Source organism: Lissotriton helveticus, chromosome 1_1 (genome assembly GCF_964261635.1).
Source record: "Lissotriton helveticus chromosome 1_1, aLisHel1.1, whole genome shotgun sequence".
Classification (NCBI taxonomy): domain Eukaryota; kingdom Metazoa; phylum Chordata; class Amphibia; order Caudata; family Salamandridae; genus Lissotriton; species Lissotriton helveticus.
The window spans coordinates 15,657,955-15,802,133 of NC_136057.1; the positions used below are offsets into that span (position 1 = coordinate 15,657,955).

The following is a 144,179-nucleotide window of genomic DNA, read 5'->3' on the forward strand; positions in this document are numbered from 1 at the left end:
CAACAGGTCACATCAGATTTAGGGACCAGGGAGATGCTGGTTAGCTGTTACCACCCTAAAGCTACACGTGACTGCTGGTGGATTCGCCCTTTCCGGACTTAGAATGATAGTTTGTAGCTGCACAGTACCTTTGGAGGCACACTGGATGTCTGGCCGCCCCCTGCACACCACAGGGTTGCCCAGTGTAGACTTTAAGGAGGGCTTGCCGCACTACAAATTGTTTCCTACTGACCATTCTACCCAATATCACCAGGGGTTATCCCACACAGCTTACTCTTACTTTAATAGAACCCGTAAAACTCAATAACATGAGGAAACTCTACGCTCCTCTGACACCTTTGCTAGGCCCCCCCACTAGCACAGGATGGCTTCACTCAGGGCAAATTAACGTGCTACTAATGGGTCATTAGTTGCATCCTTGCAGGCACACAATCACCCCTCAATAACCAATGAGGGGTCTGAACACAGTATTCCTTCAATATTTCTTCATGTTTTATTTCACAAAATGTGAATGCTTTTACGTTTTGCTTTCATTTGTTCCATTCATTAGCTGATTTCACTGTTATACATGCGGCATATATTGCGTCAACATCCAATGCATTTCGGGCATATATGACTGCCCTTCATCAGGGTGCAATACTAAAGAAAATTCAAAAAAATGAAAATAATCAACATATAAACTATACATCAGCAAATTATTTGTACATGCGACTTGTGTAACTTTGTGTTCAATGTTAAAGTGTGAAACTAGAGTGTAATATTAAGTAATGTAATGTAAAGTGTAAATATCCTACATGCAACCGCACGACCACTATTAATCCTGTGGAGTCTAAAAAATCCTTCTAAGTATCGAGTTTATAAGGTATGCACACTGTAAAAATTATTAGTGTATTTTACATTCGAACCCTTATAACCTTATAACCTGTGGGAGTAACTTACAAAATTCAAAAAAACTCACATGCCGTTGTCACCGCGTATAGCGAGAACTCTTCTGAGAAAAAACGGGGGAAACCAAATTGTAACATCTGTACTCATGCGGATTATCGCATTCAGATTGTTCAAGAAATCTAATCTCCAACAACAAACAAACTGACCTGTTCTTAACTCACACCAAAGCTTCTTCGAAGTTCACAAAAGTTCCAGCTTGTTTGGACTATCAGTTTGCTTTCAAACATAATCTCATTTGCCTTCTCATTGGCCATGAGACCAATCATGTGACCAAAAAAAGTGAGCTAGACAACATACTTATGCACTACATAGTCACCCTCCGGGAGTCTCTCACTGTCTGTTGCAAAATAAAAATCCATAAAGTATCACCTCCTAATACATGAAATAACGCTAAAAAAATTCTACAAATTCAAAAATTACAACTGCTCCTCCCAATGAAGATAGGGGGCGCGAACCCTCAATAGCAAAAAAAAACTGACTCCAACGTCTGATGTCCTATGTGTAGAGCTATCTAGTGTGTCTGGGTGAATGTGCCTATTAACTAAAGCTATCCACAAGTCTAACCATAACATTCAATATACAAATATATAGTTCATACAAAGTAAAGTTACACAAGAATCATCCATTTGATCAAAGAGCATTAAAGTCTTTACAGGTAACATGATAGTTCTGTGCGATCATTGAGACCATTGGGTTTTTGGGTAGATAATTTCTGAATCCAATGGTTTTCTCGCTGTAACATATGTTTAGTTTTGTCTCTCCCTTCTTTTTTCTCCACAATCTCCAGAATCATGAATTTCAATTGCGATATATTGTGTTTTTCCTCTATGAAATGTGTAGCAACATCTTCCTACACAACCCCCCCCTTCCCTTTCACGGAGCACAGCGCAACAAGGTGGCTCCTCCCAGATTGCGCTTTTCAGTATGCTTCACGTAGAGCGCTGATGCTGTCTGCCCCATGGGCCATATCCCTAATCACCATGGCTCGCTGAAGCGACACTCTGGGTCTGGCAGCTCACGGGTTGAGGCCCAAGGCAGTGAGTTCTGCTCTGACCTCGCGCCGTGAAGCTCTGGGCCACGCCCTGCACGCCACGCCCTTAGGTACAGTGTGGACCCTGCTTTCCCTGAGGTGCAGCGCCAGGACCTTTATCGATAATAATTTCTTATTATTCATCGTGGTGCAATGCTCCGTTCCCTAAATAAATAAAGTTGAGTGAAAGGAATGGGACTGGACAAAGATGGTCAGTTACTTTTCGCAATATAGCATATCGTGGGAAACATCCTTTACGACGCAACTTTTACAACGCAAACCATTACAACGCATAGCGCTGGGGGGCGCTCTAGGATAGGGAATAGGTTTAATGTACTATCCAACACCTTCCCTACTATCCACGGGGACTGGAGTTGGAATAGTAAATTAAACAATTCACTATCCAGCGCCTAAAAGCACTATGCGTTGTAATGGTATGCGTTGTAAAACTTGCGATGTAAAGGTAGGCCTTGTAAAAGTATGCGTTGTAACGTCATACATCCAGCATATCGCACAACAGTAAAAGAAGCCTGTTGTAGAGTTTTGGCCTCTGTGGAATATAAGGTGCAATAAAACGCCTCAAGAACAACTCCGATGGTGAGGGGGCCATTAGTTTATTAGCTTTTGCTTTTTTGAAACAAAATCTGCTTTAAAAAAAAGGAAAAACGTATTTAAAGTTTGAAAAGTGATGGCATTGTCCTTTGTAAACTCTACACTGTATTTGTTAGTTGCCTCCACAGTGCTCTGGACTTGTTCAAATAGTATATCTAATAGTGTAATTAAACCAATAATAAAGACAAGAAGAGTGTGACCGGCAGCTGTATGTTTGACAAAACTGCCAAACCTGTAGCCCATTAGCAGTGACGTAACAAAACTTAAGGGGACCTCCCTGCAAGCTAAGGTGTGGGGGCCCCATTGCCTCTTCACCTACTCGACTAACTTGCTTTCTCTGAGTGTTTAATTTGTTTGCAGCTGGCCAACCCAAGTGGGGCCCCTTTGAGGTGAACCGTGTGGGCCCCCCAACACCGCTGGGGCTATGGGTCCTCCGTTACACCCCTGTCCACTTCGACTTATTTACAGTTTGGCAGATGCAAGAGTCACGTCAAGATGTATCTGTAAAACATGGAGGTTTGTTCACACTACTAAGAGTTTGGTGGTCTGGGGGACATAATTCTGTCAAACCCCTGCCGTTGTATATGTAACACACTACATGTTGGGCTTTGTATATGTAACACACTACATGTTGGGCTTTGTATATGTACCACACTACATGTTGGGCTTTGTATATGTAACACACTACATGTTGTGCGTTGTATAAGTAACACACTACATGTTGGGCTTTGTATATGTAACACACTACATGTTGTGCGTTGTATAAGTAACACACTACATGTTGGGCTTTGTATATGTAACGCACTACATGTTGGATGTTTTATATGTAACACACCACATGTTGGGTGTTGTATATGTAACACACTACATGTTGGATGTTTTATATGTAACACACCACATGTTGGGTGTTGTATATGTAACGCACTACATGTTGGATGTTTTATATGTAACACACCACATGTTGGGTGTTGTATATGTAACACACTACATGTTGGATGTTGTATATGTAACACACTACATGTTGGATGTTGTATATGTAACACACTACATGTTGTGCGTTGTATAAGTAACACACTACATGTTGGATGTTGTATATGTAACGCACTACATGTTGGGTGTTGTATATGTAACACACTACATGTTGGATGTTGTATATGTAACACACTACATGTTGGGCTTTGTATATGTAACACACTACATGTTGGGCTTTGTATATGTAACACACTACATGTTGTGCGTTGTATAAGTAACACACTACATGTTGGGCTTTGTATATGTAACGCACTACATGTTGGATGTTTTATATGTAACACACCACATGTTGGGTGTTGTATATGTAACACACTACATGTTGGATGTTGTATATGTAACACACTACATGTTGGATGTTGTATATGTAACACACTACATGTTGGATGTTGTATATGTAACACACTACATGTTGGATGTTGTATATGTAACACACTACATGCTGTGCGTTGTATATGTAACACACTACATGCTGTGCGTTGTATAAGTAACACACTACATGTTGGATGTTGTATATGTAACACACTACATGTTGGGCTTTGTATATGTAACACACTACATGTTGGATGTTGTATATGTAACACACTACATGTTGTGCGTTGTATAAGTAACACACTACATGTTGGATGTTGTATATGTAATGCACTACATGTTGGGTGTTGTATATGTAACACACTACATGTTGGATGTTGTATATGTAACACACTACATGTTGGGCTTTGTATATGTAACACACTACATGTTGGGCTTTGTATATGTAACACACTACATGTTGTGCGTTGTATAAGTAACACACTACATGTTGGGCTTTGTAGATGTAACACACTACATGTTGGGCTTTGTATATGTAACACACTACATGTTGGGCTTTGTATATGTAACACACTACATGTTGTGCGTTGTATAAGTAACACACTACATGTTGGGCTTTGTATATGTAACACACTACATGTTGGGCTTTGTATATGTAACACACTACATGTTGGATGTTGTATATGTAACACACTACATGTTGTGCGTTGTATAAGTAACACACTACATGTTGGATGTTGTATATGTAACACACTACATGTTGGGCTTTGTATATGTAACACACTACATGTTGGATGTTGTATATGTAACACACTACATGTTGAGTGTTGTATATGTAACACACTACATGTTGGATGTTGTATATGTAACACACTACATGTTGGGCTTTGTATATGTAACACACTACATGTTGTGCGTTGTATATGTACCACACTACATGTTGGATGTTTTATATGTAACACACTACATGTTGGATGTTGTATATGTAACACACTACATGTTGGATGTTGTATATGTAACACACTACATGTTGTGCGTTGTATAAGTAACACACTACATGTTGGATGTTGTATATGTAACACACTACATGTTGTGCGTTGTATAAGTAACACACTACATGTTGGATGTTGTATATGTAACACACTACATGTTGGGCTTTGTATATGTAAGGTACTACATGTTGGGCGTTGTATATGTAACACACTACATGTTGGGCTTTGTATATGTAACACACATATGTAACACACTACATGTTGGGCGTTGTATAAGTAACACACTACATGTTGGGCGTTGTATAAGTAACACACTACATGTTGGGCGTTGTATATGTAAGGTTCTACATGTTGGGCGTTGTATATGTAACACACATATGTAACACACTACATGTTGGGCGTTGTATAAGTAACACACTACATGTTGGGCGTTGCATAAGTAACACACTACATGTTGTGCGTTGTATAAGTAACACACTACATGTTGTGCGTTGTATAAGTAACACACTACATGTTGGGCGTTGTATATGTAACACACTACATGTTGGGCGTTGTATAAGTAACACACTACATGTTGTGCGTTGTATAAGTAACACACTACATGTTGGGCATTGCATAAGTAACACACTACATGTTGTGCGTTGTATAAGTAACACACTACATGTTGTGCGTTGTATAAGTAACACACTACATGTTGTGCGTTGTATAAGTAACACACTACATGTTGGGCGTTGTATATGTAACATACATATGTAACACATTACATGTTGGGCGTTGTATAAGTAACACACTACATGTTGGGCGTTGTATAAGTAACACACTACATGTTGGGCATTGTATATGTAAGGTACTACATGTTGGGCGTTGTATATGTAACACACATATGTAACACACTACATGTTGGGCGTTGTATAAGTAACACACTACATGTTGGGCGTTGCATAAGTAACACACTACATGTTGTGCATTGTATAAGTAACACACTACATGTTGTGCGTTGTATAAGTAACACACTACATGTTGGGCGTTGTATATGTAACACACTACATGTTGGGCGTTGTATAAGTAACACACTACATGTTGTGCGTTGTATAAGTAACACACTACATGTTGGGCGTTGCATAAGTAACACACTACATGTTGTGCATTGTATAAGTAACACACTACATGTTGTGCGTTGTATAAGTAACACACTACATGTTGTGGGTTGTATAAGTAACACACTACATGTTAGGCGTTGTATATGTAACACACTACAGGTTGGGCGTTGTATATGTAACTACATGTTGCTACTTGAATGGCTGGGGGTTGATTATTGTCATATGAATTATGTGCGGGCACAAAAAGAGGAAATAGAACCCTGGCTGCGTAGGCGAAGCCGGACTCGATGGGGGCCTGGGTAAAACGCTGTCCGGAGTACCCCCCGCTTCCCCATTTGCTTGCCGGCTAGGCTGGCGGTGCCAGGATTGGCACCCCTCAAACCAGGCGATCCCCCTCCCCCAATCAGGGGGCGAGCATGGTAGGGCTAGGGGGGATAAAAAGAGGGCCAACGGCCCATGTGAGCACATACAGCCCCCCTCGCAATAAGGAAGAAGAAGAATTCCACCCACACCTAAGATACGGGCATCGCAGCCGCAAGGATCGAGGGATGGCGGAACAAATACAAGAAAGCTAGTAAAAAGAGAAAACTTACTAGAAAGTAGATGGAAGGCTCTCACAGTGTCCTGGGATGCCTCATGGCAGGGGCACTGACGGAGCCAAGGGGCGGCGTGCCGCCACAGAAAGAGTAGATGTGATGCTCCCACAGGACCCTTGGGATGCCTCACGGCAGGGGTACCGAGGGAGAAGATGGCAAGGACTCAGTCTCAATAATGGTAGAGAAGATGCTCGTGCAAGGTCCTGGGGATGCCTCATGGCAGGGACCCCTGGGAGAAGGGAGGGCCCAAGAAAGGGTTACAGGGCGAGCGGGACGGCACTTGCAGCCCGGGCAGGGACAGACAGACACCTTCCAAATCGGTAGCAAGCTGAAGCCTAGACCTGAGCATCAGAAGCCCAGGAAAGGGGACCCCTCCCAGGACATTGAGGAGGATGGATACATAATGTAAGAGAAAAGCTTAAAGAGCAATAGATGGAAATATATAACATGGACATTAAATGTGGATATGACCATGAACAGTTGAAATTTATAAAGTTATGCTGACAAATAAACTGCAACCTTCTCAGGTCCGTTGTTTGGAAAACGGCGACCGGGAAACATAGGAGGAGGGATGCCACAGAGCTGAAAACGCCAAGATTCGAGCCATACACGCAGAATCATAAACGGAATGTGGATCCCCTCCCGGTACATTCTTAATACCTACACGTATTAAGCATGAATCTACACAGCACCCGCTGACCCTGTGTGCTCGTGATTACCTGACAGATATATATACATTTTTTTTCGAAACCTTGACTTAAAAGACGATCAACCGAACCAGTGTCATTAGAATCAATGATTCCGATTTATTGTGAATCTTTTCATCCGGACCTACACGCGTGTAGGTCGTGCCACAAGCCCTGAAGAGTCGTTGTGAATTATCCCACACGACGAAACACGTGTCGGCTGGTTGTGGACTCAGTAAACTACCCACCTTAAGAATATACTCAAGATACTGCATCTGTCAACTTGTTGGCTTCTTGTTTATTACAATTACTGTACATGACTACCAGTGTAATACCTTGTTTATTGTGTGCGAGAGCATCGCTGTTTCTATTTGTTGTGAAGGTCTTTGCAGATTTTCCAGTTGAACGGTTAAGGGGTCTTTTCCGCTCGCTCTTACGCACCATACTTTTACCTAGCCACTAAGACACTCTCAACGTACACACCAGGTAGAGCGCCCTCTCTTTCTGAGCTTTCTTAAAAAAAAACATCAGCTGTATCTCCCCTTCTCAGGCACCAAAGAGCATGTCAGTGGTGATTTAAGGTAAAAGTGCTCAGTTGATGAAAAACAGGCTAGGGGAGCAGGGCAGGACGACTCGCCGCCTGGATGGGGTTTGAACTGAGTAATAGACATTTGGAGTATCTAAGTTGTGGGCACATTCTTGCTGTGAGACCCTCAACCCCCTTAACACTGGAGACGATGATGGGTAATCCTAGCCTTTATCTTGAACCGGAATGGATCATGGAGGAACAATTGTGGAAGATCGTCGTTTTGACCTGTTTTGGAAAAGTATTTGCGAGATGCGCTCCCATCCTGGGTAGCAGCTGCACCTGATTTACTCTGCGGTGTAGCAGGAACGAATTTCTGCATTTTCAAAACGAGGCGTGGTAGCCTGGGGCAAAATTACATTTGCATCAGTCAATCAATCAATCCGACATTTGTAGAGTGCGCTACTCGCCCGTGAGGGTCTCAAGGCGCTAAGGGGGACGGGGGAAGCAGATACTGGTCGAACAGACAGGTTGTGAGAAGTCTCCTGAAGGCCAGCAGGTCCTGGGTCTGACGCAGGTGGGCGGGGAGGGTGCCCCATGTCTTGGCGGTGAGGTGGGAGAATGACCTGCCGCCGGTGGTCGTTCGGTGGATGTGTGGGACGGTGGCGATGGCAAGGTCGGCGGAGCAAAGCTGGCGGTACGGGGGTGTAGAAGGACAGTTGTTCATTGAGGTATGCTGGTACGGCGATGTGGAGTGCTTTGTGAGTGTGGATGAGGAGCTTGAAGGTAATCCTGTTGACCGGGAGCCAATGCAGGTCTCTCAGGTGGGTGGTGATGTGGTTGTGGTGAGGGAGTCCGAGGTGCGGAGGCGTTTTGTATGAGTTGGAGTCTCTTATGGAGTGTGTCCATGGTTCCTGCATAGAGAGCTTTGCCGTAGTCCAGCCTGCTGCTCACGAGTGCTTGGGTGACCGCCCTTCTGGTTTTGGTTGGGATCCATCTGTTGATCTTGCCGAGCATGAGGATGGTGTTGAAGCAGGTGGAGGAAACAGCGTTAACTTGCTGGGTCATAGAGAGCATTGAGTCCAGAATGAACCCCAGGTTGAGAATGAGGACCTCAGTTTTGTCCGAGTTCAGTTTCCGCCAGCTAGTCTTCATCCAGTCTGCAACGGCATTCATTCCCTCATGGAAGTTGGATTTGGTGGTGGCCAGGTCCTTGGTGAGGGAGAGGATCAGCTGGTGTCGTCGGTGTGCGAGATGATGTTGAGGTGGTGTGCTCGGATGATTTGGCGAGCAGTGCCATCTAGATGTTGAAAAGGGTCGGGCTGAGGGATGATTCTTGGGCTACGGCACAGGTGATTGTGGTGGCTTTGGATCGGAAAGGGGTGATCCAGTCCAGGGTTTTGTCACAGATCCCTGTGTCACGGAGGCATGTGGGCAGGGTATGTTGGCAGATGGTGTCGAAGGCAGCTGAGAGGTCCAGGAGGATGAGGGCCACGGTTTCGTCGTTGTCCAGTAGGGCCCTGATGTTGTCAGTTACGGCGATGAGGGCGGTTTCAGTGCTGTGGTTGCTGTGGAAGCCGGATTGGGAGTAGTCCAGGATGTTGTTCTTCTCCAGGAAGTGGGTCAGTAGTCTGTTGGTGGTCTTTTCATTGACTTTCGCCGGGAACGGGAGCAGGGAGATGGGTCAAAAGTGTGTCCGGCAGAGTGGGTGGGTGTAGTGACGAGCTGTTTGAGTCCGAGGTTGGCGAGGTTGTCAATCAGGGTTGTGTAGTTACTGTCGGCGTTCTCGAGGTGGAAGTTCAGGTCTCCGAGGAGGATGCAGTCTGTGGAGGTGAGGGCGTGTGTGCTGATGAGGTCGGCGTTGGATTCGCTAAACTGTAGTCGGGGTACGTGGGGGTCGGTAGACGAGGGTTCCTCTGAGGGTGGTGTTGTGATCAACGTGAATTTGGAAGTGTAGGTGTTTGGCCATGGTGATGGAGTCTTCGGTTTTTATTGAGATTCTGATGGTGTTCCAGTGGACGATGGTGATTCCTTCTTCTGGTTTGTTGTTTCGGTCATTTGGAGGAGTTGCTGGGTGACAGCGGTGTGAGTGCATTTCATCAAAAGCTTCTTGGCACTGGCGTAATGTCATCATGCCAAGCATCAACAACATGGTGGCCATTTTGGATTGCTTCCAGGTGTCCATGGAGAAGGAAGCAAGTGGCACGCTTCCAATTTAACTAGCGCATTGATGGTGATGTGCATACCCAATTGATTACTATTTGCATTTATTTGTGCTTTCACGGTGATGCCCACACCTAAGTAGAAGTAACAGGCGCATTAACGGTGATGTGCACACCCACATAATTATTAATTACTTTTATTAGGTGCGTTCACGGTGATACGCACACCTAAGTAGAAATTAAAGATTGAAAGCATATTTTTATGATGTTATAAATTGTTCTTTTACCTAGTAAATGTACATACTACTATTACAATCCGTGGGAAGTTTTGCTATTATATATGAATTAAGCATTATTATGTTGCGTTTTGTACCACCCCCTGTGTTTCTGCCAGCACCTTGGGGGGACCCCCATGGATTGGGAAGCTTGGGAAGCAGTGTTTCTTGCACATGTAGAAGTTTTGGAAGGTGATGATTGTGGACCTGAAAGAAAGGTCAGTCCTTACACTTTGCAGGTAATTTGTATACTCTACTACTTGTTGTATGTGGTATCCTGTTCCTCCCTTGCTTCTGTCATTGTAAAGAACCCACTGTTTTCCATTTGTTGCATGTGCTGTGGAACCTTTCCTGCCCAAGCTCCAAGAGAATGCATTGCTTTGAAAGAAGAGGGGGTTAGGGAAAAAGCTGCAGCTGGAGGAAGCATGCTGAGGTGAGTGATCCATCTTCAAAGAAAGAAGTTTCCTTTGTATTTCATCGGTGTTTTGTTCATCTGTAAATTCTACATCCCCTATTGACATCAGACCTTCCTGGGGGAAAAGGTTGGTTACACTCGTGGATGGTGTCACTCCCTCATTGTTTCTAAATCTACATGCCAAGTTTCTCAAATCACAAAATATTCATTATCACTTTCTCTACTTCACACTTCATCCTCCCCTTGTCTTACTTTTTCCTCTTTTTCCTGATTAAGGAGCTGATTCACAGAACTAACTTAAGACAAAATCCTAAACTTACTACTTTTGGTATTTACAGAAGTTAGGATTTTGCCTTAAGACAGACTTAAGACAGACTTAAGACAGAATCCTAACTTAGGTCTGTCTTAAGTCTGTCTTAAGTCTGTTTTAAGACAAAATCCTAACTTCTGTGAATACCAAAAGTAGTAAGTTTAGCATTGAGTCTTAAGTTCATTCTGTGAATCGGGCCCTAAGATTCCACACTGTTCCATCACCTACACGCACAGCATTTGTAAACACTCATACAACTTTCACCGCCTGAAACTGCCTCTACGTCATTACTAACCAACGGCGTAAATCCATTCTCCCACTGACCTATTCTAAAATGTTGGCATGTGTGCATTTCCATGAGCATAAGGCAAACTACTGAGCAGTTTGTTAGGGTGGGAACCCATGAAGGGGATACCCTGCAGAAGGCTGGCACCACAGACACTTGACAAGCACCGAAACATTGCCCCATACCTCAGCTTCTTTCCAGGTCATCTTGTCAGTGATATATCGATAACAGTCATCATTACGCGGGAACCAGTCAGTGCCCCTCTTCCAGCGCTCACCTCCATCGGGCTGATTTCTGTTGTTTGTGCTGTTTCTCACGGTCCAGGGGATCACTTCAGAGTCCGCTAGGGAGGCAAGCAACACAAGAAAATGTCAAGCAGATTCTAATTATATGTCCATCTTGTGGTCATAATATATGGCGAAAGTAGAACAATTCAATGGACTTTGACACCTTGATAATATAAACAGCAACAATAAGTATAAATGTTGCTAAGGGAAGCAGTGTTTAATATTTTTATTTGCCGGGGGTGGGGGGGCAGCAGTACAGTTTACAATTCAGTGCTGTACACGTATTAAAACACTCCTCTCCCTATCCTGGGAGGTGAGGGTTTCTTCTCCACCCTGCAGTGCTGAAGGCTCCTGGATACCCTGCAGTGCAGAGGGCTCCTATCTACCCTGTAGTGCTGAAGGCTCCTGGTTACCCTGCAGTGCAGAGGGCTCTTCTCCACCCTGCAGTGCTGAAGGTTCCTGGTTACCCTGCAGTGCTGTGGTCTCTTCTCCACCCTGCAGTGCTGGAGGCTCCTGGTTTCCCAGCAGTGCAGAGGGCTCTTGTCCACCCTGCAGTGCTGAGTGCTCCTGGTTTCCCTGCAGTGCAGTGGTCTGTTCTCCACCCTGCAGTGCTGAGAACGCCTGGTTACCCTGCAGTGCAGAGGGCTCTTGTCCACTGTTAGAATCGGGGATCTCTGGTTGGCACAGGTAGGTACTTGTGACAAGCAGGGACCCTCTCCTCTAGCAGGGCAAGGGAATTACCCTCTCAAAATAACCCCTGCTCACCCTCTAGGTTACGTGGCGTGAGCAGTCACGGCTTATCTCAGAGGCGACGTGAGTTAAGCAGTTGTAATCACACACAGTAATCAAGTGACAACACTAATAATGGACACCACAAAGGTTTTATATCAAAAATAGTTAGCTTTTATATAAGACTTAGCACAAGACCAAATAACGACAAAAATAACCCACAAACTGTTAGCAATAAACAGTAGTTGTAAAAATGCTTGATTTTAGGGTTTTGGACGGTTCACACTCTTTGTCTGGCTCTCACGGCAATGGAAATATCACAAAGAGTCTAACAAGCGCAGCGGACTCTCCAGTCCGATGCGTACGGGATGGTTCAAGCCGTACAGTACCCTTTACTTGGATGTGTCCGGCACGGACAGGCGGTGCAAAAGAAAGCGTTGTACGCAGCGATATCCTCCTGTTGCAGTGCTAGCTCCGGCTTGTTGACAGCGCCTGTACAAGTCATTGAAATCCGAGTCGCGTTGCTTGTGGGGACGGTGCCTTGTGCAGTGCGATCTCTTTATGTTGTAGCGTACGAGCCGTACCTTAGGAGCTGGGGTCGTGCAGTCGTGGAAAGCGGTGCGAGTCGGGCTGTGCGATGCGTACCCAACTCCGTGCGATCCTTGGACTCTACCTCCGCAGTAGTGTGCGCATCGTCCCGACCTGTGTGATTTGATGCGTGATGCGTTGTACGTTGCGTGGCCTCCCAGTTGTGGTACGAGCTACGGCTCATTGACGGCGCTTGTGCGGATCAACGAACTCAGAGTCACGTTGCTTGTGGTTGGCTATGCTTGATACGGTGCGTAAGGCGGTGATTCGATCCTACGATGCTTACACAGCTCCCGGCCTCGGCAGATACTGAAAACAGTGTTTCCAGCAGCGATTTGCGAGGTGAATGAAGTCTACTGGTCCTGGGGCTTCGTTCAGGGGAAAGCTCGCTTCCAAGCCCTTGGAGATCTTTAAGCACACGTTGAAAGTAAAGTCTTTGAAGTCTTTCTCCTCTCCTTTAGCAGTAAGGCAACCACTGCAGGCCAATCCCCCAGGTCAGGGACAGTATTCCTCCTTCAGCTTTCCCAGTTCCTTCTCTTCAGGCAGAGGTTTCTTCTTGTCAATCTGGATCTAATTTCTTGGAAGCAGGGTCCCAATACTAATACCCCTAAATCCTTTGTTCCTCTCTGTAGAGGGGCCTGTGCCCAGCCAAAACCAGTTCTTTAGCACTTTGTTGACATGACTCTGACTTTTCATTCAGGGAGCAGGCTAGAGACATCAGACACTCCACAGGAGGTGGAGACGGCATTGTGGTGGAAAGACACAGTCCTATTCAGAGTCCAGGTGCACTCCTCCCACCCATCAGGATGTCAATCTCTCTATTCACCACCAGGCTACCTAGCCATGCCCTCTGGAATTCCCCAGCCCTGTCACTCACAGAACCCAGACAGCAGATACACATCCTAGCAGAGGCGGGCTGAAATGGTTAGGCAAGCAAATACCTACTTTCTAAAAGGGGTATTTGCAAACACAGAATATTAAAATAAACTTTACTAAAGGATGTATTTTATTATTCTGAGTTCAGGCATACTAAACTTGAATGTCTACCGTGTTCCCTGAGTCTGTTAGGATCAAAGAATTTACCAATTCGAACAGCCCATTCTGGCCTATGAGAACAGATAGCCTTGCAATACTGAAAAACGAAAAAGGCTGTAGTTCACTATTAGGACATGCCACACACATCAGGGCGTGTCCTACCTTATACTTACAATGCACCCTGCAGTGCTGAAGGCTCCTGGTTACCCTGCAGTGCAGAGGGCTCTTCTTCACCCTGCAGTGCTGAAGGCTCCTGGATACCCTGCAGTGCAGAGGGCTCTTCTCCAACCTGCAGTGCTGAAGGCTCCTGGTTACCCTGCAGTGTAGAGGGCTTTTGTCTACCCTACAGTGCCGACAACTCCTGGTTACCCTCCAGAGCAGTGGTCTCCTCTCCACCCTGCAGTGCTGAAGACTCCTGGTTACCCAGCAGTGCAGTGCTCTCTTCTCCACCCTGCAGTGCTGAAGGCTTCTGGTTACCCTGCAGTGCACAGGGCTCTTGTCCACCCTGCAGTGCTGAAGGCTCCTGCTTACACTGCATTGTCTCTCCTCCACCCTGCAGTGCTGAAGGCTCCTGATTACCCTGAAGTGCAGAGGGCTCTTGTCTACCCGGCAGTGCTGAAGGCTCCTGGTTTCCCTGCAGTGCAGAGGGCTCTTGTCTACCCTGCAGTGCTGAAGGCTCCTGGTTACCCTGCAGTGCAGTGGCCTCTTCTCCACCCTGCAGTGCTGAAGGCTCCTGGTTACCCTGCAGTGCAGTGGCCTCTTCTCCACCCTGCAGTGCTAAAGGCCCCTGGTTTCCCTGCAGTGCAGTGGTCCATTCTCCGCCCTGCAGTGCTGAAGGCTCCTGTTTACCCTGAAGTGCTGAAGGCTCCTGGTTACCCTGCAGTGCTGAAGGCTCCAGGTTACCATGCAGTGCTGAGGACCCCTGGTTACCCTGCAGTGCAGTGGTCTCCTCTCCACCCTGCAGTGCTGAAGGCTCCTGGTTACCCTGCAGTGCACAGGGCTCTTGTCTACCTTGCGTTGCTGAAGGCTCCTTGTTTCCCTGCAGTGCAGAGGGTTCGTATCTACCCTGCAGTGTTGAAGGCTCCTAGTTTCCCTGCAGACTCTTTTCCACCCTACAGTGCTGAAGGCTCCTGGTTACCCTGCAATGCAGTGGTCTCTTCTCCACCATGCAGTGCTAAAGGATCCTGGTTACCCTACAGTGCTGACACCTCCTGGTTACCCTGCAGTGCAGTGGTCTCCACTCCACCCTGCAGTGCTGAAGACTCCAGGTTACCCTGCAGTGCAAAGGGCTCTTCTCTACCCTGCAGTGCTAAAGACTCTTGGTTACCCTGCAGTGCTGAAGGCTCCTGGTTATGCTGCAGTGCAGAGGGCTCCTGTCCTCCGTGCAGTGCTGAAGGTTCCTGTTTTCCCTGCAGTGCAGAGGGTGCGTGTCAACCCTGCAGTACTGAAGGCTCCTAGTCACCCTGCAGTGCAGTGGTCTCTACTCCTCCTTGCAGTGCTGAAGAATCCTGGTTACCCTGCAGTGCTGTGGCTCTTGTGTACCCTGCAGTGCTGAGGGCTCTTGTCGACCCTGCAGTGCTGCAGGCTCCTGGTTACCCTGCAGTGCAGTTGTCTCCTCTCCACCCTGCACTGCTGAGGACTCCTTGTTACCCTGCAGTGCAGAGGGCTCTTGTCTACCCTGAAGTGCTGCAGGCTCCTGGTTACCCTGCAGTCCAGTGGCCTCTTCTCCACCCTGCAGTGCTGAAGGCTCCCGGTTACCCTGGGGTGGAGAGGGCTCTTGTCCACCCTGCAATGCTAAAGGCTCCTGGTTACCCTGCAGTGCTGAAGACTCCTGGTTAACCTTCAGTGCAGAGGGCTCTTGTTAACCCTGTAGTGCTGAAGGATCCTGGTTGGCCTGGAGTGCAGAGGGCTCTTGTCTACCCTGCAGTACTGAAGGTGCCTGGTTACCTTGCAGTGCAGTGGTATGTTCTACACCTTGCAGTGCTAAAGACTCCTGGTTACTCTGCAGTGCAGAGGTCTCTTCTCCACCCTGCTGTGCTGAAGGCTCCTGGTTACCCTGAAGTGCAGAGGGCTCTTGTCTACCCGGCAGTGCTGAAGGCTCCTGGTTTCCCTGCAGTGCAGAGGGCTCTTGTCTACCCTGCAGTGCTGTAGGCTCCTGGTTAACCTGCAGTGCAGAGGGCTCTTGTCTACTCTGATGTGCTGAAGGCTCCTTGTTACCCTGCAGTGCGGGCTCCCATGGACTCCGGGGTGGTGGGGGTGCACATGGGTGGTACCTATGGTACCTCCTTGCATTTCAAGTACAACGTGGCAGGCACCGCGCGTTATTAGCATTGCTGCGGGCGGGTTAAAAATACGGGATGCGCATCCTAATATCAACCACGGGACCCCCACCCTTATGGCGGGGGTCCCTTTCTCCGATAGGATGATGGGCGGACTAAGTGTGCCCATCATCCTTATAGGGGCCTTAGTGTCTACATCCTCCCACTGTGCGAACACACAAAACTCCAGGCTACACTAACTGCCTACATCCTCCCACTTCCCGAATACACAAACTCCCAGATGACACTTACTGCCACCATCCTCCCACTGCTCAAATACACAAGCCCACAGATGACACTTAGTGCTACATCCTCCCACTGCCCAGATACTAACCCTGGGCGGTGAACTACACTCTGCTTGCGGAGTTTCCCCGCAATCCACATTACGCGGAGCTTGCGGCATTTTGAAAAACTCCGGCGTTTTTTTCCGCACTCGCGATCATCAACTTCAAGTTGGCGACCGCGAGCGTGGAACATAAACACCTGGCGAGATTTCTCATGGTGGGGTGGTCAGGTATTTCATTGCGAGTGATCGCGCATGCTCGCAATGAGAAACTGCTTGTTCGCGTTGAGAAACCTGCCGAATGAGTAAAAAACTACTCGAGCTGCAGAAAAGGAAAAGAAGGGTCTGCTTGCGCTGTGCAAGGTGCCGTTCACGATGATTGCACAGTGCAGACAAGCATCCGCACTGTGCAATCACCGCAAATGGCATTTTTCTATGGAACTTCGCCGCTTGCGGAGCTCCGCTTAGTGCGGTGGAGTTTTTTTGCCACTTCGCAGAGTTCCGCGTAGCGCAACTCCGCGAACTCCGCCCAGAGTGTGTTAGAAAGGATTTTTTTTATGCTTACGCTGTGCTTTATATAAGTTAGCATGTGCTGCACCATTTTCTTCTCTGGCCTGCCATTTTAGGCTGTTCAAAACTAACTGTGTGTTATTCTGAGAAATGCTCCCCCCTAAGTTTTGTTTCTCTTCTTAGGTTTCATTCTAGTAGTGAGCACACTGTTCATGTTAGCACATAGCTTTCTTGTTAGATAGAGGCCCTCTCCCCCTTGTCTGGTGGCAAGAGCAACCTTGGACTCTGATACTTTATATAAAATATGAGCGCTGAATAATTTTTTCTTGTATTACGCCGTTTAGCTCCACTGTTGGCGTGTTTTCACCCGGTTATGAAACCTACATAATGTATCTTTAGATTTGTCGATTTCAGATCTCTCTGTAGCACTCCCTGTGACTGGGCAGATGGTACTCTACACTGAGTGTATATGAATAAACAATTATTGGTTTGTATTCTCTACTGTCTGACCAGCTCTTCATATGGTAGGGAAGGCTGAGAGGTGGTCTTAGAGTTTCAGGCCGCCCTAAGCGGGTAATTTCCTTCACTTGGCGCCCTATGAGGGTCTCCTTCGGGTTATGCCCCATCCCTGTCCGTAATCGAAGGGGAGGACGGGAGCATCTTCAGGTCAGACTGAATGCTCAGGGATCCCTGCACGAAGAGTTTAGTACTCTCAACTGCTGCCTCTGTCCCACCGGAGGGTGCCTTGCCCAGGGGTCACCCCGACTGGAGTCATGAACGGCGAAACCCTTGGATCTGACTATTTGTTCTGAAGAGTCGGCAGTGAAGAATCGGTTTGTTTGTACTACTGATATCAGGTGATTTTGTTTTGGTTCTTTTGGATATGGTACCGTTTGGGATTGAGTTTGGTGTGGTCTGAGGACTGGCTTGATAAAAAGTATTTACAAATACGTTGCCAGGTAGAATTGTTGATTTTGTTTCTTTGTCAAGATGCCTGGATTGAGTAAGATTTTAGAATTTGTGCTGTCGTTGTATGTTCTGGAGATGCTCGATTGGAAGAGGCTCAGCCTGCGCCTCCTGAAGGCACCTCTAATTTTGATATGTATGTGAAACACGGTCTTGGCCCTATTTTGTTTAGTACACTATGGCACAAATATACGAAGGAAAATGCTGAGTTGCAGTGGCCTGTGACGGGCACCTTTGATGAACAAAAAAGTTTGGTTTTTACAGGAACAGTTATTTAAGAAAAGAAGTAGACAATCGGTGTTTGACTCCCTCAGGACTTGGCAGAAGGAGGTCAGACAGAGGTGGTTAAAGATGGAGAGGGACGCACATAAAGGGAAAATGCAAATATTGACACAGAAAGCTGTGGCATATGATAAAGAAAAGCAAGAGTCAGGAATTGAATGTGAAGTAAGGAGATTTCAGTTGCACATTGATAAGTCGTATTTGGCAAAAGAGGAAGACAATACTTTTGTAGAAGAGTTGTTAGATAGTCGACCTCGCCCCGATATGCCCCACAGAGAATGTACCCTACTGTTCCTTTGCAGTTGCCCCAGTCTGTCTCATCTGTGTCGGTTGCTCCTGCATCTACAGCTGTTACTCGTACAGCCTCGGCTACAGCGCCTCTCGCTCCTTCTTTGTCCTCGCCTTCTTTGATGACTGTGACTTCTAGTACTTCTACTGTTTTAACACCTGTGCCTGCTACTCTTTCTCCTCCGGTGCAATCCCTCACTACAGTTGTACCTAATGGTTCTGTTGTTTCTTCTCCTCTGGTTATTTATCCTCCACTGCCTCAGGATGTTGACACACCAGTACGAGGGTTTAAGGACAGAGTTATGGCGAAATTTGGGGAGCGTATGGAACCATTAGTGCGGTCTGAGGTACGGGATGAAGAAAAACAAGTAGTAGCTGAACAGGCTGCGTGGTCGTCTCGGAATGTGCTTCATAGTGTTGAGGATATTTGGAAAGTCATGCGAGATTTTGAACCCTTTATACAGCAACATGCCCTAAACACATGTCTGCTGCATTGATTAATCTCTGGCAAACACATATCAGGTTAGAAGCGCCTCAAATTCTATTAGCTATTAAAGATCGTGTATATGTCACTGATTTAGAGCCAGGCCAAGTGTTTGGGAATGTTACAACTTTAGTTGCCTATAGGGTTAGATTACTCGAGAAGCTCAGTTCCCGATGCGAGAGGTTCGTCCAATTTATCATCCGGAGATACCTTAATTGATTGATCAGCATGGAGCAGTTACTAGAGCAGGTGTTGCTGCTCATTTCCAGGAAAAATTGGTTTAGACTCTATTGAAAAGAAGTGAGGTTTTAGCCATTAAGGCTTATCTGGAGTCCCGAACGGCGAGACCCCTGTATCTGACCATTTGGTCTGAAGAGTCGCCAGTGGAGAATCCGTGAGTTTGTACTACTGACATCAGGTGAGTTTGTTTTGGTTCTTTGTGGATATGGTACCTTTTGTGTTTGCGTTTGATACGGTCTGAGGACTGTTTTGTTCGACAAACGATTTGCAAATACTTTGCCAGGTAAAAGTATCGATTTAGTTTCCTTTTTCAAAATGGTTGGTCTGAGCAAATTGTGGAATTTGTGTTGTTGTTGCTGTTCTGCAGATGCTCGATTGAAAGAAGCTCAGCCTGCGCCTCCTGAGGGCAGCCCGAATTTTGATATGTGTGTGAAACATGGTGTTGGCCCTATTATGCTTAGTACATTATGGCATAAATATATGAAGGACAATGCCGAGTTGCAGTGGCCTTTGACTGGCACCTTTGATTGGGTTTTTACAAGAACAGTTATTTAAGAAAAGAAGTAGGCAGTCTATGTTTGAACTTGGCAAAATAAGGCTAGACAGAGGCGGTTAAAAGTGGAAAGAGTTGGACAAAAAGGGAGAATGCAAAACTTGATGCAGAAAGATGTGGCAGATGATAAAGTAAAGCAGGAGTCAGGAATTGAATGTGAAGATAGAAAATGTCGTCAAAAATTGATACGTTCGGTTAGGCTAAGGAAGAAGATGATTTTTTGTAGAGGAGTTGTTAGATAATCGACCCCCGCCTCCTTATGCTCCGCAAAGGATATATCCTACTGTTCCTTTACAGTCACCCCAGTCTGTTTCATCTGTTGTGGTTGGTCCTGTGACTACGGCTATTACTGTTACAGTTTTGGCCCAGCGCCCCATGCTCCTTCTTTGCCCTCACCATCTTTGACGACTGTGACCTTTAGAACCCCTACTGTTTCAACACCTGTGCCCGCTACTCTTTCTCCCTCGCCGCAACCACCGTCTACTGTTATACTCCTTGATTCTGTTGTTTCTCCTTCTTCGGTCATTCATCCGCCGTCACTTATGGATTCCACCACTCCATTGTGGGGGTTTGAGGATAGGGATTGGAAAACATTCAAGGAGTGAATAGACCCGTTAGTGCGTTATGAGGTAGGGAAAAATGAGAAACAAGTAGTAGCTGAGCAGGCTCCCAACGCACTATATAGTGTCGAGGAAATTGGAGAGTTATGCTGGATTTTGAGCCCTTTGTACAGCAACATGCCTATAAACATAAGTCCACTACATTGATTTATCTCTGGGAAACACAATTGTGGATGGAAGCTCCTCAATTTTTATTTGATCCTAGCCTACCCGTCGCGCGTTGCTGCGATCTCAGAAGAAAGGAAATACAAGTAAACTCGTTATGATAACATTCAATTTACATTGTGTCATTTTTATTGAAACTTATTCATTTTAATATGGAAAACATTTAAGTGTTGTTGTAATTCTATTTATTTATTTGAGTGCTTGTGGATACACGATATTTTTTGTTTTTCTATCTGGTGCGTACACGAATAAATCAGAAGGTTTTCCGACGCGTGAGCTGGGCACATACAGTTGTCCATGTGAGAAGCACGGATTCTCCAAATGTAGTCCACACACTTGCAGCGATTGTCCTTGTGCTTTGTTGATGGTCATTGCAAAAGCGAGTCGCCCCGGAAACTGTAAACGTTTGAATTCAAATGGCATACCCGTTGGGATCATTGGAATACGTGGCAACAGTACATCTTCCCCCTTGAATTTCCGATTCAAAATTGCAACTTCGATTACATTGTTCATCATCTTTTTCAGCGAAAGTCTTGTACTGTTGCAAAGTCGTGGTTGCAAATTCAGTATTCGAAAGATTATGAGGGCCCTGGGGGGGCCAATCTTTAAAAAAACATGTATGCCAGAAACCTTTGCAGGAGTGTACTCAACAATGTTCCATTCAAAATTGTAGCTTCGATGACATTGTTCATCATGTTTTTAACCGAAAGTCTTGTACCGTTGCAAAGTCGTGGTTGCAAATTCAGTATTTGAGCCCTGGGGGAGTCCCTGGGGGGGCGATCTTTAAAAAAATGTATGCCAGAAACCTTCGTCGGAGTGTACTCAACAACTTCCCAAAGTTTCATGGCGATCGGATGAATGGTCAAGTAATGCATAAAGGACAAACAGACAGACAGATATACATTTGTTTTTATATATATAGATTGAAGATCGTGTATATGCTGCTGATTTGTGGCCAGGATCAGGGTTTGGAAACATTGCGACTTTAGTTGCGTATAGGGGTGGATTACACGAGAAAAGTCCTACCCCGGTGTCCCAATGCCCTATGCGAGAGGTTCATCCAATATATCTTCCAGAAATACCTGCGTTAACTGACCAGCGTGGTGTTGTTGTCATGAGACAGGCTGTGGCGGCTCGTTTTCAGGAACAATGGGTTTATACTCCTTGGAAAAGAACTGAGGTTTTTGCTCTGAAGGCTCATTTGTCTGATCCTAGGAAAAATCCTACAGCCTACTACAAAGAATTAACAGAGGCTGCTTCTTCTACAGTAGTGATTCTTGCTGATATAGAAATTATTTATGGTCTCCTAGTTCCGGTTGATGTTTGGAGACAGGTTCATACTCAGGATCATGTAGCGGAATTAGGAAGTACATGGGATGTAATTCGAGGGTGGAATCAGAAAAGGAAGCCGGGTGATAAACCTCATTCTGAGATACTTGCTTTGCCAGGTCGTATTATTATGTATATGCATTCACTTATTCCACCTAAGAAGTTAAGTTGGGACAAATAGACAGCTTGTAAACAGAAGGAGGAGAGTGCGTCTGGTTTCTTTACTGGTTTAAAGATACGTTTTTGGACTATAGAGGGCAATTTATGTCTATTGGGGGAGGAGTTCAATTGTTTGTTGACAGGTTTGTTTCTAACCTCCTTCCTGAAAAAACAACTCATTCGCAGGCATCTGAGAGCACTTGGTCCACCTCTTGTCCTTCTGTTATTTTAAATAATCAATCAATCAATCAATCATAACACTTGTATAGCGCGCTACTCACCAGGGAGGGTCTCAAGGCGCTTGGGGAAAGGGGTCCGATACTGCTCGAACAGCCAGGTCTTGAGTTGTCTCCTGAAGATGAGATGGTCCTGGGTCAGTTGAAGGTGGATGGGGAGGGAGTTCCATGTTTTGGCCGCCAGGTAGGAGAAGGATCTGCCTCCGGCGGTGGCTCTTCGGATGCGTGGAACGGCGGCGAGGGCGTGGTTGGTCGATCGTAGCTGGCAGGTGGGAGTGTAGAAGGTCAGGCGGTCGTTGAGGTACTTGGGGCCCAGGTCGTGGAGGGACTTGTGTGCGTGGGTGAGGAGCCTGAACGTGATCCTCTTGTTGACGGGGAGCCAGTGCAGGTCCCTCAGGTGGCAGGAGATGTGGCAGCATCGGGGGATGTCCAGGATGAGTCGGGCGGAGGCGTTCTGGATGCGTTGGAGTCTTCTCTGTAGCTTGGCTGTGGTTCCGGCGTAGAGGGTGTTTCCGTAGTCCAATCGGCCGGTGACGAGTGCCTGGGTGACCGTCTTCCTAGTTTCGATCGGGATCCATCGGAAGATCTTGCGGAGCATGCGAAGGGTGTGAAAGCATGATGAGGAGACGGTGTTGACTTGTCTGGTCATCGAGAGGGAGGAGTCCAGGATGAAGCCCAGGTTGCGTGCGTGATCTGTTGGCTTGGGAGCTTGTTCAGTATTATGAACACCGGGATCAGGAGGAACAGGAAATGATAGACAAGAAACATAAGGATCTCAAAACAAAGGTGTTGAAACAGCAAGCATTTAGGGGAAATAATAGAGGATGAGGTGGTCCTTCCAAGCAGCTTCAGCGTACTTATAGGCAGCCTTAAATGACACCTTTAGGGCCACATCAGTGTGCGTATTGTAAAGAGGAAGGTCAGTGGCATAGCAAGTGCCCTGTGCTTTTGCAAAAGGTTTCACTACCACGGGGACAGGGTTCTGGTGGTAGAGGGCGCTGAGCTGGCAGGCAGCATGACACTGCAGCTTCGCAGGCAGTTCTGACAATTATTTTGACAATACTAGGGATGGTCAGTATTATAATGATGATTATGATTTTGATGACGTGATTGGGATGTCTTATAGTTAGGACAGCCAGGGACAGACTGAGGGACCAGTACAAATACCTGTGGATCAGCGTGGTCCTTATGTTAAGGCGGATTAGAAGGGCTCACTAAAGAATTTCTGGTGGATGCAGCACTAAAAAGAGGGCTTTTGCCCCTAGTACGGTCCCTGGGGCAGCTATGTGCGGCCAGCATAATGTTTCAGTAGGTTTTTCAGGAATACAGGTTGTAAGCCCCATTTCACGCCACCTTGCTCCTACTATTGGTCCGTTTACTGTGGACTCTCTGTTTTTCCACACTTCTGATTGTGGTGACAATTTGATGGGGTTGGATTTGTTGAAGAAATTGCATGCTAATATTTATTGTTTATATTACTATGGGTCCGAATGTAAGTGCTAGTCAATGTTTGTCTAAGGACACGCCCCTTCCAGTTGAATTTGCTCTCTTGCCACATATTTTATGGGCCACAGGTGATACAGAGTTGGGTCTGTTGCACATATCTCCGGGGTCTATACAGGTTAAGGAGAATACTATTCTACTCGCATTCCTGAGTATAAAATACCCCAGGCCGGTGAACGGGCTCTACTTCAGATTATTCAGGATTTGATACGAAAGGGAGTCGTTGAGGAGACATCTGCTAATATTTGTAATAGTCCCATTCTGCTGATTCTTAAATGGGCACCTACAGGCTCCTCTACTGATCATGAGGAAGTTTATCGCTCTGTGATTGATTTGCACGAGGTTAACAAAATAGAGATTACACAGTTCCTTGGTTATTACCGATATCACTACGCTTTTAACCATGGTCCTTTCTACTGCTAAATCCTTTTCTGTCATTGATTTAAAAAATGCTTTCTTTAGCGTCCCCCTTCATTCAGATAGTAGGTATTTTTACTGTCTTACGCTGGCTGGTAGGAGGTTTGGATTTTGTCGTGCCCCTCAAGGCTGTACCAAGAGTCTGGGGGGCTCATTATGATGGCATGCGAACAATGTCTGCCCGACACCATAGCGGAGTTTCGGACCGCCCGCCAGACAGGCGCTGTTCCGCACACCAGATTAGGATGCGATCGCCACAGTGGCGTTCGCATCCCGCATATTCAACAATGTGGCGGGCGGTGCTGTAAGCGGCACCCGCCACAATGTTGAAAATGCATGTTGTGCATTGGCATGTACAATGTGACGGGCATTGCGCGGTTCCTGCCACCTTGTGTATGTCAATGCAGGGGGGTACCATGGGTACTCCCCAAGTGCACCCCCCACCACACCAAACACCAGGGGTCCCGCAACAGGCCTCCAAAATTAAAGACTGCATGCCTTTCCATGGCGGAGTCTCCGCCAAGGAAAGGCCTGCACCGCTGGGCATCCTAATATGGATGGCGTCTCTTGCAGACACCACCACCATATTGTAGCCCTTTTCCGCCTGGTCGCTGATCCGACCACCAGAAAAACGGCGGACGGTCTTCCTGTCCGCCGGTGTCCCCCCCGTCATCGTAATATGGAGGAGGGGAAATGTTAAGCGGGTGGTGGGAAATGGTGGGTGGATCGCCACCGCCGTAGAGGCAGTGGCGATCCACCTGCCATCCTAATGACCCCCTAGTATTTATAGTCAAGCATTGAAGAATGAGTTGAAGTCCCTCTCGCCTCATGCAGGTAATGTTTTAGTGCAATATGTTGATGACTTGCTTATCGCTTTTGGTACAGAACAAGGTTGTAGGGATAGTACAGTACGATTATTGTTGCATTTAGTTCAACATGGACATAAAGTTTTTCTTTCTTAATTTCAGTATGGTCGACAGGACCTACTGTCGAAGGAGGGTAGGAGATTGACCCCTAAGCATATTAGTACTATTGTTAAAATTCCCGTTCCACAAACTCAAAAAGATGTACATGCTTTTATAGGTATTACTTCCTACTGTCGACAGTGGATCCCAATTTATTTGTTACCAATTAAACCTTTGCTTGCACTATCAACAAAAGAAGTGCATGAGCCTTTGCCTTGATTGTCTGAATGTCAGCAGTCATTTGAGCAATTGAAAACTGCGCTTTGTTCGGCTCCAGTGTTGGGTACACCAAATTATACTAAATCGTTTGAGCTCTATGTCCATGAGATGGCTGGCTGTGCGCTTTCTGGTTTAACACAATAATTTTGAAATAAACAAAGGCCTGTACTTATTTTTCTGCTGTGCCTGACCCTGTAGCTAGGGCCCTCCCGAGTTGCCTGAGAGCGGTCACGTCTGTGGCCATCTCGGTCAGGCAATAAGCTGGACTCATACTTGATACTGACCTCACAGTTATGGTATCCCATGCTGTGGATAGCCTTTTGAATAAGACAAAGACCCAGCACCTCCTCAGTGCACGTCTTACTCGCTATGAACAGACATTGTTTGCCAAACATATTACGATTAGGAGATGTGCCACTCTTAATCCAGCCACATTACTACACCTCCCTTCTGAGATGAATGCAGTCGATAAACATGACTGTATTTTCCGGACGGAAGAAGAGACGAAAGGACGGGTAGACCTGACTGATACTCCCTTATCTGACCCCCAAGGAGAACTATATGTCGATGGCTCTTGTATCAAATTACCAGATGACACAACTACTGCAGCGTATGCTATCACCACATTGCAGATGGTTGTAGAGACATCACGGGTTCCCTATCAGTCGGCTCAAGCTGCTGAGCTACTAGCCTTTATTCGAGCCTGTGAATTGAGTGAGGGACTGATTGTCAATATTCATACTGACAGTCAGTACGCTTTTGTGGTCGCCCATAATTTTGGGCAGCTCTGGGCAGAAAGAAGGATTCTTACCACCCACGGCACCAAGATTCAGCATTGACACTTTTTATCGCGTCTTTTTTCTGCTTTAACGTTTCCTAAGAAATTGGCAATAATTAAGTGCTGTGCCCATGGGAAGATTACAGGTGATGTGGGTAGAGGAAATGCTTTTGCACACCAGGTAGCTAAGGAAACAGCTAGAACCAAAATTAAATGAATGTTCGTAGCAGATCCAGCTAGGTTGGTTCACGAGGTTGTTATGTTCGAAAACACCCTTGAGAGTATAAAGGAAATACAAAGTGAAGCCACGATGGAGGAATTAGCAGAATGGCAAGAGAGCACAGCAGAGTTGGATGAGGAAGGGTGTTGGATTGGCAAATCAGAAAACAGAAGTGGATGTTGGCCGATGCATATGTTCTTCCTGTGGTTACTATGCAACATGGTCCAGCTCATATTAGTGCAAAAGGTATTTGTAAATTGTTAGCCCCTGTGTGGCATAATGATAACATCTTGAAAACTGCTGCACATTAAGTGAAATATTGCATGGTCTGTATGATGCATAATCCTGGTAAAGGTACCCCTACACCACCTGGTAGTTTGACACCACCAACTTTTCCCTTTGAAGTCCTTCAAATGGACTATATAGAACTGGACAGATGTAATAACTTGAAGTAAGTACTGGTGGTTCTATGTGCATTAAGTAAATGGATTGAGGCATAGCCAACAAAAGACAATACAGCCATTATGACTGCAAAGGTACTCCTAAAGGAGTTCTTTCTTTGTTTCGGTTTGCCTTGAGTCATCTGGAGTGACAACAGAAGTCACTTTAATACAAAAGTTGTTAAATTGATTTTTGAAGGGTTACTTGTTGAACGGAAATGTCATGCTGCTAATCATCCACAGTCAGCGGGTTTGGTTGAGAATTACAATGGTACTCTTAAACTGAAGTTAGCGAAAATACAAGAGACAACAGGGTTGAACTGGCCAGATGCGTTACTGCTAGCTCTTTTGTCAACAAGAACAACAGCTCTTTCTAGAACAGGATTGTCACCCTATGAGGTTGTGTTTGGACTCCCAGCTGGTGTCTGGGGCATCCCGCGGCCTCACAGGTTTTCTGATATTGAGCACCGTCTGCTGCTTGATTATCTTGGCCAGTTAAACGAAAGTTTATGTTCTATTCACCAACAGGTGCAGGAGTCACTACCTCTTGTACCAGAGGGACCCAGCCATGATAATCAGCCTGGTGATTATGTCTTACTGCGGAACTTCCAGTGCAAGAAGAGTTTGGAGCAGCGCTGGAAGGGTCCTGAACAGGTGTTGTTGGTGACACTGTGTTGTAATCTCCCTCTTCCCTTTCACCACCCCTTCCCCTCTTTCCCCTTGGTACAGCCCACTCTGTCTCCGGGAGTGCGTGTTAGAATGTTCGGCAGTGAGAGACTGCCGCCAAGCTGGGAGCACCTGTTATACTTATACTTAATAAACTTGATATCTGAACCCTCTACAGTAGTGATTATTACTACATTTCTGGCGACGAGGACGAGGAGCTGAGCCAGGGTCAGTTAGGTGCTTTCCCCCCTGGATATGTGATGCTTGTGCGGACCTTTGAATTGAGAGACTCACCAGTTGACGATTGAAGATCACTGGACAGCAGACATATCGGCAAACCAGGAGGTAATCATCGAGGTGATTCCGGAATGGTGAAGGTGAGCTGGTGCCGTGTGGAAAAGAGGAACGTTCCCTCCTCGTATGAGGTCTGACTGGCGTCGGTGGATTTGGTAACCAGTGTCCCCTGGCGGTATCCCGCGGTGGTGGAAGTAGCGTTCCAGGAAGCAGCGGGAGGTAGAGCCGAGAAATTGTTGGTGACGCGACTGTGGAAAAGGTGACTGGTATCGGGACACGAATCGGTCACAACTGTGACAGAAGACGCTGAGGAGAAGCGGGTGAGGAGGTATACCTGCTGTTAGTGCTGTGGATGAATATAGCCGGACGGGCAGAGCAGCGCGGTTCTGGCACAGTCCTCTTTCGACGTCAGTTGGGCTCTGTCAGTTGCTGTGCTTTCTACCACTACCGCCCTGGTGACAAGTGTGAGGCGGTCTTCAACCAGAAGGGTTACTGATTGGGAGCCAAGGCGGAGCTGAGACGCCGTGTCGACGACAGGAAGTTCCTGTTAATTAATCCTGGAAAAAGAAAGAGGACTTCGAAGCATATTTCCCTTTCTGGTGGCCTGTTGGAGAAAAGTAAGAAATTAGAAAGTTAACTCGGTTTCGCTGTGGTGCCTCCGGGAAACGGTCACGGAGTGGGGAAGCAAGACTCAAGACTATAACCGAGGGATTCGTCTAAGCAGATGAGGTGAGCTTAAGAATATGCGTGTTTGACGCTGGTCCGAGGCAGAGCGCTTGGTGATCGTGAGTGGAATGAATGACAGCACGGGGAAGCGGAGATCTCCTACTCACAGTATTATCCGAGGCGAGAGAATTATAACATTATAGAATTCGGGAGTTTTCATGTATTATTGGGAGGAAGATCATCCGAAGGGGACCCAAGCTGAAGCAGAAGCAGAAGCGTAGGGAGACTTTAAAACTCGGTGAGGAGCGTGATGTGGAACACAGGGTTTTAGGAAACTCAATAGACTGAACAGTGGCAGTGCGCACAGCTGTGCGAGGAGACAACTGAGGAACGAAGAGTGCAGCGAAACCTTTGTCTCCGGGATTGAAATTAAACTGAGGCAGCAACGTGAGCTGTATGAAGTGACGGTGAAGATCAGGGAAAGCAGTCAATCCCTGTTGAAACGCGCGAAAAGGAATTGAGGGTAACACAGTGTGCTGCATTCTTATAGTACTGTACGGCAGCAGTGAACTGAGCTGTGTGGAGGAAAATCAGAGGAACAGAGAGTGTTGCGAGCTTTCGTTCCAGTCATGGAAGATTAACTGTGGCAACACGTTTGGCAGTATAAATTATCTGAGGTGATCAAGAAAGGGACTTAACCCCTGTGGCCACGCGTGAAACGGAACGGTGGTGTAATCCTATGAAACTGTACGGCTGCAGTGAACTGAGCTGGGTGAGGAAAAATCGGAGGAACAGAGGGTGTAGCGAGCTCTCGTTCCAGTCATTGAAGATTAACTGTGGCAGCATGTTTAGCAGTATAAATGAACTCAGGTGATCCAGGAAGGGAGTTAACCCCTGTGGCCACGCGGGAAACGGAACGGAGTCAGCGCCGAGAAGCGGCGTGAGAAGATTGCAAAGGTGTAGGGAGCGCAAGGAACCCCTGTGGCGGAGTCATTACAGATTCGAGGCAGTACGCCTTGGGAGGGACACGTAACCTCTTTGTATCGCGGACGGGGGATTTACTAGGGCCACAAACCTACAAGCGGCGCGAGCAAGGCATATTTAGGGATTTCAGGGAGCTAGGAAGAATAACAGTAGGTGGAGCAGGAAAGTTTCCTTCACATTTAGTACCCCAGTGCCCTCTTCCAGCGCATTATTTTGAATCTGCTAGGGGCGACAGAGATCTCCACAAAGTACACTCGTACCGCCATCTGTCTGGGTGTGGTGGATACCACATCTTCACGTGAATCACTAGATATAGCGGTGCATTCAACATGGAGGGGGGCCTAAGGTATAATTTTCCGCCTCCAGTGCTGTTTAAGGAGGGGGATGAAACAAACACAACAGAATGGAGTGATTGGAATGAATGCTTTGAGGAGTACATATCAGTCGTCGAGGAAGAGGAAGTATCTCTTATACAGGAGGAAAAGGCTGAAGTATTACTTCACATCTTAGGAACTGAAGGACGGAAAAAGTACCATGAAAAGGGAAAAGTATTCACGAAAGGATCAGTCAGAAATGTGAATGAAGGCATCGGGAGTGCGTGGGATGAATATAAAAAACAAGTCTTGTTGATAAAGGTACAAAGGGAAGGAGTGATCAAGGAAAGAATGGTAAGCCAAGAGAAAGATAATACCAGAGGAATAAACCCGGAGTGTACCACCTTCATAGGTGGAGTAGGGACATATATGATCTCATTTTCAGGATCACGTGATAGTTTGTTAAACAAGAGCAAATGGAAGAGAGAATTAACTAAAAAAAAAAATGGAGATGAATTCAAAGAGGCCAACATTTTCCTAAATATGGACACAGGGGAGGATATCAATGGAATAGGTTACAAAGTAACGGATTTAATGCACAAGAGAAATAATACTTGGAGTACCATATGTATAACAGAAAAAGGATCCACCAGGCCAGGGTGGAAGGATCAAAGGAAATTGGAAATATCAGGTAATGTAAGAAGAAAAGAACACGTGGGTGAGCTGGCACAGATCCAAGGCTCACAGGGAAAAAACAGTGAAGCACGGAAGACCCGTGTGTTGACATTGAAGGATTCGGGTGACATTGATGGAGCTGCAAGTAACAAAGAGTATGGAAAAGAAAGTAAGAAACATGAGAAGAAAAACAGTGAAGAAATGAAGAAATTCGAAAGAAAGGGAGAGTGCATAATTACTACAGCTAATGAACGGCAAAGGATAAAATGTAAGAGTAACCAATTCAATCACAAAGGGACGTGGCAAAGAACCACATCGTCTGAGTCCAAGATCAAAATGAGGAAAGAGTATGAAGACAAACATGAACAGGAAAGAGATATAGTTCTCCACAGACAAGGGCGTGAGGAAGCAGTTAATGGGAGAGCGGCCGGCACGGATGCAACTATGGGTGAAGCATGGATCGCTCGCACGTCACTGTCAAAAGGTTCGGTGGTTTTTCAAGAAGCTGCAAGCAATACAGGATGTGGAAAAGAAGTAGCAAAGGACAAACTAAGGAAAAAACTTGAAATGTACCAAAGTTGGGTGGACGAAAGAGAATTACGTAAGAAATGCGAGAGACAAGGCAGTGGAAGTGAAGTTGTGAAAAACAGAGAATTCGAGAAAAAAGAGCAGCGCATTGTAAATGCAAGAAATGAGCGGAAAAAAGTGAAAAGTAAGAAATACCTCTTTAATCGCAGTGAGACGAGGCAAAGTATCTCACCGGTTGAGTTCAGGACTGAAACAAGAGAAGAGTATGTGAACTATGGTGGGCAGAAAAGAGAAAGAGACTTAAGAGTGTCGGAGGATAAGGATGAGAAGAAAGCTAATTACTTTCAAAGACCTTACAGTGGTAAGATGGAGAGTGAGAGTGGGGAAATGCAGGAATCATTAATAGGTCCTCCACCCAGTGGCCTGTCAGGGAAGAAGGGTCCATTTAATTATAATTGGAGCAAGCAGGAGTGTCATGGCCCAGGATACACTATGGAGTTCTTCCAGGGGAATCAAGGAAGGGAGCAGAAGGTCAGACTGAGGTCAGTAGAGACTGATGCTAGTGATCCGGAGCTGATTGAAATGGAGTTCGTAAAAGGTATGGACTCTGCTTACGGCCAAGGTAAGGAGGGTAGAAGAGGGACCATACCAGTCATCGAGGACGACATGGAGAGAGAGTCTTATCTTGTCAGAGGGAGCAGGCGGGGTGTATCCGGGCCCCAGTTACTGCCCAAGGTAGAAAACAGCGTTACTGCCTACACACCCTCCTCGATGGATATGGAAAGACTAGTAGAGGAGTGCACAACTCCAGGCGGGAATAAACTGTAAAGCTTGTTCACACTTAGAGGATCCTAGGGGAAAAAGTTAGGTTGCACTTTTTTTCCCTGCCTTCTACCCTCGCTTTGAGACTTATCCCGCAGTTCTTAGAATTGCGATGGTGGAGTGGCAGAAGTGGACTTCTAAGGATCGGCATATCCGACAACACTTATTGTAGCACTCAGGGTGTTCATTCCTTTGGGAGAAAGGTCAGGACTTATCACGGGTCCTAGTGGACCAAAGGAACCAATGCTCGGGACTACCTTTTGTCAGATCTACATTGAACTTAACGTGATGAGTTCTATAGTTTACTGTTCAAATGTTCCCTTGATGTAGCCCCAGTTCTCCTTTGCCCTCTCCTTCCTTCTCCTGTCTCCACTCTTCCTCTCCTCCCATTCCCCTTCCCTCTTCCTGTTTTCCCCCCGCCTGGGGCGCCGCATTTCCTTCCTTTCTGTTCTCCTTAGGGGGGAAGGTGTGTTGTAATCTCCCTCTTCCCTTTCACCACCCCTTCCCCTCTTTCCCCTTGGTACAGCCCACTCTGTCTCCGGGAGTGCGTGTTAGAATGTTCGGCAGTGAGAGACTGCCGCCAAGCTGGGAGCACCTGTTATACTTATACTTAATAAACTTGATATCTGAACCCTCTACAGTAGTGATTATTACTACACACTGACGGCTGTGAAGGTTGCTGGTCAGAAGAACTGGGCTCATGCTACTCATTTTCAGCGGGTTCCCTTACCACTGCCCTACAACCAGTAAGTCAAAGACAGACTACGGGAAACGGATTTCGAATCAGTGCAGAGATTTGTGCCTTTTAGCGACACCCAGTTAACATGGACACAAAAGGATAAAGAGAATGAATGAAAATGCATTAAATAAGGCTGTTCCTCCTGAAATACGAGCTATCCAGGAACCCTTTACCGATCACGTGCCTGGAGGTACGAGGTAAATTTTGCGCCCTTGGCTGAGGGATAGTGAGTCAGACGAGAAAAGAGATTAGGAATGGACTGCGCAAGATAGGTAGTACTGAGTTCAGTACCAACAGAATATAGAGAAAGTAGTGAAGTAACTGTGCTTTTATCCTGCCCATATTGTTAGGACCTTAGTTAGGAGGACTAGAAGTATACTTTGCGAGTATATAACTGATATCACTGTGGAACAGATTAAAAGAGCTTAGGACAAAGCAAGCTCCACCGCCGGTGCTCAAGGGTGCCAACGATTGATGAACAACAGAAGACTGTACCAGTGCGGCTCTGACGGACACTGGGTTCTCATATATTCTTTTTGCATTCCTACCACTTTGTGATTTATTATTCATCCCTTTGGTAGAAAGGTTGCTGAGGAGGAGCAACCAGCGATTCTCATTGGACAGCATGATACGATGTGGACCCGGAAAAGAAAAATTATTTGTGTTGCTATTGTGGTTCTGTTGATAATAATACTATGCAGGGTATCATGGGTTTTGGAAAATTATCAGAATGTACCTCTGTATAGTATGAGTAACGTTATCTCCCCGAAAATAAGAAAACGAGCAGTATCGAAAAATATATTCTTGGAGACACATAAGAAGTTTTTTGGAGAAGGGACAACTTGTTACCCCACCCAATCTGTCACGAGTCTGTGGACTGCCTATCCATTGTCACTTGTGAATTATATATACACCCAACAACCCGACTTTGAGGAAGTAAGTGGAGTATTAGGTTCTGGGTATTCAGGGCCATGCTTATACCAAAGAAAACCAGCAGGAGAGGGTTATCTTGGTTGCGATAATAATACATACTGTTATAATTTCTAAATGGATGAACAAAATATAACATTGGTTAGATGGCATTATAAGCAATTAACAGTTCTCCGGGAAGCTGGGTAATATCCTGCTTGTTGTCCTATTATCAATAGTACTAGCACTTCATTATATATTAAATTGCTCAGGATTGGTGATGTATGAAGAAACAATCACTTTGGTGAAAGCAGACAATCAAGCACTTTTGGAATTGTTATTGTTATTGTTACTTTAGTTTGTATAGCGCCAGCTCACCCACCGGTCTCAAGACGCTTTCAGATCAAGAAACACAACAAATTTTGCGGGCTGATCGAAGGAATAGAATACCTTATAATTAAGAAGGGCCAAAAGCTTCCCTAAATAATGTTGTTTTCAGTAGTTTTCTAAACTGTAGAAGATTGGTCTCCTTACGAAGCATGTCTGGCAACTTATTCCACAGCTGTGGGATTTGTGTGGAAAAAGATCTTCCACCCTTTGTTGCCAGTTTGAAACGAGGGCAAACCAATAGTTGAGCATCCGAGGATCTAAGTGATCGTTTCGGATTGTAACGCGTCAGACGATCCTTAATATAGGCCGGTGCTTGTCCATATATTGCCTTATGTGCAACGCACAGGCTCTTGAATTCCACCCTCTGCTTCACCGGGAGCCAGTGAAGCGTATGTAATAGGGGGGAGGCATGGGTTTTCCTGGGAAACTTAAAACACAGGCGTGCCGCATCGTTCATAACCACCTGTAATTTCTTGATCAGACTGTTTGGCCAGCCTAAATAAAGGACATTGCCATAGTCCAATCGTGATATAATTGTGGCTGACACTACCGTGCGGAGCATCGACTGAGAAAGGAGAGGGACAAGCTTACGTAATTGCCTAATAAGACCGATACACACGCCAACTACCGTGGAAATCTGGGCAGACATTGACAGATCACAGTCAATTTTTATGCCGAGACTTTTTACATTTGCTGCTGGTATTGGAGTAGGACCAAGTTCTTGTGGCCAGTACCCATCACCCCAGGGTGATGTTCCTGTAGATATCACTAGAACTTCTGTCTTTTCAGGGTTGATTTTCAATAGATTGACAGTCATCCAACTGACTGTATACCTAAGAACTTCTAGCATATGCGTCTGGGCTTCAGTAGAATTCTCAATGCTAAAAAGCAACTGAGTGTCGTCGGCGTAATTAAACACTCGACAGCCCATATGCACTAAAGACTCAATCAGGGGTTTTAGGTAGAGATTAAAGAGTAGTGGAGATAGTGCTGAGCCCTGCGGGACTCCACACTCCACCATGCCTACATCAGAAAGATCATCTCCCTGTTGAATCCTCTGTTGTCTCCCCGTTAGGAAGGATTCTAGCCACTTATAGGCTACCCCTTTTATTCCCAGACTGGCCATTCTTTCCAGGAGCAGGTCATGGCTGACAGTGTCAAACGCCGCTGACAGATCTAAAAGTATCAGGGCGCTTGGTTTCCTACTGTCAGCCATGCCTCTAAGCTCATCCAGCACCGAGAGCATCACTAACTTGGTGCTGTGATGTGCCCGAAAGCCCGCCTGGCGCCCATGGAGGAGATTGTGGGACTCCAGGAGAGAGGATATATCTTGCAGCACATGTTGCTCTAGAATTTTTGATAGAAATGGTAATTGGGAGATCGGTCGATAATTTTTTAAGTTGGCTGAGTCTGCTCCTGATTTTTTTATCAAAGGTCTAACCCGAGCCTCCTTAAGGCTAGGTGGAAGGTATCCCTTCTGCAATGACATATTAAGGAAGGAGAGGATATGTTTCTCTAAGATAGGACGTGCCGCCCGGAAAATCCTAGGGGGACATGGGTCGGCAGGAGAGCCAGATTTGATATTATTCATCAAATGCTCAAGCTTGGTAGAATTTATTTCAGGAAAGCATGAAATGATACATTCTTGAGGGACAGTAGTATTTTGCAATGGTGTAAAACCGCCAACTGTAATATTTTTAATCTCGGCAAGAATAGTTTGCACTTTTCCTGAAAAATACTGTTGAAAGGTGTTACTGTCAAATTTTATCTCAGTTTTGACAGGTATCTTAGTCAATTCACTCAGAATAGTAAACGTTTCCTTCTGAATATTTTGCGCCTGTTTGATACGAATATCGAAATATTCTGCTTTGACTCTCAAAATCAGTTTCTTATAAGAGTTTAATTTGGTTTTGTAGTGTTCACGATCTATTTCCTCCTTGGTTTTCCTCCAATGCCTTTCCACACGGCGGAGCTCTTTCTTATATTCTCTCAAAGGAGGACTAAACCAAGGGGCGCCTTTCCTCAGCCCTTTGGCTTTTTGTAGCTTTTCCGGAGCAATCTGATCGATCGCCTGAGTTAGATTTTTAGTCAAATTCATGTAGTCCTGGTCTAGATTGCCGCTAAGGGGATTAATACAGTGTGGAAGAGTGACAGTCAAGGTTTGCAAATCAACCTTCTTCCATTGACGAACTTTTTTCGTTTCTGGGACTGTGCTTATGGAATTCCCTTTAATGGAAATACCAAAGTTAATCAGATAATGGTCCGACCAAACGCAGGGTAGGATATCTTGAATCATCACTTCCGGATCCGAAGTCCAGACAAGATCAAGTGTATGTCCCCTGTTATGCGTGGGACCTTCTACCAACTGCTTCAGACCACTTGTGGACATAGAAAGCTCCAGTTGTCGAGATATCGAATCTTTAGGCATTTTTTCCCAGTGTAGGTTGAAATCACCGGTTATTATTACCTTTTGGTATCTAGTACAGATATCTGATAGAATGGGGGCAAAAAGATCGTTAAATGTTACAGTGGTATTTGGGGGCCGATATAGTGTAAAAAGCGCAAAGCATGAATTATTTAAAGTCACCTTTATTCCCAAAAGGTCTGCCAAATCCACCGATTCCGCCATAAGCTTTTTGACTCTCAGGTACTTTTTGAATAAGATTGCAACGTCTCCGCCACGTAACCCATTTGCGCGATTATGCCATACCGCATCATATTCTCCTGGCAGAGCTGCTAAGATATCCGGTACCGAGTTGTCATCTAACCATGTTTCGGTTAGGGTTAAAATATCTATATCTCCCTCTTGCAAAAGGGTAAATATTTCTAGGTGGTGCTTATGGAGAGATCGGGTATTCAAACTCCCAACCTTCAGTTCAAGTTGACCCAAATAAGAACTTGTTTTAATGGGTTTCAGGATATGTAAATCTTTTAACGTGCCGATAATATTTGGGCTCAGCCTTACCTTATTGGAGTGTAATTCATGTAGAGTATCTGACGAATATTTAATGATAGGACCAGCAGTCCTAGCCCCTGGGCCCGTCCGTGCACGGACGGGCACAGACGGGCTGGACTCTGGCGTGACTCCGGCGTGCTCTCGCTGAGCGCGACCGCTGCGCGCTATCATGGTCCTTTTAAATACCTTGCAGTAATTGACGCCGCCTAGCACGCTGCCCTAAGTGGCGCAGCTGTGAAGAGAATACCCCCAAGATGGCGCTGCCTAATCCACAACGAGGGACAGAGGAGCCACGAAATGCAGTGAGGATACAATTATTGAGCAAGTAGATGGCGCTAAAAACAGGGGAGAAGTAACAAAAAATTAATTCAAATATAAAACGGGTCCTTTAAAATTATTCCAAGTTCGAGCCTGGTAGTTGAAAAAGCGCTGCTGATCTAAGCGCTGCGCAAATAGTTGTGGGTCTTGCCTGGTTAGAATGAATACTGAATATTCTGCAGTGGATTATGATAGGCCAATTTATGCACACTCAGGTTTTTTTTTTGTGTCTCACGGGACTTATTCCAATGTTCATAATGGTATGAAAGACGTGGCTCTGGAAATCGTACTCCCTTTGGGTGCAGCCTGTAAACGTGCGAAGCCTAAAGTTAGAAGGGTCAAAAGAACGCTCACCAAGGAATTCTGTGCGGGGGTGACAGACATAGAAGTTAACAATTAAAGCAATGGCATTACTTTTGGGTACATAATTTCTTCCATTTTCACATTGGTTGGCACTTCCATGGCTAGAGGGGAAAAGGCCAAAGAATATTTTGGATGTAAGTTACAAATATTATCCAATACTACAGTGGTAGCCTTACGTGACATCACCACTCAGTTGGAGAGTATGGGGATATATTCAGAACAGACTAGATATGCAGTGGATTTTATTCTGGCTAAGACTGGTGGTGTATGGGCTTTAGTGGCGACCAGTGTGTAGTCAGGATAACAAATATGGAAAATAATATTACCCAGCATATTTGAGATATTCTTGCAATGTCAAGGTAATGGAAAGTGGGAATTGCAGTTGGTCTCTTTTTGGAAGCTGAGGCTGGATTCTCAAATATTGATTTATTTTGTGGAAATATTGGTACCACTCTGTTGCTCTTATTGTACCACTGTCCTCACCCCGAAACGAAAAATATCTATTCATGATACAAATCATGGTCCAGAAATAAATAAATGACATGATGAACATTGACAAGGGGATTTTTGAAACGTCCTTCCTCCTCACTGTTTCACTTCCTGATGTTGAGAATGTGGAATGTTCATAGTCGTTTTTCCTTGCATTTAATAAAATAGAAAATGTTTAGCTTATGGTGAAAGGAGGGTCTGTTAGAATTAAATTGTTTATGCCTATGCAGTGTTTTGTATAAGTTAGCATGCGCTGCACCATTTTATTTATCAGCAGCCATTAAAGGCTGTTCGAAACTAATCTTGGAGTTTTCTAAGAAATGGCCCTCATTAGGTTTCAATTCTCCCCTTAGGTTTTGTTTTAGAAATTAGTACACAGTTCACATTAGCTCATAGCTTTCTCATAAGATAGAGGCCCTCTCCCCCTTGTCTTCTGGCAGGCTCCGGAAGGAGCAACCTTGGACTTTGCTACTTTGTGCAAAATATGAGCTCTGATTTTTTTTCTTCTATATTTCGCTGTGTGATTGCACCTGCTTGGAAAATTCCACTGGAGGCGTGTTTCTGCCCGGTTATGAAACCTACATAATGTATCTTTACGCTTTTTGATTTCAGTTCCCTCTGTAGCCCTCCTTGTGACTGGACAGATGGCGCTCCACTCTGAGTGTATCTGAATAAACAATGATTGGTGTGTATTCTCTACCATCTGACCGACTCTTCATTTAGTACAGAAGGCAGAGAGGTGGTCCTAGGGGCCCGAGTGGCCTGAACCGGGTCATTTCCTTCAGGTTTGAAGATACATTTTGGAGTATACTGGACAGGATATGTCTATTGAGGGAATGAGTTAAATTGCTTGTTGACAGGTTTCTAACCTCCTTCTTGAAATCACGAGTCATTTGTTCTTGGTCCACGTCTTCTCCTTCTGTTATTTCGAATATGGCCCAGTATTATGAACACTGAGATCAGGAGGAAAAGGATAGGACTGTTAAGAAACATAAGAATTTAAAAACAAAGGTGTTTTTGCAGCAAGCATCTAATGGAAGTAATAAGGGACGAGGAGTTCCTTCTTGACTCGGCAGCTTTCTGCCACACCGTTGTGACCGAATCAGTGTGCTTATTGCAAGAAGGAGGGCCATTGGCGTAGTGAGTGCCCTGTACTTTTGCAGAAGGTTGCATCCCCACGGGGACGCGGCTCCGGCACCAGGGAGGTGGTACAGGTAGACAGACAGCTTCTGAGGGCGGTAGTGATAATTACTTTGACAACTGTAAAGATGTTCAGTAGTATAATGATGATTGTGATTTTGATGATGCAACTGGGATGTCTTACTGTTAGGACAGCCAGGGAAAGGGTACAGGAACAGTGCATATACCTGTAGATCAGCATGGCCCACATGTCAATGTGGATTTGCAAGGATCGACTAAACAATTTTTGGTGGATACAGGTGCTACAAAAAGTTTGCCCTTCACATGGTCCCTGGGGTGGCTCTGTCTGGTCAAAATAATGTTTCAGAGGGTTTTTCAGGAGTATCGGTTGTAATCCCCATTTCACGCCCTCTTGCCCTTGCTATTGGTCCTTTTACTGTGGATTCTCCATTTCTTCTCACTTCTGATATCGGTGAAAATCTGATGGGTTTGGATTTGTTGAAGAAATTGCATGCTACTATTATTGTTCCCCTGAAGGTGTTAATATTACTGTGGGTGCGGACTTGAGTGCTAAGCAGTGTTTGTCTCAGGATCCGCCCCTTCCAGATGAATATACTCTGGTCCATCAAAAATTGTGATCCACAGGGGATAACGATGTGGGTCTGTTAGATATACCACCAATTTCTGTACGGATTAAGGATAAAGCTATTATACCCCGCATTCCTCAGTATAAGATACCACAGGCAGGTGAACGGGCCCTTCTTCAGATTGTTCAAGATTTGATATGAAAGGGACTGGTTGAGGAGACGTCAGCTAATATTTTCAATAGTCCCATTCTTCGAGTCTTAAGAGGGCACCTTCAGGTTCCCCTGATGTTATTGATGAAGTTTATCGTTTTGTGATTGATTTGTGAGAGCTTAATAAAAATGTGGTTCCACAGTTTCTGGGTGTACCGATATTACTACACTCTTAACGATGATTCCATCAACTGCTAAGGTCTTTTCTATCATTGATTTGAAGAATGCATTCTTTAGTATTCTTTAGTATTCCTATTCATCCAGATTGCAGGTGTTATTTGGTTTTATACTAGCTGGCAGAAGCTTTAGATTCTGTTGTGCTCCTCAGGGCTATACGGAGAGTCCTAGTATTTATAGTCAAGCATTAAAAAGTCAATTAGATTCACTATCGCTTCCTCCAGGCATTGCTGCAATATGTTGATAACTTGTTAATAGCTTCTGACATGGAACAAGGTTGTAAGGATAGTACTGTGTAATTGTTGTTGCATTTGGCATATCAGTGACATAAGGTCTCTTTCTCTAAGTTCCAGTATTGTCAACAGGAGGTTACCAACTTAGGTCACCTACTTTCGAAGGAGGGTAGGAGACTGACCCCAGAGCCTATTGGTATCGATGTTAATATGCCCATTCCACAAACTCAAATAGATGTACGCACTTATATAGATATTACTTCCTACTATCGCTAGTAGATCCCCAATTCTCATTACTAATCAAACCTTTGGTTGTATTAACAACAAAAGGAGTGCATGAGCCTTTGCTTTGGACGCCTGAATGTCAGCAGTCTTTTGAGCAATTGAAAACCGCGCTTTGTTCAGCTCGGGTACTTGGCACACCTAACTATAGCACATCATTTGTGCTCTATGTTCCTGAGATGGCTGGCTGCACACTTTCTGTCTGAACACAAACATTTGGAGATTAACAGAGGCCTTGTGCTTATTTTTCTGCTGTGCTTGATCTTGTTGCAAGGGCCCTACCGAGCTGTCTGAGAGAGGTCGCGGCTGTGGTCATTTCGATGAGACAAACGCCTGGGCTCGTACTTGATACTGACCTTACAGTTATGGTACCCCATGCTGTGGACACACTTTTGAATAACATAAATACACAGCACCTCACCAGTGCATGTCTTACTGGAAATGAATTGACATTGTTTGCGAAACATATTACGATTAAGAGATGTGTCACTCTGAATCCAGCCACGTTGCTTCCCCTCCCTTCTGAGAATGATGCAGTCGACAAACATGACTGTATTTTCAGGGAGGAAGAAGAGACAAAAGGACGGGTAGATTTGACTGATGTTCCCTTATCTGACCCTCAGGGAGAACTATATGTTGAAGGCTCTTGTTTTAAATTACCAGATGGCACCACTAATGCGGCCTATAATATTACCACGTTGCAGACAGTGGTAAAGACATCACAGGTTCCTATCAGTCTGCTCAAGCTGCTGAACTTGTTGCCCTTATTCGAGCTTGCAAATTAAGTAAAGGACTGGTTGTCAATATTTACACTGACAGCCAGTATGCATTTGGAGTCACCTATAATTTTGGGGGGCTCTGGATAGAAAGCGGGTTCCTTACTTCCCATGGCACAAAGATTCTGCATGGACACCTTATATTGCGACTTTTGTCTTCTTTAACGTTTCCCAAGAAATTGGCGATAATACAGTGTAGTGCCCATAAGATGGTTACCGATGATGTGGGTAGAGGGAATGCCTTTGCAGATCAGGTAGCTAAGTAAACAGTTCAAAGTAAAATGAAACATATGTTTGTTGCAGGTCCAGCTAGGTGAGTTCCTGACGTTGTTATGTTGTAAAATACTCTTGAAAGTGTAAAGGAAATACAGAGTGAAGCCACGATAGAGGAATTAGCAAAATGACAAGAGAGTACAGCACAATTGAATGAGTGTTGTATTGATATCTCGAGGTTGCAGAAATGTATGTTGCCGGGTGCATATGTTCTTCCTGTGGGTACTATGGCCCATGGTCCAGTTCACATTAGTGCGAGAGGCATTTGTAAACAGCAGTTTTTAGACAAGCTCCAAGGTCTAAGGGAGGAGAATTAATTAATTAAACCCTCAGTGAGAAGGTTTTTCACACTCAGCCATGGGCCAGCAAATGCAAACATATCTATCTTATGTTAACAAAGCTTATCATCTTTTTGTTTGACAAGATTTCAATTGAATATGGTTCCCTGGTTACTGTTATTTCCCAAAGGCGGTTCCAAACCTGATTCATTAAAGCCCTGTCTTTGTGACAACTTCTCTGAGCAAGATACTATCCATCTAATGTTTTTCTGTGCTCATCATGAATCTCTGCCCAGGAAGTTTATTCTCTCCCTGCTCAGAGGAAGCAAATTTGTTTGAGGCCGGCTCTGACTTATCTACAAATGTTACCCTCACCTCTAGTCTGTGTTGGGGTGGCAAGTTTCTTAACTGGGGCTATTAGACATAGGCATAGGCTGCCATTGAGATACCCATCCTGGATACTGAGACAGTGTAATCATGTTCTAATTTTAACAAGATAATATGGTATACAACGTTTACAACGCAATTTTTACAACGCACTACCATTACGATGAAACTTTTACAACGCAACATCCATTACAACACATGCATTTACAACGCAGTCATTACAACGCATGACACTACAACGCACACCACTACAACGCATACCATTACAACGCAGTCATTACAACGCATACCATTACAACGCATAACTTACCATCCAAAAATTACCCTACTGTTGCACCCCCTGGAGTTAGAATAGTAATGTTAACCCCTACACTATCCAACACTTACCTTATATGCAAAGTAGTGTAATGCGTTGTAATGGTATGCGTTGTAAATGTACTATGCGTTGTAGTGGAATGCGTTGTAATGGTGTGCGTTGTAATGGATGTTGCGATATTAAAAATGCGTTGTAATGGTATGCGTTGTAAAAGTGTGCGTTGTAACGTCATACATCCAGATAATATGTATGTTCCTAGCGTACTGTTTTATCATTAATATTGTATTTTATGTTTACCAATAATTGCTGATTAATACAAGGGACAGTCTTAATATTTACAGTCATTAATTTGCGGCCACTACGGAGAGTAAATGTAGGGCTCCCCTGTCATGTAATGTTGTCGTCTTTCTTACTATTGGGATGAATTGCGTACAAATAGGATGTCTTTTTATTGAAGTATAGCCCTTTTATTAATTTTGTGATGACATCTGTTTTAGACTGAGTGTCTTCTCTGTGATGAATTGTGTTTTAACAGGATATCATTTTAATGAAGTGGTTCCTTTAATGAATTTTGTGATGACATGAGGTTTTAGATTGATTGTCCCTTGTGCCCCGGGGAAACTGTGCGATGAACTTTTGGATATGCTTGCACGTAACCATCCAAAAGGCTGTGGACTCTTCTCCTGCTTAAATGTTTATGGGGCATATTATTAAGCAATAGCGATAATTATCGCTATTGCTTGGTTAGAGACAAAACTTTACCGCTGAGCTGCGGCGATTAATATCGCAGATAAACCTTGGTATTACCAAGGTTTATCGCAAATACAATAAAAAACGGCCGCAATGCATGAATATCGCTGAAAAGTCAGCGATATTCAGGCATTATCGAGCAAATGCTCTTAGCCATGTTATCCACCTCCCATTGGATAACATGGCTAAGAACTGCTCAGGGCAGGTGTTAGCTTTTGGAGATAATCGCGCTTAGCGCGAATATCTCCAAAAGTTGGTGATAGGAGATAGCGATGTTAGCGACTGTTTCCAGTCGCTAACATCTTGGCACGCCCACTTTGCATGTCATTAGTGATAAATATCACTGACATGCAAAGCGGGGCCCAAGATGGTCGCTATCTCCTACTAGCTGTCGCTAACTGGTGTTAGCGACAGCTTGGTAATAGGGAGATAATTTTATCTCCGCTTTCTTGGCTTTTAAAGCCAAAAAAGCGGAGATAAACCCCCTTGATAATATGCCCCTATGTTTCTTAAAGAATACCTTAACATGATCCCTGTATACGTTTTAATGTTGTTATATCTTGTTGTGTACGTTTATGGTTTTAATCAACCGAATAAAGTGGATATGACTGTGACTATGGATGAGAGTCTGTCCCAGAGGAGGCGGCCGGCAAGTTTTTGTATTTCTTATTTTTAACATACCCCGCGCTTCCTCTACCCGCCTCACTATCCTTTGGTAATGGTGGCCGCCACTGGGTACATCTCATACATTCAGAACATGTTCACCAATGAGACACTCTTGCTGTATGTACAGCCCGTGTGGCGCGCGGCCCCTCCTGGCTCCCTGAATCCCTCAGGTAAATAAACCCTCATGTGTGGGTCGCTGCCTACTGCCGCAACCCGCAGTCTTACAGTCTGATCGGCCGAATACCACCCCGGCGCAGCGCCAAAGCCAACTCGAGGGGCGAGGCGTCAGTTCAGTCAGTTAGTAAGGGACTCTTTTACCTGTCCGGCTGGTGTTCCTCTGTCCTAAGGCGGAAGCAGAGTGAGGAGGGTGGAATGCTGTCACTCATACTGTCAGTGGCCAATGGGTGAAGTGGGCTGAACCAGTGACCCATGTTCCATGCTGTTGTGCGTGGAGGTAAGATGAAAATGGCGCGAAAATAGATCAATGGATGAAGAGAACTGACTCATGGCCACTCTATGGGGCAGATTTATGAAGGCCCTGCGCCGCCGGTGCGTCACTTTTTCCCATGTTAAAAGTGACGCACCGGCGGCGCAAGGCCTTCATAAATCTGCCCCTATGTATATACGTATTCCTTATTTTCTTTTTTAATACATTTTTGGGGGGAAAACAAAAGGTGTTCGCTAATGACAGACCTAAAAAAAATAGCAAGTAAACAAGACAAATAATGTCATCTAACAGTAAAAATACAGGAGAACAGTTTTTGTAAATAATTATGTAAATGCATCCCAGCGCTGGGAATCCCGTACCTGGGCAGCCAGGCGCTTTACAAGAAACGGTATAATAAAAAAATTATGTGAATCGGTGTTGGTGAGAGGGGTGTAAAAATGAGCAAATGAAGAACTATAAATACAGCACTAAACCTACACCAGAAATAAAAAGATGCAAAACCTCGGGACTCTATTTTATATTCACCACAACAAAATGTGAGTCAAACACTGTGGAGTGTGGTCAGTGTCACACACAGCGCCTAGAAGGAGAGCAGTGTGGTCAGGGCGCTGTCTTTTACTTACCCCAAACTACAGTGAAGAAGAGGGTGACACAGAGCAGCAGAACCCTGGACCTGGCACCGCCCAACCTCCTGGACTCTTCCATCCTCTGGGCCTGTAAGAATGTTGGAGGGCACACTTTATCAATAGTTGTGTTAGAGGGACACACTCTGCAAATCAATATCACATGTCACCCAATACCAATATACACTTCTTACAAATAATTCTGACATGTTCTTCAAAACACACAACCTGCCAAGTCCAAATCTTCAAAAACTAGAAATAAATGTGTGAACAGAAAATGGAGGAAAACCGAAGGAATCTACAGACACAACAGTCAATGTATGCATTAATGTTTCTAAAAAATAAATAAAAATAAACTGCATTCTCTCTGCTATTTACTTTTAGTATTACTGAACAGTTAAAAACATGTTAATTCAAACATGTAAAATGTCTGTTTTCCTCCCACATATCTGCTCTGCCCCCTGTTTGTGTCTTTATGTCAATGTCTGCTCCCCTCTCACATCTCTCTGCAGCCCCCTGTGATGGGTTGTGCTCAAAGGAATAAAACCCCATAATAATAAATCATATTTTAAATATTTATTTTTTATTTTTTATTTGTAAAAAAAAATGTAAATAAAAAAAATGTAATAATATAAAAAATAAATAAATAAATAAATAAAACAAATCAAGAAGCACCTTGTCTATGATCTGGGTTATTAGATTAGTTTTTGATTAGTGTTTACTCATCCTGGGCTCCAACACCTCCGCTTAGGGCAACTCATGGTGGGCTGCAGATTAAGGGTGGGCATAGTTCGCGGAGTACTACTATGCGGAATTCCACGAAGTTGAACAAAAACTTCATGAATTCCGCAACTTTGCTCCGTTGGACTCCCAGTTAATAAAACAGTGACCTCATATACTTTTGGAAAAATAACAAGTATCTCTGTCGTTACATGCTAAAATGCGTATAGTCATTTCACAAAAGTTGAAAATGAAAATTTAGCAAGCAGTGAGAGAGGTGATAATTTAGGACAACTCTATGCACAGTTATGGGCAAAAATATAATTCCAACCAAAGGCCCTGCAAAGATTAGCAGTGGGCAGTGAAAATTATAGTATCCGATATTACCCAGGGCTTAGTTTGGGTAGTCGCGCTATGCTACGCAAAGTGTGCTTTTAACTATGTCGCGCTACACGTAGCTACGCGAACTTCATAGTGCGGTAGGAAAATGCTGTTTGCAATGATTGCACAGTGCCAGATGCTTGTCTGCACTGTGCAATAATTGCGAACGGCATCATGCACAGTGCAAGTAGTCGTTTTCTGCCGCTCAAGTAGATTTGTACTCGAGTTGCAGCTTTCTCAACAAGGACTGTTAGTTTCTCATCACGAGCGTGATCATACGCGACCACTCGCAATGAGAAACCTGACCTCCCCGTTTTGAGAATCTCACCGGGAGGTCTATTTTCCACATTTGCGATCGGCAACATGATGTTGCCGATCGCGAATGAGGAAAAAGTCATGCTGAGATGTCGATTTTGCTCGCTCCCGTTCGCCATCTTGACGTTGAGGAACCTGAGTAAGCAAAAAATGCCAGCTAAGCTACGCTACGTGTTTTTGAACTGTTCTACGTGCAATTTGGGTAGCGCATCGTTGCGCTCACTCCGCAAACTCCGCGAGCGTAGCGTAGTTTTCCGCCCAGGGCTAATCCAATATCAAAACAATTCTACAAAGAGCTGCAGATCCACAAGCCGTTACTAGGTGTCCCTCACGAGTCAAATGCAAAAGCATTGAAACCCTTTCATGAAGCTGCAGTTCCACTAGCCATTACTAGGTGTCCCTCATGAGTCATTTGACTTGTTGCATTTGACTTGAGGGAGATCTAGCAATGATTAGTTGAAATGCAGCTCTTTGTAGAATATATAGTGTTAGAACTCAGCTCAGCCGGAGAGCTGCTGCACCTTGAGGAATATGTTGATATTGGATACTATAATATTCACTGCCCACTGCTAATCTCGTCCCATAATGCTTTGCAGGGCCTTTGGTTGGGATTGTATTTTTGCCCATAATTGTGCTTGGGGTAGTCCTAAGAGGATGGGACCACCACTGAATTGTTCAGCATGATATGCTCTTTGTGTTCAAGACATCTGCTTGGTCCTCCCCCTAGGTTAAGAGGGACCCAAAATCATCCTCTCTCATTGCCTGATATTTTTCATTTTCAAAGTTGACTTTTGCGAATTGGTTATATGCTTTTTAGCATGTAAAGTTGCTTTATCAAGGTATTTTGTGGTGCAGTTTAGTAGCTGACTCCGCTACGTGGAGGAGTTAACAAATCAATGCAAAATCCGCGAGCGGAGCGGAGTTCTTTGCCCAGGGTTACTGAAGATCTTGCATCATCCCCACACGCATAGACCACGCACAAAATCCCAGTACCATCTTGGACTCCTCGCTCGCCATAAACCGCCAGATCAACACCTCTCTCACCATCCTGCTTCCACACGCTACGCGTGCTCAAAAAGAACTTCAAGTGGATCCCCACCAAGTCTAGAAAGACGATCACCCACACACTCATCAGCAGCAGACTCGACTACGGCAATGCACTCAACACCAGCATTACCCAGAAACTCCTCAAAGGCTCAGGCTGGCACTTCAGGTACAGACAGGCATGAGGGAGTGTGGGGTCGGCCTTGGCAACAATGCAAACAAGCATTGGTAAGTGCATTAGGTTTCATAGTCTCTGAGGGTCCACATACAGCAGTGTCAGAGCTGGCTTCGGCTGGCACTTTAGGTACAGATGAGTATGAGGGAGAGCGGGGTCGGCCTGGGCAACAATGCAAACAAGCATTGGCAAATGCATTAGGTTTCTTAGTCTCTGAGGGTCTGTACTACATTGACTGCACTGGCTCAGGCTTGCTCTTCAGGTACAGATGGGCATGAGGGAGAGCGGAGTTGGCCTGCGCAACAATGCAAACATGCATTGGTAAATGCATTCGGTATCTTAGTCTCTAAGGGTCCAAATACTGCAGTGTCAGCGCTGGCTCAGGCTGGCACTGCAGACACAGGCTGGCATGAGGGAGATCGGGGTCGGTCTGGGGAACAATGCAAACAAGCATTGGCAAATGCATTAGGTTTCTTAGTCTCTGAGGGTCTGTAATGCAGTGTCAGCACTGGCTCAGGTTGACACTTCAGTTACAGACTGCCATGAAGGAGAGCGGGTCGGCCTGGGCAGCAATATGAACAAACATTGGCAAATGCATTAGGTTTCTTATGCTCGGGGTGTCCATACTTCAGTGTCAGCGCTGGCTCAGTCTAGCACTTCAGGTACAGACTGGCAAGAGGCAGAGCGGGGTCAGCCTGGTCTACAATGTAAATAAGCATTGGGAAACACATTATGTGTCTTAGCCTCAGTGCGTCTGTACTTCAATGTCAGTGCTGGCTCAGGCTGACACTTCAGGTACAGACAGGCATGAGGGAGAACAGGGTCAGCCTGGGCAACAATTTCAACAAGCATTAGTAAATGCATTAGGTTTCTTATACTCGGAGGGTCAATACTGCAGTGACAGCATTAGCTCAGTCTGGTGCTTAAGATGTAGACTGAATTAAGTGAAAGTTTGCCTACAAGGGATTTTGTTTGTAGATGAATTTCAGAGATATCTCATAAACATTTATTTTGGTTCAACCCTGACTGGTGGTGAAGTATTGAACAATCTGGCTATAAAAAATGATTTTACTTAGCAGATTTCTGTCATAAAAACATAGAGTATAACGCACGGGGCAGACTTTACTTCAAACAAAACATATATTTAATATATGAACAATTGAGGACTAGGGAGAAAGAAATTGAAATCTACCAGACATAGTTCTAGAGGTGACATAAATTTGCCTACAAAGGAACTATGAATACATCTATTCTACAAATTAGTAGAGGGAAACAATCTGATACATCAGAGAAAATGCCTTCAAATCAACAAATGAACATAGAAGTAGATGTCGCAGTCGACGTTTCAGTCTGTGTTGGCGATGAGACCGTCAGACCATCTTCAGGACGTAAGGTTGAGTGATATCCTTCAATGATTCCTTTTGATGAGCCAGGGGAGTCGAACTTATACTCCATCAAGTTCGAAAGAATTCTCCCCATTGGTGAAAGCACGATGTGAGAGGGCACAAGTGAATTGGCACCTCGGCACGTTAGATGTGATCAAGTCGCTATCGAGAGATCTATTTAATTTAAACCGCTCGTGCACAGGCCCCAAATACCTTCAGTATGGAACTAAAAATGAGGTCTATGTAATTCACTTTCGAGAGATCTGAATGATTTCGAACGTTCACGCACAGGCTCCAGTTCCCGTCAGTACGAGTTCAGATATGGACTGGCATGAGGGAGAACGGGGTCGTACTGGGAAACAATGCAAACAAGCATTGGTAAATGCATTCAGTTTCTTAAATTCAAAGGGTCTGTACTCCAGTGTCAGCGCTGGCTCAGACTGCCACTTCAGGTACAGACTGGCATGAGGGAGAGTGGGGTCGGCCTGGGCAACAATGCAAACAAGCATTGGTAAATGCATTAGGTTTCTCAGTCGCAGAGGGTCCTTACTGCAGTGTCAGTGCTGGCTCATGCTGACAACATCTTTAATGGGATGTTTGCCACAGGGATCTTTCCTAACATGTGGAAATAAGCTTCTATTCTTCCAATTCACAAGAAGACGAACCTGGATCCTGATATCCCGGCAAACCAACTTCCTATCTCAAAACTGCCTTTCCTGCCAAAATCATAGAAAAAATAATAAATACTCAACCGACACAATTCAGTCAGTCGAATCAATTATTGGACAACACAAAATTTGGCTTCAGGGCTGAATATAGCACACAGACTGCAGTAATAACAAGCATTGGAAATGCAATAGGTCTTGCATTTGGTTGAGTTAGGTCTATTGGCGTTGTAAATGTTATGGAGTTTATGTTTGTGGTGTGTAGTGGAATTATGTGGGTTGGATTGGAAGTGTTAGTTGTGGAATTGTGTGGCTTGGAATTCTGTGCTGTGGAGTGGATTTGTGTAGTGGAATTATGTGCCATGGTGTGCATAGGAAATAGGTGCATAGTAATTATGTGGTATTGAGTACTGGAATTATGGGGAGTGAGATTGTGTGTTATAGAGTGTAATTATGTGGAATGTTTTTGTGTGGTGGAGCAGTATGTAGAGGAGTTTAATTATCTGGTGTGCTGTTGAATTGTGTGGCATGGAATTGTGAATAGCTTTGCTTTTTTGGTGACAACAAGAAAACAAACAGGTAGGAGCAAAGTTCCTGATCTGTGTTTTTGGGTGTTAAAAAAAAGGCAAGTGTAGCAAACATTTAACTCTTTTCCAACAAATAACATAATATGGTTGCCTCTGTATAGTAGTCCTTTTAGTACTTCATGCTGTAGGCAACTCTTGCATTTTCCAAGTGTACACTGTCACCTTATGAAAACAGCACATTTGCTTTTAATAAAAATGTTATTATTTTTATTTTTGCATAGCTACATGAAAGGGTGGGAATTTAAGTGAGTAAAAAGATGGATGGATGAGTGAAATGGTGGATGGGTAGGTGAGTGAATGGATGAGACATGCATGGATGGGTGAGTGAAAGGATGGATGAATGGATGTTTCAAAGGGTGGATGGATGACGAGGGAAAAATGGATTGATTAATGAGTGAAAGGATGGATGATGAGTGGGTGAGAATTAGCTGGATGAGTGAAAGGCTGGATGGATGGGCTGGTTGAAGGAAGGGTGTAAGGGCGGATCAGTGAAACAATGAATAAGTGAAAGGGAGGACAGATGGAAGGCTGTATGAAAGGGAGGATGGATGGATGAGGGAGTGTGAATGAATGGAAGGATGAGTGAGTGAAAGGGTAGATGGATGAGTGAAAGGATCAATGGATGGATGGATGTGAGTGAAATGGTGGATTGCAGGTGAGTGAAAGGATAAATGGATATATGCATGCATGGATGAATGAATGAGTAAAAGGATTGATGCAAGGTGGTATGAATGAAAGAGGAAGGATGGATGAGTGAAAGGATGGATGGTTGGAGAATGGATGGATGAGTGATTGAAAGAATGGATCGCTGATTAAAAGGGTAAGTGGATGGATCAACTAGCAGATAGGTTGATGACTGGGCGGAAGGGTGGGTGAATGACTGAATGGATCAATGAGTAAAAGAATGTCTGTAAGGATGGATGAGTGAAGGAATGGATGGATGAGTGAAGGAATGGATGGATGAGTGAAAGAACATAGATGGATGGTTGAAGAAAGGGTATATGGATAGATAAGTGGATGGGTGAATGGATGAAGTGGATAGGTGGATAAGTGAAAGGTTGGATAAATGAGTGAAAGGATGGATTAATGAACTGATGAAAGGCGGATGGATAAGTGAAAGGATGGATGGCAGTGGAAGGAAGGGTTTGTGTTATTGATAGGTTTAAAGATGGATGAAGAGGTTTGGATATGAATGAGCAGAAGGTGACAGACTGAATGTTGGATGAAAGACTGAATGAATGGCAATGTAAGGATGAAATGGTGGATATCAGCCGGTGGATGAATGATAAAAAGATGAATGGATAGATGCTTGGATGGGATAGACAAGGAAGCTCTTCTGGGGAGGGTCAACATGACTTCCCCTGCTACGATTACAACCGGCCCTATAGGAAGCATGCAAGGACACCATGGTGTGCCCCACAGGCAAACTTGCAGAAAACCGACAGTGGCTGGCAGGCGTCCTTAGCAGCACTGAGGGCTCATGATAGGTTTGCAGAGAGGATACACACTTTTGTAGTTAATGTTTCATATTTTTACTTCAATTCTCTTAACCAAAATGTTGAGGGTCTTTAAATGGGACCCCTATGATCTGGCAGCTGTATATTTAAACATAACAAATTAAAAAACAGAAATGACATTTCACAAACAGGAAGTCTTCTTCAGACTTGGACTGATGCAGTAAAAACACCACATATTTCCAGCTACAACAGCGCCCAGTTCACTAAATTATTTGTTTAATATCTAAACTGCAATGCAATACCATCAACAAACTATTTGAGCTTGCTTATGTTACTAGAAAAGCAATTGACTTGAGGACAGTAGTGTGTATTTCAGCCAGCAGGTGTCGCTGTTTTTAATTGGACCCTGAACATACATAACATCTCCCTGTCCCCCACTCCTCACATCCGGGCATTTCTGTGCACACAGTGATACCTACAGAAGCACCTTCAACTTGAAATGTTATTTGAACGTTTGTTTATTTATAATGACATGTCTGAGGCACAACAAAAAAGCACAAGCTGACCTCTTACAGGAAATGAGACTAAACGAATGACTCCAAAATGAACCGCCAAATAGAAAATGAAATACTTATCAAGGAGCCTTTACAAAGCAAGATGAGTAGAGAGCAGTTAAATGCACAGTGTAAACGATTTACAAAATGCAGGATGACGACAAATTGGAAGCGACCACCGTGCATTGATTTCCACCCACTGAAGAGGACTCCTCCTCCTGGAAAGAGGGCCTGGTATCCTCGAAGGGGGGGGATGTCACGGGGGCCCTCTGCTGAATGCACCAATCTGCCTGGGGCTGGTGCCCCCTGTGCCTGAACCCTGAGAACAGAAGAGGAGCTTGGTGGGCGGGGCAGGGGGCCTCTTCAGGGGACCACCAACACTTCAATATTTTAAAAAGGGACTACAGGCTTCAGAGTAGCTAGTTCCACCTCTCAAATATGTCAAACACATTAGTGACACCCTGCAGCACTGTCCAAACTCTGAAATAACTTAGCAAGAAGCTAGTTACCAGGTACATGTAAAAATAATGCAGATGTTTCCTTGGCCTGAGTTTATGTGGGCATTTCGGTCAATTTCAAGATTGTGTGTTGTCCATGTGTAGTTTTTGTCTTTGTCAAATCTTTCTCCAAACCCCCCTTCCCAACCATTCATCAATCCCTAACCCTCTTCCCCCGGGCTGTGTGATTTATATTGAGATGTGACTACATTAAATTTACACCAATATTGATCACACACTTGCTTGTGCGGACGTGGTAAAAGCAACACTAACTCAAGGCAGGGCGAGGATCTTCTTCTGATCTAAGTATATATATATATACTTCACTTTAGGCCACACTGGCAATATTAGATTGCCCACCCATGCACAGTATTCAATATTAAAATTAAGTATGAGCGAAATTTGCGAATTCTCGTTCCGCAAATTCGCGCGAAAGCGAATTTGCGGTCCGCGAAATCCGCGAATTTGTGCGAACATGCGAATTTTTTTATTTTGGAGTGTTCGCTGTTTTTTTTTTCAGCGCGGTTACCGTGAACTTACCCATGCGGTCGTTTTTGTGCGCGACCATCTTGTTCGCGGGAGGAAAACAACTCGGCAAACTCAAAATCAAGGTAAGTCAACGCAGCGCGCGCGAGATTGTATTTTTGAAGCGCGAACAAGCAAAAAAAATGTGCGTACTTGCGAATTGTGGATTGGTTGGCAATTTCGCGCGATTCGCGGAACGCGAAATTGCCAAGAATCTGCAAATTTCACGAGCGGAACGAATTTTCAGCCCATGCTTCATTAAAAATTATTTTTCAGAGGAACATAAAGAATCCATCATTATAATATAATTGGTTGGCAGCATTGAGCCATCACATCATCCTAGTTCCAGCACTGAAGGTTACAAAGGTGCTTGATGCTTGTCCGCTTCATCATCATAGCTAGACTCTAGAGTCAACTTCATTTTGTAACTTGTACTAGTCTAGCCCTCCAGGCATTCTGGTTTATTTCACTTTAGCATTGCTTATCATCATCATGGTTTCATGTTTGGCAGTGTTCTTGTGTACTGTACTTCTACTACTCGTTCCCGAGTCTCCCTCAGGCAACTGGCTGTCTCATTTTCTTTTTTTTTCAAATGCTGCTGTCAGTGTTTACTACTACTACCACCACCACCATAGCACCTTGGGAAACCAAACCATCATCACCATGCAGCCATCGCTTCGCCTAAGTATACAAACACATCAATCACAGGTAAGAGAAGAGGTTTGGGAGAGGCATAATTAAATAATATGGAAATGATTTCATTAATTCTTCACACCCACACCCTTCCGAGTTCATAGGGGTTTTAGTTAAGCATGGGCGTAAAATCCGTTCCGCTCGTGGAATTTGCGAATTTTTGACAAATTTGCATACTGCGAATCGCGCGTATTTGTTTAAAAATTCGCAATTGGCAAGCTTGCAGATTTTTTTGCTTGGTCGCGAGACTTTTTGTCAACGAGCACGCAAAAACGGATGCGAACACGCAATTGCACAACGCGAGCATGCAACTAGCCCATGTACGACTGCATGGGTAACCTCGCGGTAGCAGTGCTGAAAAAATCCCGCAAACACGCAAAAAGCCCCGCAAACACGCAAAAAATCCCACGAACACGCACAAATAAAAAAAATTGCGGATTTTGCGGATCGCGAATTCACTTTCGCGCAAATTCACGGACTGCGAATTCGCAAATTTCGCCCATACTTAGTTTTAGTTGCAGACTGCATTGACTAGGAGGAGAGACTGACAATACTAGTAGAACAAGTCACAAATTAGGGTACCGCATATACCTGTTGGTGTGTTACACTACCGGCAGATTATTTCAATCCATAACTGGCTGCGTCCCTGCAGCAGCAAAGGAAACCGTGTGAAGCAAAAGAGTTACATCGTATCATGTAAAGTATAAATAATTTATTCCCCTAACAAAATAAACTAATGAAAAAAAACACAACACCTGACCCACCCCCTCCCTAACCCCAAGCAATGTCCAAGAGTCCAATGTCCACTCCAGAGTCCATTGTCCATAAATAAAAATAAACCCCAACGTGTCCCCAACGCCCAATTCTCACCCACAAAAAAAAAGAATAAAAACGGGACAAGGCGATAGAGTTCTAGCGGTGGGCTCGCCGGTTACTCTCCAGGCCCTTTATCCGCTCCGCTAGTCGCGCCATCTGGAGGAGCATGAGGCGCTTGAATGCTTGATAGTTGCCTCCTCGTCGTTGGGCAGCAGTGTTCAAAGAAGTGCAGCGGGCGGCTGCCAGGCCACGGCGCCGTACCACTGGAGGCACCGGGGAATTGGAGGAGGCTGCAGCTGCTGCCGCCGCCTCCTCCTCCTCTGCCAGAACCCCCAGTCGACGCTATTCGGTAAAGATGTCCTCCAGCTTCCGGTGTCGGGCCATGGCTGCTAACTCCTTCCTGGTTGGTGGTGGTTTTGGGTGGGAAGGAGTAGCTATATCAAGAAAGAAAAAAGACAATTGTAACAAATACTCTTATCAAAACAGTGACACAAAATTAATTATACACATAAAATGATAGTGGTGCGGGGGAAACAACCTTTACAACGCAACTTTTACAACACACTACCATTGCAGCAAAACTTTTACAACGCAAGATCCATTACCTCGCATGCCATTCCAACGCAACCATTACATCGCATGACACTACAACGCATACCATTACAACGCATGTCATTACAACGCAGTCATTACACCGCATACCATTACAACGCATACCATCACAACGCATAGTACCCTTGCACTATCCAAAACTTACCCTACTGTTGCACCCCCTGGAGTAAGAATAGTCATATTTTCCCTACATTATCCAACACTTACCCTACTGTTGCACCCCCTGGAGTTAGAATAGTAATTTTTAACCCTATACTATCCAATACATACCATACATGCAATGAAATGGTATATGTTGTAATGGTATATGTTGTAAAGGTAGTATGTGTTGTAATGGAATGCGTTGTAAAGGTAGTTTTTAGACAATTCGTTGCAATGGCATGCGTTGTAATGGAATGCGTTTTAAAGGATGTTGCGTTGTGAAAAATGCATTGTAAAGGCATGCGTTGTAAAAGTATGCATTGTAACGTCATACATCCGTGGCGCAGTGGCAGTAGCAAGCACAGTACATAACATTAGTAGTATCCTGTGCTCCACTACCTCAGCCTCTAACATGTGTGGGAGTTCCAGGCATTACTACTAGGCACTATGGAGTAGACAAGTCTTCCTCTTCTCTTTCTCTTGTTTAGCTAAATTAACCTTGTAGACATGCCAGCTCAGTCAGCTTGTGCCCGAGACAAACATACACGTGTCACGAGTCTTCATCCAGTGACAGTCTCCACCTATGAAATGATTGTATACCATCCAGGCATCCATCCATTCAAAGTAAACATGGCTATCATTCTTCTTAATCTCTCAACAAACCTTTCAGCAACAACATACATTTGTAATTTTCTTTTCAACCACCAACCATGCATCCTTCCTTGCTTGCCTTTGAGTTTGACCCATCAAACCCCCGGAGGATTCCTGTCACCCATAGAGTTTCACCCACCCAGGCAGGCATACTTTCTTTGACCTTTCACCCATCCTTTAACCACCCGTGCATCAGATTCATATCAGCCACCTATGCATTCTGCGAATCCTTCTCTTCCAGTCAGACATTACATGTCACCCGTCCTTCCTCCTTCCCGTTTTCTATCAACCCATCCATCCAGATCGTCTGACTCTTAGTCTTCTTCATAAAACTTTCCCAGCTGAGTTTAAGTCAGATAGAGGAGGTCATTAGTTACTCAACTCCTGCTGCTAATGCTATTGCTAATGCTAAGTAAATGGTGTCTTCTTCAACCGTTGTTCACAACTTAGTCTCTCTCAACAGTAACGTTTACACCCTTGCAGAGAGTGTGTATTGTCAATAAGTAAGGAATATAACTTGCTACCACTTACAACTGCTGCCGGCTCACCCACCCTTGCAGCAGCTGCCAAAGCTGCTCCCTCCTGGTAGGCATCGCCTGACCCGCCGCTGGTCCTGGAACTGGTGGTCGATACACCTAGAAAAAACATTACACATTTTTTGGGGGGGATATTCAATTTTACTGATTTTTGACAAAGAAACAAAGATTAATATTACATCACAGATAACTATCGTAGTTAGATTTGCATAACCTTTCCATGTGGTCAATGTGTTTACATGCATAGAAACTAAGAACCACAGTATATGTCCAGTGTTAACAAAAAGAGTGCACAGACCTAGAGATTTTGTCAACCCAGTTGTTGCAAACATTTGCCCCATACTCTATCATGTTTCTTTGGGCAGCCTCTGGCAATAAACAGGGGTTTCTCCTGGGTAGCACACCAGTCCACCCGTCTGCGCCATGTAGCTATTCTCGGGCGATCTGATTGTGACCATGTTGCTGCAATGTCACATTTGGCACCATGGTGGCCGTCCCCAGGAACAGTTTGTCCGCTCGACGGCCATCCAGGCCATCCATCACTCCCAGAATAAGGAGTAGTGGGTTGTAAGCACCTGCCAAACTAGGACATTTATGAGTTCGGATTCTACCCTATTCCAGTATGTGGTGATTCAGGGACAAGACCAGACCATGTGAAAGAAGTCTGCTGGTAGTTGCCCGCATCGTGTGCACTCTGGTCAGGTGTGCATGCCTGCCTTATGGAGCCGTTCGGGGGTGGGATAGCCGATATGCAAATAGCATAGTTGAATTAGTCGAAGTTTTGCGGAAGTGGTAATGGTCTTGGGGGCCATAAGGGCGTCCCGCCAACCCTCCTCTTCCAAGGGGCCCAGTCATTCTTCCCATCTGTGGTGAATTAAGTCAAGATATTAGTATGGGTGCGATATATTCATGATACTCCTCCTCTATCCATGTTTCCCATCATAATTTGTGCTTCTGGGGGGCTAAACTCGAGGAGCGCGGTGCCTGTGGATATGTGGGCACTAAGGGCATGCCGCAGCTGTAAGTATTTATAGAACTGTGGGTTATGGTCGGTGTAGCGAGCTTGTAAGTCTTGAAATGTCCTGATGTGGTCAATCGGCCAAAATGACACCTAGTTGTGATATACCGATGTGATCTCATCCCCTGAACCCCTTCAGTGTCGCTACCTCACCCAGCCACGTGCCCTGCCAGAGAGGTGTTTGCTGTATCAATTTGTTGTTTCAGTCCGTGTGTCTGAGGGACAAGCGCCAGGTCAGCAGCACCACCTGGGTAACCGTTGGGAGTGTCCTTGGTATTGGGGAGCCGTATAGGACGGCCTGAATGTGGGAAAAGTTCATGTCTCTTAGTTCAGTTTTGTAGGCTGGGTCAGACCAACCCCCTGTGAACCAATTGTGGAGGACGAGCAGTCGAGTGGATAGATAATAAAGGTAAAGATCGGTCATACCTATGCCTCCATCAAAGGGTGGAATTCGGCATCGGGCTAGGGCTATGCGTGGCCTCGCACCTTCCCATAGCAACCTGGTAGCCATGCTATCCATCTCTTTGAACCAACTCCATGGGAAGTGGATGTTTTTTTGATGATATATAAATACCACGGGAGGATCATCATCTTGAATAGCGCAACCTTTCTGAGTGGGATAAGGGGTAGATTTTGCCATCGTCGAAGATCATCCTTGGCTCTTTTAACAAATTGCTTAATGTTTAATGCCCATTCCAGCTCAGGGAGCAGAGCGACCCAAATGTCCAGATATTTATATGATTGACGTCTAAGAGGGATGGTTGATTGCCAGTCAAAACACTCCCTGGAGAGGTGGAGGGGAACCAGAGTTGACTTTGCTGGGTTAAGCCGGAGGCCTGAGACGCTCTCAAAGGCTTGAAGGGACTGGAGACGTCTAGGGCCTGAGTGGGCTGGATCTGCCAAAAAGAGCAGGACATCATCTGCGTATAGCGCGATTTTATCGACGTGATGGCTACCCCCATGTCCAGCCCTGGATTTGGTCATCTGAGCGAATGAGACACGCTAGAGCAGGGGTCTTCAATCTGTGGGGAGAGACCCCCAGGGGGGCGTGGAGTCCTAGAAAGGGGGTCGCGCATTCCCGGTCGCACTTCTGCCTTGAACTGGCTGGATCCGGAATCCAAAACATTTACCCTTCATTTTGGATTCAAAATAGTAGCATCTTCAGGCGCTCTATGATTGGAGGACATCGTGGAAGCATACAGCGTCATCGGTGATTTTCCTCCAATCAGAGAAACTGCAGACTGAACACCAGGAAATGCAGGGAACTGTGGCCATAAATATGCTCCTAGGGAAGGGTCCGTAGTGCTACAATGTTTTTTTTTGTTGCCGCTGCCTTTCCCGGACTTCCTCGTCGTCGTTACGGCTGCTGTGTTTTTCCAGCTGGTGTACTTTTCGTGCTTCTTCTTCGCGGCCGCCTTTGAAATACAATCTCCTGGCTGTTTCCTGGTTTCCAAGGCAACCGGAGCATCATTTAACTTGTAAGTAGTCTACCTCTTCCTCTCCTCCACCATTCAGTGGCTTTTCACCACTCAGACCCACACACAAGCATACAAGCACGCACACACATTCTTATCTCCAAAAATTCATGCCCACCCTTTCCCCACTGCTGTCTTTGGGATTCATCTGCTAAAGTTAGTCACACAACCAATAGCACAAGGTTCGAATAGTGAATGCAGGCTGGAGAGCATTTCTCATAGGTTCAGCCAGGCACCTGCTGACTTGCCTTGGCTGTGGTTTCGGACCTGTTATACTTTGCTTGATATCACCAAAAACTCTGCAATGTGTTTTTATGACTATTTAAACATTCCTGTCTCTCTTCCTATCTCCTCTCCCTTAATTTCCTTCAGGTGGCTTCTTTTCACTTCCGGTTTTGATTTCTCTGACCTGTCCTCCCTCTCCTCCCGCTGCCATCATATCCAGGGCAGGCATGGCTCTCTGTTTCGCTATGTAAGTGCATTCCCGACCATCAGGATCATGTGGGTCCTGTCTCCTCACCCCTCCAATGGTCAGGACTTGGCTATGTCTTAGACAAGGTCTATCCTTCTGTTGTGAGTAAGGAGTGTCTCTCCCACACTGGGGCTATCTCAGGTGAGTCCTGCCCTCTCACCCCTCCAGTGGGTCAGCCAGGCCTGGTTCTCTGTTCCACAAGGTCTCCCTCTGGTGTAAGGAGTGTTTCTCTCCCACACTGGGTATCTATCGGTGGGTCCTGCCCTCTCACCCTCCATCTGGCATGGCTCTCTGTGCCACAAGGTCTCCCTGTGTTGTGAGTAAGGATTGCCTCTCCCACACTGGGGCTCTCTTGGGTGGGTCCTGTCCTCCAACCCCTCCAGTGGGTCTGCCAGGGCCTGACTCTCTGTTCCACAAGGTCTTCCTCTGGTGTAAGGAGTGTCTATCCCAAACTGGGGGTCGTGCTGCCCTCTCACCCCTCCATCGGTGCTGCCAGGCCCTGGCTCTGTTCCACAAGTTCTCCTGTTCCATTATTATCCCACATATTAACCAGAGAAACTATGTCTTGACATTAATGGTTTTCTGGAGAACAGTTGCATTGAATATATTTTTAATTTGCCTCAAACCTCATGTGGAACCTGATCTCTCTGTAGAGAGGAACACTGTGTTTCCTGTTCTGCCTGTTTATTTGATCAAAGTATTGCTTTCTGGAAATTGCAGTTCTCCAATGTTTAAGAACCTTTGGATTGCTGTACCTGATAACAATATTTTGTAAAAATGAAAGCCTGAGAGTGGATGCATGGACCCTCTTTTACTAATGTTTTTAAGGGCGCTTGTACACTGAAAGGCTACACAAAAGTTAGTGTCAATCTACTTACTTTTTAAAGGCCTGTATGCTTTATTGCGTTGTGTTATGCACCCGCCCAAGCATAGTTTAGTGAATGCATGCCATAGTGTTTGGCCTTCATTCTGAGATCTATATCCATGGTGACCTGGTAGCATAGTGTAATTTAGCGTCCCTATGCAAAGTAGGGTTCTTTATGGCGCTCAAAGGCTGGCCTCAGAGCCTGGCCTCTCTGTAAAGAGTGATGCAATGTGGTTCCATGGAGAAGGTAAGGTGTGACCCTGAAGAGGCAGGAACTGGGTGGTCTGCTCCATAGCACCCCTTGGTAGTATGGAGGTTGTCCATGAGGAATAAGCAGGTGGTGGTTTGTGTCCCAATGTTTATTGATGGGGCCGAATGAAACCTGGGGGAGGGCAAGAAGCAGTGGCGGTTGGCATGGACCCTGAGGAACTGAGATGGGTCGGTGAGTCTATCCTGGGTACTGCATTGTCTGTGTTTGCCTTGTGGGCTGTGGCAGTAAAGTAAGGACTAGGAGGCAGGTTTCCCCTGCAGCAGTGAGGCTAAAGGAGGGAGGTGGGAGAGTGGGCCATGCTTGAAAAGAATTGCTGAGAAACATCTTCTTCTCAAACCAGTCTCTTGCCGGTATCTCGTGAAAAATTATTTGCCATGACAACTGGGGGCGTATATGGTTGTGGATTATGAGGAGTACTAATTTCTAGATATTTTTGTGAGGAGGGGTCCTTATGCCTGAAAATGTTTGACATGGGGGTCTCAGCATCCAAAAGTTTGAAGACCTCTCGCTAGGGGCGCCATCGCTAGAGCAAAAAGGAGGGGGGGCAGCCCTGTCTTGTACCTCTTTGAATCGGAGAGGCCACGAGAGAGCACCATTGACGAGTACTCTAGCTTTAGGGTGGGAGTACAGAACTCGGATAGAGTCGCTGAATTGTTGACCCAAGCCCATCAGTGTGAGCACGTCTTCGAGGTAAAGCCAATCCACTGTGTCAAAGGCTTTCAAGAGGAGTGCAAGATAGGGGTTCAGCGGATGGCGGTGTGGAAGAGCAACAGTGTCTGGTACCTCGCATCGGCATGAAGCCACATTGGTCCGGGTGGATCAATTTATTTATGAATGGACGCAGGCATCGGGCGAGAATTGTGGTGATAATCTTGATTTCAGTGTTAATTAAGGAGATTGGGCAATATTCTGTACAGGCTGAGGAGGGCAGTTGAGCTTTGGGGATGACCGCAATCTTCGCAACATCTTGCTGAGGGGAAAATGTCCCTGTGTCTATGACATGGTGGAATAGAACGGAGAGATGTGGAACCAGAAGGTCTCTATATGTGGCGTAATACTCCTGAGGGAGTCCCATCAGGACCCGGTGTTTTTCAGGCAGCTAGTGAAGAGATTGCAGCATTTATCTTTTCTGGGGAAAAGGGGAGGTCCAAATCGGCTGCCTCAGACTGCGTTAAGCAGGAGAGGCTAACTCTCTCATGGTCTAGCTAGTCCGAGAGGGAGGCTTCAGGCTTGCGAAGCGGAGTACAGGCAGGCATAGTATTTATAAAGTTTTATATAGCGCGGACTAGATGCCGAAGGATATCAGAGCACGTTACAGTTATAGGGAAAGGAGGTAACAATCAGATCATGAATCAAACATGGGTAGTATAATAATCAAAAGATCAAATAGTTCACACATAACAATTCAATTATAAGTCCAGAGTGGACAAGGGGACTGGGCTATATGATGTAGCGTGGTGATATAAGGGTAGTAAGTGAATAATCATAAACAGGAATAATAGTTAATATCATAATAAAATCTAAACATGTATTATATGGGGTTTCTACTAAGCATTGAATCAAGTGGTGAACATCTAATAGATCATTTATAGACCTGGGTGAGCGCGGGATGGGAACAACGATGTAACAGAATGATTTAAGGGTAGCAAACACAATAATCATGTACAAGAATAATAAACACTACCAAATAATAATCATATACAGGAATGGACCATACGATACAATGTCCGATGCAATTTGGGCAGAAAATAAAGTAAAAGAAAGATATATATATTGCCCCTCCTATTAAGGTAAAGAACTTCTTAATGAGGAATTTGTTTGCTTCCAATTTGAAAACGGCCTTGGAAGAGATCCTCTGAATTTCGGGTGGAAGAGAATTCCAGATTTTAGGAGCAGATCCAGAGAAGGCTCGTTGGCACGTTCTTTTTTTGCGGAAGATCTGTGGTTTCAAGAGGAGGGAATTGGCACTCATTGACGATCTACCTCCTCCAGATAGTGCGATTTTGTGCGAGGTAGGTGGGGGTTTTGAAGTGGAGGGCTTTGTGTGAAAGGCAGGCAATCTTCAGATGAAATCTAGCTTCGTGGGGTAGACAATTTTGTTATTTTAAAACCGGAGAGATGTGTGTATTACGCTTGGGGCACATGATCAATCTGGCCGATGCGTTCAGTGAGGTCTTTAGGGGGGCCAAAGAGTATTTAGGGGGTCCACATAGCGTGGCATTTCCGTAATCAAGTCTCGGTAGCACAAGCGCTTGGACCACTTGCTTGAAATCTGCTTGTGGTAGGAAAGGTTTCAGATTCCTGAGTGTTCTTAGAAGGTGGTTAGCTCCCTTACACACGTTGCTAATGTGAGACTTCATATTCAGATGCTTGTCCAGAGTAATTCCTAGGGATTTAGCAGAGTCGATAATGCGGGGGGAGCAGTTGAAGGAGGTTAGTTGTTTCATCCATGGGTCGATTTTAGGAGTATATTTCAGGGGAGAAATGTGCTGTAATGTAAATGTAATGTAAATGGGGTCTTATATAGCGCAGCAATCACTCCAAGGAGCATCTTGGCGCTGACAACGGGTCACCAGGGGTGGTGAAGAGACACTGGTTTGCTGCTCTTATGAGAGGAGATAAGGCATTCAGATCAGCGCTTTACACAGTGTGTCGGGTGCACTGTAAATCCACGTCTTGAGGGCCTTCCTAAAAGCCGATTCAAATGCAATTTGGCGGAGATGGAGTGGGAGTTGATTCCATGCATTAGAGCCTATGACCGCCAATGATTTCCCTCCCTTTGAGATCAATCTAAAAGTTGGAATGGTCAGCAAATTTGCATTGGATGAACTTAGATTACGGGACGGGTAGTAACGTTTGAAACCCGTTTGAAGATATTTAGGACCTCGTGAGTGAAAGGCCCTAAAAGTAATGATTAGGACCTTAAACAAAACACGTTTATGAATTGGCAGCCAGTGAAGAACATCCAGTGCATCTGTGGAGGAGGATTTCCTGGGCCACTTCAATACCAGCCGGGCAGCTGCATGCTGGACCATCTGTAGCTTATGCATAACTGCTTTGTTGGTTCCCGCGTAAAGGCTGTTACAGTGGTCCAGGCTAGATGTTATGAGGGAAACCGCAACCATTTGTCAGGTTGAGTATGGTAATAGGTCGAAGAATTTCCTTAGGCTTTTAATGATGTGGAAGCAAGTACCTGCAACTGCCAGGGACTGTTGTTTAAAAGAGAGAGTGGTATCAAATTTGATTCCTAAAGTCCTGGCAGCATTTATTGTGTTGGTGGGGGGGGGCATTCGCAGGCCTCCAGAGTTTAGGCACAAAAGGATTTTGTTGGCCAAAAGACAGAAATTAGTTTTTTTCGAAGGTGGCTGAGAGGCAATTTTTGAGATTTTCTTCTGCATCCGTCGTATCATTGTCCAGGACCAGAATAAGCTGCGGATCGTCCGAATAAGAGATTGTATTAATCTTGAAGGACGATATTAGCTTGATCGGGGGTCATATATACATTAAAAAGGATCAGGAGGAAGAATTCTGTTTTGGAGGTGCTTAGCAGGAGGTGGTTCTTAGTTAACCAATTTTGAGAAGTCAGAAGGGTAGAGTTGAGTGAAGTGATGTCCTCCAGAGAGGAGATTTTCAGATAGAGTTGGGTATCGTCTGCATACATATGGAACCGAATGTCCAAGGAATTTAGAACGTTAGCTAATGGTTCCGGTAACAGATTGAAGAGAATGGGAGATAAGGAGGATCCTTGGGGAACCCCCATGCTGACTGGGGATGGCTGGGAGAGTGAATGGTTCACTTTAACTCTTTGGGTTCTGTGTTGCAAGAAGGACGCAAACCAGTGCAGCACCTGACCTGAAAGGCCCATCCTATGCTCCAGAATGAATAGGAGGTTGTCATGATTGACAGTGTCAAATGCAGAGGAATGGTCAAGTAGGATAAATAGGATACTTCAAGTAGGTGGTAAACCACTCGCAAAGGGGAAGGAGTCCCCTGGGGACCCCTTTCCCTTTGTGAGTATTTTGGAAAATATTTTTTAAGAGCAGGAAGTGGTCCCAGAGACCACTGACTACCCTTAAAAAAAATGGAACTGAAAAGTTTAATCTTTCTTTTTTAAATGCATCCCGTTTTCCTTTAAGGAAAACAGGCTGCATTTAAAAAAAAAAGTTGCTTTACTAAAAAGCAGTCCCAGAGATGGTGGTCTGCTGAGCCCAGCAGGCCACCATCCCTGGGAGGGCTGTCATTCTCAATGGGATTGCAAATTGCGAGAGGCTCATTAATATTAATGAGCCTCGCAATTTGCGACCCCATTGGGAATCGCAACTAACGTGAAATACACTGTTGTACATCGGAAATTGAGCCTCGCAAATTGCAACTCGCAAAAGAGTCGCAATTTGTGATGTGCAATTTTCTTGATCGTACATCTTGCTCTAAGTCTGCATTTCCATTTATTTTAGCCCTCAAAAATGCATAGATGAACGCATGGATATTGCTTACATGAAATTGTTGGTTGGTTGCTGCTGATGTGCTGACAGATGACTGAAGAGTTGCTATATTACTCAGTCACTAACCGACTTCAAAAGGTTCTACTTAGGACTGCAACAAGCAGCATGTGACGGAGGATGCGTCAGCTGGACCACAAAAAAACTAAATTACCAACTAATACTAACTAGTAACTAACTATTATAAGTACCAATAAGTACCAATAAGTACCAACCTACCACCACTATCTTAGTGACAGGACAAAGGAAAGGAGTCTCTCTCGTATTACCTAACTTAAGTTATCTAACCTCACTTACATAATCAGCCCAAGCGAGTGCAAATTTGCAAACAAGTGAGATAGTAGCGCCGAGCACTTGTCTAGAAGAATAACAATCGCATAATATAAGATTTTTAAACGTAACTTACCTGGCTGCATGTAAGCAGGAGCAGCATTCTTGCTATTTGGGAAACAAAATAATATTTGCAATAACACAGAACACACAATAGTAATATTAATTAAATACTCACCAAGCCCCGGGACCTTAACACTTAGCAGGTCCAGCTTCTGGTCCAGGATGTTGGACCACCAGTGAGTAAGCTGGTTGTGGGAGCGCCGGACCACCGAGCAGCGAAGCACTGCGCGGCGTACCCTTGCCCACCGGTGGTGACGCTCCTTGATTCCGTAGCCATAGCCTGGCCTGCCGCCTGCTGCTAACGTTAAGGGGAGGTAGTGGCACTGTACAAAAAACTCAAATGCGGACACTTCCACTTTGGTGAACTAGGCCCCGGCCTGCACCCCTTCTGGGCTCTGTCTTCGGCAAAGAAGGCAGCTCCTGGTCACACCCGCCTTGGCCTTAGCCTTAGGCATAGTTCTGAGGGGCGGGGTCAGAAAAGAAAATGTAGAAGTAAAAAATAAAGTCAGGAGAAGAAGTAGGGAAGTGAAAATAATTAAACAGCAAGTAAAAGAAAAACTACAAAAAACGCAGTAAAAGTAGAAATAAAACACAAAATATAAACTTAGGGAGAGAGAGGGATAGATAATAAATAAAAAAGATCAGAAAAAAAGTAAGAAACAAAGCATTGCAAAGACTGGAGAGGGATGAAAAACAAGCCCCAGAACCAAAGCAAAGACTAGAAAAACAAGATGGTGGCGCCCAATGGCGACCGCGTTGTGAAGTTAGCATAATATTCTCCCCAAACACGCAATTTGCGTTGCTGAACACCAGAAACGTCTTGCGAGCATGCACGAGCATGCGGAACAAGCAACTCCGCTTACTCGCGGTACTCCGCGCAGCGTTGCAGAGAGTTTTTCACTGCTTCGTCCAATTTCACATAGCATGGCTACGCGAACTCCGCTCATGCCTACTGATAAGTTAAGAACCATACTGAACAAAGGAGGCTTGGCAGACCTCATCCTTCTCGACTTATCAGCTTCCTTCGATACTGTGAACCATTGCACTCTGATCTTTCGCCTTAAACAGCTCGTCATTAAAAACAAAGCACTTGCTGATGCTGAAAAATGTCACGTTCAAGCCTTCCAGCTTCCACGTTCTTTGGGCTCAGTGAACTTTTTGGACATCTTCAATTAGTCGTCCCCACACACGTGACCGGGTACTGAAGCCAATACACCCAGATCACATGACCACGCAAGCACCCTGAGTCCACGGGACCAAGTCACATGACGCGCTTTTGAAGTTAAAAAAATGCCCATTGGTCATTCAATATTCGAACTTATTTTCCTGCACGAACACGGAAGAGACTAACGATCACTGACCGCGACTCTCTCTTCGATCAACTCCATCATAAGTACCACTATTCCCTTCACCGAGATCCGTAGGAGACTGCATCCTTGTTCACCATTGCCTGCATGTGTTTTTCTCTTTCTTCTTACCCTTTATGTTCATGCACGGATCTTTCACTCGCAAACCATTCACCAGTGGTCTAAACGCCCTAAATTGCACACTCCATATCACACGCGCTAAGAGAGAACTTTCTTTGGCATCAACCCAGATGTCATCAACCCAGATCACCACACATTCACTTCACGCATATTTGTTAGCAACGACAATAGTGTTATTGCGTTGTCAGGCACCTCATCAGACTAGCACTTATTGATGATGTCATTTTGTTTGTATGTGAGAATTTGTACAGATAGTGACTGATCTGGTCCCCTGTGTTTTTCCTTTATAGACCCCTGAGGAAGGGTAGTTTTAATCACCCGAAATGCATTGGGTGTTAAAATAAATGTATCACAACGATGTCTCATCAGGTTATGGATTGAAATAACGGATTGAAGTCAAATCATGAAAAATAATTATAAAATAAAGATTCATTGATGAACTGCCAATTGATAATTTGAATCAAGTTTTTTAAGTACTCTAAGAAAGTGAAGAAACAATTTAGTTTCATTGGAACTTGTGCGCAAGACTTCAGTGATTATGAGCCTCCTAACACATACAATGTATGTAATTCTTTTTGGTAACAGACCACAAATCTGGAGACTTAACTGTTGGCCGTGTAATCTAGGAGCACTCCCTTCACCTGTTCAAAAAATAAAAAAATCTAGGGGTCTTAATAAATCATTACTTAAATTTTAGCAAACATATTAACTCAGTTATTTCTACACGTTTCAGCACCCTTAGAATCATCAGGAAAACCTTCATTACACTGTTAATCCTAAACGCAGCTGCTGGACTTCTTCTTGATCTTCCAAAATTCCAGTCAGTTTCCTCAGCCATCAAGGAACGCCACTGGCTTTCAATGAGCAATTGAATTAAATTCAAGGCACTTTGGCTCACCTACAAAGCTCTTCATGACTCGGGCCCCGCCCATCTCAACCAATCCCCAGCATGGTTTGTACCCAGCAGGGATTTACGATCTAAAAGCTCCATGATGTTCACCCGCCCCAGATTCAAAAGACTCAAATCGGGGGTCGTTGCTTTGCCTCAGAAGCCTCTCAACTCTGGAACAGCCAGACTATAAACACCAGAGCGGCTCCCACCCTGCTGATCTTTAGGGAACTGCTTAAAACATGGCTCTTCAACATCTAGGGCCATATGTAGGTAATCTGTAATTACGGATTCTTAAATACCGAATTTTACCGATTCGGTATTTAAGAATCGGTTATTAGTATGTAGGTAAAAATTCAGTAATTTTTACTGAATCAGTAATATTCGGTATTTAAGAATCAGTATTTACCGATTCGGTAATTCCCATTGGGCCTGGAGGCCAAGAGGAATGAATGGGAAGCCATTCACCATTACCGATTCGGTAAATACCGAATCGGTAATAGGGGGAACATATTCAAGGGTGGCAGGGTGTCACATTGACACCCTGTTGCACCCCTGAATCGTGCATGTGTGCTGCTGATCTTTAGGAAACTGCTTAAAACATCTCCTCAGCTTCGTGTTTGTTATGCTGAATCAGCGCAAAGACTCCCCAGATTATTATTCATGCGCTTTAGAAATGTATTAACATAACATGACAAACAGCTATAGACTGGCATGAGGGAGAGCGAAGTCGGCCTGGGCAACAATACAAACAAGCACTGGTAAAAGCATTTGGTTTCTTAGTCTTGGAGGGTCCATAGAGGAGTGTCAGTACTGGCTCAGGCTGTAACTTCAGGTACACATGGGCAGGAGGGAGTACAGGGTTGGCCCTGGCAGCAATGCAAACAAGCATTGGTAAATGCATTAGTTTTCTTAGTCACAGAGGGTCCGTACTGCAGTGGCAGTGCTGGCTCAAGCTATCACTTTAGGTACAGATTGGTATAAGTGAGAGCGGGGCCGGCCTGGGCAACAATGCAAACAAGCACTGTTAAAACCATTAGGTTTCTTAGTCTTGGAGGCTCCATAGAGCAGTGTCAACACTGGCTCAGGCTGTCACTTCAGGTACACGCGGGCATGAGGGAGAAAAGTGTTGGCACGGGCAACAATGCAAACAAGCATTGGTAAATGCATTAGGTTTCTTAGTCTCGGAAGGAAAATAGAGGGGTGTCAGTACTGGCTCAGGCTGGCACTTCTGGTATAGACTGGCATGAGGGATAGCGGGGTAAGCTTGGGCAGCAATGCAAACAAGCACTGGTAAATGCATTAGGTTTCTACGTCACAGAGGGTCCGTACTGCAGTGTCAGCATTGGCTCAGGCCAAGTGACAACATTAGGTACAGACTGGTATAAGTGAGAGATGCGTTTGCCTGGGCAACAATGCAAACATTGCATTGGTTAATGCATTAGGTTTCTTAGACTCCGAGAGTCCGTACTGAAGTGCCAGCGCTGGCACAGTCTGGCACTTCAGGAACAGACTGGCATGAGGGAGAGCAGGGTCGGCCTGGGCAGCAATACAAACAAGCACTGGTAAATGTATTAGGATTCTTAGTCTCTGAGGGTCCATACTGAAGTGGCAGCACTGGATCAGGCTGGCACTTCAGGTACAGACTGGCATGAGGGAGAGTTGAGTCGTTCTGGAAAACAATTCAAACAAGCATTGGAAAATGCATTAGATTTCTAAGTCTTGGAGTTTCTGTACTGCAGGGGCAGCGCTGGCTCAGGCTGGCATTTCAGGTACAGACTGGCATGAGGGAGACAGGTGTCACCCTGGTCAACAATGGAAACAAGTATTAGAAAATGCATTAGGTTTCTTAGTGTCGGAGGGTCTGTACGGCAGTTTCAGTTCTGGCTCAGGCTCGCGTTTCAAGTACAGACTGGCTTGAGGGAGAGTGGGGTTAGCCTGGGCAACAATGCAAACAAGCATTGGTAAATGCATGAGTTTTCTTAGTCTCGGCGGGTCCGAACCGCAGTGTCAGCGCAGGCTCAGGCTGACACTTCAGGTACAGTCTGGCATGAGGGAGAGCGGGGTCGTCCTGCGTAACATTGTAAAAATACCAGAATTCAAATCGAGCTCACTTACTTGCTGTTCCATCTGGTGAGCAAATTTCTTCTGTTTTCTCCTCCTCCTGGTGCGTTCAGCTCCGATTTCCCTCAAACCCCGAGTCCACATAGCAGCACACCGCAGACTCCTCACGTTTTTCTACTCCTGGTGGGAGGGACAGAGGGACAGACTGGGCAGCTTTGCCAAAGATTAATGAGTGCTCAGTTAAAAGCAGCTGACATACTGCTGTTTTTACTCTGATAATATATTGCTGGCCTCTCTCATTTGGTGTGCACAAGAGCACACTGCAAACTTAGTCACTTCTTCCTTGGAAAAAAAAATGGACTCACGCAGGAGTAGAATAAACAAAAGTAAATCACTCAACATGCTCTGACCTGGCTGCCTGACCTGGAATGTAGGTCATCATTGCAATAGTGGAATGGACTATTACTTCTTTATGCATTTTACTGTGCCGTCTGTATATCTCAGACCGGCAATAGATACCGCATTTACCACATTCCTCTATTTGTATTTGTTAAAGCGATGTGTGTTAAGTAGAAAGTTCTATTTGAAAAACGGGGCAAACATATTGCAGGTGTGATACTCTAACAGCAATGGATGCCGTGGTTTTTACACCTTCAGCCCAACCCTTCCATATTACTGACGCAATAGAACTATCAGAAATCAACTTGTACAAACCTTTAGAGAGCCCAAGGTGGGACACCAGATGAGCATAACAGGCAACACCGCTATTAGAGGCAATTTGCCATGTGGGACCTGTTCACATTGCAAAAATATTATAAAATCAGACAAGGTAGAAATCAATGGGATTTCTCATTGGATGAATGACCATGTTAACTGTAGGACAAGCAACGTAGTGTACTTGTTGATTCGTCCCTGTCAAAAATGCTATATAGGTGAGACTGGACGGGAGATGCGGTTACGTCTAACAGAACACCGGTCGGCACTCAAAAATCATAAAAAGAATGCACCACTTGTGGAGCATTGGATTTCTGAGAAACACAAAGAGGACGACCTAAAACATGTAACATCTAGTTCAAAAGACTATAAAACCATCAAATTTTTTTGCCGACAGGTGGACCTTCTGTAAACTGCAAAGCAGAGCCGGCCAGGTCAAGAGGGAGATAAAGAAAAGAAAAAAATCCCCGAACACTCACCAAGCGACACAAAGATAAAGTCGAAATCGCCGCAGCTTTATGCAGCATGAAGGTCTCTAAGTAAGTGGGGTAGGATAAGAGAACATTTTCACTTCATAGCTCAGAGTGCCTAGGGCCACCAACAATGTTATTATATTTCTTAATCCTTTAGGCTTCAAAGGTAACGCCATGATTTTAACCGGCACAAATAATACAGTAGCATAAACTACAGAACCAAGTTCAAAGGAGATGCAGGTGATATGATTGTAACTCCAATAGTGAAGTAAGTAACATTGACTAAGTACTTTGCCAAACAACTAAATTCTTTTGGTCAATTGAAGACAATAACTTTTGACCATTCGCTCGCCCATCTGTATAGGTATCGTGGCTGATATACATGAATCAGAACCCGCAAGAGGACCTGGACAGTAAACTTGATGGTCCAGTATTCCATGAAAATAATGATGAACATGCAATAAAAGTAAGCTCAACATATTGGTCAATGTAAAAGGACGCAATATATGCAGATAGATACATGACATGTAGGAGTAGGGACCCAATTTCTCATTTAGGAAAATTTGAGACTAATTGTATGTATTCGTCTTTCTAGAAAGAAGATACCCGTTTTTTAATAAAGTTCCGTACTGAGGAAGGTGTTCATTCGATTCAAACTCAAGCACCGAAACGCGTCGACATAAGGACTCCATATGATTTTTAACTATACTGTATAAAATTGTATTAATTTGTATGTTGTATGTCAAATTTATGCAATACATGCAAACTAAGATTCATAGATCAAATCAGAAATGTATAGAGTGGGAAGATCTTTGATTTGAGCAATTGATTGCATATTGTTTTTATATTGTTTTTAATTATTGTTTTTAATTTGTGTATTGTAATTCCAACTAGGTTTTTTCCGAATAATAAATTTGTGAGAAATGAGGAATCATTAGAGTTTTTGTATCTAATATTTCTACATGTCATGTAAAAATTGATTGAGAATATCTGCTATATGCTAAATGATTGAGAATTAACTGCTCAAAGATGCTCCGCTCAGCCAAGGAGATGTGGCAGTTCTGCTTCGGGAGGCATCGCTCAGCAGAGGATGCTTTGGTTCCACTGGAGAAACACCTTAGGCCTGGGGTGGCACCACTTGGTAGGGAAAACTCAGAAATGGCAAAGTAAAGATGCAAAAGCAGGTTGGTTGGAAGTCCATGTCCATGAGATTACAAATAAGTAGGCCAGCTAGCTGGCCCCAGCAGTCACTCTGGGTTCAGGTGACGCAGGTCCAGTACTCTTACCCAGCCCAGACAGCAGAAAAGCAGTTGTTTTCATCACAGCAAGGCAAGAGTTCTGCAAAACAGAAGTCCAGCGGAGCGGCAGTCATTTCAGCAGCAAGGCAGTCCTTTTTGGCAGAGTCTTAACAGGTCCAGAAGCATACCAAAGTGGGGGTGTCAGAGGTCCAGTACTTATACCCAGTTTGGCCTTTGAAGTGGGGGAAACTTCAAAAAGAGGCTTTTGAAGTGCACAGAGGTCCTGCCTCCCTGTTCAAGGTCCATACCCACTACACAGGGTATGTAACCCTTTATGTGGGGAGAGTACATAGCCTATTTAGGGGTAAGTGAGGCTGTGTCCAGCTTCTCCATCCCATCCTGTCAAGTCACACCTAAGCCTCCATTGTGTGTAGTTGTTTAGGGGGAATACACAAAGCCCAGCTGTCACCCACCCCAGACATGTGGTCAGAGACAGGCAGCAGACACCAAATGGCTAAAGTAAGAAAATGTCAACTTTCTGAAACTGGTCTTTTCAGAATTGTAATTTAAAATCTGACTCCAGCATTAGTTAGGATTTTAAATCAGGATTCCAGAGACACCAAACATAAATCTGTAACATCTTCCCATTTGGAGATTACTCTCATGAAATGTAATGTGGCAATCCCAATGTTATCCCAAGGGAGATATTATAAACCTCGCAATAGTGAAAACATCTAAGTCTTTCACTACCAGGACATGTTAAAGGTTAAAGTACATGTCCTACTTTTAACAGACATTGGACCCTTCCCTCTGGGCTGTCCAGGGCCTACCCTAGTGATAATGTATATGTATTGGAAAGGAAGGGTGGTGCCTGGCCAAAGGATTATTTTGCCAGGTTGAAATAGCAACTACTCATACAGGATCTGCAATGACAGGACTGAGACATGGTTAGAGGACTACTTAAGTGGGTGGCACATTCAGTGCTGTAGGTCTACTAGCAGCATTTAATTTACAGGCCCTGGGGACGATTAGGGCCACTTTACTATGGCCTTATAAGTAAAAATAATATGCCAAATGGGTATGAGAAGATATTACAAGGGAGCACATGTACTTTAGCACTGGTTAGATTGGTAAAGTGCTCAGGGCCCTAAGGCTGACAAAATTGGGGTAAAAAAAGTGGAGGCAAAAAGAAAAACATTTGGGGGGACCCTGAAGAGAGATTCATTTTCCAAACAATAGCATTTGCTCCTCTCTCCCAAACCTCTTTCATTCTGTACTTTTTTAGTTAGGTGGGAGAGGAGAGGAGAGGGGTTGGAGGAATGGCCTGAGGCTTTCCACATGCTGCCAAGTTCTCACTTTGCATGTGTGTGACATTTTCATGTGCTCAGCAGGTTCATGAGTGACATTTGATTGTTGTGTATGACAGCAATTCATAAAGGGGGTGGTGATGGAGAGAGTATCTGAATTAAGCAGAACACTCCTACCCAGTCAAAAGATCAGGGCTTGATCCATCACCGTTTTTAGCTCACTGCACCATCCCAGTTCAGAACCTGGCTATATGCAAATTAGTCTGGCCCTGGCCCAGTGCATCATGGGAACAGGGCAGACCAAACTAAATTTAAGACGGCTACAATGCCAGAAACCGGTCCCCGGAAACTTGTTTCCTTTCCAGTAAAGAATTGGCTTGGTAGTTTGGTCTGCCCTGTTCCCATGATGCACTGGGCCAGGGTCAGACTAATTTGCATATAGCCAGGTTCTGAACTGGGATGGTGTAGTGAGCTAAAAAACGGTGATGGATCAAGCCCTGATCTTTGGACTGGGTATGAGTGTTCTGTTTAACTCTGATGCTATGTCCATCACCACCCCCTTTTCTGAATCGTGTATGACAGCAGTCACACAAACTTGCAAAGCCTTAGATGCTTACGGATTGCTACTGAACTCGGGTCCTACAGGCCAGATCTTGACAGGGGATCTTTTAAAGTCCAGCGCTAAGGCAGGTGGGTGCACCATGCCTTGGCACAGCGCTAGTTCCTAGGAGATGCCTGGGTGACAGAATACCCAGAGTAGTGGGGTTCAGGAGACTGCTTGTGCAAGGGACTAAAGTGAAACGAAAGTGCTGGAGAATGATGTGATTCACGCACGGTGTCAATGCAACCATCAAGTCTCTGCAGCCAAATCCACAAAAAGCCTCCCTGGGACTAAAGGCCACAAACATAACCTGACAACACCTGACCTACTCAACCCCAAGTGTGAGACAAGAGGGGCAGCAGTTTCTAAGTGCACTATCAGTGTGCTTGAGCCATGTTTGCTCTGACAGCATGCCTTTTTAAAGATGCAGTGCAAGAGATTCCAGAGGTGGTGGAACTTCAACTTGCGTGACAAATGATTTCAGTGCCGTAATACAGTAGCGATGACGCATTTGCGTTAGTTTGACCCCCGATGAGTGACACTTGACAGGGCTCATATGGTGGATGGTCGAGGTCTTTCACCCCCTGTAAGCATAAGTGAAGGGTGTGATGACTTAGTTGTGGGTGTGGTCTGTGTTAATTTGGATCTGCATAGGTTTCTTTTTTAGGTGTTATTGTTATCGTGTTTAGAGCAGGGCCTTTCACCTAAATGAAAGAGTGGGGCGTGTCACTGACCTCTGCATTGAGCCAGAAACTGCTGTTGGTCATCGCGAATGGCAGGACCTGGCCAAAGGGCAGAGGTCAGTGCAGCTTCCTTCCAGGTCAGGCAGCCAGGTCAGAGTGTTTTACTTTTGTTTATTCTACTCCTGCTTGAGTCCAGTTTTTTTTCCAAGGAAGAAGTGACGGAGTTTGCAGTGTGCTTTTATGGCCACGCAAAGAGAGAAGCCAGCAATATACTACCTGAGTCAAAACAGCAGCATGTCATGTCGGTTTTAACTGAGCAGTCAGCAATCTTGGAAAAGCTTCCCAGTCCATCCCTCTGTCCCTCCCACCAGGAGTAGAAAAACGTGTCAGAGTCTGCGGTGTGCTGCTATGTGCACTCGGGGTTTGTAGGAGATCGGAGCTGAACGTACCCGGAGGAGGAGAAAACAGCAGAAATTTGCTCGCCAGACGGCACATCAAATAAGTGAGCTCGATTTGAATGCTGATCTTTTTGCATTGCTACTCAGGGCGACCACGCTCTCCCTCATGCCAGACTGTACCTGATGTGTCAGCCTGAGCCAGCGCGGCCACTGCAGTACTGAAACTCCAAGACTTAGAAATGTAATGCATTTTCCAATGTTTGTTTGCATTGTTGTCCAGGACGACTCAACTCTCCCTCATGCCAGTCTGTACCTGAAGTGCCAGACTGTGCCAGCGCTGGTACTGCAGTACGGACTCTTGGAGTCCGTACTGCTTGTTTACATTGTTGCCAGACTGACCCACCTCTCACTTATACCAGTCTATACCTAAAGTTGTCACTTGGCCTGAGCCAATGCTGACACTGCCGTATGGAGTCTTCGTGACTTAGAAACCTAATGCATTTACCAGTGCTTGTTTGCATTGCTGCCTAAGCTGACCCCGCTATCCCTCATGCCAGTCTATACCAGAAGTGCCAGCCTGAGCCAGAACTAACACCCCTCTATTTTCCCTCCAAGACTAAGAAACCTAATGCATTTACCAGTGCTTGTTTGCATTGTTGCCCAGGCCGACTCTGCTCTCCCTCATACCAGTCTGTACCTGAGTGACATTCTGACTGAGCCAGCACTAACACTGCAGTACAGATCCTCAGAGACTACTAAACCTAATGCATTTACCAATGCTTGTTTTTATTGTTGCCCAGACCGGCCCTGCTCTCCCTCATGCAAGTCTGTACCTGAAGTGCCAGACTTAGCCAGCGCTGCCACTGCAGTACGGACTCTCTGAGACTAAGGTACCTAATGCATTTACCAATGCTTGTTTATTATTATTATTATTAACTGAGCTTATAAAGCGCCTGGTTACACTAGTCAGTGTGTCCCCGCGTTTACATTGTTGCCCATGCCTACCCAACTCTCACTTATACCAGTCTGTACTTAAAGTTGTCATTCGACCTGAGCCAACGCTGACACTGCAGTACGGACCCTCCGTGACTAAGAAACCTAATGCATTTACCAGTGCTTGTTTGCATTGCTGACCAAGCTGACCCCGCTATCCATCATGCCAGTCTATACCAGAAGTGCCGGCGTGAGCCAGTACTGACATCCCTCTATTTTCCCTCCGAGACTAAGAAACCTGATGCATTTACCTGTGCTTGTTTGCACTGTTGCCCAGGCTGACTCTGCTCTCCCTCATACCAGTCTGTACCTGAGTGCCATCCTGACTGAGCAAGCACTAACACTGCTACACAGACAGTCATAGACTAATAAACCTAATGGATTTACCAATGCTTGTTTGTATTGATGCCCAGGCCGACCCCGCTATCCCTCATGCGAGTCTGTACCTGAAGTGCCAGGCTGAGCCAGCGCTGCCTCTGCAGTACAGACTAAGAAACCTAATGCATTTAGCAATGCTTGTTTGCATTGCTGCCCGTGCCAACCCTGTTCTCCCTCATGCCCACGTGTACCTGAAGTGACAACCTGTTCCAGTGCTGACACTGCTCTACGGACCCTCCAAGACTAAAAATTTAATGCATTTACCAATGCTTGTTTGCATTGTTGCCCAGGCCGACTCCGCTCCCCCTCATGCCAGTCTGTACCTGAAGCGCCAGCCTGAGCAAGCGCTGACACTTCAGTACGGACCCTCCAAGACTATAGAAACCTAATGCTTTTACCAGTGCTTGTTTGCATTGTTGCCCAGGCCGACCCCGCTCTCACTTATACCAGTCTGTACCTAAAGTGATAGCCTGAGCCAGCGCTGCCACTGCAGTACGAACCCTCTGTGACTAAGAAACTTAATGCATTTACCAGTGCTTGTTTGCATTGCTGCCCGGGCCGACCCCGCTATCCCTCATGCCAGTCTATACCAGAAGTGCCAGCCTGCGACAGCGCTGACACTGCAGTATGGACCCACTGTGACTAAGAAACATAATGCATTTACCAATGCTTGTTTGCATTGCTGCCAGGGCCAACCCTGCACTCCCTCATGGCCGTGTGTACCTGAAGTTACAGCCTGAGCCAGTGCTGACACTCCTCTATGGACACTCCGAGACTAAGAATCCTAATGCATTTATCAATGCTTGTTTGTATTGATGCCCAGAGGCCGACCCCACTCTCCCTCATGCCAGTCTGTAGCTGTTTGTCATGTTATGTTAATACATTTCTAAAGCGCATGAATAATACCCTGGGGCGTCTTGACGCGGATTCACCATAACAAACACGGAGCTGAGGAGATGTTTTAAGCAGTTTCCTAAAGATCAGCAGGGTGGGAGCCGCTCTGATGTTCACCGGGAGCTCGTTCCAGGTCTTGGCCAATGCTTGTTTGCATTATTCCCACGGCCGACCCATGTTTAAGCAGTTTCCTAAAGATCAGTAGGGTGGGAGCCGCTCTGATGTTCACCGGGAGCTCGTTCCAGGTGTTGGCCAATGCTTGTTTGCATTGTTCCCACGGCCGACCCATGTTTTATGCAGTTTCCTAAAGGTCAGCAGGGTGGGAGCCGCTCTGATGTTTATAGGCAGGCTGTTCTAGAGTTTAGAGGCTTCTGAGGCAAAGCAACTACTCCCGATATGAGTCTTTTGAATCTGGGGCGGGTGACCATCATGAACCTTTTAGATCGTAAATCCCTGCTGGGTACACTCCATGCTAGGGATTGTTTGAGATGGGCGGGGCCCGAGTCAAGAAGAGGTTTGTAGGTGAGCCAAAGTGCCTTGAATTTAATTTGATTGCTCACTGAAAGCCAGTGGTGCTCCTTGATGGCTGAGGAAACTGACTGGAATTTTGGAAGATCAAGAAGAAGTCCAGCAGCTGCGTTTAGGATTAACAGTGTAATGAATGTGTTCCTGATGATTCTAAGGGTGCTGAAACTTGTAGAAATAACTGAGTTAATGTGCTTGCTAAAATGTAAGTAATGATCTATTAGGACTCCTAGATTTTTTATTTTTGGAACGGGTGGATGGAGTGCTCCTAGATCAGAGGGCCAACTGTTAAGGCTCCAGAATTGTGGTCTGTTACCAAAAAAAATTACCTCAGTTTTGTCCGAGTTTAATTTAAAGGCAATGTTTGCACATCCAGTTACTTACAGCTCTCATACTGTTGTCAAGCTGGAGGTTGGTGTCATTGACACTGTCGGAAGCTGACACAATGATTTGTGTTTCGTCAGCGTACGATGTGGGTGAAAGACCAAAAGATCTAATGAGAGATGCTAATTCTGTTACAAGATGTTGAAAAGTAAGGGTCTGAGTGAGGACCCCTGTGGAACCCCGAGAGGAAGAAAGAATGGCTTGCACGTGACTCTTTCCAGCATCAGCAAGTTGTTAATGCCGAGCTGTTTAAGGCGAAAGATGAGAGTGGGATGGTTCACAGTATCGAAGGCAGCCGATAATTCAAGAAGGATAAGGTCTGCCAAGCCTCCTCTGTTCAGTATGGTTCTTAACTTATCAGTAAGCATGGGCGGAGTTCGCGTAGCCGTGCTATGTGAAATTCGACTAAGCGGTAAAAAATCTCTGCAACTCTACGCGGAGTTCTGCGAGCATGCGGAGTTGCTTGTTCCGCATGCTTGTGCATGCTCGCAAGACGTTTCTGGCATTCACCAACACAGATTGCTTGTTTGGGGAAAATATTACGCTAATTCACCACGCGGTCGCCATTGGACGCCGCCATCTTGTTTTTCTAGTCTTTGCTATGGTTCTGGGGCCTGTTTTTCATCCCTCTCCAATCATTGCAATGCTTTGTTTCTGACTTTTTTATGATGTTTTTTATTTATTCTCTATCCCTCTCTCTCCTTAACCCTTCTACGCAAAATGGGCGGGGCCGCGTCGTCCATTGGCCGACGGCAGCACCAGCGAGGTAGCGTTGCTGTCGGCCAATGGCCGACGACAGCATGGAAGGGGTTAAGTTTATATTTTGTGTTTTATTTCTACTTTTACTGCATTTTTTGTAGTTTTTCCTTTACTTGCTGTTTATTATTTTAATTCCATACTTCTTCTCCTGACTTTATTTTTTACTTCTACATTTTCTTTTCTGCCCTGCCCCCCAGGACTATGGTTAAGGCTAAGGCGGGTGTGTCCAGGAGCTGCCTCCTTTCAGAAGACAGCGCCCAGGAGGGGTGCAGGCCGGAGCCTAGCTCACCAAAGTGGAAGGGTCCGCCCTTGTGTTTTTTGTACAGTGCAACCACTTCCCATTAACCTTAGCAGCAGGCGGCAGGCCAGGCTATGGCTACAGGATCCAGGAGCGTCACAACCGGTGGACGAGGGTGCGTCGGGCAGTGTTTCGCTGCTCGGAGGTCTGGCGCTCCCACAACCAGCTTACTCACCGGTGGTCCAAAATCCTGGACCGGGAGCAGGACCTGCTGGACCTGCTAAGTGTTGAGGTCCCGGGGCTTGGTGAGTATTTAATTAATATTACTATTGTGTGTTCTGTTCTGTGTTATTGGGAATATTATTTTTTTCCCAAATAGCAAGAATGCTGCTCCTGCTTAAATGCAGCCAGGTAAGTTACGTTTAAAAATCTTATATTATGTGATTGTTATTCTTCTAGACAGGTGCTCGGCGCTACTATCTTACTTGTTTGCAACTTTGCACTCGCTTGGGCTGATTATGTAAGAGAGGTTAGATAACTTAAGTTAGGTAATACTAGAGAGAGTCCTTTCCTTTGTCCTATCACTAAGATAGTGGTGGTGGGTCAGTACTTATTATAGTTAGTTACTAGTTAGTCTTAGTTGGTAATTTAATTATTTTGCGGTTCGGCTGACGCGTCCTCCGTTACATGCTGCTTGCTCCAGTCCTTAGTAGATTGTTAGTGAGTGAGTAATCTAGCAACTCATCAGTCAGCACATCAGCAGCAACCAACCAACCATTTGGTGTATGCAATATGCATACGTCCATCTATGCATTTTTGAGGACTAAAATAAATGGAAATGCAGACTTAGGGCCAGATGTACGACCAAGAAAATTGTGCATCGCAAATTGCGACTCTTTTGCGAGTCGCAATTTGCAATGCGAAATTTCTGATTTACAACAGTGTATTTCACACTGTTTGCTATTCCCAATCGGGTCGCAAATTGCGAGGCTCATTAATATTAAAGGGACTCTCACAATTTGCGAGCCCATTGGGAGTGAGAGTCCTCCCACGGATAGTGGCCTGCTGGGCTCTGCAGACCACCATGTTTGGGACTACTTTTTAGTAAAACAACTTTTTCTTTTTTTTAAAACAAGCCCATTTTACTTAAAGTATGACAGGATGCATTTAAAAATGAAAAATGAAACTTTTCAGTTTCATTTTTAAGGCAGGGAGTGGTCTCTGGGACCACTGCCTGCTCTTAAAAATTATTTTCCAACATACACACTTTGCAGGTGGTTAACCATCTATTTGAAGTAGGTGGTAAAATGCTAGTGTTTTGCGGCTGCAAATGGGATCGCAAAACAATAGTACATAGCATATTGACTCGCTATTAGGAAGGGACTGCCCTTCTTGAAAGCGGGAGTCGCACATGCTATTTTGTGAGTCAGGAACTCACAAATTAGCATTTGTACATGCTATTACCCTTTTTTGCAGCCGCAACCGGGAGGTTCTCCCATTGCGGCTGCAAAAAAGGGTCGTACATCTGGCCCTTAGTGAACAATTGGCCTGTCAAAGGGGGTTGATTCATTGATGATTGCAAATGAGATCGAAAACTTAAAAGAGGCAAATATAATTGTTGGCAATTCATTCCAATATCTTTGAAATAGGCGGGCGAGGTGGTACTTAGGTTCAGGATTCTGGAATCAGAATGGAACACTGGATTAATAAATAAATAACGAAATGGTCGGCGATTGGGATACTACTTGTCGGTCAGATTAGATAGGTCAATTTTATTGCAATTGTTGTTTTCTGTCATAAAATGTTGTTACTATAAAGCGTTAAAAAAATATTAATTATTTGTTTCACACCAATCAATTTTTGTATCTTATATATGTCTTACAAGATCAGCATCCAGTGGCAAGAAGACGACAGGGCCTGAGGTGGGAGCTGGAGATGCCTCCCAGGGCCAGGATCTCTACTCTGCCGAAGGCTCTGCTACTGGCCCCAGTAAGTCCTCCTGTTGTTAATATCAATAATTATATTTCCCTAAATTTTACTGCACCTTATTTTAATTTGTTTTAACTATTATTTCCGTTTCCTCATTCTATTTTTTCCCAAATCTTCTTTGATCTAACTGTTTCTAAATTCTTGTAATCCCTGCATTACCTAACTTACTAAGTTATTATATTTGTATTTTCTAGTGTCTTGCTTTTTTACATCAATCTAACTGCATCTGACTCTGAACTACTATTAGTCTGTCTGTTGCTTGCCCAGTTGGCCACTATTTTTCTTTTTAACATTTTTAAAACTCATTTTCACCAATACCTCTAGCCACTGAGTCCAGTCCTTTGGGTTGTCCTCTTCTTGAGAGGCTTTTCGACAATTGCCAACAACAAAATGCCCAACCATATATTTTACTATTTTTGATAGGATAAGGCATACTACTGTCCACTCTACTCTAGTACCCGATTTTTACTAGTGATGTGTGTGTTGTATTTATGTATTTTCAATCTTGCTGGTGAAAAAAAATAACAAGGGGGAGGCGTATATGACATTTAAATAAATGTATAATCTGTCCCTCGAACGCAGCCCCCTGGGACTCCAGACTTGGTGTCTGTAGACTCTGATCTCTCTCGAAGTGCAACGATTTGACCAACATGATACCGCTATGAAGCGGAACACGAAAGACTCTTGTCACCGAACCCTGGGATACATATCCCGGTGAACTGCGGAAATCAAAATGACCTGCCGATACTGCAAATGCATTTATTATTGAAGCAGGAGTCCTCCGCGCATCTCCTAAGCTAGACGTTGTAGTTTAGCCTGTAACCTACTAGTTAAAGGGAGACAGATGCTTCAGTTCCAGAAGTATAGGGTGGGTGGTTGTTGGGTTGGGAGGGCCTGGACCATTGTCCTGTGTAAATTTGTGTTTCATGTTGGTTTTTCTTTTGTTCACCACCTGAAGCACCTTAACAACTAGCTATCATGCATGCATCTTGACGCCCCACGTCATGCAACAGACTCTGGAGATATATTCTCCTGGAACCTCATGCAGGTCCCGCACTGGATCTGGGTTCCCTGACCCCACTGCTCTACTCACCTCATATGGCACACACACTACGGGGGACTAGTTCCCTCTGCGCCTTAACATGGAATGTTAATGGACTGCTTGATTGCATTAAGCGTACAGCAGTGCTGAAGTACACCCAAAGACACGCCTGACGTTCTCCTGCTCCAGGAGACTCACCTCATGGGTACCCAATATCCTTTTCTCACACAACATGGGTTCAACAGGGTGTGGCATTCGGGCTTTGGAAGGGGTTCGAGAGGGGTGGCTATCCTGCCATGAAGAGGCCTTCCCTTCATCCTCACCCACGTCAATAGAGACCCGCTAGGTCGATCCCTAACTATGGGGCCGATTATGATGGCGGACGGACCTGAGTCCGTCCGCCACCATAGAGTAGGAGGGAACCTCCGCATGGCCTGCGGAGTTCCCTCCTGTGCAATTCGGATGTGACCGCCACCCTGGCGGTCACATCCTCTATTTTTACCATTGCGGTGGGTGCGGCTTCAAGCTGCATCCGCCGCAATGGTAAAAATGCATACATTGCATTTGTATGCAGAAAGCGGCAGGCACCGCGCGGTGCCTGCCTATTTCTGCATACAAATGCGTACCATAGGTACCCCCCATGTGCACCCCCCCACCCCCCTTCACCCAGGAGGCCCGCAACGGGCCCCCACAGTGAAGTTACACATGCTTTTCCACGGCGGAAAACCCGCCGCGGAAAAGCATTTTTTTCAGCCCATCCTAATCTGTCTGACGGTGTCTGAGAGACACCGTCACCATATTACAGCTTTTCCGCCGCGGGTGTAAGTCAACCGCGGCGGAAAAGCTGCAGACAAATTTCTAGACCCACCGCCATCCTAATATGGCGGTGGGTCTTCTGATGCTCCGCAGAGGATTTTCCGCATCCTCCGGGCCGGCGGTGGCATCCGCCGGCCCGGAGGATGCGGAAAATCCTCCATCATAATTGGCCCCTATATCTGGGACTCTAGAAGGCAACCCACTCAACCTGATCTCTATATGCATCCCACCAGCCACAATTGCACAGTCATTGAAACATCCTGCTGACATAATCTCCACTCTACCCTTAGGTCAGATAACAGTAGTGGACGACTTCAATGCTGTTATGCAGCCATCACTTGACACTACCGGTACACCCTCTCTGTCTAGGATAGCACACGTAAAAAGATGAACTGACTGGGCAACCACGTCGGGCCTTTGTGATGTGTGGAGAATCTGGAACCCCCAAACTCCACACTACACTCATACCTCAGCAGCACATCACATGCAAGCAGGAATTGACATGATCTTCGTGCCTGCCCCCGACTGCCATAGAGTGGCAGACATAGTTATTCTTCCCTGGGGAATCTCTGACCACTTACCCCTACTTATGCACTTGGGCGAACCCCCTTGCGCACTTTGACCGGTATGGTGCTTAAATGTCTGGTTCCTACAAAACAAGGAGATTAAAAAAGAAATCGGGAAAGAACTGCATCAATACTTCCTCACAAATGTCAGTTCTGTGCCCTCCCCAGGCATCCTCTGGGAAGCAGATAAAGCCACCATCAGAGGTGTGGCAAACATTCTACTTCAAGCACAACGCACAACCCAAAATAGCCGGCTGATTCTTTTAGAAGCACAAGTAATCCGTCTGGAGTACAAACTCGCCAGATCTCCAGACGAAACACAAGACAGGCAACTAACGATAATCCATGAAGAAATCAAGAAAATCTTGCTGGAATCAGCCAAATTGCTTTGGCATTCTCACATAGGCCGAGTCTATGGTTGGGGGGACAAGAACGGGAAGTTGCTAAACAGATTGGCTTCCGATTCTCTGGCAAATCGCATAGTCCAGAGGTCCATGACCCCACTGGAACTATCCAAAGCACGTCCCCTGTGATTGCACAAACCTTTGCTAACTACTATGCCTGCCTGTATTAGACCCGCAAGCCTGAAGCCTCCCTCTCGGACTTGCCAGACCGTGAGAGAGTTAGCCTCCCCTGCTTAACACAGTCTGAGGCAGCTGATTTGGACCTCCCCTTTGCCCCAGAAGAGATAGATGATGCGATCTCTTCACTAGCTGCCCGATGGTCTCCCTCAGGAGTATTACGCCACATATCGAGACCTTCGGTTCCTCATCTTTCCGCGCTATTCCACCATGTCATAGACACCGGGACATTCCCCCGTTCAACAGATGTCGTAAAGATTGTGTTTATCCCCAAAACTCACCCGCCCTCCTCAGACTGTACAGAATATCGCCCAATCTCCTTAATTAACACTGAAATCAAGATTTACGCCACAATTCTCGCCCAACGCCTGCGTCCATTCCTAAATAAATTGATCCACCCGGACTAGTGTCTCTTCATGCCAATGGGAGGTACCAGGCAATGTTTGCGGCATCTTCACTTGGCTCTTGCACACCGCCACCGGCTTAACCCCTATCTTGCACTCCTCCTGGTCGACTTCGAGAAAGCCTTTGACTCAGTGGATTGGCTTTACCTCGAAGACGTGCTCACACTGATGGGCTTTGGTCAACAATTCTGCGACTCTATCCGAGTTTTGTACTCCCACCCTAAAGCTAGAGTACTCGTCAATGGTGCGCTCTCGTGGCCTTTCCGATTCAAAGAGGTACAAGACAGGGTTGCCCCCTCTCACCACTCCTTTATGCTCTATCGATGGCGCCCCTAGCGAGAGGTCTTCAAACTTTTGGATGCTGAGACCCCCATGTCAAACATTTTCAGGCATAAGGACCCCCTCCTCACAAAAATTTCTAGAACTTAGTACGCCTCATAATCCACAACCATAGACGCCCCCAGTTGTCATGTCGAATCATTTTTCACGAGATCCCCGCAAGAGACTGGTTAGAGTAGAAGATGTTTCTCAGCAATTCTTTTCAAGCATGGCCCACTCTCCCACCTCCCTCCTTTACCCACTGCTGCAGGTGAAACCTGCCTCCTAGTCGTTACTTGCCCTGTTTCAGGGTTGCTACCCTCAGAGAACAGGACCTGGGCCACAGCCCTCAAGGCAAACACAGACAATGCAGTACCCAGGATAGACTCACCGACCCATCTCAGTTCCTCAGGGTCCATGCCAACCGCCACTGCTTCTTGCCCTCCCCCAGGTTTCATTCTGCCCCATCAATAGCAATTGGGACACAAACCACCACCTGCTTATTCCTCATGGACAACCTCCATATTACCAAGGGGTGCTATGGAGCAGACCACCCAGTTCCTGCCTCTTCAGGGTCACACTTTACCTTCTCCGTGGAACCACATTGCATCACTCTTTACAGAGAGGCCAGGTACTGAGGCCAGCCTTAGAGCGCCGCAAGGAACCCTAGTTTGCATAGGGTCACTAAATTACACTATGCTACCAGGTCTCCATGGATATACATCTTAGAATGAAGGCCAAACACAATGGCATGCATTCACTAAACTATGCTTTGGCGGGTCATAACACAATGCAATAAAGCATACAGGCCTTTAAAAAGTCAGTAGATTGACACTAACTTTTGTGTAGCCTCTCAGTGTACAAGGGCCCTTACAAAACATTAGTAAAAGAGGGTCCTTGCATCCACTGTCAGGCTTTCATTTTTACAAATTATTGTTATCAGGTACAGCAATCCAACTGATCTTAAACATTGGAGAACTACAATTCCCAGAAAGAAATACTTTGTTCAAATAAGCAGGCAGAACAGGAAACACAGTGCTCCTCTCTACAGAGAGAACAGGTTCTACATGAGGTTTGAGGCAAATAACCATTAATGTCAAAACAGAGTTTCCCTGGTTAATATGTGGGATTATAATGGAAGGGGAGGCCTTGTGGAACAGAGCCAGTCTCTGGCAGCTCCACTGGAACCCCACTGGAGGGGTGAGAGGGCAAGACCCACCCAAGAGAGCCCCAGTGTGGGAGAAGCACTCCTTATACCAGAGGCAGACCTTGTGGAACAGAGAGCCAGGCCCTGGCAGACCAACTGGAGGGGTGAGAGGGCAGGACCCACCTGGGAGAGCCCCAGTTTGGGAGAGGCACTCCTTACTCACAACAGAGGTAGACCTTGTGGAACAGAGAGCCAGGCCCTGGCAGACCCACTGGAGGGGTGAGAGGGTGGAACCCACCTGAGAGACCCCTGTGTGGGATAGACACTCCTTACTCAGAACAGAAGGATAGACCTTGTCTAAGACAGAGCCAGGTCTTAACCACTGGAGAGGTGAGGGCCATGCCTTCCCTGGACATAATGGCAGCTGGAGGAGTGTGAGGACAGGTGAGAGAAATCAAAACCAGAAGTGAAAAGAAGCCACCTGAAGGAAATTAAGACAGAGGAGATTGGAAGAGAGATGGGAATTTCGACAAGGAGGTGAGGGCGGAATACACACCCCACCCGCCTGCCTTGGGCAATCTTCCCAAATAAAATAGAGCGGAGGGATCACCAGGGCTTTCTATGGTGGGAGCTGCACATTTGACAACATTATATGGGTGGTGTCAGCAGCAGGACAAAAGTGAAAGAAAAGAAACGAGAATAAAAGACAAAGCTGTGCGAAAGGAGAGACGAGGTTTCGAGCAGAGGATGGAGGAGAACGGGAATGTGTGAAAATTGTACTTTAACACAGAAACACAGGAACTAGTAACATATTTAGAGAATTTTGAAATAGTCATAAAAACACAGTGCAGAGTTTTTGGTGATATCAAGCAAAGTATAAAAGGTCTGAAAGCACAGCCAAGGCAAGTCAGCAGGTGCCTGGCTGAACCTATGAGAACTGCTCTCCAGCCTTCGTTCACTCTACGAACCTCGTGCTATTGGTTGTCTGACTTACTTTAGCAGAGGAATCCCAAAGACAGCAGTGGGGAAAGGGTGCGATACCAAAGGGGATGATGGACGGGTGTGTGAGAAGTTGGCCTGATATATGATGTTCACTAGTTCTAGTGATCACCTTGTATCAGTCAAAACAACCCTTATGGTGATTGGTTGTAAGTCAACCTTATAGACCAGCTATCCTAATGGTAGCATGGACAAAGCAGTCTTAGGCTAAACTCTTTTGGCATGTGAAGCCAGCTGTTTTACCACATATAACCCCTTTAATACCAGATGAAAGGACACCACACAGGTTGTTATGAAAATAAACAGTCTATTTATTTATAACAACACCTCTGAACTCTTTATGAGATCAGAGGGCTAAGCACATGACAATACTGGGAAGGAAATACGAGTTTGCACAATATTTACACGTGTGCCTTAGGGGCACGACAAACCATATACTAAGAACAATGGAATGCGAGGAAGAAAAATACTGTAAGGAGATCCAGAGGCTGGAGGATTGCTGGGACTACGCTACGAACTAGGTAAGTACGGAGCAGGAGGCCCACGGGACTCACATGCAGAGTGGAAACTCTCACGCGGGATGCGTACCAACGTCTATGGATACTACAGTTTACAAACTTACGGATTCCGGACGAACCCAGCTGGATGGAGGGAAAACAACAGTGGACCTGGACACTAGGATAGTGAACACTGACTTCAGCACCTAGGAGCTTTAGTTACCTAACCCACAGGCTGCGGGTGCATAGGGCTGAAGTGGTGTTGGGTTTGCTGCGTTGATCCCGGTGATGCCTGAAACAAGGAGTTGCTGGCAGGCAGCCAGATGGAGGAGTCCGGTGGTTCCAAGGATGGAACTAGGAAGGAGAAGTCCTGAAAGGGAAGGGGACAGAGTCTTGGTCACTAGCCAGTGACGGTGCTGGAACCAGGAGGGAACCAGAGGCTGTCGCCGCGTTCCGGTGAATGAAGGGTCGCTTCTCTCTGTAGCTGCGCGGACCAGGAGCTGTTCTTCACGACCAGGCTGGAGGCATGAGCTGTCCCACGTACTCTGCTGCTGATGGCGGTGTTGGATCGTCGATCTGGTCAACAGGCCTTGGCCAGTGCAAGCCACGCGGTGGAACAAAGATGGCATCTAGTGCGGATCAGGAGGGTCCGGGGTGCTTCTCTTTCACAAGGAAGCAAGGGCCAGTCTGGGGGACCAGACTAGCAGTGTTGAAATCTTCGGGTCGTCGTCTCAGAGGTCACGAGCCAGCCGGCAAGTGACCAGACAACAGGAAAAGAAGCAACCAGGCAAAAGGGCCCCACGCAGATCACGTGGCGGCTGGGGGGCTGGTCTTTGATGCAGGTGCTGTGTCGGTGTGGGGCTTCTCAGTCCCCAATGCACTCACTCGAGGAACCCTCGGGGGTCGTGCTGAAAGCGCTGTGCAGGTTTCTTCAAGATGGCCGTCTCCACGTTGCTCGTCGCACCCACGGGTCCCAGCTGTGCTGTGGATGTGGGTAGAGGTCAGAGGGGTCTGGAGGTCTGGGTCTCGTTGAGCTGGGTTGTCGGATTCCGGGAAGGAAGGACTTGCAGCAAACCGCACAGGAGCTTGATGGTGCCTGCGAAGCAGGATGGTCACTCGCTGACCATAGGGGAGATTCTTCAGTCGTCTGATGTTCAGGAGGTCGAAGGTCAAGAGTTTCTTCGTGGAAGTTGTCAAGATTAATCTAACTGGGAATGGGACCAGCTCCTACCTTTATTAAGCTAAAGGGGGCTGCACTACGACTAGGTCCCTCCCCTGGGTGGGACCAGAAAGGGGGTTGGTTACACCCCCTATCCTTTGTCCAGTTTCCCGCCAGAGCTGGGGCTGGAGTGCCCCAGCAACTGGTTGGAACCGGTGTATGCACAGGGCACCTTGTGTGCCCCAGGCATGTCTCATTCCTTTCAGCCCTTGCCTACCTAATACACAAAATCCTGTCTGGGGTGGTGCTAGCACCTCCCAAGGCAGGAAACCCTTTGTCTGAGCCTCCCTCGCTGGAAGGACTCCAGGCATCAGGAGGTCAGACTTGTGTCTGTGGTGGCAGCATCCATCTTGTGATGCTGAGGCTCGAGTTAACTTCAACCGGGGTTCACAGTTACATACATGTTGTGTCCCTCTAGAAGGGTGGAATGCTACCCCCGTCGCCAGAATTGGCGAGGGGGTAGTATTCCAATTCGTATGACACCTTACTCGACATGTTTTGATAACGTTATACCAGAGTTAGCATTTAACCGCGAGGATTATAATGCACTTAAGAGTATATGGTATAGCGTTATCATGGAACAGCTATTAGGAATTGGTTCCGCAAGCTGCAAACGGGCTCAGCTCATGCCAGAGCACCATCTTACATAATTCCAAGCACTCTGCCTTCAGGATTGATATTGCCTTCTCTAGGAGTGACTGATAGGAATATATGTGTCCAGTTTAGGTTTCGATATAGGGACTATATCTAAAGCAAAGGGTGCTTACACCACCTTGCCCCAGCAGTTGTGCAGCCAGTTGTGTCTGTTTAGATGGCCAGCCAGGGGTGGCATAATGCATGCTTCAGCCCCTGGTAGGCCCTGGGTACACCTATGCCCTGGATACCTAAGGTATACTATACAGGGACTGATAAGGTGGCCCAGTACCAATTGCTAAATGCACCTAGGGTACATGGTTGAAATTTTAGAGAGAGAACAGCTAGGCTGTGGGTCTGATTAGCAGGCCCACAGCCAGGGAAAGTCGTAAACCAGTGAAGCAAAAAGCAAAAATCTGGGGTGGCCATGGGATTGCAGACCCCACTCTCCTACAGGGTGGGCATGATTTTTTGAGATAAGAATGTGTATGTGTGTGTGCATGTGTGTATACTTGTGTTTGGATCTGAGTGGTGAAAAGCCAGGTAATGGTGGAAGTGGGGAAGTGGCAGCCTACTTACAGGTTCAACGATGCTCCGGTTGCCTTAGAAACCAGGAAACTGCCAGGAGATTGTATTTCAAAGGCAGCCACGAAGAAGAAGCACACAAGTACACCAGCTGAAAAAACACAGCAGCAGCAACGACAACAAGGAAGTCCGGGAAAGGCAGCAAGAGTACAAGGCAGCAGCAACAAAAAAAACTTTGAAGCACTCCAGACCCTTCCCTAGGAGCATATTTATGGCCCCAGTTCCCGGCATTTCCTGGTGTTCAATCTGTAGTTTCTCTGATTGGAGTGTGGAAAATGACAATGTATATGTACATAAGCGGCGTTCATTTGTGTTCACCATACCCCTCGCTGTAAGCAGAACGAATACCGCGAAGCATTGACCGCATCATCCCGCCAGCATAGGCCCATGCACGCACGTACACGACAGCCATTTTAGACACCAAGGCCTCTCTGCCCACTCCCGATAGCCAGCGTCTCTCTCTCCCCCCTCACTCCCCAGCCTCGCAAGCATCCCCGACAGCCCCCGGTCTCTCATGCATCGGCCATAAAACCCTCTCCCTCTGCACGACCCTGCTCTAAAAGTGAAACCACGCCTGACCGACGCCCCCTGCATTCCTCCCAGGAACACCCTTCCCCTCTCCTGATGACCCCCCCCGGCTACGCCTGGCCTCCCGACCCGGTCCCAAGTCATAAAACAACGCCTCATGGATGTACCCCCCCCCCTGGCCCCGCATAGCAAAGCGTGATACACCAACCGAAGTGCCCGATCTTATCGCCTGCCCAACCTTAGATCTGACCACCCCCTATTGCCCTCGTGTCCTGTTGGAATGTCCGGCTGCAAGATTACAATCACATGTTACATTTGGGAGGGGAAACGACATCCGAACGACTGGTATGGGAATAGGCCTGAAGCTGGGATTCCAAACACGCCTTTTCGTACTTCAAAGTGCCTTTATTGCAATAAGGAATGTTTGTGCATCATAAACCTGTGTATAAAAGACGGAGCCTCAGAGAAACTTGTTAGAGCACCTCTTGAAGACATTGTGCGCGTGTCCGAAATGACAGGCTCTCCTCATGAGAAATAAAAATCTGTTCTTGCACTCCCGCTTTCAGCGCCCGTCTCTTTATTTGGTAACTGTTCAAGATGGGAACTAAGAGGCGTCTTGTGCCAGCAGCCTGGGCATCGGTTGTAATTTGGGCTGTTTTTCCTCAATTGGCGTCCCAACGCGGGGCCCATCAGCGACATAAGGTCTGGTAAGAGAGGTCCAGACGATGGGGTGAACATCTGAACGATTGGAGTATACCTGCCTTGAGAGGGCCATCGTCCGGCTGCCGATTGAATGAACTTCACCGATTCCGAACGGACCTCTCTCAAGCGACCTACTGTCCTGACTGGGATCCCACAGGAATGTTGCGGTAAAAACATGGAGTAAGAGAACGATCAGGCGCTGGAAAGGGAAGGCGAATAACTGTCCACACGGTCCGGTCCGGGTAAGGTTAAGTAGGACGTCTTCACGTCTGATAATCGGCATTTAAATACTGGTATTGTTCATTGATTGGTTCATTTAGCCTTGGTTGCTATTTGAAGTATTGGTTCTCTTTGAGACATTCTCTGTTTGCAAACAGCGACGAATAGGAACGTTCCTCTCTCTTTGCAAATAGTGAAGGATAGGTAATGCAGACTTTTGTCCCCCGTTGTAATCCGTCATGCCTATTTTTCTCCCCACTGATTGATTGATTGCTCTGTTGCTCTTTGAGACATTCGCTGTCTACAAACGGGGAAGAATAGGAATATTCTGTCTCCCTTTGCAGATAGCGAAGGATAGGTAATGCAGACTTTTGTCCCCATTGTAATCCGTCATGCCTATCTTTCTCCCCACTGATTGTTTGTTATCGATTTTTATCGATTATCGCTCTTGAGATATTCCCTGTCTACAAACAGAGAAGAATAGGAATATTCTGTCTCCCTTTGCAGATAGCGAAGGATAGGTAATGCGGACTTTTGTCCCCCGTTGTAATCCGTCATGCCTGTTTTTCTCCCCACTGATTGATTGATTGTCTGGACATTTATTGTCCAAGGAATAGTTCTTTTGAGGTATTCTCTGTTTGCAAATAACGTGGAATAGAAATATTCTGTCTAGTCTTTGCAAGTAGTGAAGGGTAGGTAATGCGGACCTTTGTCCCCCGTTGTAATCTGTCATGCCTATCTACTCCCCACTGATTGGTAAACTAGTTCCACCCGGACCACTTATTAGAGGTAGATCATCTGGCTCAACCGGAGGGCGCCCCTAATAAAAAGGACATACGTAAAATACGAAGTAATCACCGTATCCTGTTAACAGAAACTTTAGCACGAAACGCACCAGAAAAGGAAGGAAAAAGAAATCGAGCAAAATCAGTAGGCCACTCATGAGTTTTTCTTGACTTCGCTAGAAATAAGAAACGTTAGAAATAGCCAGCAATAAGAAACATGAAAGTGGTGAGAGAAGCCAAGCTTGACATCGGCAGCCACGAGGTAGCTAGGCTCCGCCGCCCCTCACTGCTCCAAGCATGTCTGTCCCACCGCCCGCCATGCCCAATAACGGTAACATAATATAGATACAAGTCAGCAGATGCCTACCCCCATTCCGGAAGCTCCCGAAGTGCAACAGGTCCACGGTTACACCCATCCGGAAGACGAAGCTTCCACACGTGCAGGGCGGGGCCCGGCTGGCCGCCATCGGCCGGAGAGGTCGTGGGGTGGATGGCCCGGAAATGTACTGGTCTTCCCATCCTCTTCTTCTGGCGCCTTGCAGGCCACGGGGGGGGGGATGTCTTGCTTATGCCCCCGACCCCCCCCCTCTCTCATCGCCTGGTCCGGCCATCACGAATGTCAGAGGCCGGAGAGGTCGTGGGGGGATGGCCCGAAATGTACTGGTCCTTCCATTCTCCTCTTCTGGCGCCTTGCAGGCCACGGGAGGGGATGTCTTGCTTATGCCTCCGACCCCCCCCTCTCTCATCGCCTGGTCCGGCCATCACGAAAGACAGCGCCGGGAGACGGCGTAGGGTGCACTGGGAGGGAGAGGCGGCGCGGACGAGCCTCTCCCACCTCCCTAGGTGGAGGCCCCTCAGCGGCACCCCCAACGCTCCACTCACCCGACAAGGGTTCGTCCACTGTTGCGGTGCAACACCACGCCCGACAGGCTGGAGTCCGTCTGCCCTTACGATCCAGCGACTGCCATGATTGCCCGCGGAACGACCAAGACGTAGCCGCGAGACATTGGCGCTCTCATGCTGGCACCAGCCTCAGTTTGAATGACCAAAATCCTGCAGACTACCAATTTGATCAGTTCCGGTGGAACACCAGTATGACCCGGTAGGAAAGATTGTTGCCTCCCTCCCCCCTTTGACTGATGATTCTTATCGGCGGCCCCTTCTGTTGCCCTTTTACGAAACTTTTGGACTGCCGAAAGAGGCTCTGGTCCAACAAGGAGTTGGTGGAGACATTTTGACTATACTTGGACCTGCCTGACCGCACCCAAAATGGCGCCGATACAAATGAAACTCGCAACTCCCTGTTGTGTTCCGGTTGCTCAGCCGTGATATCATGAGATATGTATGCAGTTTTTTTGAAGCGCATGGCGGGAGGGGATGGGTACTGATTGATCATTCGGACAATGAATTGATATTAAGTTCTGACGCGTCATTGATTACCGTATTATTGAAAGTTCGAATTTTCAACACTTATGGTACTTGCCCACAATGAATTTTCGATATGATTTTATTGCACTTGTCGCACCTTTATGAAATCAACGACCACCGACTCCGTTACGTTTTCCTCAAATAAATATCCCCTCATGTACAGTTCCAGTCTGCACCGTGGCCGGCCCACGTGGTTGTAGGCCCGTATTTGTGCGCCAACATTTTCAAATTAAAGTTTTTTGAAAAGCAAACATAGTTGTAGCGCTTAGATTGGTAAGTTTCGAATAAATGGCCACTGTTTCCGATATAAGTAAAATACAGGTGAAATGAAGCAACTCGATTACTTAAAGGTTAAAAAGCAAAGTACACAGAAATATCGCAAATGTGAATGGTCCAGGTTTGTTGTGTGTGTGTTTTTTATATATTTTTGTGCAACGTAAAGCGATCGATAAAGGTCCCGATATTTAGCCTTTACTTTATGTGCCACATGTATCAGGGAAGTTGTTTCAGATGCCCCTAAGCCACTCGAAGGAATGCCACCTAGCCCCTCTAGTTTCCGTGCCTGATGAACAAAAACGACCCTGTACCACTGTAGACCATCCCTCCTCCTCGAAGGAGAGCACGAGTTCACCCCCACTTTACACTGACTGCCCTTTGTTTTTGACCCTTCCCTACACACGATCCATAATACCACCCTTGGGCGATCTATGCAATATACAGTCCATCAATAATTATCTCTCCTGCACTACCGGTCCCTCTGGGCTTAAAACGCCGAGATGAAAGGGACTGCATCCCGCGGAGATAGGTCGAGTATGTGGTAAGTAAAAGCCTTTTCGGGTTTATGCGCGCTGATGTGTTTTAAAACGCTGCCCCCACGCCTTCTTTTTCCCTTCTTTTCTGCAGGTCACATCGGAACGTCGACTAAAGTATGGAGAAGACCTAAGCAACACGCCATGGTTCCGCACGGACTAATTGTATATTGTCTATGGGGACTGCCCCTGAGAACGTGACGAATTTGTGTGATATGAATGCACGTGTGGATGCCCTGATGTGTATAGCTTGACTGAATACACGTTGCACCCGTTTGGATTGATAAGAGAAATGTTTTATGTATGACTTAAGTGATGATCGAACGGCCGATGGAATGGGAAAAAGGGGTCTGAACATGGTGCCTATACACGACGAACAAACAAATATATAGCACTCCCTTACTTAGAAACAACTGTCTCTCTCTCTCTCTAAACCCAGCGACTGGGAGGGTGGCCTGCAGCAGAAACTTAACAGGTATTGCAGTATGACAAAATATGACTCCAACCGGCACCCCAAATAATGCAACCAAGAATGACGTGCACCCATGAGTACATTCATATGATAACTAAATAGGGAAAGGTTCAGGAATATCCCGGGGTGAGGTTTACCCGAGTACACTCCTCCTGGAAGACTAGGAAAATTGTCAATGTTTAAGATTTACCACCTCCTTCTTGCACCCTCATAGACATGAAACTCAAAGCTGCCCCATTGTTCTCCCGACTGACACCCTCCGTTGCCTCAGCCTGGATACCCATTCGCTAAAAATGATTCGAAGATCCCACCGTGAGTATTAGCCCGACCAGGTTAGTTCCCGAACAATTGACAAAGGTGTAAGTATTTGCAACCGAGACCACCAGCAAAGGCAGTCAGGTGAATTAAGTAGGATACTAAGGATGCGCAGCATGCAGGAAGAAATCTTTTTGGCCAAGCACTGTTCTATGTTTTGTCTTGGATTTTTGTATATGATACATGTACTATTCCCTCCCCGCCTGAATTCATGTGTACGTAATGTATGGATCTACGTCGTCCCTCAGCCTGTGTTTCTATATAACTTGACTCCTGTTGTTCTGTGTTGTGTGCGCACTAAATGGCCTATTATTGTACACGTTTTCTCTCTCCCCATGTCGTACGCGTCCCGAATAGTTTGTTTAAAATGCGGACGACTCTCTCTCTCTGAGAGTCCCCCTGTTCCCCCTTCCTTTGTGTGGTAACGTTGTGCCCCGCCGGCACAAGCTTAATTGGTTTTCGAACACAAAGGTGTTCGGCAAAATTGACAGCAACTAAAACAATTGTAATTTGCCATATTACTACCTCTCCTTTCTGTAAAATGATGGAACTTGAATTGGCTAAGAAGGAAAGGACAGGTAAGACGACTTATGTCCCCTAATCTGGCCTTTTTACAAGGGGACTATATGTCAGTGGCCTTCTGTTCTCAGTCCGTTAGAAACATAATACCCAATGCCCAGACTGCCCCACCCCTCTGCACCCAAGTACGGATGTCCAAAGCGTCCTCGTTTCTCCCGATTGACCCCAGCTCCATATCCCGAAGTATAACTGATGACCCTGAGTAACCGTTGCTCCCCGAGAAAAGAATGTTTAGCCTCTGTTCCTCTCTCATGATGATAGAAGACTGCCAGGGCTTGAGTTAGAAAGACGAGTCTCTACCGTAGGATCCGATTTCGAGTTTGATGGAATACGCAGTTGATAAGAGTCTGACTTCTCTCCAATATACGTCATGAATGAACGCCAAATAGACTTAGTACAAACTCAGTAGGAATGCCCGCATACATACTCCATAGTGATAACTTCTGACTGTGACCGATGAACGTATCCCCAACTACTTAAGATTGAGGGCGGAATTGAAATGTATAAATGTATCTCCTGCCAGTTCTCTAAAGCTTGTTTTGTACCCATTCAAAGATACACAATCACCGGAGGAGAGGGGCCGGACGTGACGCACAGCCTAGCCGCAGATCATGAAGCACATGTGACCTCGACCAAAGGTGGAGCTGCAGAGCAACGAGACGCGGGACGAGGCACCACTCTCAAACACGGGAAATGAAAGGATGGAGGGCTGCTTTGAAGCCCTCTGCTTGCTGACCCACGCGTGCCAGAAGTCCCCGCCCCTTTTAGCCCGATCGATGGGCCTGCCTGCTCGTTATCCTTTGCTCCCTTGGTTTGTCTCAAAGATCTGATCCCACTCCGCCCTCTCTTCCCTCGATTATCCGACAACCCCCCCCCTTTTTTCACATGGATTTTGACTCAGAGAAGAAGAACAGCATTTAGGTAGAATAGGGTTTGCCACAGAAGGAGAAAGAAATGCAGGTGCCCAGCATGAGGCACCCTTGAAAAGATTAGTTAGAATACAGGACTGTGGTCTAACAGCAGAGGACAGATCGCACCCTGCAACGTGTAAGGATTTATCCGAGCTGTACCTATAGCTCCACCGCCGGTGCTCAACAGCGCCAATGGAAGAAGAAGAACTACTAGAGCCTACCAGTGATGGCTCGCTTCTAAAAAGACACTGTGGCGAAGACCCCCCACCCTTTTTTCGAACTTTCTACCCCCCCCCCTGACTACTTGCTTGTAGTGAACTGAATTCCTCCCTCAACCACTTTGTATTGCTTTCAAAATGTTTCATCGGTCACTTTTAACTGTACATTGATACCGCCGGAGAGAGAGTCAGAACATGGTTCCATAATGTGCCGGAACATTTCCTTGAGTGACTCCGACTGAGTTGTATACCGATCTCTAGACTCGTATATATATATCACGACAAATGTAAATTCATATGTATTGCACCTCGTCTATCGCATCGACTGCACATGGTTATATGCAATCCGCCAGTATTGACAACGCTATTTCATTGACTACACATGTCTATATGTACACCCCGTCAGTTATGATAAACACGGAAATGAACTAACTTATGTTAAAAAGCGGCGACTGTGGAAAATGACAATGTAAATGTACATAAGCGGCGTTCATTTGTGTTCACCATACCCCTCGCTGTAAGCAGAACGAATACCGCGAAGCATTGACCGCATCATCCCGCCAGCATAGGCCCATGCACGCACGTACACGACAGCCATTTTAGGCACCAAGGCCTCTCTGCCCACTCCCGATAGCCAGCGTCTCTCTCTCCCCCCTCACTCCCCAGCCTCGCAAGCATCCCCAACAGCCCCCGGTCTCTCATGCATCGGCCATAAAACCCTCTCCCTCTGCGCGACCCAGCTCTAAAAGTGACACCCCGCCTGACCGACGCCCCCTGCATTCCTCCCAGGAACACCCTTCCCCTCTCCTGATGACCCCCCCCGGCTACGCCTGGCCTCCCGACCCGGTCCCAAGTCATAAAACAACGCCTCATGGATGTACCCCCCCTGGCCCCGCATAGCAAAGCGTGATACACCAACCGAAGTGCCCGATCTTATCGCCTGCCCAACCTTAGATCTGACCACCCCCTCTTGCCCTCGTGTCCTGTTGGAATGTCCGGCTGCAAGATTACAATCACATGTTACATTTGGGAGGGGAAACGACATCCGAACGACTGGTATGGGAATAGACCTGAAGCAGGGATTCCAAACACGCCTTTTCGTACTTCAAAGTGCCTTTATTGCAATAAGGAATGTTTGTGCATCATAAACCTGTGTATAAAAGACGGAGCCTCAGAGAAACTGGTTAGAGCACCTCTTGAAGACATTGTGCGCGTGTCCGAAATGACAGGCTCTCCTCATGAGAAATAAAAATCTGTTCTTGCACTCCCGCTTCCAGCGCCCGTCTCTTTATTTGGTAACTGTTCAAGATGGGAACTAAGAGGCGTCTTGTGCCAGCAGCCTGGGCCTCAGGAGGATAATCACCCATGACGCTGTATGCTTTCACGATGTCCTCCAATCATAGAACGCCTGAAGATGGCACTATTTGGAATCCAAAGTGAAGAGCAAATGTTTGAGGTTCCGGATCCAGGCAGTTCAAGGCAGAAGTGCGACCGGGAATGTGTGATCCCCTTTCTAGGACTCCACACCCCCTCTGGGGGTGGCTACCTACAGATTGAAGACCCCTGCCCTAGGGTGTCTCATTTGCTCGTACGACCGAATCCAGGGCTGGACATGGGGTAGCCATCATGTCGATAAAATTGGGCTATACGCAGATGATGTCCTGCTCTTTGTGGCAGATCCAGGCCACTCAGGCCCTAGACGTCTCCAGTCCCTTCAAGCCTTTGAGAGCGTCTCAGGCCTCCGGCATAACCCAGCAAAGTCAACTCTGGTTCCCCTCCACCTCTCCAGGGAGTGTTTTGACTGGCAATCAACCATCCCTCTTAGACGTCAATCATTTGGGCATTTAGGTCGCTCTGCTCCCTGAGCTGGAATGGGCATTAAACATTAACCCCCTTGTTAAAAGAGCCAAGGATGATCTCCGACGATGGCAAAATCTACCCCTTATCCCACTCGGGAAGGACGCGCTATTCAAGATGATGATCCTCCCCCAGTTTTTATATTCCAAAACACCCCCTTCCACTTCCCATGGAGTTGGTTCAAAGAGATGGATAGCATGGCTACCAGGTTTCTATGGGTAGGTGCGAGGCCAAGAATAGCCCTAGCCCGATGGCGAATTCCACCCTTTGATGGAGGCATAGGTATGACCGATCTTTACCCTTATTACCTAGCCACTCAAACTGCTCGTCCTCCACGATTGGTTCACAGGGGGTTGGTCTGACCCAGCCTACAAAACTGAACTAAGAGACATGAACTTTTCCCACATCCAGGCCATCCTATACGGCTGCCCAATACCCAGGACACTCCCAACGGTTACCCGGGCGGGGCTGCTGGCCTGGCGCTCGGCCCTCAGACACACTGACTGGGACAACAACTTGACACAGCAGACACCTCTCTGGCAGGGCACGTGGCTGGGTGAGGTAGCGACACTGAAGGGTTTCAGGGGATGAGATCACATCGGTATATCACAACTAGGTGACATTTTGGATGAGTGACCACATCAGGACATTTCAAGACTTACAAGCACACTACACCCTCCATAACTCACAGTTCTATAAATACTTACAGCTGCGGCACACCCTAAGTGCCCACATATCCACAGGCATCGCGCTCCTTGAGTTTAGCCCCCCAGAAGCGCAATTTAAGATGGGAAGACTAGGTAAAGGAGGAGTATTGCGACTATATCGTACCCTTACTAACACGGCCCTGCATCACTTGACTTAATTCACCACAGATGGGAAGAATGGCTGGGCCCCATGGAAGAGGAGGATTGGTGGGATGCCCTTATGGCCCCCAAGACCATTACCACTTCTGTGAAACTTCGACTAATTCAACTATACAATTTGTATATCGCCCATCTCACCCCGAACGGCTCCATAAGGCAGGCATGCACACCTCAACAGAGTGCACCCGCTGCGGGCAACTACCACCAGACTTCTTTCACATGGTCTGGTCCTGTCCCTGAATCACCAGGTACTGGAATAGGGTAGAATCCTAACTAATAAATGTCCTAGTTTGGCAGGTGCTTACAACCCACTACACCTTATTCTGGGAGTTATGGATGACCTGGATGGCTCCAGAGAGGACAAACTCTTCCTGGGGACGGCCACCATGGTGCCAGACGCGACATTGCAGCAACATGGTCACAATCAGATCACCCGAGAATAGCTACATGGCGCAGAGGGGTGGACTGGTGTGCTACCCAGGAGAAACCCCTGTTTATTGCCAGAGGCTGCCCAAAGAAACATGATAGAGCATGGGTCAAATGGTTGCAACAACTGGGTTGACAAAATCTCTAGGTCAGTGCACTCTTTTTGTTAACACTGGACATATACTGTGGTTCGTAGTTTCTCTGCATGTAAACACATTGACTACATGGACAGGTTATGCAAAACTAACTATGAAAAGTATCTGTGCTGTAATGTTCTTTCTTTTGCAAAATTTCCTTTGTCAAATATCAATGAAATTGAATATTACAAAAAAAGTAGAATGATTTTTCTAGGCATACCGACCACCAGTGCCGGGGCCAGCGGCGGGTCAGGCGATGCCAGCCAGGAGGGAGCAGATGTGGCAGCTGCTGCCGGGGTGGGTGAGCCAGTAGCAGTTGTGAGCAGTGGTAAGTTATATTCCTTACTTATTGACAATACACACTCGCTGCAAGGGTGTACGCTGTACTGCTGAGTGAGACTAAGTTGTTGTGTACAACTGTTGAAGAAGACACCATTTACTTAGCATTAGCAATAGCATTAGCAGCAGGAGTTGAGTAACTAATGGCCTCCTCTATCTGACTTCAACTCAGCTGGGACAGTTTTATGAAGAAGACTAAGAGTCAGACGATCTTGATGGATGAGTTGAACGAAAAAGGAAAGAAGGAGGAAGGACGGGCGACGTGTAATATATGACTGGCAGAGAAGGATGCGTGGGATGCATAGGTGGCTCATAGGAATCGGATGCATGGGTGGTTGAAGGATGGGTAAAAGATGAAAGAAAGGATGCCTTTCTTGGTCGATAAAACTCTATGGGTGACAGGAATCCTCCGGGGGTTTGATGGGTCAAGCTCAAAGGCAAGCAAGGAAGGACGCATGGGTGGTGGATTAAAAGAAAATTACACATGCATGTTGTTGGTGAAAGGTTTGTTGAAAGATTAAGAAGAATGATAGCCATGTTTACTTCGAATGTATAGAAGCCTGGATGGTATTCAATCATAGCATAGGTGGAGGCTGTCACTGGATGAAGACAATGTAAAAGAAAAATAAACAGTGCCAGAGTCGCAAAGTCAAAGGGTGAAGAATAGAATAAGTATAGAATTAAAACAATATGATGCTAGAAGAGAAATGCAATGATAAATGGAAAAGTCACTGGAAAGAGAAACATGGACTTTTTTTTCAAGGTTTTTGATTCAAGGTTGTATTTTCTTAATACTCCCTTGACTCACAGTAGTTTGAAAGCACAGCATATATACTGTGTATGTATGTCCTCATACCCACCCATTATCAATCGCCTCCCTCCGACTACAAGGCCCACTCCCTACTTATGTCATTTTCGACTGTGTCAGCATGCCATTGGTGACCTATCGGCTGCATGGTTACACAATAAATCAAACGTACCTCACGTTGTCTCAAATATAATCAACGATAATTTGGATCAGATGTCATCTTCCTAGTTGTAGTAGTCAGGGTGAAAGTGAAATTGAGCAGTTGCCATTGATGTAGCAGAGTATGGACATAATAGAAAAGACAGTAGTAAATAAAAAGAACGTGAGTTTGCAACACGAGTATGTCTGTATGGGGCACAAGCTGACTGAGCTGGCATGTCTACAAGGTTAATTTAGCTAAACAAGAGAGAGAGTAGAAGGAGAAGGATTGTCTTCTTCAAATTGCCTTAGTAGTTATGCCTGAAACTCCCACAAATGTTACGGAGGTCGAGGAAGTGGGAGGATAGGATACTACAAATGTTATGTACTGTGCTTGCTAGTGCTACTGTGCCACTAAAATGTTTGTGTATAATTAATTTTGTGTTACCGTTTTGCTAAGAGTATTTTTTTACAATTGTCTTTTTTCTTTCTTGATATAGCTACTCCTTCCCAACCGAAACCACCACCAACCAGGAAGGTGTTAGCAGCCATGGCCTGACACGGAACCTGGAGGACATCTGTACTGAATATCTCCGGCTGGTGCTTCTGGCAGAGGGAGAGGAGGCGGCAGCAGCTGCAGCCTCCTCTAATGCACCGTGTCCCAGCCAGGCCTCCCCAGTGCCTCCAGTGATACGGCACTGTGGTATGGTAGCCACCCACCGCACTTCTTTGAACACTGCTGCCTACCCCGTGGATGCAACTGTGAAGCATTCAAGCGCCGCATGCTCCTACGGAAGGCGTGTCTAGAGGAGTGGATAAAGGCCCTGGAGAGTAACCGGCGAGCCCGCCACGGGAACACCTTTGCCTTGCCCATTTTTTTTATTTTTGTTTTGGTGGGTGGGAATTGGGTGTTGGGGACAAGTTGGGGTTTATGTTTATTTATGACCAATGGACTATGCAGTGGACATTGGACTCCTGGATATTGGTTGGGGTTAGGGAGAGGGGTGGGTCAGGTGTTGTGGTTCTTTTCAATAGTTTATTTTGTTTGGGGAAAAAATTATTTATACTTTACGTGATATAATGTAAATGTTTTGTGGGTGGGTTACTCTTTTACTTCACATGGTTTCCTTTGCTGCTGCAGGGCCGCAGCCAGTTTTGAATTGAAATAATCTGCTGATGGTGAAGCACACCAACAGATAAATGCGGTACCCTCACATGTGACTTGTCTTACTAGTACTGTCAGTCTCTCCTCCTAGTCTATGCAGTCTGCAACTAAAACCCCTATGGACTCAGAAGGGTGTTGGTGTGTGAAATATGAATTAATTTCCATATTATTAAATATGCCTCCCCTAAACTACTTCTCTTACCTGTGATTGATGTGTTTGTATACGACAATGTCGAAGAAAAATAAACAGTGCCAGAGTAGCAAAGTCAAAGGGTGAAGAATAGAATAAGTATAGGAATGAAAAAATATGATGAATGCTAGAAGAGCAATGCAATGATAAATGGAAAAGTCACTGGAAAGAGAAACAAGGACTGCATGGTGATGATGGTTTGGTTTCCCACGGTGCCATGGCGGTGGTGGTAGTAGTAGTGGATACTGACAGTAGCATTTGAAAAAAAAGAAAATGAGACAGTCAGTTGCCTGAGAGAGACTCGGGAATGAGTAGTAGAAGTACAGTACACAAGAAGACTGCCAAACATGAAGCCGTGATGATGATGAGCAATGCTAAAGTAAAATAAACCAATATGTCTGTAGGGCTAGCCTAGTACAAGTTACAAAATTAAGTCGACTCTAGTCTCTAGCTATGATGATGAAGCGGACAAGCGTTAAGTACCTTCGTATCCTTCAGTCCTGGAACTAGGATGGTGAGATGACTTGATGCTGGGGGGCGTGGCTTGACAACGATGAGAGGGGAAGTGGACTCTGGAGCTCCATCCACGCTGTACCCCTGCCCACAATCATCCTGATACTTTGTAGGGGCCATTACCGATATCCTGGTGGCAGAGGCTTTGCTGCCCATGTTGGGTGGAGGCGGGTGCTCAGCACTGCCTCCACAGTGACCATAAGTGCTGTTTTTATGGCCGGGCAGCCCGAGTGCCGCGAATCTAAGATGGCGGCTGAGAGCTGGGGTGGAGGAGGTCGCAGCGTGCTCACAAAGAGCTCTGGGATTCCCTGAAAGGCTTCATCTCTCCGGTGGCAGTGAGGAGAGGCGGCTGACAGAGCGGCTGGTGAGTGCGGGGCACCGGACTGCCAGGAACCGAGAGCGCTCTGCTGGACTCGGAGATGTGCTCCACACACAAAATGGCGGTGCCCGTTGCTGGGGATGAGACCTGATGCCCATGGTGCTGAGGAAGGCTAAGCCAAGTTGAGGGGCGCAGAGCTCGGCAGTGGGACCCCTTACTTGCAGACGTGGCAGACGTCTATGCCCAGGGCCTGATGGGCTCAGGTATTCAGCTGGGCTTGGGGCATTAGGTGCGCTGACCTGAGGACTTCGGCGATGAGGGAGTGGCAGCAGGCGAGGCCGTGGGAGCTCACCGAGTCCGAGGGGGATATCGGCCTCAGAGCCCCATATTGTGCACTCAGATTCCCGGGGAGGTCGACCAGTGCAAGCTGCGCACAGAGACTGACTGCGGCTATAGGGTGGTGCCCATACAGCACCTGTGGGAGCCTTGAAGTGCCCTCTCTGGCTTCGAGTGACCATGTAGTGCAGGTGAGGGGGGACCCTTCTGTTCGCCACCAAGGGCTGGTTCAGCGGTCACAGGCAGCAGAGGCCAGTGCTGAGCGAGGGAGCCCAGAATTACATACTCCCACGCTGTGCTGGTCGAGAGGTGCAGGCCAGTCTCACTCTGCTCGGGAGGACCCGAAGATCTTGGGAGTGTGCACTCTGCAGTCTAAGGGGGAGACAACCACCCTGTTCCCCTTCTGAGCTGGCGTTCTTGAATAGTGCTCTCTCTCTACTGTGAAGTCCTAGAGGAACGGCCTACTGCGCCGGGGTGTACCCCCTGAACTTTCCTGTGTACACTGCCTATTTTGACTTTTCCTGAACTTCCCTGTACTCCCTGTTTGGAAGTCCTACATGACCCATTACACCCAGTCAGAATGGGCCGAACATCCTGCCGGAAGAGCTTCACAGCCTAGCACGTGGAAGCAACGGGGCAACAATCGGACGACCGGAAGGACATGGCGGAACGACGGAGGAATGACGTAGCAGACGGGCCCCATGCTGGTGGACATAAAGCAGGCCATCATCTCCTCAAGAGAATCTTTGGAGACCAAGATGGACGCCATAGGGGTGGATCTTAACCTCCTGAAGGATGACCACCCCAAGCTCAAAGAGCGGGTGAAAGCTACTGAGATGACATTGGAGGAGGTTCCGGACAATCTCTACCAGGCAGCACTCTCTGAAATTAGTAGAGGACAGGGTCAGGATCCTGGAGGTGAGAGCGGAAGACAGTGAAGGGCGCTCACGCAGGAACAATCTGCGCATAGTGGGGGTCCCAGAACGGGAGGAAGGAGACGACTCTGTTCGGTACATGGAGAATTGGCTTTGGACTGAGATGGCCCTGTAGGGCTCTGACCCTTCTTTGCCCTTGAACGTGCACACAGGGTCCCAGCCAGACCTCCAAAGTGGGGCACACCCCTGCGACCGATGGTTGTGCGCTTTCTCCATTACCGCGAGAGGACCACATCTTGCAACAGGTGCGAGGAAAGCAGAACCTCTAAATGAAGAACGCCAGGGTGATGATTTTCACGGATTTCACCAGGGAGGTGCAGAGGCATCGAGCTTCCTTTCTTGCACTAAAGCAGAAACTCCGACAGCTGCAACTACCATAAGCCATGTTGTTCCCAGCACGCCTAAGAGTTGTAGAAGGGACCCCTACACATTTCTTCACTACAACACAGGATGCATGGCAGTGGCTCGAGGCGTGAAAACCGGGAGCGAGAAGTGCTTCCCCGTTGAGCACTGCGGAACGAAGATCACCTGAGCATTTGTGGTCACAGAGCTCCATAAAGCCGGCGGGACTCCAACTTGAAAGGAACAGGGCTGTGAGGGCGGTTGCAGAGATCAGCCGGAGTGCGTCTAGCCCGTGCTCCACTGTTGCTAGCCGTGACATGGGCAGACTTGAGACTCCTCCTACCGGCAGCATGAATGGGGACTCCGTTCCCGAACTTCCCATGGTTACACCCCAGACAGCAGAGTTACTCATGTGAGATGGGTACATGAAGTTGGGGGAGAAAGGTTTGAGCTGGCGCCAGGGATTAACTCCTGATCGGGCTGAACTCCGAGAGTGGAGGGACGGTGGCTCCTGCAACGAACGATAGCTGGGTGCCCTCCTGTTTGATACGGGTGGAGGGAGTGGCTCGGGGGGTTCTGGATCTTATTGGGTCAGCACATGCCTCACCACATTTAGTGACCAGTTGATTGTTGCACTAGTATGAATGGGAGCTAGTTCGAATGTACCTGTCCTGGGAAGTTAGTGTTAGGGGAGTTCCATGGGGTGGAGCGGTTTCACTGGGGTCTGGCATGTCGCTGAGGAGGGGCAGGAGATATCATTTTGGTTCAAGATATGGGTTCCACTGTAGCACCTAACTGTATGTCATGGAATGTCCAGTGCATGCACACTATGAGACACCAAATCAAGATTCACACGTATTTGGTGAGGAGGGGAGTACAGATCGATCTGCTGCAGGAAAAGCATTTAACAAAGAAGGAGGGAGTGGCGCTGCAACGCAGATGGAGGGGGCAGTTGTTCTACACCTCACACTCTGCCTTTGCCAGGGGCACATTGATCTGGATACAGGCGGGAGTTCCATTTCAGACACTAGGCAATTGATTGACCCGGATGGTAGATACGTCGTGGTAGTGGGAAGATTGGACAGCAGGGATATAGTGCTAGGGAGCCTTCATGCCCCAACATAGACCAAGCTGGTTTCTTTGCATGCTTTTTCGGGAAGCTGGCAACCCTGTTGACAGGTTTAGTGCTGCTTGGGGTGAGTTTAATTGCATTGCTGACGTGGACCTGGATCGCTCTCCCAGATGCTCCCATGCACAGACTTGCAGCAACTAGGCGGGCATGGCAGTGCCAGTGGGGACTGATAGATACTTGGAGGGCTCATCACCCGGAGATATTACCTACTCATACTTCTCTGGATTGCACGAGTTACATGTTTGTCTAGACTCGTTCCTTTGCTCTCCAGATGTCCACGGAGGGATTACCAGTAGTGAATATTTGACCAGAACGATTTCTGATCATAACCCGATTGGATACAGGCGAGGACCCCATTCCTACTTGCCGTTTGAGGCAAGCGGTGCAAGAAGATCCGGTGTTTAGGACCACGATTTGATCTGCAACTGAAGACTGATTCCTTGATAATGCTGGGTCTGCATCGAATCACCTTATGAATGGGACGCTTTCAAAACTATAATTAGAGAGCGTTGCATTGGGGAGGTGGTGGGAGTCTGAAAGGTGCTGACACAGGATGTGCTGAGGGCAGAGTATATGCTCCAAGACCTGGAAAAGGAGAGACTGGAACAACGTGATAGGCAGGAAGACCTGCTTGCAGCGTGCTAGAAGGTGGCACCACAGGTGGAAAGGCTGCTCTCCTTTGATTATAAGGCCTACACCACTCGGGCCAAAGCAGAACGGGACAAGTCTGGGGTGCTGCTGGCATGGTTGGCGTTCCCAGTGCATTGAGGTACACCGATCCTGGAGATTTGGGATCAGGAGGGTGGCATATTATACTCAACAAGCAATCAACACACACTTTCTGAACTATTATACCACTCTATCAGAGTAGGCTTGATCCTGGGGCTGCCAATGGAACGGGGTTCTTAGAGGGGCTATGACTCCCCCAGATTGATAATGAGGTGGCAGAGGAGCTTGGTAAAGATGGTGAGGTGGGGGAACTAAGTAGCGCTATCAAGCATATGGCTAGGAACAAGACACCGAGGATGGATGGACTTCCGGTAGAATTCTGTTCTGAATTTGTAGATATCTCGGCCCTGAAGTTAGTCATAGTATATAACAAGGCACGACGGGAGAGTTGTTTTCCTGCTTGCATGAGGGAAGCAATCATTGTACCTCTCTTGAAACTGGGTAAGCCAGCCTGGGACCGGACTGCATACAGACCGCTTGCCATGCTTAATCTGGACTATAAGATACTAAATCGAATCCTGGCTAGTCGGTTAATGGCCCACATGTTGACTTTCAGTTCACGTGGACCAAGCGGGATTTATCTCAACTAGGAACACGGCGATTAACATACAGAGGCTACTGCATATCTTGCGGGCGGACACCTATTGCAGGGAGGAGGCTTGTATTTTTACGGTTGATATCGAGAAGGCCTTCGAAAGTCTAGAGTGGCCATATCTTTTTACGGTCCTGAGGGCGTTTGGCCTAGGAGACCGTTTCGTGGAATGAATGGCGATCTTGTATAACAACTCCACTGCCAAAGTCAGAATGGCAGAGTTGATCTCTGCTGCTTGCAAAGTGGGTAGAGGCACGAGGCAGGGTTGCGTTCTGTCGCCCCTGCTCTTCTCACTGGCAATGGAGCCAATGGCTGATCAGGCCAGATTGGGCCGTCATTACCAGGAGCTGATGGGGGAGGGACACTTACAACACATATCGCTGTATGCTGACGATCTCCTTTTGTTTCTGGCTGACTCAGGGGAGGCCCTCCGGGGAGCTAAGGGACTGCCGCATTCTCTGGGAGAGGCTGCGGGGCTTTGTGTGAACTGGTCCAAATCCTGTCTTTTCCCGACACACCCAGACAGGGATGGGACGCAGCCGGCGGAGGGGGGCCCATGGGAAACTAGCTGCTTACCTTACCTCAGAACTCAGATATATCACAACCCTAGAGACATGCTGGAGGGCAACATAGGACGAGCTGTGCGTAAGGTCAAGAGCTGCTTTGATTTTTGGGAAAAGCTGCCGTTATCGGTTGCGGCAGGGTTGCCTTGGTGAAGATGGTCACACTGCCCAGGCTTCTTTATTTTTTTAGGATACTCCCGATCTGAATCCCAACTAAGGTGTTCATGCAGCTAAATAGATTGCTTACAGGATTCTTGTGGGGTACGGGGTGACGCAGGGTGGCCCTGGTCACCATGCAGTGGCCCAGGGTGCAGAGAGGCTTTGCCTTGCCGGATCGAGTGGCCTATTATCATACAGCACAGTTACAATGGTTCACCAAATGGGTGGCAAGCCGAACCAGGCACTGGGAGGACCCTGATGGGTCAGACCTTCCCTTGGTGCTGCTCTCCCGGGTGCTGCTGCGATTGCCAATGAGGAATAGGATGGTCCCGCCTGACTTACAGGTGGTGCGCCAGTGTTAGAACCGATTGGCCAGGCGTGCGCACACTTGCACCCCCTATGCTCTGGAGATCCCGCTGATGATATGTGAGGCCTTACCTCACGGAGGAGATTGGGGAAGGCTACTGGACTGGGAGGATGCAGGGATCACTACTATAGGGGACCTATTTGAGGGTGGTAGCCTCCTACCTTTTAATGACCTGTTGGTGCGCCATGACCTACCACAAGGGGACTTTTTTCTTCATGCCGCACTGACAGCAGCCATTATAGAACATTGGCGGGAAGGGATGGTGGAACCTCTGACCTCGCTGGCCTGCCAATATGTAGTAATGGCGGCAGGAACAATTAAAGCAGTCACGTGCCTCTACAGGAGGATTACCCACAGCTTGAGACAGCCCCTGACGGCCCTGCGTCTCAAGTGGGAAGAGGATTTGGGTGAACCCATTGAGGAGAAGCCAGGGGGGAATTGGTAGAACGGGCCTGGAAGTGTTCTAGGAATGCCCGCCTCCAGGTAATCCACTTCTACGTGTTGCCTAGGGTGTACCTCACCCCGTCAAGGTGAATGAATACTTCGGGGTTTCAACAGCCTGTCCACGGTGTAACCTAGATGGGGGGTTCCTCCACATGCTTTGGGACTGTCCACTTCTGGGAGAGTACTGGAGGAGGGTGACGTCTGCACCAGTGGCGGCAACGGAGAGTGGGGTAGCACTGACACCAAGCTGTTGTTTGTTGCATTGGCTCCCACATACTGCCAAGACCAAAGTCAATAGCAGGTTTATAGGCCTGGCAACCAAATATGTTAATATGATGGATTCTTTATGTTCCTCTGGAAAATAAATTTTAATAGTTGATAATGTGCATGGTCAACATCAGATTGCCCGTGTGGGCTAAAGTGAAGTAGACATACTAACAGCTGAAGAAGATCCTCGCCCTCCCTTGAGTTAGTGTTGCTTTCACCACATCCGCCCAAGCAAGTGTGTGATCAATTATTGGTGTAAATTTAATTTAGTCACACCTCAGTATAAATCACACAGCCCGGGGGAAGAGGGTTAAGGTTTGATGGATGGTTGGGAAGGGGATTTTAGGGAAAGGTTTGACAAACACAAACATTACACATGGACAACACACAATCTTGGCAGATGACCATCATCAATCTGTTAAGGGAGAAAAATGAAATGCATGCGTGATGATGACTTGATGAGTAGTACTAGACCAGCCGCACAGGGAAGCAGTATATTATTAATTATTATTATTATGCAATTGCCTTGCCTGTCTACTCCCAGAGAGATCCAAGTTACACACATTTTATGTTCTGCTGTTGTACTGGGCTTCCTTTGAAAGCTAGCAAAGAAATTAAAAAATATCTGTAGGAGTCAAATATAAGCAAACATAATAAACAACAACACACACAGTCATAATGATTGAAGAGAAAAAATCTATCAAATGAAATGATGATGATACTATAATAATTATGGTCAAATTGGGAGGTGCATGTCACCATTCCTCTAGGTCGTTCCTCGGACTGTCCGTCCGTCAATTTTGAGTGCCTGCCTGGTTTGGTAAGGTAAGTATGAGTTGTTTTTCCCAGTATATTGCAGGGTAAAGGCGGGCTGTAAGTGTAGATGGAAAAACAAAAAGTATATAGAAAAATCAAGGAGAAAAGTAAAGTTAAACTGCATAAATTAAGGAGGAGTGTAACAAGAAAACTTTCAGAGGGGGCATGGCTAAATTATGTCTACTCTGTTTCCAGCAGTAACCTACAATAACAGGAGCAGGCCGGTGGTGCCCAGCCAAACTCCACTTAGCTTAGATTTTGAACAAGACAGCACTGAGCACACATACACAGCAGCATAGCATTTTCCAAACTAAGCAACAAAATGAATGCACTGCTGTCAGTCATACCACCACACTCGTGGAGAAGTGTGGCTCAATGGTTAGAGCGGCAGACCCTGATGCAGAGGTCTAGCCCGGGACCAAGGTTCAATTCCCTGCCTCGGCGGGTCTTGGGCTCAAAATTCCACAGACCTGATAATTATCGCCTTGATGCCTATTCCAATCATGGAGTCCCACTCTGCAACTCTGGGCAATAGCTTGCTTAATCTCCACAACGGCCCCCACAATGCTAAGGATGCCTGGCCTCCACCTTGGGGGTGCCCAGGAGTGGACACCTCACAGGGAAAGCCAGGATGGGTTCCACAGCGGTATTCGTACAAGCGCCTTGAGACCTTGCGGGTGAGTAGTGCGCTAATCAAGTATCAATTTACAATTTTTTTACACTCGCCTCCACCACTACACAGACATGTAGGTCTGGTGTAGTTGTTGTTGTTTACCTTTTAAGCCACTTCATGAAATGCCCGAGTTATTCCATCAATCATCTCTGACCCTACTACCTGACTGCGAGTATGGTATGGTTATCATGGTGTCCAACTCTGTTGTTTACAGAGCGAGTCCAGAATAAAAAAATGCAATAGATCGGCGTGCAGTAGTACAATTTTGTTAATGAGCAGCAAGAAGGAACACATTGACTTGACTTAAGTCACTTTTTTTGTGTGTGGATTAAATACTAGTAGACATCATGCACAACAACACAAACCTCAATCACTCAAAGTCAGCGTGCAATGAATGCCATCATCATTTACCTGTTCTTCCGGGGCAGTGCCTCTAGGCTCGGTAAGGAGGATAGATAATTATAATCACGTTCTTTGAGGGACTCGACGAGGCAGGCACATATCTCACATTGATTTGTTGTACTATTCTCTATCCAATGTCTGGCTGGAGGGGAAATGGATTTAGGGCGAGTCAGGAGGACTCGGAGGAGTGGACTTACTTCTTCAGCACACAGGTGCAACTCCGATCCGACAATAAAAGAGTAAGACTGTGGTGATGGATTTGTTGTGATTCGAACCAGAAAGACAGTGAGACACACAAATAATAAAGTAAATATTATTCCTTAGCAAAATCTTTATATTTTTGGGGGGCTTCCTTTGGAGTATCACAACAAGAAAGAAAGTAACTCGAAAGCCTAGTTGTCAGGAAAGTAGAGCTTGCCCTAAAATGCTGGTGGTTCACCCAGAAGTAGGTCATCTAACACACTACTTCCATGACCTGAGTAACGTCATCATCTTCCTGCTGTGCTACTTCAGGTATGGTGAAATCCGCTGGTATAAAGTGCTAAATTATTTCGATCATGGTTAAGCATTCCACATTTTGAGGTGAGAGGCTGGTCTTTCTCACTGTCAGAACGTCACCAGTAGCACTAAAAACATGCTCAGAAGAGACGCTTGCGACAGGGCAAACGAGATAGTTCATCACCAGCCTGCCGAGAACTGGACATTGGAGCCTTTTCCCATACCAATACAGCATTGGATATTGATTAAAGTAGACCTCTGTTGGGTCATCCACATTGGCCTGGCCAATCCACTCAATGCTCATAGGTGTTCCGCATTGCTAGGACTCTTTGGGCCTTTGCCTCCGCACTGGACTTAAGCCCTTGCTGTAGAAACCATTCCTTGGCCGATTTTGGGGCTGATGCTCCTGTTCTTGTTTTTGTTTTTGATGTTGCTGTTGGTGTTATACTTGTTGGTGGTTTTGGCTGCTGTGAGCCAACCGCACTGCCCTCAGCCTCTGAAGTTGAACTTGAGGCCGGCTGCCCTGCGGTACTTGTTGTACCCTGGATTAGCGGGCCTACAATTCCCTGAAGTTCTTTTTCTAGATGACTGGCTTCTATGCTATCCAAGTTTTGGAGTTGGCAACATCCCCATCTGAAAAAGGAATGAAAGTGTGCAGTAATGGTTTGTACCATGGATCCAGATTTGTGGCACAAATGTAATGGTTGGATGACCTCTTTGCATCCTTATATTTTCAGAGAATCACAGGGTTAAGCTCCCCAGCAACTCATATGCTTCTTTTTTTTTCCTCCACCGCTGCGTACATTGCCGACACCCCTTTCAGCTGTTCCTGTAGCATGTGCAACAATAGGATAGCTTGGTGCATAGTACAGTCCTCCTTGCTGACTTCACATGTGAACACCTCGAAAGGAAGCAGCATCTCTGTCAGGCATTTAACTAGGCCCCATTGGTCCAACTCAATGATCATGCCTTTCACAGTAGCACCTCCTCTCTGCATGACATATTCATTGATTAGCATTTATTAAGTTGAGTTCCAACGTGTTGGCACCTCCTGGATGAGTGCTTTAACTGGAATTCTATGCTCACGTTGAATGATCCTCAGCTGCTTCCGGGCTTTAAAAGAATGGCTGAAGTGTGTGCAGATTCCTCTGTAGGTGGTCAGTGTGTTGCTGACTCGGTCTTCTTTTTCAGAAAGTCTTGAACAATGATGCTAATGCAGTGCGCCAAACACAGGACCCTGAGATAGCCACCATCTGCCATGGCCTTAACTATACTACTGCCATTGTCCTTGGCAACAAAACCAATGTTAAGCCCTCTTGGTTGCAGCCATTCGAAGACCGGGCTATCAAAGTCTTCCAAAATGTTTGCAGCAGTATGTGATTTCTCCCTCGCAAAACATGGCTACAGTTGCATGTTTCGGATTAAAAAAACAATGTCAACACTTGCGGATATCTTTTCTATAACCTCCAGAAAAGAGATCCAGTGTGCAGTGATGCACATGTAATTAGTGGCCTCGCAACTGGTCCACATTTCTGTTGTCAAGTGGATAGTGTGAACAGCACTCTGCTGCAAATCTTCTCCAAGTAATTTCAGCATGTTGTGATGTGGTGCTGGAACAGCAACTGGCGAAATAGGACAGGCTGGGAACCTTCCATTTTGGACAGATGGCTCCCACAAATTCAAGAAAACCCAGCCCTTCCATGAAAGAAAATGGGAGAAGGTCCAGCGCTACAATTTTAGCCAGATTTGCGTCGTACAAATGTGCCTTTGGGTGGTTGCGTTTGTACTGCCCCTCCGACCAAAATATGCGGAGAATGGTAGCCTGGATTTTTTTCTTTTCTAGTGCCACTGATGCATGTGACTTCTTGACGCAAGATGTTAGGTTCAATGCACGTTTTTTCATTGGGTTACTCTCTTGCTTTGGGCCCCTTGGTGTCTTAGCCTTACTCTTGTGCCATTGTGATGTTACTGATGATGATGTGGGCGGAAGCACTGCACTGCTGAGGACAACAGATCTGCTTTGTGTAACATAGAAAATGTCTTACTCTTGTTCACCATGCACCGTGATCGGATCTTTTTTTTCCTTCATCCCCTCCACAAACAACGTATGCAGATTTTGGCCACTGTGGTGCACCTCCCACTGGATCAGGAGGTGTTTTCTCAGATGGGATGTTTGGCCTCCGGTACCCTAGTTTGTACCAAGCTTAAACCGACTAACACCTTGTCCACAAATAGAGCATATAGCAATGTTCACCTCCTTCCTGCTAACCGAAAAAAGTCCCAAACTGGGGAGGTCAATTTTCTGGCGCTGCTCGTGCATGTCGGATGAACTGGCAGGTGGGGGTGATGTTGGACTCTCTGCTGTACCTACTTCTACTGAGGTGGTTGCGGTCGATGTAGGTCGCTGATGGCAAAATATGGAGGCTGGATTGTGGTGTTGGTGGTATTGGTGGTATCTGTGTTGGTGGTATCCGTGCCGCATCCCTCACAGCAATTTGGGATGGGGAATTGTCGGTCTCCACTGGGGCGGGACTAATGCGCATGATAACTGGCTTGTCATTATCCTCCTCTTCTACATCTACCTCCATAACTCCTAGGCTTTCTGGAACCTTCCTTTTTCCTAGCCTTGTCTCGTGGTGTGTCCCACTCTCAGACGAAGCTGGTGGCTTCCAAGTAGTGTCTAGATTATCAGAAGGGGGCCAGCAGAAGAATTTAATGGACTAACCCTCCTTTTCCTTGCTGGGGATCTGGAAGACAATGGATCTTCTGAAAGAGTGGATTTCTCTTCTTATTCCTCTGCAGGAAGCACGATCTCCTGAATTGCCCCTACTTCAGGAAGAACAACTACTATTGGGTTCAGTGGTTGCGGCTATTGTTGCCCACTTATCTGAGTTCCCTGCATTGATTGGGTATTACTTTGCGATAAGTCAATTTCAACATCACTGCTCGTCACCGTTGGACTCATGATTAGACTGGCTGCCTCTACGACAGACATGGGCTTGGGCATAGGTTGATGGGGTGGGTCCACTGATGCGGGGTGCTGCTCCCAGCTTGCTCCCCAGACGCCACTGCTGCATGGGCTTGGGCCTAGGTTGGTGGGGCGGTTCCACAAATGCGGGGGTGCTGTTCCCAGCTTGCTCCCCGGACGCCACTGCTGCTTGGCTTGGGCCTAGGTTGGTGGGGTGGTTCCACTAATGCGGGGTTGCTGCTCCCAGCTTGCTCCCTGGATTCCACTGCTGCAAACGTAGATTTTGGTATCCCAAAAAAGGGCTTGGGTGACATACCGGTCTTGGTAAGTGTCAGTACCTTCTTCTCACTGGCAACTCTTTTGCTACTTGGCCTGGTAACTTTCTTTGGGGCCATACTCAAGGTGTAAGCAGCACGCAGTGGCACAAGTTGAAGAGATGTCTGTAGTTACTCGTCACGTAACGTCGTGCACAGCAGGACTTCTGTAAGGCAGCTGAATGGGTGATGATGTCTCCTCCTCTTTTGTGCACCTAAAAGCAAAGAAGCAAGAAGAATATCAGTGAAACGCAGCATTCGTTGTTGTGGTTCAAAAACTACTAGTACAAACAAATAAATATATTATGTGACTTAGTGTGTGGTCACACTTGTCAGTGTTATTAATATTATTAAATGTATTATCTCAGTTATTAAAAAACCATAGCAATACAAAGTATCCATTTGTGTCACAGTTTGACTACAAGGGCTTTCATGGTATACTACTCTATACTCAGGATGGATAGGAAAGAAGAACAACAACAAAAATACAAATGCAACAGAACCGGTTTGGCATTGTGTATCACATGGGATGCAGCATTCAGGGAGCTTCTGCTGACAACTGATGGAAGCATAAGCCAAGAGGAACAAAGGAAAGACATGCAGGCCTAGGGCAAAAGCAGTAAAGTACACTAAACTACCACCACAAAATGGCCACCAGTCGCATGGTCACTCACAACAAGCAGGAGGCTTGGAAATCAATGAACATCTCGTAGGCCTATATTATGGACACAGACTTTACAAAATGGCACCTGGCCACACAGGAGGCTCAGCCAAGGCAAATGCTGGCCTACTGTTCGAAACACACACACACACTGGCCAGACAAAGGAGGCATGCTAAATAACACAGCTTTAATGCAACAATGTAAAAACAAAAATCCACTGGACTAAAAAGGTTTGCAAGTTACACAACAAACACACACATCCAAGAAAAGCATTTATTTAACACACACGGAAAAAAGTGAAATACCCCAAAAAAACACATTTTGTAAATCAATCCAATGCCATCCATGCCCACAATGATGTTTAAATTCAACAGACACCACAGAAACAGTTGCTTTATGCACCCATGAGTAGCTCTGCGCCTATTGGTTGGAAAACCCATTGTCAGACTAGGCCAGATAGTGAATCAATTTAAATCAATAATATTGCACATTTATTGGAAAATGTAGTGAACAGTGCTGCATTTTTTGCTGGATAAAAGAAGAAAAATTGCATGCAAAACAACAACAAGGCCTGGTCACCCAATGAAGGCTTGCAAACCTAATGCACACGCACACTGGCTGCATTTACAAAATAGCCGCCAGCCACATGGTCAGGCCACCACCACAACAAGAAAGGAAAGACAGACAATGCAGGTCTATGGAAAAAGCACACTGGTAGCCTTCACAAAATGGCCACCAGCTACATGGCCAGGCCACAACAAGAAGAAAGGGAAGACAGACAAAGACAATGCAGGCCTATGGCAAAAGCACACTGGCTGACTTCACAAAATGGACGACAGCCACATGGCCAATCTACCACAACAAGAAGCAGTAAGACAAGAGGAACACCGGAAAGACATGCAGGCTTATGGCAAAAGCACACTAACTACTACCACAAAATGGTTATCAGCCACATGGTCAATCACAACAAGAAGGACACCTGGAAAACAATGAACTCAAGCATAGTGCAAAGCATGCGTTGTAAAGCTTACTTTACAAAATGGCCCCTGGCCACACGGGAAGGCTCAGCCAAGGCAAATGCTGGTCCACTATTACAAACACACACACTGGCCAAACAAAGAAGGCATGCTAAACAATACAGCTTTTATTCAACAATGCCAAAATGGAAATCCACAAGACTAAAAAAGGTTTGTAAGTTACACAACAACCCCACACATCCAAGAAAGACATTTATTTAACACACACGAAAAAAAGTGAAATACCAAAGGAAGCACATTTTGCATTTCAATCCAATGCCATCCATGCCCTAAACAATGTTTAAATTCAAAAGACACCACAGAAACAGTTGTTTCATGCCCCGATGAGTAGCACTGGGCCTACTGGCTGAAAGGCCTATTGGCAGACTACTGGGCTAGTGAATTAAATTAATATTGCAAATTGATTTCAAAAGTTGGAGAAAATATAGTGAACTGTGCAACATGTTTCCTTCATAAAAGAAGAAAAATTACTTACAAAGAAACAACTCGGCCCCTACTGAAACTACAGGCCACCCACCACAATACATTTTTTAAAAAACGATTAAAAGTACAAAAATATGTAGGTGCAATGCCCCAATCAAACAAACAACACCAATTTTCCCACTTACTTTGAAATCTGAATTTCAAAAGTTTGCAAATCCAATGATATATGATGCAGCAGCCACAAAGAGTGATCCTTCCAGCTGCAAATCTAAATAAAAAGTGAGCAGGAGATGGACAAAGCACTGGGAGGAGTCTGCTGGGCAGTAACAGGAAGTTGGAGACTCTGGGGCACTTCCTTACTCTTCAAAAAAAAAAATAACAAAAGAAAAAGGACTCCTTGCACAAAAAAAGTACAGACAAATGTCAATTTGAGGAGTATTTTAACCAAAATCATCATTTTGAGAAGGTGTTCGGGAGAGAAACTTCTCCAGATTGCAAATTCTGCATGCTCAGGATCGCGTTCTTCACAAAACTTCTGCCAGAAGTCCGATGGAGGACCCGAAAGACATGTTCACAATTGCACACTCTTGCAGGCCCGTGCGGTACCAAATCTCTTTGTGCACGCTAATTGATGGGAAATCTCGTCGGCATTCGCAGGCACCCGGTAAGTCGCTCCCATGCACGCAATAACGCATTTTGTTCACTCAAACACAAAAACACTCCGCTCCGTTGCGGAGTGTGGAGTTTATTAGCAACTCCTTGTTCTACACAGAATGCGGAGTTGTAAAAAAATCTGCAAACTCCGCGAGCCGGGCGGAGTTTTACGCCAAGGATTATTCATCAATCGTTGAGAGTAAGCGTACGACCTCTTGTATACTTTAGTATACATATATCTCTGCAGGCCTAAAGCCATTCCCAGGCTTCTCATTTGTTGGTTAAAGTGTTCCTTAAAAATCTTCCTTGCTAGTGGCCAGTCCTGCCTCTTTGTCCCTCCTTTTTCCTCCAAGGTGCAGGGACTTAGTACGATATCATTACGCTTTGTTCTGTTGATCTGCTCGTTTATTTTTGTCATGTGCAGCTTACAAAGGCAGTTCTGCTTCCTGCATGCGTGTTTGGTTCTGCTCTTCTTAAAAAGGACACACAGTGTTGCACGCGCTTCTTCAGGAGCATAAACTTGTTTAAACTTTTTTTCTTGCCTGTCTCGGCTTGTTTTCGGGTGTGCATCGTGGACAATACTGATGCTGTTTTCTCCATTTCTTTTCTTATATTATTTCTCAGAGGAAATGGAAAGCTTCAAAGGTTGCGTTTTCTCACGTATAAGATTAAATGGGCCTATTAACAACGGACAGGGATAAATAACGCAAAGCGCGCTTAGAGCTTTGTTATTTATCGCCGTCTATCTCTGGAATTGATCGCCCTGGTAGCGGGTTAGTAACAACGCGTTTCTCCAGGGCGATAAAAATTCCAGAGATAGCGGGAAAATCGCCGTTTTGCAGGGAAGTTCGCTGGTGTTACAACCACAGTAAACCTGGGCTGTGTCTGTCACCTCCAGATTAGAAAGCTGCAAGACTTGTGCCTGGCTCCATTTTTCTCAGAGCCTTTCTTATTATCGAGCGCAGTAAATTGAACGAAATGCCCAAATATACTCAGAGGCCCAGGAAACATCTGCATTATTTTTACATGTGCCTGGTAACTAGCTTCTTGCTAAGTTATTCCAGAGTTTGGACAGCGCTGAAGCGTGTCACTAATGTGTTTGACATATTTGAGAGGGGGAACTAGGCAGCCTGAAGCCTGTAGCCCCTTTTTAAAAATATTGAAGCCAGTGGTGGTCCCCTGGAGAGGCCACTTGCCCCGCCCACCCAGCTCCTCTTCTGTTCTCCGGGCTCAGGCACAGGGGGGCCCAGCCGCAGGCAGATTGGTGCATTCAGGAGAGGGGCCCCCCTGACCTGCCCCCTCCCCCCCTCCGACAACACCAGGCCCTCTTTCCCAGAGCAGGAATCCTCTTTAGGCTGCATTGTGTAAATTGTTTACACGGTGCATTTAGCTGCTCTATACTCATCTTGCTTCGTAAAGACTTCTTGATAAGTATTTAGGGGCAGATTTACAAACCCCTTGCGCCACTTTTGCGTCACTTTTCCCATGTCAAAAGTGACGCAAAAGTGGCGCACGGGGCTCGTAAATCTGCCCCTTCATTTCTATTTGGCGGTTCATTTTGGAGTCATTCATTTAGTCTCATTAACTGGAAGAAGTCTGCTTGTGCTTTTTGGTGGGCCTCAGACATGCCATTATAAATAAACAAACGTTCAAATAACATTTCAAGTTGAAGGTGCTTCTGTAGGTATTGCTGTGTGCACAGAAATGCCCGGATGTGAGGAGTGGGGGACAGGGAGATGTTATGTATGTTCAGGGTCCAATTAAAAACAGCGACACCTGCTGGCTGAAATACACACTACTGTCCTCAAGTCAATTGCTTTTCTAGTAACATAAGCAAGTTCAAATAGTTTGTTGATGGTTTTGGATTGCAGTTTAGATTTAAAACAAATAAAATTAAGTGAACTGGTGTGCTGTTGTAGCTGGGAATATGTGGTGTTTTTACTGCAAGAGTCCAAACAAGACTTCCTGTTTGTGAAATGTAATTTCTGTGTTTTAATTTGGTATGTTTAAATATACTACTGCCAGTTCATGGAGGTACCATTTAAAGACCCTTCAAATTTTGGTGAAGAGAATTAAAGTATAAATATGAAACATTAACTACAAAAAGTATGTATCCTCTCTGCAAACCTATCATGAGCCGTCAGTGCTGCTAAAGACGCCGCCAGCCACTGTTGGATGTCTGTGAGTTTGCTTGTGGTGTGCACCATGGCCTGCTTGCATGCTTCCTATAGTATTTCTTCCAGACCAATGAAAGGTCACCTTGCCTCTCACTTCCCAGTATTGTCAACTTTCAATGAAGGACTTTTGTTGTTTGAATGACTCTGGACAGACAGAGCACGCCAGTCAGCCCTGTCAGTCATAAGTGCTACATAAATATATTAACAGTTGACTCTGTCCAGCATGACTTTTCAAAAGAGACTGTAAAAATGCCCCAAAAATTCAATTGAGATCAGAAAGCTATAAAAGGAGATAGAATGCCTATAGTTCATGCAGTCACACATTTCCAAACTATAGCAATTCAAAGCCAAACACCAGATTTCATTGAAGTGCTTGGATTGATCAGAGACTCTGAAGACTGCTATTAGATCCTGCACACATTTAAGAGGCAAAGGGAGCCAGTGTTCCTCAGATCAAGGGAGTAGTCAGAAAATTAAAATACCCTCCACTTTCAAACACAGGTCTTATGGCACCAAGCAGGTGAAGCAAGTCATTGTGACCGTCCCCAGAAGAGCTTGCTTCTCTATCCCACCCAAGCATCTATCCATTCATCTTTTCATCATTCATCCACCTGCTGATATCCACCATTTCATCCTTACATTGCCATTCATTCAGTCTTTCATCCATCATTCAGTCTGTCACCTTCTGTCAATTCATATCCAAACCTCTTCATCCATCCTTAAACTATCGATAACACAAACCCTTCCTTCCACTGCCATCCATCCTTTCACTTATCCTTCCACCTTTCATCCATTCATCAATCCATCCTTTCACTCATCATTCCACCCTTTCACTTATCCACCCATCCACTTCATCCCTCCAGTCAGACATCCTTTCACTCAGCTATTACCCTTTGAAACATCCATTCATCCATTTAAATTGGTATTCATACATCCTTTCACTAACTCATCCATCTACACTTTCACTAATTCATTCATCTACCCTTTCACTTATTCATCCATCTATTCACCCTTCCACTTATCTATCTATCCACCCTTTCATTCAACCATCCATCTACTTTCTTTCACTCATCTCCATCCATTCCTTCTCTCATCCATCTATTCCTTCACTCATCCATCCTTACAGCCATTCTTTCACTCATTGATCCATTCAGTCATTCATCTTCCACTCAGTCATCCACCTATCCACTAGTTGATCCATCCACTTACCCCTTTACTCAGCGATCCATTCTTTCAATCACTCATCCATCCATTCTCCAACCATCCATCCATCCTTTCACTCATCCATCCTTCCTCTTTCATTCATACCACCTTGCATCAATCCTTTTACTCATTCATTCATCCATGCATGCACATATCCATTTATCCTTTCACTCACCTGCAATCCACCATTTCACTCACATCCATCCATCCATTGATCCTTTCACTCATCCATCTACCCTTTCACTCACTCATCCTTCCATTCATTCACACTCCCTCATCCATCCGTCCTCCCTTTCATACAGCCTTCCATCTGTCCTCCCTTTCACTCATTCATTGTTTCAGTGATCCACCCTTACACCCTTCCCTCAACCAGCCCATCCATCCAGCCTTTCACCCATCCTGCCAAATCTCACCGACTCATCATCCATCCTTTCACTCATTAATCAATCCATCTTTCTCTCATCATCGATCCACTCTTTCACACATCCATTCATCCATTCTTCCACTCATTCATCCATGCATGTACCCATCCATTCACTCACCCACCCATCCACCATTTCACTCATTCATCCATCCTTTCACTCACTTACCTTCCCACCCTTTTCTGTAGCTATGCAAAAACAAAAAATAACACAATTTTTATTAAACACAAATTTGCTGTTTTCATTAGGTGACATTGGACACTTGGAAAATGCAGGAGTTTCCTACAGCGTAAAGTACTAAAAGGACTACTATACAGAGGCAACACGATTATGTTATTGGTGGGAAAAGAGTTAAATGTTTGCTGCACTTGTCTTTTTTTTAACACCTAAAACACAAATCTGGAACTTTGCTCCTACCTGTTTGGTTTTGTTTTGGTCAACAAAAAAGTAAAAGTATTCACTCAGTTCCAGGCCACACAATTCAACAGCACACCACATAATCAAACTCCACATACTGCTCCACCACGCAAAAAACATTCCACATATTTACACTGTATAACGCACAATCCCACTCCCCATAATTCCAGTACTCAATACAAAATAATTACTATGCACTTATTTCCTATGCACACCATGGCACATAATTCCACGCCACACAATTCCACTACTAGCACTTCCAATCCAACCCACATAATTCCACTACACACCACAAACATAAACTCCATAACACATAGGTAAAAGACATTCTCATTTACAACGCCAATAGCTCTAACTCAACCAAATACGAGACCTATTGCATTTCCAATGCTTGTTATTAATGCAGTCTGAGTGCTATTTCGGCCCTGAAGCCAAATGTTGTGCTGTCCAATAAATAATTTGAAAGAATGAATAGCGTCAGTTGAGTATTTATTATTTTTTCTGCGATTTTGGCAGGGAAAGTCAGTCTAGAGATAGAAAGTTGGTTTGTCGGGTTATCTGGGTCTAGGTTATGCTTCTTGGGAAGTGGAAGAATCGAAGTCTTTTTCCACATGTTAGCAAAGATCCCTGTGGCACACTTCAAAATAAAGATGTTGTCGGCATGAGCCAGTGCTGATATTGCAGTACAGACACCCCAAGACTAAGAAACCTAATGCATTTACCAATTCTTGTTTGCATTTTTGCTCAGGACGACCCCGCTCTCCCTCATGCCAGTCTGAACATGAAGTGCTATACTGAGACAGCACTGACACTGCAGTACGGACCATCAGAGACTAAGAAACCTAATGCATTTACCAATGCTTGTCTGCATTGTAGCCAAAGCAGACCCCCCTCTCCCTCATGCCTGTTTGTACATGAAGTGCCAGCCTGAGCCAGCACTGACACTGCATGTACTGACCCTCTAAGTATAAGAAACCAAACGTATGTACCACTGCTTGTTTGCATTGTTGCCCAGGCTCAGCCCGCTCTCCCTCATGCCAGCCTGAACCAGCACTGACATTGCAGTACAGATGCTCTGAGGCTAAGAAACATAATGTGTTTACAAATGCTTGTTGCATTGTTGCCCAGGCCGACCCGACTCTCCCTCATGCCAGTCGGTACCGGGGAACATCCATTACGACGCGGTGTTTACACCGCACTACCAATACAGCGATGGTTTTACAACGCAAGTCGTTACCACGACTTGCGCTGGAGGGCGCTCTAGGCTAAGGAATAGTAGATTTTCTATTTCAACTGAAATGCCAGCCTGATCCAGCACTGACACTACACTATGGACACCCTGAGCATAAGAAACCTAATGCATTTACTAATGCTTGTTTATATTGTTGCCGAGGCCGACCCTCTCTCCTTCATGCCAGTTTGTAACTAAAATGTCAGCCTGAGCCAGTGCTGACACTGCAGTACGGACACTCCAAGGCTAAGAAACCTAATGCATTTACAAATGCTTGTTTGCATTGTTGCCCAGGCCAAACCCGCTCTCCCACATGCCAGCCTGTGCCTGCAGTGCCAGCCTGAGCCAGCGCTGACACTGCAGTACGGACCTTCAGAGACTAAAAAACCTAATGCATTTACCTATGCTTGTTTGCATTGTTGCCCAGGCCGACCCCCCTCTCCCTCATGCCAGACTGTACCTGAAGTGCCAGCCTGAGCCAGTGCTGACACTGCAGTACGGACCCTCCGAGTGTAAGAAACCTAATGCATTTACCAATGCATGTTTGCATTGGTAAATGCTAAGACTAAGGTCTGTGGCTGGGTCGGGGCTCTATCGGCTCACATGCAGCAGCGCTAACAGCATTTTAACAATAGCATTTTTAAATTTTCACATCGTGTTTTTAAAAGGAACGCTGCTCTTATTGCGTGTTTGCACAACTTATTCTCAGCTGTATTTTAAACTTGTATTGTTTACTTGCCTGCTCCACGTTTCCGGTCCGTCGCGGCTACCTTGTGCCGATTGCACGAAGAAACGCGCCAGGCTCACCCCCTCTAACCTCCAGACCACCCCCACTTCCTGTTGGCTGGCGGGCTGATTAGCGGGATTTTGGGAGCTATAAAACGTAATGCCTCCTCGAACGCGCAGCGGACGCGCGCAGCGGGCGCGCCAAAGGCAAGCCCGTCTGCACCCGTCCGCGGCCGGCCGGGGCGAGGGGCTACCCCTTATGTCCATTTTCTTAGATACCCTTCTAATGAGCTAAAATTGTGGCAAGGTGAGCCTCAAATGGACATGTCTACAAAACTGAAACTTTAACAGGCGGAAATTTTTACACAAAGACTTGTTTTCCCTGAACTCATTTTAGATCCTTCCCCCCTCAGGAACTTACCTCGGCCCCTTCCCTCTCCCTTTAGGGCTCAGCAACCCTCAGGACTTTCAGTCTACTACTTAAACACCCGATCCTTGGTGAAACACCAAGTAGAAATGTCACTACTTCTACAAACAGAAATTCCTGATATGCTCCTTCTAACTGAAACTTGGTTGACCAATGATTGCGCCCCAGACATCCTAGCGGCGATACCGGATGGCTACTACATTCTTCAAGCCAATCGGTCTTTGGGGAAAGTTGGGGGCGGGGTTGCTGCAATCATCCGTATGTATCATCAATTTACACACTTGGAAACTTCTGGTTTGTCCGCTATGGACTTTCTGATTTTAAAATGTTAATCCCCCCAGTCATCTTTTATTTGTGCTCTCTTTTATAGACCACCAGGCGCTGGGAGAAATGATATCTCACTTCGTCATCAACCAAACCAGGATAATTATAATTGGGGATTTTAACTACTGGCCGGGAGACATTCAGGTAAGCCCCCACTCAAGTGAATTCATCTATCTACTTGTGGGGATGAATTGCTCCTCGCATGTGAGGGATGCCACCCATACTAAGGGGCACACCTTAGATCAAATGTGGACCTCTAATTTGGAGTTCTTCACTCCCCTGATAACTCCGTGCGCCTGGTCAGACCACCATCTGATCAGATTCACTCTTCGATGTACTCTTCCACCTAAATCACAATCAGTGGAGAATCACATGTCCAGAAATTGGAATAGAGTAGATATGGATCTTTTTTCGACTACATTTAAAGACTGCTTCTCCTCCCCCAATAGGAGATCCTCAAATCCAGGCTGGGAATATTAATCTATGGCTGGAGTCAGTCAGTGACTGTGTTGCTCCCCTCAAAATAAACAAGATTATGAGACCTTACGACGCTCAACGTTGGTTCTTGGACGATCTTAAATCTAAGAAATTAACAACCAATCGCGTCGCCACTACCTTCCAGAAGAAATGGGGTTTTTTTGGGCCAGGATGACAGAATACAAAAATCGGATTACCCAAACTAAGGCTAGCTACTTTTCTAAAAAAATAATTGATGCATCTAATAAATCTAAAGAGATCTTCTCTATAGTTGACCAACTTTCCAAACTCAATGGAGTCACGCCTGGGCCTGTTCCCTCGCAGTTTTTATGTGACTCTTTGAATTCGTACTTTTTAGAGAAGATCGCCATCATCAAGGCTAGTATCTCTTTGGTGGCATGTGGCCCACCTGCCCCTAAAAACGATCTCTGTCCTCATCTTCTTGACAGAATTCCTCCGATCTCGGAAGAAACCTTTCTGAACCTACCAATAAAAGGTTTGTTCAGGCTCTCCCCTGGATTGCTGCCCCCCGCATATTCTTCGAGAAGCATTTACTACTTGTCCTGATCCTCCCCGGCTATTGTTAAATAATTCTCTTGAACTTGGCATTTTCCCAGACGTCTTTAAAAGAGCAGAGATTATCCCAATCTTGAAGAAGCCGGGTGCCGACCCGTCGGCTCTTTGTAATTATCGGCCTATTTCACTGCTGCCTTATCTGGGTAAAGTTTTGGAGGCCCATGCAACTAATTGTTTTAGCTCTGTTGTGGAACACTTCCAGGTCCTCGACACTCGCCAGGCTGGTTTTAGACCTGCACACTCGACCGAGTCTGTCATCCTCGCTGTTATGGACGTACTCAGGGGAGGGGCGGATCAGGGCACTACCCGGGCCCTGATTCTGCTGGATCTATCGGCGGCTTTTGACACGGTCGACCATGGTATTTTGATTGACCGTGTCAGCAACGCTGGTTTACAGGGGCTGGCCCTTAAGTGGCTTTCCTCCTTCTTGAGCAATCGGACACAAGCGGTGCGCCTTGCAAATTTCTCTTCTAACAAAAGAGACATTACTTGTGGGGTTCCCCAGGGTTCCTCTCTTTCTCCTCTTCTTTTCAATCTGTATCTTCTCCCCCTAATTCACTCTTTGAGGGAAAGGAATGTCAGTATGTTTAACTATGCTGACGACCTTCAACTGGTGTTTAATGTTGATCCATCCCCATCATCTGAGTCCAACATCCAAGACACCATGGTTTTTATAAGTGACTGGATGAATAACAACCAGCTGAAGTTGAATCCGGAGAAAACTGAGCTTATCCTCACCGGTGGGTTGGCAAACTTTTGGCACTCCAATGTTTGGCCCCCTAAACTTGGTAATCCCCCTACGCCAGCTGTCTCCTCAAAGAGTCTGGGGATTATTATTTGTAATGATCTGTCTATGAAAGCCCAAATCAGCTCGGTAGTCTCTGATGGCTTCTTTCAGTTGCGGAAAATAAAGAAGATCAGCAGATTTCTGAGCAGGGAAGCCATGATTGCGGTCATTCTGGCTTTAGTGATCTCCTGTCTGGATTAATCCAACTTATTATACGTGGGCATTCCAGCTTACCAGCTTCGGCGTCTTCAGCTAGTTCAAAATCAGGCGGCCAGGCTGATTTTTCATCAGCCTAAATGGCATCACGTCAGCCCACTAATGAAAAGCGTACATTGGCTCCCAGTGAGCAAGCGGTCCATTTTTAAGATGGGATGCACTATTTTTAAAGCATTACATGGTAATAGTCCGGCTTTCATCTCGGAGTGTCTCCATTGTTACAGTCCCTTTCGTAACTTCAGATCTTCTCATCTCAATCTGCTGCAAATTCCCTTAGCCAAACGGAAGAAGTACGGCGGACTTCTGTTCTCTGTTCTCGCACCGCAACTTTGGAATTCCCTTCCTGTGGCGCTAAGGCCTTCGTACTCTCTTGTCCAATACAGGAGGCAGCTCAAGACCTGGCTCTTTACTCAAGCATACCCTGATTGAGCTTCCCTCTTGCCATGGCCTTTATCCTCACTTGAGCGCCAAGAAACCGTTGGTGTACGTGTGCTTAATAAGTGCTTTTAACATAACATAACATCACATTGTTGCCCAGGGCGACTCCGCTCTCCTCATGCCCGTCTGTACCTGAGGTGTCAGCCTGAGCCAGCGCTGACACTGCAGTGCGGACCCTCCAAGACTAAGAAACCTAATGCATTTACCAATGCTTGTTTGCATTGTTGCCCAGGCCAACCCCCCTCTCCCACATGCCAGACTGTACCTGAAGTGCCAGCCTGAGCCTTTGAGGAGTTTCTGGGTGATGCCGGCATAGATTGCATTGCCGTAGTCGAGTCTACTATTGATGAGTGTGTGGGTGACCGTCTTTCTGGACTCGGTGGGGATCCACTTGAAGTTCTTTCGGAGCACGCATAGTGTGTCGAAGCAGGATGGTGGACCGTGTTGATCTGGCGGTTCATGGTGAGCGAGGAGTCCACGATGATGCTAACATTTCGTACGTGGTCTGCGTGTCTGGTGGTTATCCAAGATCTGAAGGCCACCAGAAGTCGTCCTAAGCGGAGTGGTTGGAGCCCACGATGAGGAAACACTAATCGTAAACTAATCTATTAACCCAGATCCTAGGCACGGTGCTTCTTGATTCGTTAATAGAATCTGTACGCATATGTTTGGGGCCGTTCCTTTCAATCTAGGTGAAGTGGGGTTTTATTCCTTGGAGTAGAGTAATTTTATAACCCATCAGAGGAAGCTGAAGAGAGATGCAAAGGGAGAACAGACATTAACAAAAGGACATGCACAGGGGGCTGAGGAGAGGTGTGAGAGGAGAAGACACATTAACATAAGGACACTCACTGGGGGCTGAGGAGAGGTGTGAGAGGAGAAGAGACATTAACAAAAGGACATGCACAGGGGGCTGAGGAGAGGTGTGAGAGGAGAAGACACATTAACATAAGGATACTCACTGGGGGCTGAGGAGAGGTGTGAGAGGAGAAGACACATTAACATAAGGACACTCACAGGGGGCTGAGGAGAGGTGTGAGAGGAGAAGAGATATTAATATAAGGACACTCACAGGGGGCTGAGGAGAGGTATGAGAGGAGAAGAGACATTAACATAAGGATACTCACTGGGGGCTGAGGAGAGGTGTGAGAGGAGAAGACACATTAACATAAGGATACTCACTGGGGGCTGAGGAGAGGTGTGAGAGGAGAAGAGATATTAATATAAGGACACTCACAGGGGGCTGAGGAGAGGAATGAGAGGAGAAGAGACATTAACATAAGGATACTCACTGGGGGCTGAGGAGAGGTGTGAGAGGAGAAGAGATATTAATATAAGGACACTCACAGGGGGCTGAAGAGAGGTGTGAGAGGAGAAGAGACATTAACATAAGGATACTCACTGGGGGCTGAGGAGAGGTGTGAGAGGAGAAGAGACATTAACATAAGGACACTCACAGGGGGCTGAGGAGAGATATGAGAGGAGAAGAGACATTAACATAAGGACACTCACAGGGGGCTGAGGAGAGGAATGAGAGGAGAAGAGACATTACCATAAGGACACTCACAGAGGGCTGATGAGAGATGTGAGAGGAGAAGAGACATTAACATAAGGACACTCACAGGGGGCTGAGGAGAGGTGTGAGAGGAGAACAGACAGTAACATAAGGACACTCACAGGGGGCTGAGGAGAGGTGTGAGAGGAGAAGAGACATTAACATAAGGACACTCACAGGGGGCTGAGGAGAGGTATGAGAGGAGAAGAGACATTAACATAAGGATACTCACTGGGGGCTGAGGAGAGGTGTGAGAGGAGAAGACACATTAACATAAGGATACTCACTGGGGGCTGAGGAGAGGTGTGAGAGGAGAAGAGATATTAATATAAGGACACTCACAGGGGGCTGAGGAGAGGAATGAGAGGAGAAGAGACATTAACATAAGGATACTCACTGGGGGCTGAGGAGAGGTGTGAGAGGAGAAGAGATATTAATATAAGGACACTCACAGGGGGCTGAAGAGAGGTGTGAGAGGAGAAGAGACATTAACATAAGGACACTCACAGGGGGCTGAGGAGAGGTATGAGAGGAGGAGAGACATTAACATAAGGACACTCACAGGGGGCTGAGGAGAGATATGAGAGGAGAAGAGACATTAACATAAGGACACTCACAGGGGGCTGAGGAGAGGAATGAGAGGAGAAGAGACATTAACATAGGGACACTCACAGGGGGCTGAGGAGAGGTGTGAGAGGAGAAGAGACATTAACATAAGGACACTCACAGGGGGCTGAGGAGAGGTGTGAGAGGAGAGGAGACATTAACATAAGGACACTCACAGGGGGCTGAGGAGAGGTATGAGAGGAGAAGAGACATTAACATAAGGACACTCACAGGGGGCTGAGGAGAGGTGTGAGAGAGGAACAGACATTAACATAAGGACACTCACAGGGGGCTGAGGAGAGGTGTGAGAGGAGATGAGACATTAACATAAGGACACTCACAGGGGGCTGAGGAGAGGTGTGAGAGAAGAACAGACATTAACATAAGGACACTCACAGGGGGCTGAGGAGAGGTGTGAGAGGAGAAGAGACATTAACATAAGGACATGCACAGGGGGCTGAGGAGAGGTGTGAGAGGAGAAGACACATTAACATAAGGACACTCACAGGGGCTGAGGAGAGGTGTGAGAGGAGAGGAGACATTAACATAAGGACAATCACGGGGGCTGAGGAGAGATGTGAGAGAAGAACAGACATTAACATAAGGACACTCACGGGGGGGCTGAGGAGAGGTGTGAGAGGAGAAGAGACATTAACATAAGGACACTCACAGGGGGCTGAGGAGAGGTGTGAGAGGAGAACAGACATTAACATAAGGACACTCACAGGGGGCTGAGGAGAGGTGTGAGAGGAGAAGAGACATTAACATAAGGACACTCACAGGGGGCTGAGGAGAGGTGTGAGAGGAGAACAGACAGTAACATAAGGACACTCACAGGGGGCTGAGGAGAGATGTGAGAGAAGAACAGACATTAACATAAGGACACTCACAGGGGGCTGAGGAGAGGCGTGAGAGGAGAAGAGACATTAACATAAGGACACTCACGGGGGGGCTGAGGAGAGGTGTGAGAGGAGAACAGACATTAACATAAGGACACTCACAGGGGGCTGAGGAGAGATGTGAGAGAAGAACAGACATTAACATAAGGACACTCACAGGGGGCTGAGGAGAGGTGTGAGAGGAGAAGAGACATTAACATAAGGACACTCACAGGGGGCTGAGGAGAGGTGTGAGAGGAGAACAGACAGTAACATAAGGACACTCACAGGGGGCTGAGGAGAGGTGTGAGAGGAGAAGAGACATTAACATAAGGACACTCACAGGAGGCTGAGGAGAGGTGTGAGAGGAGAAGAGACATTAAAATAAGGACACTCACAGGGGGCTGAGGAGAGGTGTGAGAGGAGAGGAGACATTAAAATAAGGACACTCACAGGGGGCTGAGGAGAGGTGTGAGAGGAGAAGAGACATTAACATAAGGAGACTCACAGGGGGCTGAGGAGAGGTGTGAGAGGAGAAGAGACATTAACATAAGGACACTCACAGGGGGCTGAGGAGAGGTGTGAGAGAAGAACAGACATTAACATAAGGACACTCACAGGGGGCTGAGGAGAGGTGTGAGAGGAGAAGAGACATTAACATAAGGACACTCACAGGGGGCTGAGGAGAGGTGTGAGAGGAGAAGAGACATTAACATAAGGACACTCACAGGAGGCTGAGGAGAGGTGTGAGAGGAGAAGAGACATTAACATAAGGAGACTCACAGGGGGCTGAGGAGAGGTGTGAGAGGAGAAGAGACATTAACATAAGGACACTCACAGGGGGCTGAGGAGAGGTGTGAGAGAAGAACAGACATTAACATAAGGACACTCACAGGGGGCTGAGGAGAGGTGTGAGAGGAGAAGAGACATTAACATAAGGACACTCACAGGGGGCTGAGGAGAGGTGTGAGAGGAGAAGAGACATTAACATAAGGACACTCACAGGGGGCTGAGGAGAGGTGTGAGAGGAGAACAGACAGTAACATAAGGACACTCACAGGGGGCTGAGGAGAGGTGTGAGAGGAGAAGAGACATTAACATAAGGACACTCACAGGGGGCTGAGGAGAGATGTGAGAGAAGAACAGACATTAACATAAGGACACTCACAGGGGGCTGAGGAGAGGCGTGAGAGGAGAAGAGACATTAACATAAGGACACTCACGGGGGGGCTGAGGAGAGGTGTGAGAGGAGAACAGACATTAACATAAGGACACTCACAGGGGGCTGAGGAGAGATGTGAGAGAAGAACAGACATTAACATAAGGACACTCACAGGGGGCTGAGGAGAGGTGTGAGAGGAGAAGAGACATTAACATAAGGACACTCACAGGGGGCTGAGGAGAGGTGTGAGAGGAGAACAGACAGTAACATAAGGACACTCACAGGGGGCTGAGGAGAGGTGTGAGAGGAGAAGAGACATTAACATAAGGACACTCACAGGAGGCTGAGGAGAGGTGTGAGAGGAGAAGAGACATTAAAATAAGGACACTCACAGGGGGCTGAGGAGAGGTGTGAGAGGAGAGGAGACATTAAAATAAGGACACTCACAGGGGGCTGAGGAGAGGTGTGAGAGGAGAAGAGACATTAACATAAGGAGACTCACAGGGGGCTGAGGAGAGGTGTGAGAGGAGAAGAGACATTAACATAAGGACACTCACAGGGGGCTGAGGAGAGGTGTGAGAGAAGAACAGACATTAACATAAGGACACTCACAGGGGGCTGAGGAGAGGTGTGAGAGGAGAAGAGACATTAACATAAGGACACTCACAGGGGGCTGAGGAGAGGTGTGAGAGGAGAAGAGACATTAACATAAGGACACTCACAGGAGGCTGAGGAGAGGTGTGAGAGGAGAAGAGACATTAAAATAAGGACACTCACAGGGGGCTGAGGAGAGGTGTGAGAGGAGAGGAGACATTAAAATAAGGACACTCACAGGGGGCTGAGGAGAGGTGTCAGAGGAAAACAGAAGTTTTACAAGTTTGAATTAACTTGTTTTTAACCGGTGTTGAACACTAAAAGTAAATAGGAGAGTGAATGCAGTTTATTTTTATTTATATTTTAGAAACTTTAATGCACAGATTGACTACTGTGTCTGTAGATTCCTTCGGTTTTCCTCAATTTTCCATTCACACATTGGTTTCTATTTTTTGAAGATTTGGACTTGGCAGGTTGTGAGTTTTGAAGAACACGTCTGAATGATTTATAAAAGGCATATACTGGGAGACACGTGATATTGATTTACAGAGTGTTCTACTACTCATAAAGTGTGCCCTCCCACATTCTTACAGGCTCAAAGGATGGAAGAGTCCAGGATGAGGGGCGATGCCAGGTCCAGGGGTCTGCTGCTCTGTGCCACCCTCTTCTTCTTCCCTGTAGGATGGGGTAAGTAAAAGACAGCGCCCTGACCGCACCACTCTCCTTCTAGGCGGTTTGTGACACTGACCACACTCCACAGTGATTGACGCACATTTAAAATAAAATAGAGGCCGGAGGTTTTGCATCTTTTTATTTCTGATGTGTGTTTAGTGCTGTTTATAATTCTTCATTTGCTCGTTTTTACACTCCTCTCACCAACACCGAAGCACATAATTTTTTTATTAAACCTTTTCTCGTAAAGCGCCTGGCTGCCCAGAGAAGGGCTTCCCAGCGCTGGGATGCATTTACATAATTATTTACTAAAACTGTTCTCCTGTATTTTTACTGTTCGATGACAAGATTTGTCTTGGTTACTTGCTTTTTTTTTTAGATCTGGCATTAGCCAAGATACTCCCAACCGCTCCGCGGATAAACCGCTGTTGCGATTAGGATAATAATGTCATTAAACTCCGTCCGCCGCGGACGGAGTACATCAAACCCCATCCGCGGCGGACGGAGTACACCTGAGACCGCCGCAAGCGGATGGAACCAAAAAAACACGGTCCGCCGCGGACGAACATGACCGCGGGAACAGGCACAGCCACCGCAATACCTGCGGAGGCTCCGAGCCCGCGACTAGGATAACGCCGCCAGTCCCACGGAACTCACCTCCATCCACGACCGCTGCGGAAACAATGCAACGATAAACCCAGCATCCCAGCGGAAGGACAACATGAACACCATCCCTACCGTCAAACCAATTTCAAAATGGCTGACGGAAGTAAATACAAAACACACTACACAGGCCACCCACCCACCTGAAACACCCACACCAATCACAAGCCACAATGACACCCCCCCAAACACCTACAAATCCACTGAAGTCAACACACCCACCTAGCACGTGACTGGCAACAACCATTGGGACACGAACACGACACCGAGTATAACAAGATTCCCACCCACTACCACAATCCTTTGCACCACAGCATAGCTGCAAGCAAGAGGCTCAATACAACTAACAGCAGACACTAAAGTCCACACATACAACCTGCACACAAACACACCCACCACACAAACACCTACCACACCATTCCTACACACCACACACCTGCACATCCCAACCCACTCCACCCACACCTTGCACATCACACACCATGGCACCAAAGAAAAATCCTAAATTCACTGACATAGATTTGAAGGTCCTGGTAGATGAAATCATCCGTGTCGAACCCCACCTATTCGGCACACTAGTCCAGCAGACCACCGTGGGACAGGATAGTCAGTCGGGTGAATGCGTCAGGGACCGTGGCACGAACCAAGCACGACATCCAGAGGCAGTGGCACGACCTCAAAACAAGGGTCAAAGGCATCCGTGCAAAAAATCACCTGCGGGCACACCACACTGGCGGCGGCACACCCCCGGAGCCCATACCCTATGCAGATTGGGAGGAAAAGGTGCTGGGCATACTGCACCCAGAGAGCCTTGAAGGAATCGACGAGGGAGAAGAGGCTAGTAAGTACAAACCAAGCACCACTATCACACCGACATGGTCTGCCTCACACAACTGAGAGGACACACCCCCCCAGGCCCCAAACCATGCATGTGGGCCACATACTCACCAAAATGTGAACGACTCCCAACAGGCCCCCATGTCCACAGGGAGGGTGGTGGTGTGTGTTGGGAGGTGGGTGGTGTGTGTTGGGAGGTGGGTGGTGTGTGTTGGGAGGTGGGTGGGGTGTGATGGGAGGTGGGTGGTGTGTGATGGGAGGTGGGTGGTGTGTGATGGGAGGTGGGTGGTGTGTGTTGGGAGGTGGGTGGTGTGTGTTGGGAGGTGGGTGGGGTGTGTTGGGAGGTGGTTGGGGTGTGTTGGGAGGTGGGTGGGGTGTGTTGGGAGGTGGGTGGGGTGTGTGAGAGACCAGCACTACGACTCCCAACAGGCCCCCATGTCCACAGGGAGGGTGGTGGTGTGTGTTGGGGGGTGGGTGGGGTGCATTGGGAGGTGGGTGGGGTGTGATGGGAGGTGGGTGGTGTGTGTTGGGAGGTGGTGGTGTGTGATGGGAGGTGGGTGGTGTGTGATGGGAGGTGTGTGGTGTGTGGTGTGTGTTGGGAGGTGGGTGGTGTGTGTTGGGAGGTGGGTGGGGTGTGATGGGAGGTGGGTGGTGTGTGATGGGAGGTGGGTGGTGTGTGTTGGGAGGTGGTTGGGGTGTGTTGGGAGGTGGTTGGGGTGTGTTGGGAGGTGGGTGGGGTGTGTGAGAGACCAGCACTACGACTCCCAATAGGCCCCCATGTCCACAGGGAGGGTGGTGGTGTGTTGGGAGGTGGGTGGGGTGCGTTGGGAGGTGGGTGGGGTGTGTTGGGAGGTGGGTGGGGTGTGCAGAGAGGTCAGTGATATGTAATGTTGGAAAGATTAAAACATGTCATGTCCACTGCATTGATCATTAAAATCTTGTCCCTCAGGTGATAGCAACCTGACCGGCGAAACCAGCAACCGCCTACAACAGTCCCCCCACTCACAGCACGGACTCTCTGGGGACGATCCCACTGTCAGCTCCGGTGCGGAGGACGAAGGGGGCCCAAGTCGACTCTCAGGGCCATCAGGCTCACAGGACATCCCTGCCTCCACAACCTTGGCCTGTGTCACCCCACCAACACCTGCCATAGTGACCTGTGCAGCCACCACCACCACCACCTCCACCACCACTTGTACCACCACTCCTGCCTGTGCCACCCTGCCTGACCCATCGCACGACGCAGGCCCATCTACATCCCAGCCAAGCAGGGAGAGTGGACGGCAAAGGACAGACCAGAGGGCACATCTCACCAACAGGAGTGCTTCTCACCGGCAAGGTGTGGAAGGACACCCACCCCATCCTGCTGCAGAAACACTGGAAGCCCTAGCCAGAGTTCAGGCCTCCTATGACCGGGGGCAGGCACATGCTGACCGTGCCCACCAGGACTCAGTGGAGAACACCAATAGTTGCGGTCAATTGACAGGCGCATAGGGCAACTAGTGGACATCATGGGCCAGGTAACAGCACTGTGGAGGGACTGGTTATCCCGCAATCCCCCCCCCTCTCCCACAAGTGGCCAGCCGCCACGGTCGCCAACACCACCGCCACCGCCACCTGAGCACATGGACACGGATGTGGCCCCTGACCAAGCTGCCCCCCCAGCTGTCTCCGTTCCGGCTGCAAGAGGGAGGGGCCGTCCGAGGCTGGAAGTAGGTGAGAGCAGCGGGGATGCACCATCCACACGCCCAAAGAGGGGCCGCCAATGAGATTAACCTTGCCTGACCCTGCCATTCACCCGCCAACTATCCTGTCCCACAACGCCAAGTATTGGCACCAGTCTGCTGGACTAGCTGGACATCACCCAATGTGGTGTCACCACGGTCTTTTCATCTACCATGACCTTCAACTCACACTCCCCCACCCAACACTTACTTGTAAATATCCACCAGCATCAATTCACAACCTGTAAATACATTTCAATTACACACTCAATGATGTGTTGCCTCCATGTTTTAATCACATGATTGTCTCAGAATCAGACGTCACCAGGCGCAGGGATCTATGTCGGTGAGAATCATGCCTCAGTGGGAGTGACCTAGGGAAAATGAGAGACAACAAACACACGTCAGGAAACTGATTCACACCCATCACAACACACTGTACTGCAGCATACCACAAACCACACTCACCCCCAAATTTGTGGATGAGAGGACACACATCATGGAGCCTTTCATGTCCACAATAAATACAACACACAAATGCAAACATAACATATCAGAACAGCCAGCTTTCAAACACCACATCCACACACCACCAGCAAACATACATCACGCATTGTCAACCTGCACAAGAGGTAGTCACTCACATTCAAGGAAAATAGTGATCAATGAGCTGACGCCTCTGGTCCACACCTTCTTCCTCCCCACTATCCTCATCAGTCGACATGGGTGGGATGGGAGGCCGAGGGACTTCTTCGTCTTCAGGGTCCAAGATCAGTTCAATGTCATTGCGCACGGCCAGGTTGTGGAGCATGCAGCAGGCAATCACGATCCTGCATACTTTGCCTGGTGAGTAAGGCAGGGCTCCTCCGGTTTTATCCAGGCAGTGAAACCTAGACTTTAGCAATCCAAAAGTACGTTCCACCACTCTACATGTCCTTCCATGGGCATCATTGTATCGCATTTCACCAGCTGTAATTGGATTACTTATGGGACTCAGCAGCCACGGCCTGTTTGGGTACGCTGAATCGCCTATGTGGGGGGATGACAGACACAGATATCACTACCAGGATTGGTGGGTACCCCATGCCACACAGAATACACAACTGTCCCCACAGCATACTCACCAACAAGCCACGCACGTTCTGGTCGCAGATTTGCCATCAGTTGGGGGACAATGCTGCTCCGCATGATGTGGGAGTCATGTGCGGACCCTGGAAATCTGGCACACACATGGGATATGATGTTGTCGGCCAGGCACTCCACCTGCACGTTCAGCTAATTAAAGTGTTTCCGATTGCAATATACAGGCTCACGTGCCCGGGGTGGAATGAGAGCGATATGGGTGCCATCAATGGAACCCACTATGTGTGGTATCTGGCCCAGTGCATAGAAGTCTGCTTTGACTGTTGCCAACTCTGCCGCCCGTGGAAATTGGATGTAATCATCCTTGTAAATCATCATGGCCTTGAGAACATCCCGCAGTACCATGCTGCACATGGACTGTGACATCCCCCCGGCATGTCCAACTGTGTACTGGAAGGTGCCAGTTGCAAAGAAGTGTAGGGCCGCCATCACCTTTGCTGTGGGTGTAATGGAACCAGGATATGTTCTTCGTGGCTGCAGATGAGGAGACAATTGGTCTACAAGCTCCAGCAATCTACGTCGATCAAGCCGGAATTTCCTGATCACCTCCTCGTCAACCATGTCCTCCAGCACAGTGTATGGGCGATGCACATTTGGAGCTCTCCTGTGTGGGAGTAGATGTAGTAGATGTCAATTTACCAACAACGCATAGCTGTGCAACACTATCACATGTAGGCCAACACAATCAAAATGAGAAATGTCTTCGACAATTATCATATGTGTGACATGTCTGAAATTACCTACAATATAGAGTAGCATGCAAACAATGTGCAAAGATGATGTGTGCCAACATGTACAATGTAACGTACTCACATGTCAAAAGAACTGCCAACAAGACATGCCTAATGACCCTAATGTGGACAAGCGTCATCACAGACACACATGCACGTGCACACACAATACAATAATGCTACACACACTCCATGTCTTCATGCACCAATTACCACTCCTACAATGGTGAGCATCCTCACATTACATGCATGGTCAACACAAGAGGCAACACACATACGCATACACTGAATCCATGTGTACCCCCACCATTGTTACTTGCACGCACAAACCACACACTCACAACAGATCCTGAATGTGGCCAGACAGCCTTGATGTAGTGTGTAGATGTGTATGAGTTGAAACGTGTGTACGGAAAAACAAGAGGTCGACACGTAGACATGCACATGTGTAGCAAATTGGGTGCACATCCATGGCCATAGTGTGAACACACATGATATAGTGCATGACATATGCTGTTTAGCCATCACGGTCACACCCCTCATAACGCATGTGCGGACTACCACGACGGTGCTGCATTTGAAAATATACAATCAGTGGCGTCGACATGGCGGTGCACGGCTTCCGCCATTGTCGATGGCGCATACGTGCCCCGCGGTACCTCTTCCCATTGGCAGCCTGTGCACGTGCCGTCACGGACACACATCGGCAACCGCAAGTGCGCACTTCCATGACGGTTGCATCTTTTGCAACAATGTTCAATCAGTGGCGCCACCATGGCAGTGCACGCCTTCCGTGGGGGTGGTGCAGGCCAAGACATACTTGTGATTATGGAAATCAAAATGGCAGTTCATGACCCCCCTTACAGTCACATTGCATCATCCACCGTAGACTGACCGTCCCAGCCCGGTCACCCACCGCCGGGCAAGGCCGGTCACCCACTGCCGTGCCTGCCCGGTCACCCACCGCCGTGCCAGGCCGGTCACCCACCACTGTGCCAGGCTGATCACCCACCGCTGTGCCAGGCCTGTCACCCACCGCCGGGCAAGGCCGGTCACCCACCGCCGTGCCTGCCCGGTCACCCACCGCCGTGCCAGGCTGGTCACCCACCGCCGGGCAAGGCCGGTCACCCACCGCCGGGCAAGGCTGGTCACCCACCACCGGGCAAGGCCTGTCACCCACCGCCGTGCCTGCCCGGTCACCCACCGCTGTGCCAGGCTGGTCACCCACTGCCGTTCCTGTCCGGTCACCCACCGCCGTGCCAGGCCAGTCACCCACCGCCAGGCAAGGCCGGTCACCCACTGCCGGGCAAGGCCGGTCACCCACCACCGGGCAAGGCCGGTCACCCACCGCTGTGCCAGGCTGGTCACCCACCGCCAGGCAAGGCCGGTCACCCACCGCCGTGCCTGCCCGGTCACCCACCACCGCGCCAGGCCGGTCACCCACCGCCGGGCAAGGCCGGTCACCCACCGCCGTGCCTGCCCGGTCACCCACCACCGTGCCAGGCCGGTCACCCACTGCCATGCCAGGCCGGTCAACACCCGGCGGTGGGTGGCCTGGCACGGCGGTGGGTGACCGGGCTGGGACGGTCGGTCTACGGTGGATGATGCAATGGAAATTTTTATTGAAAATAGAGTTCTGCTGTCGTGGTTGTTGCAAACAGGTAAGTACAAAAATATCGAATCCTAACTATCATTGTAAATATTATAGTTTGCTAAAATATCGATTTGTTCAAATGTAATATAACATTAATTTAATTGTCAATTTAATTAAGTAAATCATACTTAAACATAATTTAAAAATGTTAAAATTTATAAATAATAAAGAAACTCCAAAAGAAAATAAACATGCATTTTTTATATATATATATATATATATGCAAAAAAGAAGGAGAGAACTCTGGGTAGGTCTCAGTTTAGGTGGAAAGCAGCTCCTGTTAGAGCACTCTCAACACCAGCGACACTCTAGATCTGCTCACCTCAAATGTCTGTTTTTCTATCAAAGTTTTTAAGCATAGGATTAGACAGTGCTATCCATGCCGAGATAGAAAATGACAAAGTCTTTCGCCATTTAAACAGCAAAGTCTTTAAGCATAGGACTAGTACAGTGCAGTCCTTGCCGAGCTGTCAAATAACAAAAGCCATTTATCACTCCAGGCACAATATTACAGCTTTGAATTGGTAAAATACCAACTCAAGCCAACCTGAAATGATTAAAAGCAACCCCTGACACAGTGTTTCGCTCTAATTAGAGCTCTTCAGAGGGGTATAGCTTTGTCCAGACACAAGGGAGCACCCAGTATTAAGTCAAAACAAAACCCTTTCAGGCATAGAGTGACGCATAAATTATGCAAAAAAGAAGGAGAGAACTCTGGGTAGGTCTCAGTTTAGGTGGAAAGCAGCTCCTGTTAGAGCACTCTCAACACCAGCGACACTCTAGATCTGCTCACCTCAAATGTCTGTTTTTCTATCAAAGTTTTTAAGCATAGGATTAGACAGTGCTATCCATGCCGAGATAGAAAATGACAAAGTCTTTCGCCATTTAAACAGCAAAGTCTTTAAGCATAGGACTAGTACAGTGCAGTCCTTGCCGAGCTGTCAAATAACAAAAGCCATTTATCACTCCAGGCACAATATTACAGCTTTGAATTGGTAAAATACCAACTCAAGCCAACCTGTATATAAGTATATTTACTTAATCATATAAAAAATAATTACTATTTTTAAATATAAATATTATAAACTTAATTTAAAATATAATTACATATATATATATAAAAAAAAATCTATAATATAAATATAAAAATACATTATATATAATAAGTTAAAACATTAAAATAAATATTTTTTACAAAATATATTTTACACTTCATTAAATTATGTCCATTCTATATATTAGGCTCAATATTTTACCATGTCGATATTAAAAATACGATATACTGAATGATTACCATCTGCGGGTTTTTCTACTTGGGCAGTGGGAGTATGTGGGCAGTCAGAGTCGTCTGGGGGTTTGTGTACTTGGGCAATCACAGGATGTCGTCAGTTAGTTTCACCTGGGAGTATCTGTATTCGGGCTGTGGGAGGATCTATGGAATCCGACAACAATCGTGATAAAGATGTAATTATCGCAGCACATGACAATACTGTAAATGAAAAAGGAGAAAAAGAAGAAAAAAATACTAATGAAAAAAATACTAAAGAAAAAAGCTCAAAAGAAAAAAACTCACAAGAAAAAGACAAAAATCCTACGAGCACTACTTGCCATTTTGACAACTCTGATGTAGAAAACACGGTGATCAATCTGACGGAAATTGATCTCAATGCAGCGGAAACTCAGCTTCTTTCATTAGGTCTTTCTTACTGCCCTAATAATGGATTCAAGTATGTACAAGCCAGAATAGACACTTTCAAATTCATAAGAAAACTAAAGCTTCTGAAATTCCACACCACCAATAAGAAAAGTGAAAAAGCAAGAGCAATTGTAAATGAATCACAAATCCATAAGAACTTTACTATTGCTGACACATTGGCTCTTAAGACCGCACATTCTCTTGCCATTGATGACGATGTTCCGAATAACACCCAGGAGATATTAGGTACTATGGGTATCAGTAGTGGCAGTGCTGGCAATAGTCCTTTTTGTCCTAAATCTACATTTGTCCCGGTGATGCCTCGGGATGCCATCGACATCTTCAATGACAGGATTGTGGAAGATTTGAAAGAACTAAATAAAACTGTGGCAAAGAACAAGAAAAGAAGAAGTTTTAGAGATAAACAATATTCTCTGCTTATGCGTAAAATCAAATCAAAAGGTGACATTATTGTCAATAAAGCGGACAAAGGTGGAAATATTGTTTTGTGGCCACGTACTTTGTATCTAGAGGAAGCGGAAAGACAATTAAATGACCCACTTTGTTACAGGAAGGCCTCCTACAATGAACTCAACAAAGTAAAAACCCTTGTACATTCTAATCTCGCATCTTGGAAGAGGGTAGGATTGATCAGCAAGAAGGAATTTGATTTCTTGAAAAAAGATTTTCCCATCACTCCGACATTGTATCTTTTACCAAAGATCCATAAAGGCATAACACCGATACCAGGGCGACCAATTATTTCTGCCCAAAATAGCCTGTTGGAACCCCTCTCCAAATATGTTGATTTCTACTTACATGAATATATGGAGGCCTTGCCTAGTTACCTAAAAGACACTGGTGACTTTTTGATGAAACTGAAAGAAGTTGTGTGGAAACCTAACTATCGTTTTCTAGTCATGGATATTACATCATTGTATACCTCTATTAATCATGTTGATGGTTTGAATGCAATTGAATACTTCTTATCTATTAGAGACATCAAGTTCTATGAACATAGTAAAATGCTCATCAGCATGATTGATTTATGCCTTAAGAATAATTTTTTCCTTTTCAATAATGAAGTCTACCAGCAACTGCGTGGTGTAGCCATGGGTGCGTGCTTCTCCCCCAGCTATGCGTGTTTACACGTGGGCTGGTGGGAGAAGCACGTCCTGGGTGGTATCCGCAGTTGTTTGGAGGAGGATGAAATTGGCATTGTAAAGATGTGGCGCTTCATCGATGATGTTTTTATAATTTGGCAAGGGTGTAGTTCATCAGCAAAAGAATTTGTTAGTAATATCAATAACAATTCTCTAAACCTAGAATTTTGCGCCAACATTAGCGATGTTAGTGTCAACTTCTTAGATGTGGAGGTCTACATTAAGAATAACGAGATCATGACTAGGATGTACAGAAAGTCCACAGCTGGAAATTCAATTTTACATGCCCAGAGTAACCATCCACATCATCTTATTAAAAGCATCCCTTATGGGGAGTTTTTAAGAATTAGACGGATATGCAATAATGAGATTGACCTCATGAATTGTTTGTATGGATCTTACCAAAGATTTTTACAAAGAGGCTATGAAGTCACTAACCTCACTAACTCTCTCAAAAGGGCTTTATCAATTCAAACAGTTGCAATGGTTGAACAACCTGCTTCAGTTACTCCAGAAGAGGGTGTTGCTACAACTGAAAAATCTTCCATTCGCCTAATCACCACTTTTAATAATCAACATAAAAAGATGAGGCAAATTATTAAATCTAACTGGCCCGCAGACATTGTGGTGGGCCCTTTGTTGGGAGATATTCACAATATTACTTTCCGACGAGCACCCTCTATGAGGGATGCTCTGGTCAAAACTAGCCCTGAAACCTTCATTAAATCTAATTGGTTCTCCAACAAAACAGGTTTCCGGAAGTGTAGTTCATGTCGGGCATGCAAATTCGGTGTGAACACTAGCGAGTTTGTTGAGGGTCTTACGGATGCAGTGATTCCTATCAAGAATGTGTACACTTGTAAAACAGACCATGCGGTCTATGTTTTAAGATGCACGTGCGAGTTACAGTATGTTGGCAGCAC

General features: G+C 46.3%; 1 long non-coding RNA gene across 1 annotated transcript; it reads right to left on the reverse strand.

Moving 5' to 3' along the window:
* Positions 1 to 11,469: 11,469 nt before the first annotated feature.
* LOC144766950 (uncharacterized) lies at positions 11,470 to 70,464 on the reverse strand. The gene is made up of 3 exons (XR_013598000.1): positions 70,394 to 70,464; positions 45,153 to 45,243; positions 11,470 to 11,622 (listed from the first exon to the last, which is right to left on the reverse strand). It is a non-coding gene; the product is annotated as an uncharacterized LOC144766950 (long non-coding RNA).
* Positions 70,465 to 144,179: the final 73,715 nt, after the last annotated feature.